Source organism: Trachemys scripta, chromosome 8, assembly GCF_013100865.1.
Source record: "Trachemys scripta elegans isolate TJP31775 chromosome 8, CAS_Tse_1.0, whole genome shotgun sequence".
Taxonomy (NCBI): Eukaryota; Metazoa; Chordata; order Testudines; family Emydidae; genus Trachemys; species Trachemys scripta.
In genome coordinates, this window is record NC_048305.1 from 85554806 (window position 1) to 85657339 (window position 102534).

Consider the following 102534-nt stretch of genomic DNA (forward strand, 5'->3'; position numbering starts at 1 on the left):
GAGAATTTCTTATTTATCTGAAAAAATGACACACAGCATTTTTCACTGTCATCTCTCAGATAAATTCCATTAAACTGCCTCACAAAATGCTTTTGGAAAGAAAAATGTGGGAAGCGTCTGGCTTGTCACATTCTGGCTGACTGGTGCACTGAACAAGGGATGGGATAGGTGGTCAAACTACATTACAAGCTGATTCAAATCAAACCCAAGCCTGCCACCATTTGGATGTCTGTAAATGCCTGGCTAACAGTTTGTTGGCACTATCCGATCTGGAATTGGGAGCCATGAAATAGGTACAGAGGAATGGCCACACTCGATCAGTCTGACTGTCTACTCCAGAAGTTTGCTGCAAGAGTGGCCAGTATCAACTGCATCAGAAGAAAGTATAAGAAAGCATAAAGTGAGGAATTACGGTCAAACCTGCCCAGAGGAGAAGTCTATTTTGGAAGCTGCCTTACACTCTGCACCATGAGCATTCTGATGTTGTATTTGCAGCCTGACCAACTCCGGGAAATACTAGTAATCTCACAGGAAGACGATTAAGTTGAGATTTCTAGGAATGGAGACATTTCACATCAGCAGCTTCATTTCTGCCTGGTTATCCAGATTGAACCTCCAAATCTATTGACTCCATTCGTAAACTGAACAACTTCTTAGAAAGTATTCGTAAATACCGACTATCTGGCCATAATTTAGTTGGATTTTCAGCAGGTTTCCAGCAATGCTCTCACATATTGTGCTCACTTGAGATCTCATTGCATGGTCCACTAGATCATAAGCTCTTCAGGGCAGGGACTGTCCTTTGGGGTATGTCCACAGTTCAGGCTGGGGGTCTCAGAGCCCAGGCTCCAGGCTGAGCAGGAACATCTATAGTGCTATTTTTAGCCCCATAGTGCAAGCCCCACAAGGCTGAATCAGTTGACCTTGGCCCTGAGGCACACTGCTGCGGGTTTGGGTTTTGTTTGTTTGTTTGGGGTTTTTTTGCAGTGTAGATGTGCCCTGAGAAACAGCCATTCTCACCACATGCTTTTGACATCAGCTGAAGTGCTTTTTCTAACATATGTGAAAATCTGAGGCTGGAGGTAGGGAGTTCTTAGCAGAGCATCTTCAATGTGGAAACTTCTTCCCTTGGAGCTCCCTAAATTGATTCACTTTAAGGCTTAGCATAAAGCGCATCTCATCTAAATTATACAAAGTGGTGACTGTGCTTTTGTGGCAGCTGTCCAGACTAGGAAGCAAGTCAACAAGGCAATGTGATTGTTTGCTGGTGTGGCTGGAGACCAAACACTAAGGCATGTGTTCACAGCTTCCCCAAATTCTTTTGTCCAGTTGGTGTGCACTTATCAGCTGATGGAGCGGGTAAATTCAACCAGGATATTGTGACCAGAATCAAGAAATTGTTGTGTGACATACAGATGTCACACATTTGTGCTGGTAGTCCTGGCAGTAGGAGTGTCAGAACCCCTTTTTCATCAGGGTAGTTATGGTGGGGTGGTCTCAAATCTGTAAGGTTTTCAGTGAAACTCTTTTCCCTGTAAATCCTAGAAAAAAAGATGGGATTCCTAGGAAAGCCTGAGCCATTTACAAGGCATGGTGGTTTCCCAGACTGTAGGCCAGTGGTTCTCAATCCCTGGGCCACTTGCTGCCCAATCAGCACACAGCTGTAGCCCATGTGACATCCTCAGGGTCATACAAGTCGTATATATATTGTGTGGATGTGACCCACATAACACACAGAGAGCTGCATATGCGGCCCACAAAGGTAAATAGCTTGAGAACCACTGCTGTAGGCTATTCTACATTACCGGTCAGGATAAGCTTTGGGTAATGTAGGCTCTCATGAGCCCTGGGAATGGGATGCTCTGGATTTGACCACTGAAAAGTGTGATAGGTGGTTGTCCATATCCTTCCCTCTTTTCCTTTGCTGCCATGGCAGGTTGCCCTGAGAAGTAGTCCTGTTATGGATTTAATACAAGTTGTGAGCACTTGGCTAAAAATTCCAGATATGTGTGTTCATCCTCATTGGCTCTTGCAAATCCAAATAACTATTGGATTCCACCCAAGAGAGAATTATATTTGGGTGAGGGTGACACAGTTCTTGTACATATAGCTTCTAAAGTGCTTTGGGATCAAGTGGGATGGAAGGCATGGGACATAATTTGTTTTAATGTCTCTTGTAAGAGATTAAAGAGTAATTAATAATCATGAGATACCAGGTACTATCCTGTGTCAGTCAGGAGTCATAAAGAACAGCTTTTCCTCAGAATCCTGAGCGTGGAGAGAAGTAAATAGTGGTACACCTCTACCCCACTATAACGCGACCCGATATAACACGGGTTCGCGTATAGCGCGGTAGCAGCGGGGCTCCGGCGGTGCTTTAAAGGGTCCCGGGCTCCAGCTGCTGCAGGGAGCCGCAGGCCCTTTAAATCACCGCTGGAGCCCTGCCGCCCCTACCCCGGGGTTGTGGCAGTGGGGCTCCGCCGGTGATTTAAAGGGCCCAGGCTCCCCGCAGTGGCTGGAGCCCAGAGCTCTTTAAATCACCGCCGTCCACCTGCCACTCCTACCCCAATATAACAGGGTTTCAGCTATAACGTGGTAGGAATTTTTGGCTCCCCACGACTGCGTTATATCGGGGTAGAGGTGTACCACCAAAACTGGTGCAGGAGCACTGTTGTTTATTATGATCCATAAAACTATGCTCAAATACATGTGTACAGCTTCCATTGAAATCTGTGAGATTCTCATGTATCATTTAGCCATTATGTAGCCCTATATTTGTTCAGTCTTCAGAGAAGTTGAGCAGCAGATTGGTGAACTTTCCGGTGAAACTATGCTGCATTAAGAACAGGAGTACTTGTGGCACCTTAGAGACTAACAAATTTATTTGAGCATAAGCTTGCATTAGTTAGCTGGTTTAGTTTTAGTTTAGTTAAAAAAAATAAAAGTGAATATTGAGAAACTCCAGCTGGGTCTAGGCAAAATGCAAGATAGCACAGAATATACTGTACATACACTGCTGCTACCAGTAGCTAGTACAACTGTGATCACCTTATCCCAGGTCTGGCAGCTAGAACTGCAACTAGAAATTCAAGAGAAGGCCAGCCAACCTCAAGAGAGTGCATATGATGAAGACTAATTTTAGTTAAACAAGTGAGAGGAAGGAATTTGACTGAGAAGTATAAATTATGGAATGAATGAGAAAACCACACTCTCTTTCTCTCTCTCCTTCTCTTTTCAAAAATTGCATTGTCACCAAATACAAGAAGTTGATGAAACTGAAGGTCAGTATATTTACACCAGACCAATGGAAATTCTCCTTCACCCAGCAGATAGAGAATTTGGGGGATTTATTGCAGCCAAAGGTAGAAGACAAATCATTTGGATGGATTTTTAAGAGTGAGAATTTTATAACTATTAATAAAAGTTTTAGCTGTACTAGCTGGGACAATGTTACAAGGATAATCTAACATCATACTTCAGGGCACCAGGTGGCTGCCTGAAGGGATCAGGAAGGAATACATTCCTTTTCTCATAACAACCTCCCCGCTTACCAGAGGGTAGTTCCTGATTGTCAGGAGTTAGGCATTGCCAGGGGCAAGATATCAAACTTGCTGGTCTGATGCAATACAAAGCCCTTCAAAAGCTAGACAACAATTCCAGATGCCCTAAAATTGCTCGGTCGGAAGAATTTGCATTGCATACAACATTTATTATGTCCTCCAGGCATTTCCACTTTACTTGTTTTATTTTACTATAGCATCTGTAAAGCTCCAGATATGTCACACTGGAAGGGTACGAAGGAGCCCTGTGACAGGGGATTTGTAAGAAGCAACTGAGGGCCTAATTAATGAAAAATGTCTGGTGTAGTGGGTCTGTACTGAGGGTATAGGATGTTATGAGTTACCTGTGTGCAAATTCCACGCTCAGTGCAAAAAGAAAACAAAGCTGTAACATTGTATCCAGAAGCATTCTGGTGCATTGGTAGCTAATTGATTGTTACTGTTAAGTAGATTTATAGCATGAAGCCAAATATTGTATCCATATGGAAACACCATTTCAGTCCCTCATATGGGCTGTGGGATTAATCACCCAATAGTGGAAATCTGCCATTTCTCATTTGGTAGATTGCAGAAGGGGCTTCCACCATGACATCACAGCTCATGCAGCTGAAATGAAGTAGGTGGTACACAGTGTTTGCCAGATGAAAATACCTAGAGTAGCTTGTCTTTAAGGAGACCACTTCCTGAGTCCTTATTCCAATTTAGAGCACTTTGGAAGCTTTGGAGATAACAGATATTTCAGTTCTTTCAAAAAGTGAACAAGCAGTGGCCTTTTCTTTAAACAGTTTGGTAATGTGGCCAAATCAATTCTTATGCCCCTTTGATCCAGCAACTTGGACTCTAGATTTTACCTTCTGAACAGGTTTTTCTACTAAAAGCCTTGTCTTCTAGCTTTTCCCCCTTAGAATTGGTTGGAAAATCAGATGGGAGGGGGGGCAGATTGTGAAAAAATTTGTCTCTTTCTTTCCCCACAGGGAAATTGCTAAATTAGAATTTTTTTGACAAGCTGTTTTTCCCTGTAACATCAGAGGCACCTCTGATTTGTCTAGAAAAATAGTGACACTCTGGCCACACACACGAGAAGGACACAAACTGAAATGACTGATAGAGGTCTGCTGGGTTAAGAAAAGAATTCACAGTTGATTTTTATCCCTGATTTCAATGGGCCAAAGATCAGGCCCATATGAAATTGGGCTGGGAAGGACTCTGGCCTATAACTATGTGGATGTGGGCGATAGGGGTTGCCTCATCCCTAGTTTGCTCCCATAGAGCAGGTCTACACTTAAAATGTTGCATTGGTATTCACTGAAGAGCTTCTCCCATTGGTGTAGTTAATCTACCTCCCTGAGGTTAGCTTGGTATAACTACGTCACTCAGTGGTGTGGATTTTTCACGTCCCCAAGCGACATAGTTATACCAATATCGGTTGGTAGTGTAGGCCCAGCCAGGTCTTAGCAAATAGTTGTTCCTCAAACCCTGCGCAGACTGTGTCCTGCCAGCAGAGGGAGCAGGGATGCTGCCTTCTTTCTGCAGCCACTAGCAAATTATACTCCACTATCTCTGCTCCTGCTGGCTGTCCCTGCTTCTGTCTGACCACCTCTCTGCAGAAAGCAGAGCGTGAGGAGACCATGCATAAAGGAGTAACAATTACAGGAAACAAGTAGTATGAGAGGGGTTAGAAAAATCACAGGATGAGCAACAGAGAGAGGGAAGGGAATGGGGTAGGGTTGCCAGGTGTCCGGTTTTCAATTACAACGCCTGGTCGAAAAGGGATCCTGGTGGCTCCGGTCAGCACTGCTGACCAGGCCGCTAAAAGTCCGGTTGGCAGTGCAGTGGGGCTAAGGCAGGCTCCCTGTCTGCCTTGACTCCATGCTGCTCCTGGAAGTGGCCACAGGATCTTTGTGCGCTGCTCCCACCCTGAGCGCCTGCGGGCACAGGCAGTGTGCAGCATCCCCTGGCCCCTCCACCTAGGGGCTGTAGGGACATGCCAGCTGCTTCCAGGAGCCACCTGAGGTAAGTGCCACCCAACCGGAGCCCACAGCCCTCACCCCCTTCTGTACCCCAACCCCCTCCCCCAGCCCTGAGCCCCCTCCTGCACCCAAACTCCCTCCCAGAGCCCGCACCGCTCACCCACTCCATCACCCCAACCCCTCGGTCCCAGCCCAGAGCCCCATCCTGCAACCCAAACCCATCATCCCTGGCCTCACCCCAGAGCCCGCATTCCATCTAGCGCCCTTACCTGCTCCCGTAACCCACCCCCCTGCCCCAGCTCTGAGCCCCCTCTTGCACCCTAAATACCTCATCCCTGGCCCCACCCCAGAGCCCACACCCCCAGCCAGAGCCCTCACCAACCCCCAGCCCAGAGCCCACTCCTGCACCCTGAACCCCTTATTTCTGGCCCCACATCAAGCCTGCACCCCCAGCCAGAGCTCTCACCCACTCCCCCACTCCAGCCCCCTGCCCCAGCCCGGTCAAAGTGAGTGAGGGTGGGGGAGAGACAGCGATGGAGGGAAGGGGGTCAGAACTTCAGAAAAGGGGTGGGGCCTCATGGAAGGTGGGGGCGGGCTGGGGAAAAGGTGTTTGGTTTTGTGCAATTCAAAAGTTGGCAATCCTAGAATGGGGTTGTGATGTCAGAGAGACAGGAAACAATAAAAAGAGGGCAGAAAAGTTAATCAGAGGGAAGAAAAAGGCAGAACTAGAAGGAAGGAAAGATGAGTGTCGGAGGAGATGGTAAACTACCAGCAAGGCAGACAAATGTTGTTCTATGCAAATGTAGGGATTAATGCCTTTGTGAACAATGATCCATAGATCATCTGAATTATACATCACTAGCCCCCATAAGGTTTCTGGCCTTGGGAAGTGGAATGTGCTGCTTGTATTTTGCTTTGGGTTTTGCTGTTTTTACAAGGCTGATTTTGGCATTTAATTTTATATGCACAAAATTTTCCAGTGCATCTGAGGGGAGATGTATCCCACACTTGGGAAGCACTGAGGGTTGCCGTTTCATGTGCATTTCATTTCCTGGGATTCTAACAGGGCCTCACATGCCACAGGCAGGTTAGTATTATGTGCATGGGTATTTGGCAGGAATGCCTGGTTTTAAAGTTTTCTAAAATGCAGGGAATTCCTGGCACCTCTCCACATGGATGTGGTTTGCTCCAGGTCTATTTTTTAGTCTGTGTGGGGATTAGAGAAGACAATTTCTAATGCTCCTTATTAGTAATTTCAAGGAAATTATGTTAATAGAGCGAGTACTTTGTTATAGGACTACATGAATGATTTAGTACAGATAACTATCAGGACACTCAGTAGGATGAGAGAGTAACTCATCGCTTTTTTTTTTTTTAACACTGGTTTGACTCCATTTGTTGATTAAATGGTTTTTTAGCTATAAAGAGGTTGAACACACCAATCTAGATCTTCAAATAGGGCCAGGTCCTGCTACAGAAACAGACCTGGAATGCCTGAGACAGATCATGCCACAACACACAAAATAACCTATGAGAAACAGGACAAGAAAAGTGTTCTGTACTAACTTTTAAAAACAGTCATAAGAAACTACATTTCTTTCAGGCTGGCTGCTGCTTCCTTGTTGAAAATGTTTTGATAGGTATCTAAATATTATACCATAAAACCAATCAATCAGCATCTTATAAAAACATTAAACAAAGGCTGTGTTTGTGATTTCCCCTTTCCTGAACGCTTCTGATCTTGTATTACATTTGAAGGTAGCCCCCAAAGGTACTTCAAGGACAACAATGTTAAAATTTGATTATCATTTCTTTTGACAATACAGTTATTAAAACACACAAGAAGAAGCAGTCAATTTTTCATTGTTTGTTGACCTTGCAATTTTTTTGATGACCTCTGCAGGCCCAAAGTATATTAAATGATTCTCTGTCACAAGTAATATCCTGTTTGTAACAGGATACGATGTTGGAATTGTTTGTTCACTGGATAATTTTTATCCTTGTAATCATAAAACAACAAAGGAAGGGCATGTACAGTATTTGTCAAATCAGTTTTCTTTTAATTGACAGCCATCATTCTGGCTAATAAAAACACAAAGGGGATAAAAGTTTATGAAGTCTGCTATAATAACTTATTTGGATCATATGAAATGTTCCATTTTCTTTAGGGTTGTATATTAAAATATTCAGGGCTTGCCATCCACACAAGTAAAATGCATAAAACTATTTTTCTTGGTCACTCTATCTTTTTGGGAGGAGACATCATGAGGAACAGCTTATTTCAAAATCTACTCTTTAATTAAATTAGGGCTGTCAGTCCTGCTTACTGCAGGCATACATTGAAATTCTAGCAATTGCTATGTGCTAACTGATGGTGGTAATCAAGACTCAAGTTACATTTCCACCAATATTTTTCTGAGTTTCTGGGTGGCAAAGTATCAGTGGAAATTATTTATTTTGTATTATTAAAAAATGTAATACAATAGCCCCCAGAGGCCTTAATTAGGATCAGGGCCCCACTTCGTATTAGCATATGCACAACGTGCCTCAGGTGGCATGTGATTAAGATTTATGACTGAATTTGAGCCACTGGTTGGATCATTAGCTTCCCTGCTTTGGCCAGGTACTGACAATGTGACGTGAACGCTGACCCAAGGCACTAATCCTGCACAAACTCATATGAAGACATTGTCCTTGCCTCAAGAGAGCTTACATGGCATTTTGATGGATTCATGGAGTTTAAGGCCAGAAGGGACTATTAAATCATCTTGATTAATGTCCTCTATATCATAGGCCATTAAATTGCACCCCGTTACCCCTGTATTAAACCCAATAACTTGAGTTTGGCTAAAGCATATCTTCCAGAATGGCATGCAGTTTTGAGGACATCAGGAGAATAAGAATCTGCCACTTGGTAGTTTGTTCCAAAAGTTGATCACCCTTGCTGTTAAAAAAATTGTACCTAATTTCCAATTTGAATTTTTCTGGCTTCAGCTACCAACCACTGATTCTTGTTATACCATTCTCCACTAGACGAAAGAGCCCATTACTAACCAATAATTTCTCCCCATGAGGGTATTCATACACTGTAATCAAGTCACCTCCAATTTCTTTTTGATAAAATAAACAGAGTGAGCTGTAAGTTTCTCACTGTAAGGCATTTTCTCCAGCCCTTGAACAATTTTTGTGGCTCTTTCCTGCACCTTTCTAATTTTTCAACATACACCTCTACCCTGATATAATGTGACCTGATATAAAATGAATTTGGATATAACATGGTAAAGCAGTGCTCTGGCGGGACGGGGCTGTGCACTCTGGTGGATCAAAGCAAGTTTGATATAATGTGGTTTCACCTATAATGCGGTAAGATTTTTTGGCTTCCAAGGACAGCGTTATATTGGGGTAGAGGTGTACTTTTTATAGAATCATAGAATATCAGGGTTGGAAGGGACCTCAGGAGGTCATCTAGTCCAACCCCCTGCTCAAAGCAGGACCAATCCCCAGCCAGATTTTTGCCCCAGATCCCTAAATAGCCCCCTCAAGGATTGAACTTACAACCCTGGGTTTAGCAGGCCAATGCTCAAACCACTGAGCTATCCCTTCCTCCCCCCCATAAAATGTGGACACCAAAACTACACAGTATTCCTGTATCCATCTCACCAAGCTCTACTTCCTATTTTCAAATGTCCCTTTCAAAATAGAGAAGAAACCCTTCTTTCATAAAAATCTTTCTTCTGCAAGGTGCTGAACATGCTGACCTGCTCCTGCAAAACATTTAAGTCCATGCTTAACTTTAAGCATGCAGGCAGTCTCAGTGAACTCAGTGGGACTACTCATATGCTTAAAATTAAAAGTTCAGTATGTTTTCTGGATTTTATTTTAATTTAAGATGTATGAAACAGAAAGTGATATGGAGTCATTTTTTTCAATAGCAACGTGAGTTCCAAACCATTCAGGACCTGGGGTGGATGCCAGGTGCTCAAATTAACAGCTGGCAAAATCCTCTGTAAGAAGTCTATGGTTCTCCCAGTGGTGACAATATATATACTTAAACCTAATAGCCACATCAAACTTATGAGTGGTCAGGTAAGCAGATGGAAGATGTGATTACTACATATACAGCTCAATGAAATAAAACATATATATTTAGAATTTATAAACAAAAAACCCATTCATATGGGTAAAAATCTAAACAAGTTTGAACCAGAAGCAATTTTCATTATGGGTCTGCAGCCTTAAAAACAAGCCTGTATAATAAAGTGTACCAGATATTAAGTATAGTAAAGGTTAAATTTGGAGCATTAAAGTCAACACTATACTAACTGTAATTTGAATTCGTTGAGCTATCTACAGTAAACAACTAAAAGCCAAGTTTAAGATCCTATTTACCATTAGTCTTGCTATCAGGCAAATTCATTTATGGATTTTTTGTTATACAGGCAAAATAAATATTGGTCAATAATTTTGCTAAAAAATTCTATCCAGGATCCTTGCAATTTGTAATAGGAGCAAGCATGAAATAATCAGACAGATAATGAGCAGATAGAGATCTTATGCTCCCTAAACAGAATCTAGTAATTTACATCTTTTCTAATGCTAATAATGCCGTACAAGACAACCACATTTCACACAGTAGCTTAATACAAAATGAGAAACTTTTAATGTCTGTATGAGAGATGGTATTATTAGCATTCATAGCTGTAAGCCTATGATATACCATATTGCCATTGCTTAAGATTGGTATTTGTTTAATCTATTCAGTGTAATTGTGTTAGGGAGGGTCTGATCCATAAACACAACTACATGAACAAATTCAAGACCAACAAGGAAATTGTTCCCTTTCTCCATTCACCGCAGTACATCTGGGATGGTACAAATGCTATGAACACATTGCTATTTAATTATTATAAGAATGTCATATAAAAACTAGAAAGGAGTTAAATGCTGCACAGAGGAGTTAAGCTGGGAAGGTTTTAATAGCATTCTAAAATGTAAATTTATATTTCCATTAACATAAAATTGTATTATGCAACTTTACCTGTTAGGAAACACTTTCTTGTAGTTTATCGTATTTGAAAAGAACACTGGTGCATTTTGTGCTAACAGAAATACCAAGTATGAATCAAACTTGTGGGCTTAATTGATTTAAATTACTCCTGAAGTTGCTAAATTAATAGCAAAAATCATGTTAAAATAACTTCCCCTTCTCTTTGTGAAAGCGGAGAGACAATAGTAATTATCTAATTTTTTCCTGAGCAAAATAATGAAATTACAACCATTCATTGTTGGAGGTGGATCCCCCTGCACCACAAAATCCTCAGGCTTCCCTTTCTCTCTCTTCTACCCCGTCTCCTCCCTACCCCTACACTACAAGGCCCCATATCTCTCCTCCTCTCCCAACCTACCTCTTCATCATGAGGCCCCATAACCTGCCTCCTAACTTCATTCCTGCACCAGGACTCCAAGAGACCCTCCCTCTCTCCATCGCACACACAAAGAGAATTCTCAGAGCCCACTCCCTTTACTACATCACCGGGCAGGCAGGAATGCTGGACAGGCGGAGTAGGTCAAGGTGCAGGGGTGCCCATTTTTCTGGGAGACCCCAACTGGTCGGTGGCCCTGGGCACGGGCCCCATTGGCCCAATGGCTAATCCACCATTGCTAATACCAAACACATCTACCCTATGTCTAAAAATCCTGCATTCCATACTTTATCCCCACATTAAGGTTTCCAGATCCATCTTCAATTCTAAATTACAAGAAGTTGAAAAGAGAAATAACAGGTCAAATCATGGCTGGAATTTACACAGCACATATAGAACAGCTATGGTTAGTAGGAAATTGGAAAATGAATATAATCTTGATAAATTTCACCCACTTCTCAAGATCCAGACGAGTCATTAAATAAAGGACAACTTACTTGTCATTTCACATCAGACCAAACTTTTTTTTCTCTGGTTTTTTGTACTCAAATTCCTGCTGTTAATTATGTGAATTAATCTGTATGTGCAAGACACCATGCGCCACACCTTCACCAGCATCAGTGCAGCTCCATCAGTGCAAAGCTGTCCTAACGCTGCCTTACTTGGCTGCAAGAGGATCCTGCCAGCATAAGGGAAATCAATGTGTGTGGTAGATACACTACATCGGCTTGTAGAGTGCAAGGGGCTTGGCTAAGGCATCCTGAACCCTGGCAATTCTGGGCTGCCATAGTGGCTTTTTGGAGCAACAGGCAGTCAAAGCAATTCGAATAGGCTCTTCTTACATGTACCATGGGACTAGCCTGGCATAAAGGAGCCCCAGGACTGGGAAAGCACAGACTCAGAGCTACCTTTGTCCCTTTCCTGCAGCAGTGCTCAACACTCCTCATAGTTTCCTATTTGTGTATTTGATTTTAAAATGGTAAGTCTCTCCCTACCCCTGACCTGTACTACTTGGGCTACAGCTAGAGAGGGAACAAAAACAGCATTTCTCTCCACTCTACCCACCTTGAACTCAGTTGCATGGAAATGGTGCAAAATGGCCAGAGGTGGACCCCAGGAAATTATGGGCGTTTAATGCTACATTTCTATACATAAAACATGCACAAAGAAAGTGTTTTGGTACTTGGAGGGAGGGAAGAAGGAGGAAAAGGCTTAAATCATTCTCCTAAAAGAATGTCTGCACTTTGAGCTGGGGTGTAATTCCCAGCTCGAGAGACATACTTGTGTTAGCTCTGATCAAGCTAGCATGCTAAGAACAGAGTGTGGTCATAGCAGTCAGAGTGGCTAGCTACCCTGAGTAAGTTCCTGTCTAAGACACTAGGCACATTCTCAGGGCAGGTAAGTCCTCTGGCTGCCCATGCCATCATGGCTACACTCTATTGTTGGTATGGTAGCTCAGTGCACTAAGGCTCATCATCTACACATTTTTACCAACCAGACTTAAATGGGACGTCTGGAAAGTCTTCTCCTGGGAATATTGTGTGTCTAATAGCAAAACGATGTTTTAGAAACAAATTTAAAACAGTCCAAACATGGAAAAATCATGAGCATAAAAGGGATGCTTTATTGAGAAAGCTGTGAGAACAAACCTCCCCTTTTGAAAGAAATCTGTTTTAGGAGACTTTCTTTCCAGAAACAAAACATAAGTATTTTGGTGATTCAAATCATAGTGTACAGCGCAATATACTTTCAAAGTACAAAATCTGTTTTAAAGCGGTGGTCTCTCCGTATGTATGAAGCACATGCAACTATTCAGTCCTCCCACACAGATCAGCAGGGTTTGAACTTCCTGATCTTCAGACTCCTATCTTAGACCCTTACTACTGAGCTACAGGAGAAACAGCCCTTTTGTAGACTACCCAGTGGAGGAGGACTTAACATGCATTTTCCCAGTGGATTATGCAACTATTTCCTAGTTAGCAGTAGAATACTGGTGATCAGGAATCTTGGAGTCTATCTCCGGTTCTGGAAAAGGAGGGTGTCTAATAGTGGTTAGAGATAGGATTGACTAAAATCAGATTTAGTCATTCTGAAAGGCCATGAAGATAAGATTGGGTTTGTCATGTTAGAGACCTTGACTCTGTGTCTGCAGTAATCTTTGCATAAACTGTCTGCTACCTTATGGAAAAAAAACAGATGCGGAGGTCAATAGCTCTTTCCTAACTGCCCTTTCCCTCACTCTCTCCTCCGAGGAACTGAGTAATTTGCCATCAAATTCTGTGTGTTCAGCTTGGAATAAAAATGTTCAGTTATGGCTAAAAAGTTACACTCTATAGACTAACACTACCCATGAAACTGATATTCTAGGAATCAGTAGATGAGGAAGCAATAATGCAGGAACATTGCGAGTACAGGTGAGAGCATTTCCCTGGGTTTCTGTTCCTGTGTCTGGTGCCACAGTGGACCCTGGCAGCCATGAGGCACAATTACAGAAAAGTTCTTTTCAGCCCCTGCTGCCCCAGGCTGCAGCATACTCGGAACAGATGGAATCTTTAGAGAATTTAGTTGCCAAAGTCTAACAATTCTCTACTGAGCATGTGTGAATTCTGTTTTTTCTGAGCCCTATAATTATGCCAAATTTGTTTTATGAGTACAAAAAAATGCACTCCCTGACATGCGGGCAACACTTACCCCTTCAGCAAATTTCATGTCCCTGCTCTAAACCATGGAGGTACTGAAGCTTCACACTGAAACAGTTGTAAGAATGTTTTTAATGAGGGAAAAACAACCTATATGTCTCTAACCTTGTTCTGAGAAATGGCTGAACTATTTTTGCTGTAAAGATCCAAAAAGAATCAACCTGAGGCAGACATGCAGTATGAGAAATTTCAGCCTAAAGTTTGGCGAAGTTATAAGCAACTGAAAAAAAGGTCTTATAATAGAAAGTGTTAGGCAGCCTTGCCTTGAAGCATCCCTACAATCTCCACATATAATAAGAGATTAAAAATGATAAGATAGAGAACAGTTCAGTGGGAATATTGTTGGGACAAGTCGGCAAGAATTAATTTTCTTTTGTTACTTCCTTACTCCCATTTTTGTCTGCATCTTCAGTTTCGATTGTAAACTCTTTGAAGCAGAGACCAGTCATGCCTATGCTATGTGAATAATAATAATAATCCATAAAAGGGAGGAAAAACATTGGAGAAAAAAAATTATTGGCGGTGTTTTCAACTGATTTAAAAATCAATGTAAAATCATTGGAAGCCCCTGGGGATTGTGAAGTCTTTGCTGCAAACTGCCTTCAACCAAAATGCTGTGTCTTTCATTTCTCTTTGTAATTGACACAGCTAAGGCAGGAGACACTCTTGAAAAGGAAACCGTGGAGACTGAGTTTAAAAAGTTTTTTCTCTTGATATTTTTGAAATATGTGAAAATAAAATATGCCCAAGAAAAAAGTAAACTACTGTAATTTAGAAAAGGCTATTTATTAAATGTTATACAAACACTTAATAAATCCTTAAACTATGAATAGTTTAACTAACTTTTTATAGGCTAGACTGTGCCCCCACATGGTTGCTTAAAGAGAAGGTGGGCACAAGATTAAAGGGAATCCCTCCTGGAGCTTCCACTGAGGTGGAGAGAGATCCTCACTGGCCCCAACTCAGAGCCGTGATTGGACCTTAAATTTGGCCACCTTCAGCCAAAATTATTTCCAGAGGTGTGGTAAATGCTCTGCCTCTGGCTAGTAGGTGATGTCAATATATCACTGCATAAGACTAGACAGAAAAACTAGCCATCTACATAAGAGTGAAGTGACTAAAGTGTTGTCAAACACACACAAAAAAACAAACAGAAAAGACAGAGCTGAAATAATACTTTCTCTAGTCTTTGTCATAATTATAAAGAAGTAATCTTAGATGTTACTTGTAACTGTAGTACATGAAAAGCATGTTCAGTCAAATGTAGTTTTAATGTTAATGAGATTCCTTTAATGTTTAGGCATCAGGAATGCTAAAAGCTTAACCATGTCAATGTATGTGCAATTTTCTGTAAAAATTTGATGCTGGCTTTGCTGTTGACTGACCTATTCCACAGACAGGTGTCATTTGGTGGAAGGTCAAAACAACACCTCCTCATTTGCCCAGGAGTTATATCCAGGAAGAGCAAATAAGTTGTCTGCCTACCACAACTCCCTTTCTTTGGTTTGATCCATTCCTTCTCTCCATACTGGGGCCATGTATCTTAGAAGGATTTAATCCAGCTCCAGGAGGTGGAGAGATGTACTGAAGACTCTGTAAAAGGGTTAATTTTCTATTTTGAAATAAACCTATTCACCATCCTCTGTTGCTAGAGAAGAGTTGGAGTAGTGTCTCCACCAATCTCTAGCAAAATGGAGTGGGGCCCCCTGCCCTCAATCTCTTCAGAAGAAAGCATATAGGGACTTTTGGCCATCACTGACATATCAAGAGTCATATGGAAAAAAATTGTTTCATAGTTATATTATTTATACAAAATAAATGCTTCTGTTTAAAATTTGCTCCAAAAAAATTCTTCAGAGGAATAACTATTTATACCCACATATAGGGAATGTGGTGCTTCAGTAGTGAATATAGTTTATGATGAGAATCAAAGATTTTAAAAAATAAAAAACAATAAATGTCAGTGATACAGAAAATAAATATTCTGGCCCTCACCAAATAAATTAATCCATCAGTGTAAGCTATACATTACTGTCCATCTTCAGTTTGTGCTTGTCCAGACACAGTACAATCAGCTTCATACTTTTTTTTCAGGCCTTTCAAGAATATTCGTAAACTGTCTGGATCCAATCGAGAGTTCCTTGCAGTCTGAACCAGCCTTGTTGCTAGATGGTATACAGCCCTTTGTCTTAATGTCTCAGGAGTGGCTCTTTGCTTTTGCTGTTGTTAAAAATAAACACATACATTAAAATGTGAACACAGATATTCATTTATTGAAGTAGTAATGTTGGCTGTTTTCTGCCTGTCCCATATCTGAGTCTGCTGATATACCGTTTGCAGATTCTATCTAGGACCTTGTCTAGTACTTCATAATAGTAATGACAGAGCTCTCTGTTGTCATTTGACAGTGATCTTCAGTAAACCCATAAAACTGCTCCCAAAACATAACGTTTAGTTTCTTGACCTAACACCAGAATGAACTGAGAAATCCGTTTGAAATCTATCCTACGAACAGCTTCTTAGTCTGTAAAATTCTGGTGAAAGGTTACAAAGGTTATATAAATAAATTACAGATTTATTTATTTTTCGCAACAGTTCATGAAATAAAGAAGCTTTTTGAAAATAAAATAAAATAAAATCCTCTCCCTTTCTCACAGTAATTTTATTAGCAAATTTATTAAAATCAAAACTGATTTTCTTTAAAAATTCCCAATAACCAGTAACACAGTTGCCCTATATCATTAGATCTTATTTTTATGTGCCATACTTATGTACTTCTGTAATATATCATTGAGCTACTTACATTTTTATCAAACAATAGACAATACATGAGAATATATTGAAGGTATGTGTTTTATAAGATTATAATTTGACCACTGCAAATTACTACTACATACCAAAATTTGTCTAGCAATATGAGTTGTGATCTCCTTTGCATCCAAAATTATTGATGGTGGTAGAGAAGAAACTTCTGCAGCTTTTAATCCTAAATATAAAAAAATATGAAGTAGTCTTTTACTGTCTGTGCCAGAATGAATCCTTACCTAAATCAAAATGTCACTCTAAAATGAATTTTTTCAAAAAGAATTTTTATTTAATTCCCCTACAAGTTTCCTCTCCTCTGTATCTGAACTCAGTAATTTTCCTAGCAGTATGATTTATGAAGAGCTGGGATTAAATAAAGTTACTCAGGGTCTGTGATGATGCCTGCTCTAAAACATATATATTCTATGTATTCACAACAGCTATCATGACACAAGCTAACTGCTGATGTCACTAACTGCTCATGCTCAGATGCATCAGCTGTAATACTAGGGCTGTGAATAGGCAGCTCTTTTTCCATTACTGAAAGAGGGGCAAAGTCTACAGAGTAGGAAGAAGAATCCCTCACTAAGAGGATTGTAGAACAAAAGTTGGGAAGTGGGTTTAGCAGCCTTCACTTAAGTCTGATCCAATAGGGAAGAGAGAAGAGCTGGGTGTGGAACAAAAGTAGGGTTGCCACCTGTCTACATTTTCTCCGGTTCGTCCTTTCCTGAGATAATGTCCAGGAAATCTGTAAGGGTGATCATGCTGTCAGCCATACATTTTATGGGCTCAGGACATCATCTTGGACGTCCTGTATTTTTGTACCTCAGAGGTGACAATCCTAGACAGAAGGAGCCTTACTCAGTGAGGAGAATGAGGTGGAGAGCAGAATCTGAGTGGCCGGTTTCCAGGGTCAGTGAAAATGGTTGAGACTCTGTGTGTTCCAGTCTCTCACCTGATGAGCCATTTGTCTTTGGGAAGAGGGACAGAGTATCACTGATGCCTGTCCTGCTCCCAAGACTGTGATGTTTGATTCTTCCTCCATCCCTTAACTGGTCTAGGAGAACTTGAGGCCTAACCCAATCCAACAGCTGCTGAAAAGCTTCTCTTTTCAATAGCTGGGCTGCCTGCTTCTGCCTCCCCTGAAAGCTGAGAGGAAACAGCAAGGCTCCTAGGAGTCCTTAAATCCCCCAGTGATGCTGGCAGACCAGGTGCCTCAACTGAACACTACTCCTGAGGGCATTCTGCACCAAACAATTAAAAATTCTGCACAGTTTAAAATTCTGCAAGTTTTATTTGTCAATAAATAAATGCAGAGGCTACAGCATGGCAGTGGGGCGCACAGGCCACCGGCTGTACGAAGGTGGAAGATCACCCTGCAGCCTCCCCACTCCCCGGGACTCAGTGGTGAGGCTGCACCCAACCCTGACACAGCACAAGGCCTGGGCCTGCCCCAGAAACACCCGGGGGCCCTGCCCCTCTGCCCCAGGTGCACCAGGTGTGGGGCAGGCAGGCTCAACCAGGCAAGATCCAAGTGTGGAGGGACTCAGTGTGGGGAGGGATCCAGGTGTGGAGTGAGAGGATTCTGTGTGAGACAATCTGGGTGCAGGCAGCTCAGTTGGGGGTCTAGGTGTGAGGGGATCTGGATTCAAAGAGGCTCATTGGGGGCTTCCATGTGCAGGGGCAATGGGACTCTGCATGGGCTTCCAGGTGAAAATGGTTGGGGCTCAGCGGAGGGGTCTGGGTGTGGGGGTCTTAGCAGGGGGGTCTGGTTCTGGAGGAGTGGGGCTTGGTGGGGTGGAGGTTTGGGTGGAGCTAGTTGGGGGCCAGTGGCATGGGAGTCTGGATGTGGGGGCTCAGGCTCATGAGGATGGGAGTTTGAGTGCAGAAAACTCAGTGGGGGTAGTCTGGGTGCAGGAGTGGGAGGTCCAGAGGCAGGGGTTCTGGGTGCAGGGGGCCTCCAGATGCAGGGGTTGGGATGAGGTTCAGATATGAAGGGCCAGGGGGATTCTGGGTGAGCGTCAGGCTTGGCAGGGGTGTCTGGGTATGGGAGGTCAGGTGGATGGGCGAGCAGCTCCCCGTACAGTGACCCCTCCCCCCCACCACAGCTGAGGAGCGATGGGGGCAGGAAGCAGGGGAGGATGCTGAGCTTCCTGCAGCTGGGGGAGGTTTCTGGGGGTGGGTCTGACACAGCCTCACCCACTCCTTGCAGGGGAAGAGGAAGTCCCGTCCTCTCCTGCTTCCAGCCCAGCCGGGACTAGCAACTGATCCGGCTCAGAGTAGAAGCCACTGGCTGGGGTGTCCCCAGCCCTGTGGTGATTTACCTCTCTGCTGGCTGCTCTGGGTGCCTGAAACAATGTACCTGCACAGCTAGGGAGTGGCATGTGACTGCTCTTCCCTGTCAGAAAGTCATTTTTCTGTGGGGAAGCAAAGAAATCTGCGGGGGACATGAATTCTTCCAGTCCTATAAATCTATGTATAATTCTTCAGAACTCATCTTGTAAAAAATCCCCAAAACTGGCCTTGTGTTACCAATGTGAGGCAAATTAGCAGTGAAATTTTGATAAAGGCATAGAAGGAACATTTTATATTAAATTAATTCTAACTTTAACTCGAATAATTTATAGTCTTCAGCTATCTCAGACTTGTAAAAATTGTGTGTTGTGAGACAACTCCCTATTGATTAAACCAGCTAAATCAGAGATCCAACTACAAAATCTAGCATTTATACCTAGTCTACACTAGAAGCACCACATCAGCGCAGCTGCATTGATGCAGCTGCTCCACTGTAGTGTGTCTGGTGAAGACACACTATGCCGACAGGAGAGAGCTCTCCCATCAGCATAATTACTCCACCTGAGAGGTGGTAACTATGTTGGCAGGAGAGCATCTCCCACTGATGTACTGCTGCCCACACCAGCATTTAGGTCAGTGTAACTTGCATCGCTCAGGGGGGGTGTCTTTTTTACATCCCTGAGTGACATACATAAGGGGTAGTGTAGATCAGCCCTCAGAAACATTATGTGGATTCTTTTCACTCCCTGAAGGATTATGGGTCTATAAAGAAATTAATGGATGACAATGAGACATAAATAAAATGTTTTAATCTGTTACACAGTCTGCTTCACTACAGTTTATATTAAATTTAAAGGATAAATTAACCCACTTTCCCAAGAACACAGTTTTGACATTTCAAAGGATAAAAAGCATCTCTCTGCATAAATAAACTGAGGCACACATCTATGAACATTAATGTGTCATTTTTAATAAAACTTCATTCATTTAGGATGAGCCAAATGGGTACAGCTTTTAGTTAACTTTTTTATATCATCCTGTATGAGCAAATACAAAAGAGGCAGCTCTCAGATAGTCTTAAATGGATGCCTGCACATTCAAGACTTATCTCACAGCACCTTGAATTGCTCCCATAATCAAACAGGAAATCAACGCAGAGCACTCAGTACAGCTATTATGTGCTCAGCGTGACCCAACTCAGGTCATAGAATCATAGAATATCAGGGTTGGAAGGGACCTCAGGAGGTCATCTAGTCCAACCCCCTGCTCAAAGCAGGACCAATTCCCAACTAAATCATTCCAGTCAGGGCTTTGACAAGCCTGACCTTAAAAACTGTGTTCACAGGTCACTGTGTTCTCAACCAGTTGAAGATGCCAGGTGAAGTCTGAGAGCAGAAAGATCATTTTATTAGACAATTAAGTTTTTCATACTGTGGACACAAAATAACTACCTTATTACACAACTATTTAAAATACAAAAATAAGTGGAACTGTATTTTAAACTGTTTATTTATTTAGCATGTGTATAGTCGTCTAGCCAAGCAATGGCATCTTCAGTGGCATGATGAAGTTCTTCTAGGCCACCGTTGAACTTGTAAAGGACAGTTACCTGTTCTGTAACTGGCGTTCTTCGAGATGTGTTGCTCAGGTGTATTCCACTATAGGTGTGCGTGCTCGAAGTTTTTCCCTTAGCAGTACCCGTAGTGGGTACTCCTGAAGTGGCGCCGACATATTGCGCCATAAAGGGGGCTGCGTGCTCCCCCCACCATCAGTTCCTTCTTGCCAGAGAACTCCGACAGTGGGGAAGGAGGGTGGGATGTGGAATACACCTGAGCAACCCATCTCGAAGAACGCCAGTAACAGAACAGGTAACTGTCCTTTCTTCTTCGAGTGATTGCTCATGTGTATTCCACTATAGGTGACTCCAAGCTAACCCGGATGGAGGCAGGTCAGAGTTTAAAGGTAAAGATTTAAGGGTTATTCAGGCGGAGCACCGCCCTACCAAACCCGGCGTCATCCCTTGATTGGGAGACGATCACATAGTGCGATGCAAAAGTATGGACAGAGGACCACGTAGCAGCCCTACAGATGTCCTGAATGGGGACATGAGCCAGAAAGGCTGCAGACGAGGACTGGGACCTCGTCGAATGCGCCGTCACAATAGGAGGTGGGGGAACCCCTGCCAGGTCATAACAGGTGCGAATGCACGAGGTGATCCAGCGGGAGATCCACTGGACGGACACCGGTTGCCCCCTCATGCGCTTGGCCGAAGCAATGAAAAGCTGGGGGGACTTCCTAAATGGCCTGGTTCTTTCCAGGTAAAAGGCCAGCACTCTGCGCACGTCTAACATGTGCAGGCGGCGTTCCTCATAGGAGGAATGGGGCTTAGGGCAGAGGATCGGGAGGAAAATATCCTGATCCATGTGAAAAGCCGAGACCACCTTTGGCAAAAAAGCAGGGTGAGGGCGGAGCTGAAGCTTATCCTTATGGAAGACCGTATACGGCGATTCAGAAGTCAAAGCCCTAAGCTCGGAGATCCAGCGGGCTGAGGTGATGGCCACCAGGAACGCCACCTTCCAGGAGACGTGGGACCATGAGCAGGTGGCTAAAGGCTCAAAGGGAGGCCCTGTGAGGCGCGACAATACCAGGTTCAGATCCCAGGGAGGGGCCGGGGGTCTAGCATAAGGGAACGCCCTATCCAAACCCCGCAGAAACCTGGAAGTCATGTGGTGGAAGAAACACTGACTGTCCCATCACTGGAGGGTGGAAGGCCGAGATGGCCGCCAGGTGCACCCTGATAGAAGAGGGGGCTAGCCCCTGGGTCCGCAGGGAGAGGAGGTAATCCAGAACCAAGTGGATAGAGGCGGAAGAGGGAGAGGAACCTCTATTCCTCGCCCACAGAGAGAACCTACACCATTTAGCAAGGTAGGCCTGACGCGTGGAAGGTTTCCTACTCTCTAGCAGGACAGATCTCACTCCTGCAGAGCACATGTGTTCCTCCTCGGTTAGCCACGGAGCAGCCACGCTGTCAGCTGGAGCGCAGCTAGGTTGGGATGGAGGAGGCCACCCTGGCCTTGAGAGGGGAGATTGTGGTGGAGCGGGAGTCTGCGGGGTGGGGCCACTGAAAGTTGAAGTCGGGTCCCGTACCAGTGTTGACGGGCCCAGTCCGGGGCTATGAGGATAACCCTCACCTGGTCTAACTTCACCTTCTGGAGGACCCTGCCTATTAGGGGAAAGGGAGGGAAGGCGTACAACAGGGGCCCCGACCATGGAAGCAGAATGCATCTGATACTGCTCCATCGCCCACTCCTGCTCTGGAGCAAAACCGGGGACACTGCCGGTTCTGAGTGGTGGCGAACAAGTCTACCTGGGGAGCACCCCATTGTAGGAAGATCCCCTTGGCTACCTCCCTGTGCAGGGACCTTTCATGCTGCTGGGAGAATACCCTGCTCAGGCGGTCTGCGAGGGTGTTGCTCTTGCTGGGCACGTAGAAGGCCCACAGGAGTATGCTGTGGGCTATACAAAACTCCCACAGGAACTGGGCTTCCTGGCATAGTGCCCAGGAGCATGTGCCACCCTGCTTCTTGATAAAATACATGGCAGTTCTGTTGTCCGTGAGGACTCTGACCACCTTCCCGTGTATGTGCTGGCAGAAGGCCACGCACGCTAGGCATACGGACCTGAGCTCCCTGACATTTATGTGCAGGGTCTGCTCCTGCCCCTGCCCCACCTGGTCTCCCCAGCCCAGGTCCGAGGCGTCGGACACCAAATCGAGGGAGGGAGGAGGCTCTCGGAAAGGAATACCCCGGAGCATGTTGCTGGGGAAGGTCCACCGTTGAAGGTCCGCCAGCACCGCGGGTGGTACCGTGACAACCTTGCCCAGGCCTTCCCTGGCCTGAGAGTACCGGGAGGCCAGCCAAAGCTGGAGGAGCCTCATTCGGAGCCTGGCATGTCACACCACGTAGGTGCATGCTGCCATGTGGCCCATGATTTGAAGGCACACCCGTGCCATAGTTACCGGAGAGGCCGTGATCGAGGTGATGAGAACTTCGAGCATCTCGTGCCTGTCCCGCGGAAGGGAGGCCGTGGCCGTCCGGGAATCTAACATCGCACCTATAAAGGTTATGCGCTGAACTGGGACCAACGTGGATTTCCAAGGCGGTGCCGGGCCTTGGAGCGGGAATGGCGGTGCCGACGGCTCCCCGACCCGCTCCTGTCGGAGTCACTGTACGAAGAGGTCTGGTGTTGCCTCTTTCTACCGGGACGACGACGGTCGGGACCAGACGAGTGAGAGACGCTCATGGCGGAGTCGGGTTGTGGAGTCGACATGCGCTGTGAGGGTCTGGTAGATGCCTCAACCCGGAAGGCGGCTCGACTTCCGAGTCCTCCATGGAAAGGTGATGGGCAGACAAAGACGGCTTCCCATGGGACCGGGGAGCCGACTGCTGCGGCGCCACGGGCACCGGGAGCGTGAGGATGTCACGCGCGGCCTGAGCTGCCTCTGGCGTCGAGGGCATGCACACCTCCGGAGAGGCTCGCACGGACGGGACTGGACTACTCCGCTCAGTGTGAGTCGGAGGTCTCTGTCCCGGTGGGGATTGCAGGCTGCCCAACATGGGTCTAGCCTTCCCCTTACTCTTCTCCCGGTGCTTCAGCGATTTCCCCATCTTTTTAGCAGGGGAACGGTGCCGGGACGTCGACGGTGCCTCACTGCGTACCGATTACACGATGCCGGGCGCCGATTCAGAGCGGCACGCGGGAGGCACTTTGCCGCGTGTTGATGATACAGAGCCCAGCGCAGTACCAGCTCGACGCGTCGGTGCCAGGGCCAATGCCGACTCCATTAAAAGCGCTCGGAGTCGGATCGCACACTCCTTCTTCGTATGCGGCTTGAAGGAGTGGCAGATTTTGCACCTTTCAGTAACGTGAGACTCGCCCAGACAGCGAAGACGCTTAACGTGCGGATCGCTTCTGGGCATAGAATTGCAACAAGAGTCACAGGACTTGAAGCCTGGGCCATGGGGCATGCCCCGAGCCAGGCAGAGAAGTTCAAAAAGGAAAAGTTCAGTGAACTGAGTACTACTAAGGCTAGAAGCGCTGGAGCAAGTTCTGACTACCTTTACTGGAGGCAAGAAGGAACTGAGGGTGGGGGGAGCATGCAGCCCCCTTTATGGCGCGATATGTCGGCGGTGCTCCCCCACTATGGGTACTGCTAAGAGAAAAACTTCCGGTACCGATGCACGTGGCAAGTACGCACACCTATAGTGGAATACACATGAGCAATCACTCGAAGAAGAACAGTTACTATGTAAAAAATTATTCACAATATGGAGTGATCTGTCAGTGGATAGTAGGAATGTTAGACCCTAATAGTTTAATATATCTTATGTACTTTTTAATAAGTTATTAATATCAACACTGAAGTCCATTACCATAGTTTTTTTCCTCTGTGTGTCCTTTCGAAAGTATGTAAGTATAAGTAATTTTTTCCTTATTTCCAGCACTGTTTTTCACATGTTGCACTTCAAAATGATTGTTTTCCACATTGGGATATAAAGCATCTATGTGACACAGTTCCAGGAAATGTGTAGCGAATAGAGTAAATGCCTAAATTAGACAACAGAAAAGGAAATATTATGACATATTAAGTAATCCTTCATAATTCATTATAATTAAGCAAAATAAGGTTAAAATATATATTTGATATTTGATCAATCTCTTTTCTATCCATAAATCCCAGTAAGTGTATCCGTATTAATTAAATTAGAATTGTCCATAAAATGAAGACTGGAGTATGAGAAAATGTTTTTATTTTAAGGCTGCGTGAGAAAACAATTACAAATTTTAGAGACTAATGATTAAAAAATATAAAAAATACCTTCAAACTCAGCAGATATTCACACACTGAATAACAAATGCCAATACCTTCTTCAGTACTGGTACCTCTGCCAAGTTCATCAATTATGATGAGTGATTTGTCATTAGCATTTTGCATGATATATGTTATCTAAGAAAAAAAAAACTTTGTTATCTCTAGCAGTACATTTTTAAATCCCCCCCACCCCGAAAAACCAAACAAACCAATAAAAAGTCCGCTCGTAATGTGAGTAAAGAACAGAATCCTTCAGAAGATCCATGGCTTTCACCTCGGAGCAGCTTCCAAACAGCTGAGATTTTAAAACAAACAAAACATCCTGCCACAAAACTGTTTGCCTCTTTCTCTCTAAATATGTAATTATTCCTCAAAATGAGGTCTCAGGTGGAATACTAGCAACAGTCAGATATGGCCCAACAATAATTTAAGGTACAATACCTAATGAAACATCAAGACTAATGTCCAATGGAACAGTGATTTCTACTCCTGTTGGAATGGTTTCAGAGATATTGGACTTAAAACTGTGACATGATTTATAGAAAAGCTATTATGAATAATTCTTAAAACTTCCTGCTCATCTCCAGCTTGCTGGTTGGGGAGCAGGTCTTAAAGTCCATAACCCACATTGAAAATCTTGAAGAAAAAAAGAGAAGATGGAAGGCAAGATAGAAAGTTTGAAGGGCATTATAGAGAGGAACAACAGGTAGAGAAAAGGATGGTTGTGGGTTTTTCTACCTTATTTTATAGCAGGCCTATTTTAGAAAAGTTTTAAAAAATAACTTATTGGTATTATTTTTCTGCCCTGCTTCCTGAGAAGTCCAGTTGTCCTAGTTACTAATACCTGTTTGCAATATGGAGGTCTAGTTAAACTCTTCTTCTTTCATATGTCTTAAAAACAGCAACGTTAGATGTCCAGATCTAAGTTGGCAATCGAATTGATTGCTTCAGGTGACACAGAGTAGATGGAAGAAATACCACTGATATATGATTATTTGGGACACTAGTTGATAAGGTGTTTCATAGCTTGAAGTCTGTTTCTGCACTCACAAATAGAATTGTGTATCAGTCTCCATTCATGGAGGACAGAGGCAAATCTGCCATGTGTTGTGCACATTCAGTTCAAAGTGTAGCATATTTTCATGTGAGTGAAAAGCCAGTGGGTTGTTCAGTTGAGTCCTTGATGAGGTGTTTGTAAGGAACACTGGTGTCCTTTCACCTTGCTCGCCATTGACTTCGTGGGAGAACCCCAAGTCTTCGAACTCTTGCGCTGCAAGCCAAAAAAGCTTTCTGGATTTGAGTTGGAATCTTGATATATTATTTAGATATTCATATATCGGAAAATCCTTGTTCCCTCATGTAGCAATGAATTTGGAGTGGGCTGATGTGTGCCAGTATGGGAATCCATGGTTGTGGCATTGATTTTACTGTGCCTGTAATGACATGCATGATGGTGTTTAGTTGAGAATTGACAAATGATATGTCTAGACGGGTCAGCAGTATTCTGTGTCAGAGTAGACAAAGGCTAGTGAAGAGGTTTGTAGACTTTTTGCATCGGCTCCCCAGGTTGTTGCTGACAGCTTATGGATGGGGTTTACACACATCCTTATTTTGTCATAGATATTTTTCAGGTGCTAGTGCAGAGGTGGGCAAACTACGGCCCGCAGGCCACATCCGGCCCGCAAGACCCTCCTGCCTGGCCCCTGAGCTCCTGCCCTGGGGGGCTAGCCCCGGGCCCCTCCCCTGCTGTTCCCCCTCCCCCGCAGCCTCAGCTTGCTCCACCACCGGCGCAATGCTCTGGGCGGCGGGGCTGCAACTCCTGGGGCAGCGCAGCTGCAGAGCCATGGCCTGACCCGGTGCTCTGTGCTGCGCGGTGGTGTGGCTGGCTCCAGCCTGTCCTGGTGCTCTGGGTGGCATGGCTGGAGCACCAGTAAAGGGGCAGGGAGGAGGGGGGGTTGAATAGAGGGCAGAGGAGTTTGGGGTGGTGGTCAGGGGGCAGGGGTGTGGATAGGGGTCGGGGCGGTCAGAGGGCGGGGGCCACAAGTGTTTAATGGGGGCAGGAGTCCCGGGGGGGCAGTCAGGAAGGAGGGGGTGGGTTGGATGGGCGGTGGACGGCAGTCAGGGGCAGGAGTTCTGGGGGCAGTCAAGGGAAAGGGAGAAGGGGTGGTTGGATAGGGCGGGGATCCTGGGGGGGCAGTCAGGAATGAGAGGAGGGGTTGGATGGGGCTGCGGGGGGCAGTCAGGGCGGGGGTTCTGGGGTGGTCAGGGGACTGGGAGTGGGGGAGTGGATGGGGCAGGGGTCCTAGGGGGGCTGTCAGGGAACGGGGGGGGGGTTGGATAGGGCAGGAGTCCGGGGGGGCATCAGGGGGCAAGAAGCAGGGGGGGTTGGATAGGGGGCAGGGGCTGGGCCATGCCTGGCTGTTTGGGGAGGCACAGCCTCCCCTAACTGGCCCTCCATACAATTTCTGAAACCCGATGCGACCCTCGGGCCAAAAAGTTTGCCTGCCCCTCTGCTAGTGAAATGTGAGGCTTTGGTCTAACATCACATCAAGACATTTTGCAGTCTTATCTTCTAGTCACGGAAGTCCATGTGCAGCTCTGCCCTAGTTTTTCGATTGTTTAGATGATATGCTGACACCACAGTTTTAGGCTATGTCTACACTGCATACCACATGTTTAGTAGGTGTAGCTCTCTGGTGCTGGAGTCTTAAATGGGGGGCAAAGGCCCCAGCAGCTCCTATGGCAGAGAAATGCTCCAGCAGTGGGGAACTGTCAGAACCTTTTCCCGCTGCTGGAGTCTTTCCCTGCAACTGGAAAAACTCCAGCAGTGGGGAGCCAGTTGCAGGACATTACACTGCTAAAAATAGCAGTGTAGATGGGGGAGTCACTGCTTGGGTGAGTAGAGAGCCATGTAGGGTACATACCCACAAGGTTCAGGCATGTCTTTACTATACTCACCTAAATAATCCCTCACCATCTATACTGCTATTTAAACTTGTGCTGGGGGGAGGAGGGCATGTAGTGTATGTACACTATACAACGTTTAAAGGAATATGCAATGTAGACATACATTTAGTGGGCTTTGGTTTGGCTGTCAATATAAGAAATATTCTTCCAAGTTTATTCACCTCCTCCTTGGTGAAGGGAAATGATACGGGGATTGGGGATAGGTAGTGAGCTGACTATGTGTCAGAGCTCTCTGCACACTTTATGCTTAGTTGATTTGTCCCCTAGTACTTTTGAGTTCATAAGAAGCGTTTCTGCGATTGGACCAGCTTTTGATGTTCCCTTGGGTTTGCCGCCCCAAGCTGATGCAAAATTAGCCAAGCTTTGTGACTGGAGTAAGTGAAATCCTGACCTTCAACTGTCTTGAGTCATCTTTGATGGCACGCTAGATTCAGTGACTCTAACAGGGATGTTACAGTATTTATTTGGTTCTTCTTTAATAGCCTTTTTGTTTCTGGTTTCATATGGAGTATATCGATTCTGATTGCTGCAAGAGATGTTTTTTCTTGAAGCTATTTGGATAAACTTGCTGAAACGACCGAAATTTCCAGGCTTTAGTGGAATTGCGTCAATGGTGGCCTCAATTGTTGTAATGAATCCTGGCCAGTTTCCCTTTGAAACTTCTATTGCCATTTGGGCAATGACATGACTACTGGCAATGTGGATTAACACCAGTCGATGCTAGCGGTGTAGGAAGTAGCAAAAGTAATGCTAGACATATTCTGAGGGATTTCAACTGGTCTTCGGTGATGAAACAGAGATCTGGATTGCGGTATCCATTCCAGGGGGCAGAATGAAAAGTGCCTCTGTCTTTTGCATAGAAAAGAAGGTATGTGTCTTCATTTGATGACAATTCCACAAGTGCCTCATCCACAATATCGTTACTAGCATAGCCCTACATTGTGTGGTGGTGACTGAAATCAACGACATATATATAAGCCAGGCAATAGACTGTGGGTAATGGGGGAGAAGACAAGTCTGTATTCAGTGATTTATACACATTAAACACTCTTATCTTGATGATTCTTACTGAGATGGTCAAGGTTCCAGAGTTGCTCCTAGCAACTATCGGGTCATAATCCTCAATGCTGAGCTTGATGCACGTATCATGGCTGTGTTTTGGGTGATGGAGGTAGGTGATGAGATTGTAGCAAGCAATATGGCAGCGTGGTCCTTGAGTTTCTTGCAGGGCAATGATGTTAATCATGTTATCTCATGTAACATGAGCTAGCTGGTCGCTTCTAGGCTGGTAAATACCTTCAACATTCAATTGACAAATTCTTAGAGCTGGGTCTACAATTCTCTTAAGTGGCTCTGGATGGAGTCACTTTTTGAAGAGTAACTATTTCCATTGCTGTTCAATCCGGGACTTCCCTGGGTGATGTTCGGATGCTGATTTGACAATATCGGTTGTGCTTTAGCACGTAACAATGGAGTCCACATGGTAAAAGGTTGTCATCACCTGCCTCTAGTTAGTCTCTGAGCAGTAACTAATGGATCATATAGCAGCAACATCCAGACAGCTTTCTTTCACTCTATAAACAGCCATCCAGTAGTTAACATTTCTTTCAGATGCATCACCTCAAGACTAGACTACTGTAATGAAGGGATGCATCTTAAATTCATGTGGAAACTGAAGCTGATGCAAAATTCACTTGTTAAGTAAAGGTTTGTTTTACCCATAATCACATTAAGACTGTGATTCACATAACATGTCAGCAGTGTGTTAAGTTCTGTGCTTGATAGTGGCAGCCTATTAGTTCCTGAGTTGATTTTCTGATGCTGGTTTTGACCTGTAAATCCCTAAATGGCCTGGGACCTACCTTTCTAAAAGATGCTTCTCTCCTCATGACATACAATATGGAAGAGAGATACAGAAGCCAAGTTGTCTTTGACTGCTTTGTTTGTACACAGAATCATAGAAATGTAGGGCTGGAAGGGACCTTGAGAAGTCACCTAGTCCAGCCCCCTGTGCTGAGGCAGGACCAAGTACTCCTACACTATCCTTGACATGTGTTTGTCTAAAATAAAAGTACTTCAGTGCCAATGAAATATAATCCATAAACCAATGTAAAGTGTACCAGCTTAATGTTAATTAGGGCCCCTGATACTAAAATAATTAAACTTGTACCTCTTTCATTTCCTTCATGAATGTTGATGAATTTGTTTCTATATCATCATCCATACCAATTCTAGTGAAAATTTGCTCAGCAATTCTAAAAGAAGAATATTCTGCTGGGACATAAGAACCTGAAAAATAAAATAAAAGTACAAGTTATCTTATGTTATCACTGGTAGTAACACTATAGCTAAAAATTGGCTTTGTGTAATACACATAAAATCTCATCTTATTTTTAGAAACACATTTTTCCACTTAGTAAATAATGATAGTTTCAGTAGAAAACAATTTGAGTAGTGCAAAAGAATACTTATAAGGTAAACTGTTGCTCACCAATCTGTGCCATAATTTGACAGAGAGCAATCTGTTTCAGGTAAGTTGATTTTCCACTCATATTTGGTCCTGTAATAATGATAAAATTGCTGCCTTCTGTGATATACGTGTTATTAGAAACAGGTTTTTCCACAGATATCTTTTCAAGAATGGGATGCCATCCCTGCTTGATTGCTAATGTATCAGTAAATTCTGGACGAACTAAACCAAGAAAAAATTATAAGAAATGTTAAGCACTAAATACAAAAAAACCTACGACAATTATTAAAAAGTTACATTTTAAAATAAAATAAGAATCACTTATGCAGAGCAGAGCTCTGAGTCTGTTACTCTTCCTCTTGTTGAATAATGTCTTGCTGCTTGAGTTGGGGGCTTCACTCCTCTGCCAGGCATAGCACTACAAGGTGCTGCCTCAGTTTCCCCCAACCTGTATCTACAAAATAAGTCAAAACAAGCTTGCCTTAAAGCATTTCCCTTTAATTAACAGAAACAAATATCCCAAACAGGGAAAGACCTTCCACTCGAGCCTTTAATCCTACTACTAGCTCCAGATTTGGGAGACCCCTCTTACATAGTTCTGTATTTTGCCTTCATCGTGAGGCTCCTAGTCCTCCTCCCTGGAGCTGGAGTACTGTTCAGAACAGTCTTTCTGCTGTTTACATAAAATAACCTCCATCCTCCTCCCAGAACTGGAGGTACCACCTTCACCTTCCCAGTTCTCACTGGAGCTTGGGTAAAACTCTTGCCAGTGCTTTAGCTAACATAGCATAAAGATATGATCCAGTTCTTCTTCCTGGAACTGAGGTTCAGGTATCATTTGTCTATCCCATGACAGAGTGGGCACCCTCCCCCTTTTCTATTGCCTGCTGTCTCCTATCATCAGGAGTCTTTTTTCCCCGACACTGCTCCTTGCTGACCTCCTCTCCATACTGAGTTCTGGTAATTTTATTAAAGTCAGGTGCTCCCCTAATTGAGCAGTAATCAGCCACCTGGACAATCGATTAGCTCTCTGTCCACCAATTAGCCACCAAGACTGGCTTACCAACCTTAGTCATGGGTAGACTGTCTAATTCTCTCTAAAAGGCCAGTCACCCCATGAAAAGAACTATTCACAAAGAAGGGATTATTCAAAATGAGCAAGAGTGGAAGAATCAGAAAGGATATTCCCATGTAGAAGACCTGACCTATAGCTATCAAATCAGCAAAGACAGTATACTTGGAGGAATTAATGGGCTGTTTTCAGGTACAGATTACATCTTTTATACAAGTCCTCATGATCTATTACAGAAAAATAACATCTTAGCCCTCCATCCTCAAATAACATGCCAAGATTGTGTTCGGAAGCAAGTGGGGGAATACATGAATAAAAGGGGAAAGAAAAGTAGGAAAAATGAAGCTATAAAAGTAATTCATACACTGAACTGAAATCCAATTTTAGTTCTATAGATGACTAATATATGAAGAGATAAATACAAGAGCCACAAACTAGACCTGGTACTATTATATAAATATTGGGGGACAGCATTTTAATTTATATTTACCATCTCTTAGAAAGAAACTTACCATAGTCAGAAAGAGTGCAGGCATGGGCAAATGACAGCAACATATCCAACATTGATACAGTGTCAGAGAGTTTGTATAGGCAATGGATATGTTCATAGATTTCACTCAATAGTTTACACACTATCCTGCAAGCAGACAGCTCTGAATTAGTTACTGTACACTACATTTTATTGCTTTATACAGTTTACAGCAATAAAACAATTATTAAGTTCATAATGTCAATATGGTACTTAGATACTAGGATGACAGGCATTACATAAATGCCATAGAGATTTGTAAACATGGGCAATTGTGTGAATTTCTAAAAAGCATAGTAAGTTATTGGGGAACAACTTCTAGGACAAATTCTGCCATCAGATGTGCAGATGCAACTCCCACTGCTTGAAAGGGAGCTGCATGTGCAAAATTGACTCTAAAAAATACAGCTTTTGAACCAATGGTGTTCTTTGTCCTCCAAAAAGTGTGACTCTTCAGTTTCTTGAGTCCTTCATGTTTAAAATGGGTTCACATGATCTCCAAAGAAGATGTAGCCAAAAATAGCCTATGTTAGCTTTTGTGATCTAGAAGAAAAGAGAACTATATGTGCCCTTGGGTCCCTTTATAAGCATAACTTATGGAAAAACTGAAGGTAATTCTACTTAAAATGAAAGGCATACTTAATATAAATAATGGCTACACATTGCCAAATTGCTATACTCATTGTGTCATTTTGTGTTGATAATATTCTACAAAAAGTTTAATAAATGTGATGGATACTCTTCTTTTTTATGAATAAATCCCTATACATTTTCATCATAATTCAGAATAATGTAGATTTAGCCTTTTAATGTGCTCTCTCGTGAAGAACACTCTCTCTCTACAATCTGGAGTGCTTTTATAATGCACCATAATTTAATAATGAAAATATATTAGAAAACCTCACAACTAGTTGTTAATATGGCAAATAAATCAAGTTAACACAAATATTAAAGAGTTTGAAATGTTCTTACAAGTAGGTCATGTGATAAATTTCTCTCAAAGACTCCTGGCATCTTTCATTCATTTTAATTAAGTCTGCTGAAGTAAAGCTATATGCATTTTTCATTTTAGTGATCTGTAGGGAAATTCAAACTTTAAGTAATACATGTCAAATAAACGCACATAAAGAAAGATTTCCAGAAAACAAAGTAGGAACAATCTGGAAAGCAAGTGACAAAACTGTTACCTTATTTCACTTTTCCTAAATAAAACAGCATGAAAAAGCAAGAAAACAAAATGTAAATATCAGAATGACAGAAACCTTAGAACATTTCATATCATCTCACAAATAATATACCACATTTAGACATTTAACACACTGTATAAAAGAATATGGGTTAAATAAATTCTATCCTCATTTATTATGTAATATCACTGAAGTCATTAATTGCATGACAAAACATGTCCAGAACACACACCTTTGTAAATTCTGAAGGAAGCTGACCATTAGGTAATGCTGCACATTCTGCATTCATTTGGATAAAAAATCCACGAGCAGAGCTGAAACTCATCTTCAAAGGTAGGTTGTATTTTTCTCCAAGCTGTGTTATCATTCCTAAATAATATGAGGAAAAAATCAGCCATAATTCAAATATTTTCTAACATACTATAAAACTCACTGTGTTATCTGAGTAGGAAATTCATCATGCAGATATCTAGATACCAATTCCAGTAAATTAAACAGCCTTGTTAGGACCTTGAAAGGGGGCTTGTGTGGAGGTGAAAGAGCTTAGTAAACCATTCAAATAAGAGCATTAGCTTTATAAAACTAGTGGACAAAAAGTGCTAGGTGAGAATAGGAGAATTCATAGGTTCTTTTTAAAGATATTCATATGTTGTCATAGGGATCTCAGGGGTGGGTTGTCCTTCTGCTGGAAAGGAAGATTTCTCAGAGAAGTAAGCTTCAGATGAATCCACTTTCATGCCACTGGTGTTTCACCCTGCTTTCTCAACAGGTAACTGTAATGCTTGGATCTGGGGCTGTCAATCTTTTCCTACTCACTCCATAGTTCAGAATTATTTGCATTTCTAAATCCTAACCCCAACCCACCCACCTGGGAGGGTGATAGATGCAGGGGACTATTAGGTGGCAGGAGGAAAGGTGCTGCTAAATGGTAGGAATTCTGAATTTTGCTGAGTGGGGTACAGCAAATGGTTGGTTAGGTGTGGGTGCTTGGGTGGATGAGGAAAAATACTGATGATGTACTACTGTGTGGGGAGAAAAGAAGGATGCTGTTGAACAAGGTTTCCCTGGCATTCACACTCCTCACTGAGCTGGCTCAACCTCCCACTGTTGCTACCACCAGAGAGACAGGCCAGCAAATGGTTGGGTAGAGAAGATGGGCTGTGTTGGACACCTGGGTCCTGGATTCAGAGTAGCAGCCATGTTAGTCTGTATCCGCAAAAAGAACAGGAGTACTTGTGGCACCTTAGAGACTAACAAATTTATTTGAGCATAAGCTTTCGTGGGCTACATCCCACTTCTTCGGATGCATAGAATCCACGAAAGCTTATGCTCAAATAAATTTGTTAGTCTCTAAGGTGCCACAAGCACTCCCGTTTTTTCTGGGTCCTGGAGTCACTCAGTGCTCCAGTGTGTCAGCATTTGCTTCCTCTATGCTTAGCATGGTAACAGGAAAAGGAGCTCTTCTGCTGTAAACATGTGGGCTGCAGTGAAACTGGACTGCACTAACCATCAGGAGGGAGAAAGAGCTCCTCCTTGCCTACATTTCTCTGGGTCTTAGCAGCCATGTAAGGAAAATTTTGGAAAGCAAGGGAACAACTAAATTCTTGTGATGTTCACTCTGTGTGATGTCAACTGTAAGCTACAAAGCTAACAGGAACCTCAAGACAATCTATAGTATATTATTGGTATTAAAAATTCTACTATTCATGTGTGCTATTTATCATTCTTGCCTGTTAAAGTGTGAACTAAAGAACAATCTTGTCTGCTCAGAAACGTGATAGGAGCCATTTGGAAAAAGACAATTATTTTCATCAACTTTAGACACTTTATCTAAAACAGTTACACTCAAAGAATAGAGGCATTCTTCCAACACTGATTTTATTCATTTTGGCTTTAAAATAATATCAAGAAAGTGGTTTTACACAATTCTTAATAGCACACAGTTAAATCATAGCTCATGACTCAAACTAGTTAAAATATTAAAAACAAAGTATTTGTGTTTGTAATGTGTCAGCAGACGATAAAACTAAATTTTTTGTACCAGAAAATTTTATTTGAAATAATATTGTTCCAACACTTCAAACTGAATTTAGATGCACTGCATAGTAGGTGCAAACCATAGGTTTTAAATGGAAAGATTACAATATGTTTGATTCATATACAGCTTGTTTCTTTGTGGCAGAATAAATGAAGCAATCTTTTTAAAATCACAAAATAATTATTCATCATTTCATTTTAATTACAGTTTTTATCTACAAATGGAAAACCTCAATGTACATTTCAAATAGGGTTACCATATTTTAAGTTCCCAAATAGAGGACACTGCCAGGGGAAAAGGAGAGCTGGAGGGGGAGGGGAATACAGTTTCTTTCTACTTTGAATATCTTTGAATATCTAACATTTATAAATAACTAGTGTAATGTCCTCAAAATGTCCTGAAATAGGACAAGAAAGGAAATATCATGGACATTTGTTCATATTTCAAAAATCTGCCAGGACAGAGATCGGAGGACCAAAAAGAGGTTGTGTCTGGGAAAACTGAGATGTATGGCAACCCTAATTTCAAATGTACCTCAACTTTTTTTTAAATCAATGACAAAATCAAATTACAATAAAAATACTTGCCTTCTCCATTAGAAAGTTAGCACTATATATTCTTGTACAATTTTATGGTTCTATATAACAGTGCAATATATTTCTATTAGTGATCAATCATGAAATACCTGCTATGTCATCTACAATCTCTGTGTATGTTCTACGAGCTATATCAAGGAATTCATTGATGTTTGGCCTGACTGCGTAGCACTTCTGGGTCCTCATATTCAGGCATCCTTTTGTGTATCTTGTATCATCATTAATGACAGTTTTAATCTTTTCAAGTATGATTCCAAACCTACAACAGTAGTTATATCAGTAACGGAATTAGCTAGGTCATATTTTTCAACTTCATTATCAATATCATCTTCAATTATAAATAAAAATGACTGAAGCCAATACACTAAAAACTTACCATGTGATTTTTTTTTTACCTGAGACATCATATGAACACACTTAACTTTAACCTAAATATTTTAATACCTTAAAGAATAGCAGACATTGCACACTGCTCAGATATTGGAAACCGCTACTTGTCCTGAGTCATTTTGGGTGATTCTAAGAAATCAAAGTATTCTCAATTTTTTTTTTTGTCTTTTCAATAATATCTACTGGAGTATTTAAATTTTGTAAGAATTTAAATTATGTTTGTCATTCATAACCAATCAACTATTGTTAAAACCAATTTTCTGTTTATCTTTTTTAAAATTTCTCCTGCAATAGTTGAAAAACTGAATTTCTAAAAACTTCATAAAGAGTAAGTAAAATTAAGAGTTTCTAATGATAACACAAAAAACAGGAGCTATATCTATAAATAATTCAAGAAGCAACATCTTAAAATCCTAGACATTCTCAGAAAAAAGGAGACAACAAGATATTCTAGCTATGAAAATATTATCACAATACCTTTTGTCTTCCAGAGAACTGTAATATGCCTTTAACAGATGTGTCTTGCAGCTTTTCAAAGCAGCCTATTGAAAATTAAAATATAGATTAAAATTTAATCATGTTTTTATGATTAAATAACCATTTTAACAGTCTGTAAGGCCTTTAGATTCACCTAGGCTTATTTGAAATTGGGATAATATAGAGAGCTTACCGGCTGGGCTGGCATAATCATTATAAAATTAAGTTTTTACCTAGCATTCAGAATCCAATTCCGAAATTATTAGAGACTCAAATATGTTTATTTTTAAATCCACATCAAACTTAGCATACATTTAGAGGCCCTTGTCTTATTTTTAGAGGATGTTACTACAGTGACAATGTACAGTTCCATGAGATATAAAGTAAATATAATGAACTGCACTGTGTGACAACAAAGATTAACTAGTTTGGGTTTTATATAGAAAAAGTAACAGAATACATTTCACCTTTAGAGGATCCACAAGTTCCAGAGTATGCTTCAGATAGATTAAATTAGTTATTTTTGATTCAGCAGCGTTAACCTGTTGAAAAAAAAATATTACAAATACAGTACATATAAATTTTTAAAATACATTTCAAAACAAGCATGCATTTTACACACATATTCTGAATATATTTTTCATGCACAATTAAGTGATTTATGAAAATTCATATGACTAATGACCAGCTTGATAATTTGTAAATTTGCTGTTTTTAAAAAATATATATATTTGACTATATATGGCTTGAGAAAACTCAAATTACAATACAATATTTTCAAAAGAGTTCTTTCACCTAACAAGGAGTCTAAAATATTTGTGCTTTCTTACAGAGAACAGAACATTTGCTATGTGCTGTTGCCTTATAAAGAAAGAATAGGTAGCAGTTCCATAAGAAAAAAAAATCTAATTTTTGTGTGGAGAGTTCAAATCAATGTTGGAAAATCAACGGCTTCTGAAAATGAAACTGAAGAAAACTTTAGATTTAAAAAATGGAAAAATCTTATGTAGAAGCTAAGGCAGATTTTCAAAGGCACAAATGAAAATCTTCCTTGTTTTTAAAGTCAAATTAATAGAAAATATAAATAAAAGTGAAGGCTCCTGTGTGGGAAATACTAAACAGTATTTTTATTTCAATTTTATGAAAAATTCAATTACACATAAAAATCTACTAAAAAGTCTAAGTTTACTTTAAAAATAATTATGCTACAAATTTTTGGAACAGAAACACCCCAACCCACCCAATTTCTAATGTTCTGAAGTTTCTTAGAAGGAAAAATGTGCTCACAGAACTCAATTAAATCCCTTTATATGATACTGAATTTTGCAGAATTTTCTTCTCAGAATGAAGCTTGGCAATCAGCCCAGATGGTGTCTTAGTGCAATCAAAGTATCAGGGGCGACATTTACAGAAATATTCCTTAAGATGGAGCAATTTGATTGCCTTGGGTCACCTTACCAAGGAGAAAGCAAGCAAGGGTAGCTGTTCCAATAACCATTGCAAGTTTCTACCAAAATCCCCCCCACATACACACATTACCAATTACAACTCCAGGAACTTCAGTGTGTCTTGCTTTTAAGAAAAAAAAAAAAAAAAAGCATTGTTCAACAGTTTTTTTATTCTATACCTGTTGGTAACATTAGCCTGTTAGTCTTAAATGTGCCACAGGACTCTCTGTTGCATTATAACTTGGTGTTTTAATTTATTTTTTAACATTTTAAGATAGGCACATGGATGAGAGTACAAAGAAAGATTTATTTCCTTTCTAATTTCTTTTTTGTCTAAACTAGCATCCAGAAACACTAAGGAAAATTGTGATGTACTGGCTGTATTTTAAGTATACTGAATCAGAATAGTTCTTTTGTTAACAATGAAGTCTAGGCAGCTGTTTTGTTACTAAAGTACTTTCCTGACATACTTTTTTGCACTAGTTGGATGCACTTAGTCATTGATTAGTAATGTTTTGCAGTTTGCAAATAACTGAAGTGGTAACAGCCTACTCTGAGATGTGTTAGTTGAAGCTGTCGAGGTCGGTGCTGAAGTCCAGGATTCAAATCTTGCTATTGATGCACTGGGGATAGGGGCATAGTTGTAAGAGACTTTCACTTGGCGTAAGCATGAAGGCCTGTGTTTGGAAGCTAAAAGGAACAAGATTCCAAGTTCTGGCTTGACAGGTTTGGAAAGTTTATTTAGTAACTGAAACTAAACTAAAGAGGTTTGTTTTTTAGTAAATTTTTTGCAGCCCATTTATAAGGGATCATCTCAACTGATTTACATTGCATAAGAGGCTCCTGAGGCTAAATAATAGACAAAGCAAAGTTAAGTGGGCAATCGATCTAAAAACTGTGAGTATATTACAAAAAGAAGATTATTTCTATTACACAATTTTTAACATTAAAAGGTGTATTTTACCTTTCATGCTCATATGAAAATACTTCTCTCTCCTACTCTCCAGTGATGTTAAGATGGAGGTGTGATTAGGATGAATAAGTAAGAGGATGCAGATTTTAAAAGTACAGTGGCATTTGTGAAGTAACAACAGTCACGTTTTTTTAGTCATTCTCCACAAGGGTAACAGGGCCTCGCTTCCTCCCCAACTCCGTAACAGCTTGAGCTTGTTAGCCTTGCTGCTTTGCCCACCTTTTCTCCCTCACTTGCGAAGAAATGAGTGTTGGATTAGACTGGGTGTAGGAAGGTGCGGATCGTGTGAGAGCAATTCACATCAGTCATGTATTTTGTTGCTGTATATTTGAGCTGATCTGGGGGAACCAACAGGCCTGTTTCAATATATTTTTAAAATATTGTCAAAGATGCCTAGAGCATTAGATGGGTGCTCTTTTATTACTCTCTACATAAATCTAAATAAATAAATGAAAACACTTTATGACTGGCTGAAATTCTTCTCCTGTTACAAAGTAAAAATATGGTTTAGTTTAAGGGGTATGTACTTTCATCTTTCTGGGTGAGGAGCAACATATATAAATCACTGTATTTCTTTAAAACTATGTTTCCATCCCTTTTTAATGTACAATCTTTTTCTTACAATATAATACAATTGTACAACTGCTATATGAAGTTTACATGTTGCATACTCTATTGAGATAACTGACAATTATTCATTATTTATGAGATAGATGCATTTATAAACCTACTGTATCTTGCTTTGGAATTTGTACTAAAATTGAAAGAAGTTGTTCAGTATCCAGGAATCTTGAAATCACTGTAAAACAAAATTAAACACAAATTAGAAACTGAGTTAAAAGTTGCGATAATTTTAATAACAAATCTTTAACAAATAAGTGATTTAATTTTCCAAAAGAAAACAGGCACAGAAAACTATTTAGTACTTCTGTTTGTGAAGTCATTTTCTTCCCTCATCCTATCACAGAAAAATCTTGACAAAGTATTGTAGCTTCAATTACCAGAAAGAAAACAGACAAAAGAACTACCTATCTATCTAGATTCTTATGTCACATCCATAAGCATGGTATCTGAGCACTTCTTGGTCATTGTATCATGATGGCTATAATGACATCAGCTCTCCCGTATTCTCTTCAGTAAATAAACTCTCAGAACTTAAACAACCTAAAAAATATTGAACGGTAAGAACATTACTATCCCCACAACAGGGTAGAAAGGCTGAAATATAAATGAGGGAAATCAAAAATGGCATTGTCAGTAAACTACTGTCCCTTGTCAAATGTCTCTACTTCCTATCGTATAACAGAAAATATGTCAGACTGCAGATGTAGCAGGCAGTCCTCAAGAGCAAACAGGCTATCTTAAAAATCATAGCAACATTCTCTGTTTGAAAATTCCCATCCAATTATGACAGTGAAAAGATGACTATGTATCTGTCGTGCAATTTCAAGAGTCGTAACCTGAGCCTGTGGTGGAATGACCTTATCAAAAGGAAGCCAGACAGAACATAGCACTAATTGTGCAACTACAATAGCTCAAGAAAGATGCTGGCTGGTGGGCACTACTGAACTACTGAAGAGGCAGCAGACCCCCATGCATCCTGCAGAGGAAAGATCCCCAAATCCAATAAAAGCCCTGGTGTGTGGCAATGCTTTAGTGGTGCAACAGCACTGATTGCTGAAGAGCTACACATATGGTCAATCCTCCTGTATGGTGTGAGAGCTGGACATTTAAAAAGGAGACTGAGACACAACTCAGAGTGTTCAAGTTTTGGTGTTACAGAAGGTTAAAAATTAGCTGGATAACCAAAATTATGAATGATCAGATGATGAAACGGAACAATTTAAAAGAGCAAAATTACTTGATATTGTAGGTAAGAAAATAAAATCTTTCTGTGGACAAATTGCTCGCCGATCACCAGAGCAACTTGATTCCAGCTCTTATACTATCAGGCAAGAGGAAGAAAGAGAACCAGCTATGTTGGAAACATCACCAGGTGGACTGGTATCCAAAGGAAACTAGGGGTACGTCTATACTTACCCGCTGGTTCGGCGGCAAGCAATCGATCTTCTGGGATCGATTTATCGCGTCCTGTCTAGACACGATAAATCGATCCCGGAAGTGCTCGCCGTCAACACCGGTAATCCTGCTCCGCGAGAGGAGTAGGTGGAGTCAACGGGAGAGCCTGCCTGCCGCGTGTGGACCTGCGGTAAGTACCTTTAAGTTCGAACTAAGATACTTCAACTTCAGCTACGTTATTCACATAGCTGAAGTTGTGTATCTTAGTTCGAACTGGGGGCTTAGTGTGGACCAGCCCTAGAAATTTTACAACTCTGTTGTGACTCTGAAAGATGGAAGGTGAAGGTTGACAACTTCCATATTAGAAATGTCATAAAAGGACACAACTGAGGAATTAGCCTCCACTTGAAAGGAGATAATGTACTGACCTTTCTCAGGTATTACCCTAGCTCCTGCTGCATTTCACACCTGGTCTTAAGGGCAAAGAATGAGAGATCACAATGGGAGATCTACATTTCTGGCAAGGACCAGAGTGAAAATTTTTACAAATCATAAGGACCATCACCCACATCAGAACTGTTCTAACAGTCACAAAGAAAATAATGAGAGCTGTATGGTTCATACATTTTAAGGCCAGACAGACCCATTCAAATCTAACTTCCTACACAACACAGGCTATAGAACCTCATACAGAATTTCTGCATCAAACCTATAACTTCTGTTTGAGCAACAGCATACCTTTTAGAAAGATGTCAAATCTTAAGACTCCAAATGATAGAGAATCCAGTATATCCCTAGGTAAGTTGTTCCAGTAGTTAATTACCCTTACTGTTAAAACTTTGTGCCTTATTTATAGTCTGAATTTCTTTTGCTTCAGTTTCTAACCATGGGCCCTTTTCTGTGCCTTTTTCTGCTGGGTTAAAGAGCTATCTATCGTCAGATATCACTTTCCCATGTACATATTGGAAACTGTAACCAAATCACCTCTTAACCTTCCCTTAGATAAACTAAATAGATTGAGCTTCTTTAGTCTCTCACTATAAGGCTTGTTTTCCAGTCTCAAATCTTTCATGTAGTTCTTCTCTGAACCTTTTCCATTTCAAAAACGATGTTGGAAAAATTGGAGACACCAGAACTCAATGCAGTATTCCAGTAAAGGTCTCACTAATGCAGTATCCAGACATAATACCAACTCTCTACTCCTACTCGATATTCCCAATTATGCATCTAAGGATCATGTTTACCCTCTTAGCTACAGCATTACAGAGGAAACTCAGAGTCAAATGGTTATCTGCCAGTACATCCAAGTCCTTTTCAGGATTGCTGCATTCCAGAATAGTGTGACCTACATTCTTTGTTTGTAGATGTATGATCTTACTTTTAGCTGTATTAAAATGCATATTGTTCATCTTATTAAATGATCTAGGATTGTCTGTATAATTTACCTGTCCCCATCATTATTTATCACTCCACCAATTTGAGTGTCATCTGTAAATATGAATCCATTTAACATGGGCTACATATAGTGCAAATTCTTAAAAAATCAGAATGCATGCTAGAATCTAAATATATTATGTCAACACAGTAAACTTTATCAAACGTGATCTTGTCAAAAAATACCAAATTTATTTGTCAAGACCTATTTTCCATAAAACCATGTTGAGTGGCATTAATTATGCTAACATCATTTAATTCTTCACTGATTGCATTCCATATCAGCCTTTCCAAGATTTTGCCAGGATAGAGGCCCACAGTTATCTGGGTCATCCCATTTACCCTCTTTAAATATTAAAATATTAGTGAATGGTGACTTTTTTCCAATCCTTCTTTGTTCCCAGATTTGTTAAAAATCAAAATTAATGATTCTGGGAGTTCCTTGTCCTATTCTTTTAGTAGAAAGAAAGCAGCTGCTCCTCACAAGTTAGAGAGCTGATCACTAATAAGATCAAGAGACAATGTTTGACAAGTAGTCTTGTGGGAAAGCATATATTATAGTCCACCTCTCCTACCTACCTCACTACCTTTGAGCTACAAGTGCCAAAACACAGTCTCCTCTGCTGCATCTTCACATGCATATTTCTGATCTATTGAAATGGGGTGGGTGGGTATGGATGAAGTTAAAACTGGAGAAATACACTCCATGTTTCCAAGAGAAAGGAAGCAAAAATACTAAAGAAAAAGTGGGTGGGCTGGTATTTTTATACCTTTTGCCTCCTTACTTCTTGACAGGTGGGATATAAATGTCAAAATATTTTCTATGATAGGATGGAGATAGAGAAAGAATGAGAAATTCCCATTCACTGTTTTAGGTAGTTGTGATGCAGTAACTTTTTCCAAACTTTTATTTTAAAAATGTGTATTTGTAATATTTAAGGTGTAAAAATAAAGGATAAACATACTATCTGAGCCACTCTGACGATCTGCAAAATTTGGTGGTATTTATATATTCAAATCTGCTCTACTGGTACAATATCAAGCTAAAGAGTGTAGCTCTACAGACTACATGTCATCCATTTTTGGGTTGTGAAAGCCTTGGAAAGAGTTCCTGATCTGACCAAAAGTGATTACTCGTTTAGCCAAAAACCACAATAAGCCGTCCAAAACCAGGAAATAAAGGTTTTGCGAATTTAATTCCTCTTTAAAGCACCATTCGCTGGTTTGCCTCATTTACTAAAAATTTTAGCAAAATGATCAAAAAAAGAGGTAAAAAGTCAAATTAAATAATGACAGATTATGAACTATTGCTAGAAATCATAGCATTTTTAAAATCCACTATGAAATGTAATTTGACAAGTCAAAACATGTTTCATATCTATTTTATTAATACATGCTATGGGTTTTCAGCTATTATAAAAACCAAAATATTTAAATGGGTATTTTTAAGTGTTTTAAAAATAAAACAAGCTATTACCTGCCTGAAGACTAAAAAAGAGCTCCTCATCCTGGAGAAGTTCCTGAATACAATCCAATCTTGTGTTAATTGTTTCAGCATCAACCAGAGGCTCCAGGATATTAGACCTAAGTCTTCGGCTTCCACCTGGAGTTTTAGTATAATTTAGAACGCCAAAAAGAGTGTGACCATTCCTTTGAAAATAACAAATTTAAAAAAACAAAAAATAAAAAAAATCAAGCTGATACAAATTAAATGAAATTTTCAGATTAAATTAGCCTACAATTTATAGGTTGATTATCAGAAGTGCTGAGCACACACAAATTCCCTTGAACTCCATGTGAGCTCTGGGACCTCAGATGGAAAATCAGACTATGAGTAAGGCTACATTTTAGTCACAGGTATTTTTAGTAAAAGTCACAGACAGGTCACGGGCCATGAATGACAAAGGTCATGGGCCATGAATTTGTCCATGATTTTACTAAAATTACCAGTGAATAAAACTTGTAAGGGGGGCTGCCCAGAACCACTACTGGTGCAGGTGGGGCACAGGCGGTGGCACGCTGCCTGGGACTCCCACTGGTGCTGGTGTGGGCGAGACCGGCAGGCTCCCTACTTGGCTCAATGCCCTCCCTCCCACCCTGAGCAGCAGCGGAGTTTGGGTATGGGAGGGGGCAGGAGGTTGGTGCCCAGGACGGAGTGAGGCGGGCTCTGGCCAGGGCTTACCCACTTCTGGACTCCCCAAAAGTGGTGACATCCCCCTTGCTCAGCTGCTAGGTAGAGACGTGGCCACACATAACTTGTGGGTCAGTTATATAAATCAAACCTGCTGACAGCAGGCTCATTTGTGACAGATACACTATACACTTTTACACAATTCTTATCTTTTCTTTTTTTCTTTCTTTCTAATCCCTTTTATTATTAGGGGTTTCCTGATGCACATAAAAAAATTCCAGGCTAGGACTACAAATTTTGCACTAAGTTGCAGTTCATTTCTCGTTTCAAATTATTTAAAAATCAGCTTTGCATACGATATAATTACTATGACTAGATAGATTAGATACATGTGCCATAGAATTTGGTGCATTATAAATTTATAACAATGAAAAAAAATTTAATTTGTAAAAACAAAATAATCTTACCGAGAATCTCTATTGTTAGTTAACAATTCAAGATTTTGGGCTGATGATGAATCTATCATAGCAGTTTGCTCACTTCCCTGGAAACGAACCTTGAGTGACTTAGGAGCATAAACTGAATTTTGAATAAATTCAACATATTTTAGCAAAGCTGCAACAGCTGCTAGACAGTAATACCTGTAAAGTAGTAATCATTTATTGAACATTAAATATTTCTCCTCATCCAGCGCAAAAACATTTACTGTACTTAGGGAGAAGGTTTCTCTTAGCAATCTTAGCCAAGCTGTAGAGTCATGTTCACACCTATTAGGGATTGGGAGCACTGTATAAACCAGGGGTAGCCAAACTTGCTTACCCTCCGAACCATATATGACAATCTTCAGAAGTTCGAGAACCAGGGCATGCCACTCCTGCTGATGCCCCGAGCCCCAGCAGGCGACTCCTGCAGGGCTGAAGCCCCAAGACAACCCTTCCTATTACGCAGAAGCCAGAGGCAATGCGTGGTGGGGCACATGGAGTCACATGCCCCCCCCAGATTTTTCCCAGGGTTTGCTGGCCCTGCTCGGTTACATTGTGCCACTGGGCTCCCACCCTGCACAGCAGCTGTTGGAGCTGACATGCTGGGAGCTTCGGCCATGGGAAGAGGCAGCAGCAAACAGCTGGGAGCTGCAGGGAGAGCCTCTGCTTTTGCTGTTCCCTCTCCTTGCACTGCTAACACCTGGGAGCCGCAGGGAGGGGTCACTGATGGTGAGAGGAGGGGTGTGACAAACTGTTGGGGGAGCAAACCTTTAAATTGTGCCTCCCCACTCTCAGCAGGCACCAGTTGTCTCTGGCAGAAACCTCTAGTCCCACCGCAAGGCAGAAGCCCCGAGCTCCCCGCCATGCTCTGGTAGGCATGTGTGTACCAATTAATGAGAAGCCACTGGCCAGTGTATTAAATCTGTACAAACTGTTAAAATCTTTTATCTGGAAACGCTACTTCTTTTTCTTATTTAGGTTAAACGTACTTGGACTGAACCTCCATTAGGACAGTGCTGAATTCAGATGTACACAACTGTTCTATATATTCCAAGCCCTTTGTTTCATTGAAGTATTTTCTTTGGACAGTAGTAAAAGTCACGTTCTAATAACAACAAAAACAAAAACAGCAAAGGTTTCAAAATCTTATGGAAAGGAACCGTAGTGTTGTGGTGATTTGGGGAATCTCTGTATGTAAAAATGTGACACGGAGGCCCATTGGCAGTTTACAACTCTGGGTCAGCAACTTTTGTCAGGCCTGACATACTCAGTGTACCCCCACTCACCACTATTATGATCTGTATCTGGAAGGTGACATGTAGGATATCATGAGCAAATTGGTGGCACACTGGTCCTGAAGCTCACTGCATGGTGTATGTACAGAGTGTGTACAAACAGTTATAGGTGTGCTGGAATTATGTTCTTAAAATGTGTTTGGCAACCACTGCATGGGCCCAGTCTGCCTTGGACAGGGGAGTGTATGTTTGCTTGTCTGACTGGTCTGGTCATTAGGCAGGGATGATGAAGCTGCACTTACACTGAAGGTAAATAAAACCATCAAATGGGTAAGTGGGGGAGATAGCCTCTTAACTATCACGACGGGGGAACACAAAACTGCAAAAATTAACATGGCGTCGGCTCCCTGCTGGACACAGCAGGCTGAGCCCCCAAAAGTTCATTGAACTTTAGAAGATATAAGAAAAGACAAGAAGCTATTTTGGCATCCATCACTTGAGGGACTAAAGGAGTCAGAGCTCTTGAAATCAGAGAAAGTTGGATCCTTCAACTCAGGGGACTGAAATTTCTGGGAATGAATACAGATCAGAACCCTGCTTACACAAAGATTGTAACTTGCTTTAAAAATTAAGTTTAATCTTAGAAATAGATTTTTACTTTAGTTTGCTTGTAACCCTTCCTATTCCTTATACTTGGTAGCACTTAAACCTAAGAGTTTTTATTTAATAAACTTGTTATACTTTTACTATAAACCAGTTCAGTGCTTTGACTGAAAAAAGTGTTTGTCAAACCCCCATTAAATTAATGAGCTGTTGTTTACTGGCTCTTTAAAGGAGAAGCAAACTTAGCTTCTGTGAGTATTCCAAGACAGGACTGGACACTCCAGGGCAAACACTTTCAGGGAAATTCAGTATTGGGCACAGGTGTTGTGGTCAACCTGCAAAAAGCAATTGCATGGTGGAAGTCAGGATATGACCTGCATGCATGTAGGCTGACTGTTGGTGTCAGAGCTGTGAGCCACACCAGCATCACATTTAAGGCATCAGAGTTGCAGGGCAGGCAGTTACACAACCCCTTATTGGTCCAGGTTGAACCCCAAAGTGTCACAACTTATTAATTCTGGTTGATGCTATGAAGTTATTATAAAATTTTGCATCATAGAATGACTGTGTGTATGTGGAATCCATCTGCTGCTGACATGGACACCTCTATGTACCTACCAGACCAAGGCCAATGGAGAGTTGTTAACCTTAATCACTGTTTGTCTCTGGACCAAACAATGAACATGCTAAGGAGATTGGCTGGAGCTGGGAGAAACCACTTCCTCCAACTTGTCTGCAGGGAGGGGAAGTAGAGAATGGAAAACTGCCAAACAGGACACAGAGACAGAGATGCCAAAGCTAAGATTTTAAAATGACTCACAAGAGAAACAGTAAGCTTTGGTAAGAAGAGGGGAAGAGAAAGGCAAACATTCATACTGAGGGATCCAATTTAACTGCAGGACCGACAAAGGTCAGAGTAGGCTAGATGGGCTGGAAAATCTCCATAATTCAGAAGACATGACCTGGAGAGGAAGACACCCCAGAGGACTCTGCCCAAGCCTAAAGAACTCTCTAGAATGGTGAGGAACCTGAGGCAAGGAAATGTGTAATACATATGTTTATTATTTTATCTAGATCTATGCACTTCTCATTCTATTAAGTAAAGAGCAATACTACTTTAGAATCCTGTGAAAGTCTGTCTATGTGTCTGTTGGCTTTCACTGTTGCATGTCCCTGAAGAGGCAAACTGTAAGCCAGAAGGCTCACAGCTTTGGAAGGATTCTGGGAAATGTGCAAGAGCTGCTGGGGAGGCTTGCGGGAGATGGTATTACTTTTGGGACATAGGCAGTTGGACTGTGGGGTCACCACTGCCAAAAGAGGTGTCAGACACAAGGTAACACCTGGAGTGTGCGCGCAGAGGCCAAAAGCCAGGAACGCTGCCTAAACTTTGCCCAGCCCCAGTGAGCTAAGGGATTCAGCATTTGGATCCCCTCATAAAGACGGTCACAAATCTGCAACCATATAAAACCAGTCAAATAGGAGCCCTATAAAAACTAAATGAAGTCTAAAAAAAGATTACCTTGAAATTGTCTGTTATCAAACTGAACAATTTTGTTGTATTCCCTGTATCACAAGCAGTATTTGACATTATTATTTCTAATGGTGTTAAAATCTTGAGTTTTGTGATAACCTAAAAACAAAATTTAAACATAATTCATTAAAAATCATTTAGCAGTCTCAAAGTACATTTTCACAAATAAATAAAATAGTCCAGAAATAACTGACAAATTCTATAATCTTTGTAAACACTTTTAAATCAATTAAAAATTCCACTTAAAGGGATGTGCACACACAAAAACCAGGCAGACATCATCTATTCCCAGTCAGTGCCTGGGACTGCTAAATGATTTAATGGCTTTTTCACTTCCTGAGCTTTGAGTGCTGGTAACAGGTGAGACTGCATCATTAGGAACTTTGTGTTGACCACAAAATGAGGTAAGTGTAGTACAGAAAGCAATAAGATAAATATAATGCAAAAAGAGAGGATTTAGTTACACCTATTGCACCATGCTCCAAATATAGTAGATGAACATATATTATTATTTATAGCATGTAGAAATCTGCTAAATTTCTTTCCTCCTCTCCTTCCCTTTTATGCACTCTTGTCTCTCCAACTGCTGCATACAAGAACTAAAAAAGAAATAGCCTGCAGTAATAATTTTCCAAACAGAAGTGTCTGCAGATATCGCTCACTAATATAAAACAGAAAAATAGTTACAAAAATACCTAAAATTAAAGTAAAAGATTTGGATAATAATTTATCTCATGTCATGAATATATATGATGAAGCACCCCTGCAAAAAAAAGACAGTTACTCACCTTTGTAACTGTTGTTCTTCGAGATGTGTTGCTCAAATACATTCCAATTAGGTGTGTGTGCGCTGCGTGCACGATCGTCAGGAGAGTTTTACCCTAGCAACACTCGGTGGGTCGGCTGAGATGCCCCCTGGAGTGGTGCCTTCATGGCACTGGATATATGCCCCGGCAGACCCAGCACCTCCTCAGTTCCTTCTTGCCGGCTACTCCAACAGAGGGGAAGGAGGGCGGGTTTGGAATGGATATGAGCAACACATCTTGAAGAACAACAGTTACAAAGGTGAGTAACCGTCTTTTCTTCTTCGAGTGCTTGCTCATATCAATTCCAATTAGGTGACTCCCAAGCCTTACCTTGGCGGTGGGGTTGGAGTGAGATGTCGCGGAGTGAAGGACCGCTGAACCAAATGCAGCATCACCCCTTGACTGCTGCAATATAGCATAGTGGGCAGCGAAGGTCTGCACTTATGACCAAGTCGCTGCCCTACATATCTCCTGTATGGGCACGTGCGCCAGGAAAGCAGAGGATGAAGCCTGAGCCCGCGTGGAGTGGGCGTAAGGTGTGCAGTTGGGACACCAGCCAAGTCATAGCACGCACGGATGCATGATGTGATCCAGGACGAGATGCGCTGGGAGGAGACCGGAGGCCCTTCATCTGGTCTGCCACTGCAACAAACAGCTGCGACGTTTTCCTGAAAGATTTCATTCGCTTGATGTAGAAGGCCAGGGCCCTGCGAACATCCAGGGAGTGCAGCTGTTGTTCCCGTCGAGAGGCATCGGTCTCGGTTAGAAGATAGGGAGGAAGATGTCCTGGTTGACATGCAAGGCAGACACCACCTTAGGGAGGAAGGCCGGGTGGGGTCGCAGCTGTACCTTGTCCCTGTGGAACACCATATACGGTGGTTCTGATGTGAGTGCCCTGAGCTCAGACACCCGCCTCGCCGAGGTGATAGCTACAAAAAAAGCTGTCTTCCAGGAAAGGTACAGGAGCGAGCAGGTGACCATCGGCTTGAACGGGGCACCCATGAGTCTGGATAGGACCAGGTTAAGATCCCACGTAGGGACCAGTTGTCAAATTCGTGGGAACAGGCGCTCCAATCCTTGAGAAATCTGCTGATCATGGGATTGGAGAAGACCGAACGCCGGTTTTCGCCTGGGTGGAAAGCTGAAATAGCTGCCAGGTGCACTCTGATGGATGATATTGCCAAGCCCTGCTGTTTTAAGGACAGGAGGTAGTCCAAGATGGTAGGTAGGGGAGCCGTATGACTCTGAGCACACCAGCAGGAAAAATGCTTCCACTTGGCTAAGTATGTAGACCTGGTAGAGTGCTTCCTGCTACCCAAAATGATCTGCTGAACCAAGCGAGAGCAGCATAGCTCAGACTGATTTAGCCATGCAGCAACTACACTGTGAGGTGGAGAGATTGCAGGTTGGGATGACAGAGTCGTCTGTGGTCCTGAGTGATCAGGTCTGGCCAAAGCGGGAGTTGAATTGGAGTGTCCACCGACAGCTCTAGGAGAGTGGTATACCAGTGCTGTCTGGGCCACGCTGGGGCGACCAAAATCAGACGTGCTCTATCCCTGCGCAGTTTGATTAGGACCCTGTGGACTAACAGGAAAGGAGGAAAGGCATAGCATAGGTGATCCTTCCACTGTATTAGGAAGGCGTCTGACAGGGAACCCGGAGAGCATTCTTGGAGAGAGCAGAACATCTGGCATTTTCGATTCTCGCGAGAGCTGAATAGGTCTATCAGGGGAAAGCCCCACTTCAGGAAGACAGAGTGGATGACGTCCGGGCAAACCGACCACTCGTGAGCCTGGAATGATCTGCTGAGGTGGTCCGCTAAGGTGTTCTGGACTCCTGGGAGAAACGACGCCAACAGATGGATGAGTGGGCTATGCAGAATTCCCACAGACGAGTGGCCTCCTGACAACGGGGGGACGACCAGGCTCCCCCTTGCTTGTTGATGTAAAACATGGCCGTTGTGTTGTCTGTGAGGACTGCAACACAATGGCCTTGAATGCGCTCTCGGAATGCTTGACACGCCAGGCGCACTGCTCTGAGTTCCTGTATGTTGATGTGGAGGGATAACTCTCCTGCCGACCATAGCCTCTGTGTATGGAAGGTTCCCAAGGTGGGCTCCCCATCCCAGGGATGACGGATCCATGACTAGGGACACGGAGGGCTGCAGGGCGTGGAATGGCACCCCTTTGCACACTGATTTGGGGTCCAGCCACCAGCCTAGAGAGGCTAATATCCCTCGTGGGATGGTAACCACCGTGATCAAGCTGTCCTGACTTGGGCAGTATACTGTTGATAGCCAGGTTTAGAGTGAAAGTAGTTGCAGCCTGGCATGCCTGGTCACATACGTGCAACAGGCCATGTGTCCCAGGAGGCATAGGCATGTTTTCACGGTCGAGGTCGGGAAGCTTTGCAGGCTGTGGATGATGTTCGCCAGGGACTGGAAGCATGCTTCCGGCAGAAGTGCCCAGCTAGGCCTGAGTCTAAGACTGCTCCTATGAATTCTATCCTCTGGGTTGGTACCAGAGTGGATTTCGCGACATTGAGCAGGAGGCCCAGTCAATTGAACATGTTCATGGTGAGCTGAACATGAGACTGCACCTGATCCCTGGAGTGACCCCTAATAAGCCAGTCGTCGAGATATGGGAACACTTGGATCCATTGTCGATGAAGGGAGGCAGCCACAACAGCCATGCACTTGGTAAACACCCTGGGGGCTGTGGACAGGCCGAAAGGAAGGACGGTGAATTGAAAGTGCTATTGATTGACCACAAAGCAAAGGAAGCAGGACGGGGAAGGGTGGGGGGAGAAAATTCCGAACGCGGTGCCGGACCAGTCGGTGCCGCAGGGGCACTCCGCACCGAAGACGATGGTGCCAAGTCCCGGCATGCAGAGGAAGGGACTGGGCTATATGCCGCCTCCATAAGGCGCTGCTTCAGTCTGAAGTCCCACTCCTTTTTGGTCCCGCGCCATGAAGGCGCCATTCCAGGGGGCGCCTCAGCCAACCCACCGAGTATTGCTAGGGTAAAAATCTCCCGACGATCGTGCACACGGCGCGCACACACCTAATTGGAATCGATATGAGCAAGCACTTGAAGAAGAAGAATGTTATGCCTAACATGGCATTCCACAGGTGTGACTGAGGAAGTACCTTTTCAATCAGAAGTAACTTTCTGGGTTTGCAGCTGCAAAAGTTCATGGTGCTCCTAAAGGTCATGAGCTGCAGACTCACTTGGACTGTATAAGGCTCTTTGAATTAGGTCATATTTTAGATCTTGTAACTTCTTATGCATACATGTTCATGCTACAGTCTAACCTGCATTATTTCTCTGTTTTGGTGGCTCAAAAGATACGTATTTAAACCAGCTTTTCCTTTTCACATGAGATACTCATTGTGACAGGGTGTACCACGTGTTTGACGCCCTCCCACCTTGGCTAATCCTGCCCCAAGCAGGTTTCCTTCTGGTGGAAAAGAGCAGTGAGTTTAGATACTCCACTGGCTGCAAAGAGAGTCCACCAGGTTCAGCAGCTGGCAGAACCATCAAGAATTGGTCTTCCAGCAGCTAGAAGGATCAGGAGCAGAAAGTCAAACAGGGCACAACAGACAAGGTAAAAAGGACTGTCTGCTTCCCCTGAGAGAGGGGCTAGTTCTTCTGGGTGAAGCTGAAAGAGGAGAGGAAGGATGTCCCCTGTCTTGATCCAAAAGTCTGTGCTGCCTGGATCAGGAGGCAACTTTGATTTAAAGTACAACTGAATTTTGCTGCTAGTTTCTTATCTAGGAAAGGATTAACATCTACATATACCTAACAAGATCAATTATTATGTATTGTTTCTAATTGTATTATTTTCAGTAGTGCCCAAAGGCCCCAAATTAGGATTTTGGCTCCAGTATACAGGTGATAAGGTGCTGTACAAAAAAATAGAAAGACATAAGCCCTGTCTAAAATCTCTTTCAGTCTAAGACAAAATGCAACCAGTGTGACAAACAACTGAAAGGAGGTGGTAGGGGAATGAGAGTAACTATAATAAATTAATGAGACTTCATCGACTTAATAGTTCTGAACCATCTAATATATTTTTGTTTGGGCTGTGGCTGCCTAACCTATCCATCATTAGCTGCTTAGTTTTTTGGTGGCATTACAGCAGAAATAAGTCTTAAGGAGGGATTTGTAGGAGGAGAAGATAGTGGCCTTAACATATTAATTCAGGGATGGTGTTCCATGCATAAGGGGTGGCATGAAAGAAAGTGCAACAATGGTTGAAGCCAATATCATTGGCAAAGCAGAGGTCACAACACAATAAGAAAAGTATGGATAACAGAGGGGCATTGTAGTGAAGGGCACTGAAGACAGTGGGGCCAGAAGATGGGAAGTTGATGGAGGGGTAAAATCAGAGTGACAGGTAAAGGGAGATGATCTTAGCAGATATGTTTTGTATGGACTGAAGGGTGAATGTGCTGTCAGGGAAGCCAGCAAAAAGGAGGTTACAGCAATCAAAATGTGAGATAATGAGGAACATGTTTTTGCAGTGTGTACAGTATGAAAAAGGGCAGATTTTAAAAACATTAGAGCAAAACACAGCAGGAGTTGGACAGAGCTTGATGTGGGAGCATGGGAGAAGAAAGAATCAAAGACGATACAGGTTATGTTTGAGTGACAGGGAAGACAGTGATGTCAACAGTCAAGGAAAATGCAGAAAGGACTTGAAAGGAGTTCCATTTTTATCATGTTAATTCTAAGATGGAGACAATTAAGAGGGGATGTCAGATTGAGAGTGAGACTGAAATACAGGATTGCATGGATGGAGACAAATCAAAATTAGAAAGGTAACTTTGAGGATCAAGGCCAAGGACAGGGTCATAGTGGAACCCCAAAGGAGAGTGGGAAAAGGGAGGAGAGAGAATCCAGACACAAATAAATACACTATTACCGAAGAGAAAACTCACTTGCTATCATGAGTTGATAGACTCTTTTAAGAGAGAGAGCTTCAAAAATGAGTATCCAATGTACAAAAAAGCCAGCATAAATGATGTTACTCTTCACATTAACAATGCTACTTTATTTTTTGTATTACTCTTGGTATGAACAAACTGCAGCTATCAATCAGAGATTTCCTGCTATTATTTATAAAAACTTCTGACAAAAAAGGACATCAATAATAATCTTCATCATTATGTAAAATACTACCATATACAGCAACCAAAAGTATTCAAAATTACCTTAGCATAGGTTGTATTGTCCGCAAATTGGGATAATACCACTTCAGGGTTTTTTAAGTCAATACTAGCCATTCCTACTTCACCTCTGGCAAGTCCTCTCCCTTCTACTACAGCTACAATAACGGATGCAACCAAATGAGCAGAGACAGCAGATGAGGATGTAACTGCAAAACAGTAGTATACGTTTATAGTTATGACCCAGTTCATGATAGAGTGAACAATGTATGTACTTATATCCCCCACTCACAAAGAAGCAAAAGTCTAGCAATTGTCCAAATTTACCTAAAAATTTAAAGTACAAGTTTCTGGATTCTATATTTGATGTACTATGCAGAGAATGAGCCATATTATCAATTATTTGAACACCATGTATATATGTGAAAAAATAAAGAACAGAGCACATGTACACAAATAGGGGGTGAACACGAAGAATGACTTTTTAAAGGTGCAAATATGTGTAGAAAATACAGTGCATGAGCACTATTTCTGCATTATGAAAAACAGGTGAAGAATAGAAGGGCTATTACGATCATTAAGCATTTGTAATTTTAAATACAAAACTGAGGGCAGCTATTATTGCAAATCAAATTTAGACAAATTAAAATATGGAGAGAGACACTGAAATTAAAGGTAGTTTTCCATTAAAAGTGTAGTTCTGATGAGGTGTCCCTAAGTTTGTCAAATACTAAGCCAACCTTTCTGAAATTTCATATCTGATCTTATGCTAAGGGAGAAATTTTCTGATGTTTGTGGAAAATCAAACAATGCATTCGAGACAAATTATGTAGGTTTCACTTTGGTGAAATTTTCCTAACCAATCTGGCTTAGAAATTCCGTGTTTTGGTCTCTTGGAGTTGGTGAGGAATCAATTAGTGAATGTGGTTAATATGTACATCGGGAACTGCACAGAGTTCCATATATATGCACAGCACATACAAGTGCTTTACAAACTCCAACAGGAGCAAACATCCAAAAACATACAGAAGTTTTGAGGAAATAGGAGTGGTGTTCTAGATGAAACATGGTTTAGAGAGACAAGCACAGGGCTAAAACGTCAGAAAAGCCTATCCTATTCCTACATCTGCTGAGGACTTACTCTTCTTTCCACTTATATAGAACTTCACAAACATGATTTGACTATACCTCAAAACATCACAGGAGATGATGAACATCATTATCTCCCATCTTCCCACTAAGGAAACTGCGGCTTAAAGAACTGATTTGCCCGTATCAGACTGCAAGCAAATCGGTGTCAGGATTTGGTTTAGAATACAGGTCTCCTGACTTCCACACTGAAGCCTAATCCTGTAGACCAGATGTTCTCAACCCATTTTCACTCAGAACCCTTATAGACACCTGACCAAAAGCATCCCATGTATTCACACTCTACATACTATTGTAATAATCTTTGTACAAAATATGCCTTGTAACATATCATTTGAAAACAAATAACTCACTGGAGAATAATATCATGGTGATATGTATATAGCAACATTATATGAAAGATATGAATTCCCCCATATGATGTCATTAACACATGTTCAAAACAAAACAGCCTTGCCTAGGCAAAAATTGTTACACAGGTCATTCCTAAACAAAGGAATGCATGTTTGCCTCAATTTCCATATAAGTAGTAGACAGAATCTTTCGAACGGCAGGGGGAAGAGATGGCAGGAAACAGAACAATTTGCATTTTAACAAACACAAGTAGGGGCATGGAGCCTCCTTCACCACCAGACTCGATGTTGCTTTTCTTACTGCTTGAATAAACTTTACTCTGAAGGGTAACCCTCAGAAGAATCCATTTAAAAGGTTCACTGGACTATAAAAAAAGGGGTAGAGAACCTCACATTCTCTTTCACCTAAAACAAAGGCACCAGAACCTTTGATGAAGTAAAAGGTAATTTATGATCTTGCTGGAAAACCAGGGGTGAGAAAGGCCATCTTAAACAAAACCTTGAACCAAACCTTGCTAGATTAAGTTTTAGACTTTTAGATGCATGTTTTCACTTTTATTTGTTTGTAACCATTTCTAATTGCTATCTCTTATACCTGAATTCACTTAAAATCCTATCTTCTTTTGTTAATAAACTTGTTTTATTTTTAATCTAAACCAATCCAGTGCCGTGTTTAAACTGAACTGTTAGGTAACTCCATCTAAAGTAACAAACTACTGAATATTGACTTCTTACAGGGACAATGTACCTTAATATCTGAACTATCCAGGCTGGTCATTGCAGAACACACGTTTTTGGGAAAATCCGGGAGTCAGAGTGTGTTGGGGTCCTCTTGCAAGTAGTAAACAAGGCTTGTGGAAGCCAGTGTGTGACTGGTGTGTTGCTGGCAAGCTGCTGGGGTCAGAGCTTGCCGCCCCAGGCATGCGCTTGCAGCGCTGGTGCCTGGAGCCGCCCCTGTTTCTCTCTCAACCCTTCCATGCCCCCTCACACAGCTCTCAGCACTACTTCCAGAGGCTATCAAGCCAGTTCCACAGCTTCTAGATGTCCTGTATTATCATGTCCCAGAACTGAACACTGGGAAGGGGGAGAATCTCCATTGTGATTGGGTTTGGGGATGGAGCAGCAGTAGCAAAAGGGGGGGGGGTTATTTGGGGGAACAAGCTGCTACTTTCTTGCTCTCCCTTTGCTCCTGCTGGATCTTCACAGCCATAGGATACTGCTATGTGGCAAGGGGTGGGTTGTTCTCAGCTAATGGAGTGCTAACCAGCAGGCAACCCTTAGCAACACACCTGAAGGCATGGCTCCATCATTTGAGAAATATTGCGGTAGGCTACAGGGCACCATAGACAAGACACTTAACTAAACTGAGACACAGAGAAGTTTAGTTTATATACCTATTCTTTGGCAAATTGATTCTAGGAATATTACATTTAGACAGTATTCTTTATTAAAAGGTACAAATGGCAAACCATAAGCACATTTAAATAGCTTTGTTTAGTGTCTGGGATTATTTGTTTCACATTTAATGTTATGTATTTCCAAAGAACAGGCTAGTGGAGAAATTACTAATGACTTCTTTTCAAGGAAATTGTGGGTGAGGTAATATCTTTGACACACCTTGTCTCTCTAATAACCTGGGATCAACATAGCTACAACACTGCAAACAAGAAAACTGTGACCACCAGAGTTCTTGACAGACCCTAATCCTGTTTGAAGCCACTATAAAACAATTGTCCAGAAAATATGTCATTAATTAGAAGGTGATTCTGAAATGTAAAAGACCTTCAAATTAGGCTGAGAAAAATTCTTGCATATGGTAGATACATCACATTCAAGCTTTATTTACAGCAATTCCACAGTATGTAGCTTTTATGGCACAGAGAGATTTACTGAGATATCAAACAATTTGAAACTGAAAGTGAATTACTGCTAAATCCCAGAACTGTCAAAAAGTCAATACGTTAGATTCTTTGCTAGAAAGAAAGTTCTTTGCTCTGCCTTTGTGGTATCAGGCAGTGTTCTCATCAATCTTTTTCATTTTTTTTAATCAAATATTCTTCTAGAAGGCAACATCTTCATCAATCTTTTTTCTTTTATCAGTCAAACTTGCTATCACAGTAGTCAACCTCTTCATCAACTTGTCATTTCTCCCTTTTGTCCACTTCACTATTAACCTTTTATCAATTTATTGCCAGATTTGGATATAGTATAATAGTTTAAATCAAAGCTAATTCAAAATAAAAGCTAAATAAAAATTACAGTAATATTACTACTTACTTTACAGATATAGTATATTTCATTCTGAAGGATCCCAAAGCACTTCACATAGTAAATCCTTACACCAACTCTGAACTGAAGTCATCACTGAGATGGAGGGTGTTAGCCAGCTAATACAGAGCAATATGATATGAAACAATTATGTGCAAGGGGACATTTTGGTCCAGATATTAGACCAAACTTTTTTTAAAAAAATACTTTCCCCATTTAGGTATTTATAACATGACCAAGTAGTATCTGAATGCAACCCAAAATTCAAACACCTAGCAGTCTGAAAGTTTAATATCCCCCACTTGCTTTGTGATGCGAATGTATGCAGATGTTCATGTCAATGTTTCCTTTTTCCTCTCCACCATCATCTTCATTTATTGTTCAATTTCAAGGAAGTTGTTGTGGGAAAGCTCATGTAAATAAATGGGTTATATTTTGTTCTGTAGGTGGTAAGATTTATGCTCATTCTCAGAAGGGAGTTCCAAGCAGTGGGTCTACTGGAAAGAAGCCACAATCCTTTACATTTGTGAGTTTCCTTCGGGATGCACTCACAACTCCAATGTCCCTGAGAAGCACATGTCAGCTCACAAGCAGCCTCAAAGATCAAGATCAGAAATTTACATCGGATTAGTTATTGAACCACGTGCCACTGTAGTGTCTGAAGCACTATGGTGTTTTTGCTGTGCAATGTTGATTAGAAGGTGGATTGCTTCATGTTGTGCTATCTAGAACATCTTAATAAGCAAAGGTATGAGACATTGCTGTAGTAGGGTGGAAGCAATAAATATTCAGATCATAAGTAGGAAAGCTGTGTTTTACATGAGGGAAATGCAGAGCTGGGAGTCATTGGGACACTACTGAAGCTGGAGTCTGTGGCAGTTCACAACCTATCCTGAGATTTAACATGTGTCAAATGGGATGTGGGAAAGGAACTGAGCCTCCTGGAACTGTACAAGGGAGTGTCCTTGAGAAGCTGATGCCCACCACAACCCCCTCTTCTGCCTGAGAGGAAGATTTTGAGCCAACATAGTGCCGAGAGTCTTTGCTGGTGCCGGGTTGTTCCGGTACCAGAGGCGCGCTTCGGACCGACAGCGCCTGATCTGCGCACAGTGCCAAGGACACCGGGCTAAGTGCCGCTTCCATTAGGAGCTGTTTTAAACGAAAGTCCCACTCCTTTTTTGTCCCAGGCTTGAAAGCCTTACAAATGCGGCACTTATCTGGTTGATGGGATTCCCCCAGACACTTCAAGCAGGAGTCGTGGGGGGTCTCCCGTAGGCATCGGCTTGAGACAGGCCGAGCAAGGCTTGAAACCCGGAGACCTAGGCATGGGCCCTGGTACTGGGGAGGAGGGAAGGGGATAAACCCCGTTTCCTCCAAGTACTATCTACACTATCTACAAAACTTACTATTAACTACACTATAACTGTTAAAACTACACTAAACAACTATCTACAGTACAACGAGTAAAGAATGGAGATCAGCTATGCCGCACTCCACAGTTCCAATGACTGTCACGGGTGGTAAGAAGGAACTGAGGGGGTGCTGGGTCGGCAGGGGCATATATCTGGCGCCATAAGGGCGCCACTCCAGGGGGCGCCTCAGCCGACCCACCGACTGTTGCTAGGGTAAAAATCTTCCGACGATCGTGCACGTGGCACGAGGACACCTAATTGGAATCGATATGAGCAAGCATTCGAAGAAGAATGGCTAAATCCTCTATGTCAGCATTCAGACTTGAAGTTCATGGGAGTCTAGTAATTCCAAATAATGTGCTCAGACCACTGAGACACATAATTTATGGAAAATTGCCAAAATATGTCTTTAAAGAGAAATGCACACATGTATGTTTAGAAGACACACTTCAGTGATGGTTCATAAATTATACAATGTCAAGCATCATCTTCTGGCTTTGTTCACCCTCATTCTCATATTTCACTTTCACTATTGTCATCTTACATAAAGGTAAAATGTCTTACTTTCCTCCCCTTTGAATTATTCCATACCACTGTACAGTGCCTCTCTTATCAGAAGACAGAGAAGGAACATTTAATATTTTTGAATACTGCCAGCTCACTGTATATACCTGTCCTGCCAGTTCAACACTTCAGATGAAACTTAGAATGTAGCAATTTCCTCAAATATGCTAATTTTGCAGAAAATAAGGCACAACAGTCTTTAATTTACCAGAGCCAACTTGAAAAGGAGGTGGTCTGGATTGATATGAAACACTTGAAGAAATTTTAAAGGTGTGAAACCCAACCTTTAACTTGCACATGTCCAGATATTTACAACTTCCTAGTACAATTCATGTAAAAAAAAAAAAAAGGAATTACTGTCTTACAGATACCAGCAGAATCCAATGACAGAGGAAGTGGCCCACACAAATGGAAGGGTACTGCACCTATTGAAAACTTAAGATATCCAACCTATACTGTTCTGTAAATTCTGGGGTCAAGGACTGGGACACCACCTTGCATATTTTAAGAAAGAACACCTTCACTGTCTTGGCCCAAGAGAGAGACAATGATCTTGTGCAATGAGCTTTGAAAGAGACTGCTACTTCCTTGCCTCTCCTGATGCATATCTCTATCATAAATTCCTTAATCCAGACTGGTAAAGTAGACTTCAAAGCTATTTGTCCCTCTTGTGACATCCATGTGTCACAAAAAGCATTTCCAATTGCCTGAAGGTAGCTGCTCTATTGTAAGGAATCCTGAGAAGCAATCCTTTTAAAAATTAAAAAATAAGTTGCAAAAGTAAGGGAATTTGAAATTTAGAGCTTCTAGTCATAATCATGCATATACAATTTGGATGGAGAAAATGCATATTATAAATCTGAAAAGAACAGAATATTTGAGGTTACTGTCAGAAGAGGATGGAGCCAGCAAGGGATGAAGTTGCCCCATGCAAGACCTCTACTTTTAATGAGCTGATCCCCAAAATTCTTATCCAGAGAATCGCCTGAATTTCTTCTGATGTGAAATAATCACTGCACACACAACAAAAGGTTTCCAACATATGCTGGAGAGGTGGTTCCTTTCTTGTAGTACATTATAGTACTAGTAGTATTGTAGTTTCACCCAGTCCAATTAACCATTTTTTCTTGAGTATGAGGAGATCAATACTAAACAGTAAATCTGAAGTACAATGCATTTTTACTGAGTATCAGACTTAACAGATTTTCTGACGCTGGCAGTTTGAATTAATGGAAGAATAAATAGTGTAATTAGAAGAAATTAACAATGGAGCTAGGAGGACAGGAAGAAAAGGAAAAGTAAGAGATGGAGAGAAAAAAAATAGCTATAGATTAGGAAATTTTATGCATTCATGGTCTTAGATTTTAAAGTATTTCTTTCACAGGAATCCCACAGATCCATAAAACCGCAGAACGGTGTTACTGTGTAAGGCAGAGGAGAGATTAGAATTGTTTTTTCTTTGTTTTAAATTACATGACACAGATCAAGTTCTAATTTGGAAAAAGGGAAAGAGTTCAAATAATTAAAATTAAATTAAGGGGATGCAGGGCCCAAATGTGCAGGATGCCCAGTTCCCTCACTTCCTTTGGACCACAGTGGGTATTTAGAGCACTCCCTATTACACGGGATCAATCATTCAGAGAGGGAAACCAAGCAGTAACTGTTGAATGCATACATACACATACCATGTATGGGAGCATTACTTCCTTGCTCAGAAAACCTCCTTAGGTGATCAACAGACCCAGTACATTTTTTCTTATCTTGGGAAACAAATTATAAATAATGTATTTTGTGTCAGGATAGTCAAAATCAGCTGACACGCTACTGTTATCAGTTTCTGACCAAACTCTTTAGTAGTTTTAGGCATACAGAGTTGCAGGCCTTTGCTCATGAAATTAATTTCCTCTGTTTGCTAATATTTGACAAATTTCAGGTTACAGCATAAGATATATCTCTGAAGACAGGAGGTTGTTTTAATCATATGCCAGTGAAGCAAATATATCCATTTCATGCAGGCACTTTTTGAATTTTAACTGTATGTTTTTAATTCTGAGTTGCCCATGTGCTATAGCTATTATGTCATTTTTCCACATTTCAGAAGCAATCTCTCTTTGTCAAGCGCTTTGTTTTCCCAATTAATTTGTGCAAACTTTAGTTCTAAAACTTACCATTTAATAATGTTTCTGGTGAGACTTAACCCTGTTTTGACAGACGTTATGCATTTTTTGAATATGAGGGCATTCAAACCCAGCACTTCCCTGGGACCCGTTGCTGGCTACTTTTCAAATTATGTCCTTAAACTAATATCTAGTAGAGGTACTTTTTATTTTGATAGAATACATTCTCTTTATATTTTATTCCATTTTGGTTTCACTGGATGACAAAAAGGTAAACTATTCTATTTCTGTCATTAAATGTGAAGACAATAAAAAAGGACTTAAAGCAATCTTCCTGGAAAACTAAAGCTGTTCATATGTTCTATATTTCTCACAACCATAACATAACTTTGCAGTGCCCTCTACTGTGCATCTCAGCAACTCCTTTTGATACCATGAACCAGAGATAAACATGTCCACGAAAACAAAGGAAGCCACCGCAGGTCAGAAGCAAGCAGCAAATTTGAAAATGCTGTGGAAATAAATAAATACACAAATTTGTGTGCCTGCAGTCAGACAATCTGTGCTTCAGATTAAGTTTTCTTTCATATCTCATTGCTTCCTCTCCTCCAATGATCCAAGAACTGTTAGCCAAAACTGGAGAAACCAAGTGATACAATCTTGATACAGATTTGGGGGGAAATGGATTTTTTTTAAAGGATCCCTTTACCGCTATGTTGTCTATTGAGGCTGTAAACTCTCAGGCATTAAGTAATAACAATAATAAGGATAACAAAAGCTATTCTATAACTATCCCCTAGCCTCAGATAAAATTTCCAAAGTCACAACCAAAAGTCTGTGCTTAAACTGTATATGGGACAATTTGTGTTCTTCTGACTTAACCAAATGCTTGAAGATGAGAAGAAAGCAAGTAAGATGCAGGCATATGAGTTGAAACAGGTAGATTCTACCAAGAGCATCTAGTCATACATAAGGCTATGATTTAATCATGGGTATTTTTAGTAAAAGTCATGGGCAGGCCATGGGCAATAAACGAAAATGTACAGCCCGTGACCTGTCCAGGACTTTTACTAAAAATACCTGTGACTAAATCTTGGGGCGGGGGCCTGCTAGGGGAGGATGTTGGGGGGGGGGGCTGCCGCTGCTGGGGGCGGGGTGCCCAGGGCCAGCAATATCAGCTGCCAGGGATGGCCCGAGCAGTGGCTGCTCCAGCCACCTGCCAGAGACTGCTGCCGGGGCCTCCCAACCAGCGGTTGGTGTGGCTGTCCCTCGGGCCATTCCAGCAGTGGCTGGTGTGGCTGTCCCAGGGCCACCTGAGCAGCTGGCCCTAGAGTCAGCTACTTGGGCGACCCTGGGTCAGACACACGGGCTGCCTGCAGAAGTCACGGAGGTCACAGAATCAGTGACTTCAGCGACATCCATGAGAGACAGATCCCTAATCATACAGCACAAAAATGGTGTCTTGTTCACAAAAGCAAAGCCATCCACCAGTATTTTCACTTACAAGGCAACACCTATAAACTCCACCTACACCCCAAAACAATCTAAGCATATTATTTCTAAAAATAAAATATATTTAACTCCAAAAAATCTGATTCTACTATTTCTCTTGAGTTTGGACAGGCTTAGTGTGGAGGGATACAGGAGGGGCTGAGATGGTTCTGTGTGGTGCAATATGGGTGTGGGCGGCTCTGCAGAGGGGCTCGTTGCGGCGGTTTGGATGTAGAGGGAATGGGATCCAGGTCAAATGGTTGGGGCTCAACAAGGGGAGGTCTGGGTGTGGAGGAATGGGGCTCAGCAGCGGGTCTTGGTGTGGGGGGATTGATGGGGTGAGAGTCTGGGTACATCTGGTTGGGGCTCAGTGGGGTGGGGACCCGAGTGTGGGGAGTCTGACGGGGTGGTCCAAGTGCGGGGGGGGGGGGGCCACCGGAGGGGGGGGTGGCCTGTGGGGGGGGGTCTCAGCCAGGGTGTGGTCTGGATGGAGGGGTGGGGGTCCAGATCCAGGGGGGAGGGTCTCAGGAGGGAGTCTAGGGTTCAGGGGGCTCAGTGGGGGGATTCTGGGTGTGGGGGGTGAGGCTCAGTGGGGGGCCGGGTATGGGGAGTCTGGATACCTAGGGGGTTGGGCAGATGGGAGAGCAGCTCTTTCCCTGCAGCTGAGGAGTGATGGGGGCAGGGGTGTGGAGGGTGCAGAGCTTCCTGCAGCTGGGTGGGTTTCTGGGAATAGGTCCGACCTGCTCCTTGTAAGGGAAGAGGAAGTCATGTCCTCCCCTGCCTTCAGCCCATCTGGGACTAGTAGCTGAGCCCGGCAAAGAGTAAGAGCAACCGGCCAGGGCATCCTCAGGCCCCCCACCATGCAGTGATTTACCTCTCCACTGGCTGCTCCGGATGCCCGAAAAGACACACCCAGGCTGCTGGGGAGGGGTACATGATCACTCTTGAAGCTTCCCTTTGCTTCCCTGTCAGAAGTCAGTTTTCTGAGAGGAAGTCAAGAAATCTGCAGGGGACATGAATTCTGCATGCGTGCAGTGGCACAGAATTCTCCCAAGAGTAATTTTAGTATCAGAAGACCCAACACCTAATATTAACAGAAACTCTGTCCAAGGGGCTGTCATGTTCTGGGGTGCAATCCAGGGCAGTGAGGGGTTATGTCACTGCTTGCCCTGTAACCGTGAGTGACTCAAAATGCTCTGCTGCTGGAGCTCCCTCATCTGGAGGCTTCCAACCAGCAAACATGCATGCACTGAGTTTGTGTACGTTAAGCAGCCCTGGTTCAGCACTCTGATTCCAGCAGCCTCCTTGTTATACTACTGCCACACTCTTTGTTGTGAAAGAACTCCTTGAGACGAACTAGAAGAATTCTGCTGCTAACTCCTTCACATGTTAGTGGATTCTGGATGAGAGCTTTGCACTAGCAAAAGTAAAAATTACTCTTCCTAAAAGTAATGGGGACAAAGCTGATTTTGTTGTTGTCTGACAAGATAAAAAAATATAGAGTACAAATTTAGGTAAAAAGAAGAGCAGGAGTACTTGTGGCACCTTAGAGACTAACAGATTTATTAGAGCATAAGCTTTCGTGGACTACAGCCCACTTCTTCGGATGCATATATGCATCTGTTAGTCTCTAAGGTGCCACAAGTACTCCTGCTCTTCTTTTTGCGGATACAGACTAACACGGCTGCTACTCAAATTTAGGTAAAGTTACCTTAGTAAAGTTACCATAGACTCACCAACATGTCCATATACTTACACCAAAACTAAATAATTTGAGAGAATATTTAAATTCCAATTATATCAATTATTTTGAAGAAGAATGCAAGAAAATGTAGCTAATCAGTAACTAAAAAAATATTTTTCTTATGTACATCTCCATCAATGCTAGGTATCCTATATAACGTAATACCCCCAAAATACATGAACATAAAAGTTAATGTTAAGTATGTTACTATGTAACATTAAATTGTTAAATTATATTTAAAAAAATAAGGCTACAGATTTAAAGAGAGCTACTCCTATAAAAATATCAACTCTACCTGAATATCCCATGAGAGGAGTCCTGCTTCTACAACCTGATCTACTAGAAGAGAGGGGTGTTTTTCCTATCCAGGCACTATTTAGACCTCTTGCAGAAGAAGAGCTTGTAAAATTCATTGTGCTAACATTTTCTGCATACGAACTCTTGTCCCCAAAGTATGAATCTATGAAAAAAAGTCAGAGCATCTCTTGAAAAGATAATGCATAGATCACTTTGCTATTTAAGTCACACAAACTCCATAAAATAAAATTAACACAATCAGACATGAATTGTTTTGTTTGAAAAGCAATACAAATAAGGAAAAATAGTTAAAAGACTGTTAAGACATCTTAATGGAGAAAGGTTAATATATACAGTCACAGAACCCAGGGAGTTTGCTGAATTGATATTAATATTTATATAATCCAAGTATAAAAAGAGAAAAAGTAAACTTCAGTAGGATGCTATTTTGGAAACCAATTCATATTGATATGGTAATTTCTCCTTAATGTCATTACTTTATACTGACAGCAAATTCCCTGCTTAGGATGTTATACTAATATTATGTGATAAAAAGCCAGATACAATGCATAATTTCATATTTGAGGGATTTCTGGGTCTATAAAAGGGGCTGCTCTATTTGTCAGATTTTCTACCTTCAGTTGCCCGTCTATTTCAATAATAATATCTGAAGTTGCACAAAGTGCTTGTGAAAATTCCCAAGTCTGAAAAGGGTCATAAAAAGAATGTATTTGCCTAATACTGAACACACATTTTAAAGGGTAATAAAAACGAAGAGAAAGAACCATATTCAAAAACTCATTCAGTTAAATTATCTTCTTCTGCCTATATGGTTCAACTCAAAGTCATATAATTTAAAATTTAAGAACTGGTGGGCTTCCGGAATTTCTATTTTACTGATGAATTTTAAGATGGATCTGCACTGTAAATTCTAAGATGGCGCATTTACCTCAGAATCTGCTCTCATTTTAGTATACTAGAAACACTACAATAGCACAGATGCAGCGTAGACACTTACTACAACAAGAAAGGAGTTCTTTGGTTGCTGTAGTAAATCCACCGCTCCAAGATAAATTCTTTCATCGACCTAGCAAAGTCAACACCAGGGCTTAGTTCAGTTTAACCACATCACACGGGGCGTAAAATTTTTCACAGCTCAAAGTGATGTGTCACTTTGTAACAAAGAGCAGGCCATCTGTGTTTAAGATCTTTAACTGAATTTAAATCTGTTCTCTTGAGATAAATGCACCAACGTATAGGAAAGTAAAGAATCATCTGAAATTAGATTTACATTTTTTGATCCATCTTGTGTTAAATAAAGCAAGAATATGTTTTCTCATATCCGAAGACCACATTAAATGTAAAAAAAAAGCATTAACATAACAAGGTCTGTAAAAAAAACCACGGTTGTATCCTATGATATTTTATGAAAATATGGTACATTGGTCTATAATACATTGCACTTAGAAACTGCTAAATGCCTAATGGATTTCTTGAAATTATCTCCAGATGGTTAGCACAAAAATACACAGTTTACACCACCACATTTATGTAATAGAAATCTTGATCACAAAATACTATGACTGAAATACCATTAAAGGACTTGACCTTCACTAGTCCTTACTCCCTGGAATAACCCATAATATTTCCTATAAACAGTTGTTCCTGCAGTATACCAATTGTTGTACAGTGGCAATTGATTTTTTAAATGGCACCCACAATATTACTCATACAAGCTAGGGCTGAAGTAACAGTTTAAAAAACATAACACTTACCCGCTGCAGTATGTTAGTTATTTTCCTAATAATAAAATGGAGACCACCTGCTGAGGGGAAGATGGCCAGCTAAGTCCCAGTGGCAAAAGCCTGAAGTACCTCTCTATGCTCTTTAATCATTTCCATTAAATAATCTTTGACCCTAATGTCCTAATCTATTAACATAATCCTGCACATTGAAGCAAGGGGAAGTTTAGACAACACTACAGCAAATTGTGTCATGGGCTCCTTCACCTCCACACAAGCCAACACAACATTCCCATTCCACATACAAGAAAACAGGTAAGGTATCTCAAACAGATATTAGCTAAATGTTGACTTTTTAATGATACTCAATGTATATATATCAGCTCTAGTGCTTTGAACTTTGGCCACTGGTACTTGGCTGGCCATGCACCTCCCATTTAATGGTATATACCAGGGGTAGGCAACCTATGACACATGTGCCAAAGGCGGCGCACGCGCTGATTTGCAGTGAAACTCACACTGCCCGGGTCCTGGCCACCAGTCCAGGGGGTTGGGGGGGGAGCTCTGCATTTTAATTTAATTTTAAATGAAGCTTCTTAAACATTTTAAAAACCTTATTTACTTTACATACAACAATAGTTTAGTTATATATTATAGACTTATAGAAAGAGATCTTCTAAAAATGTTAAAATGTATTACTGGCACGCAAAACCTTAAATAATGAATAATGAGTGAATAAATGACGACTCGGCACACCACTTCTGAAAGGTTGCCGACCCCTGGTATACACCATAACCCTCCTCCCTACCTGTGCTGAAACCAGGGCCCTGTCCCTGCTGAACACCTGCAAGCTGCCACATATTCAACTGTCAGTACTCTAACCCACAATACAGCTTGTGTGGCTCTAAGTCCAAACCCATTTTGTGTGTTCTTGTATGCTCCAGAATATGGAGTACTCCAAGCTTTACTATGTGCTAGAGGTTATACTAAATGAGAGTAATTATTTGTGATGGGTGGGGGCTCAGCACAGATGCTGGGCTCCACCTTATTCAGCCTCAAGGACCAAAACCTGTACCATTGAAGCCAATGGGAGTTTTATCATAGCTTTTATGGTCCTGTCCTGATGGCCAAAAAGAGTATAGTTTTCAATTGCATTAGTGGGAAGTAGCTTAACACAACTGCAAAATTATTAGAGCTGTCAATTAATTGCAGTTAACTCATGTGATTAACTCAAAAAAATTAATTGCGGTTAATACAATTAATTGCGATTAATAGCCGTTTTAATCGCAGTCAAACAATAGAATATCAATTGAAATTTATGAAATATTTTGGATGTTTTTTCATATACAGTGTATTCTGTGTTGTAACTGAAATCAAAGTGTATATTTTTGATTATAAATATTTGCACTGTAAAAATGATAAACAAAAGAAGTATTTTTCAGTTCACTTCACACAAGTATTGCAGTCCAATCTCTGTCGTGATTTACAAATGTAGATTTTTTTTTGTTACATAACTGCACTCAAAAACAAAACAATGTAAAACATCAGAACCTACAAGTTCACTCAGTCCTACTTCTTTTTCAGCCAATCACTAAGAGACAAGCAAGCTTGTTTATATTTACAGCAGATAATACTGCCCTCTTCTTATTTACAATGTCACCAGAAATTGAGAACAGGCATTTGCTTGGCAGTTTTGTAGCCAGCATTGCAAAGTATTTGTGTGCCAGATATTCTAAACAAAAGTCTTAAAAGAGCAACACTCTGAGCAGAAACAACAGAACCCGAACCAGCAAAAGAGAATAACCTTATCCTGGTGGCATCTGACTCAGATAATGAAAACGAACATGCATCGGTCTGTAATGCTTTGGATTGTTATCGAGCAGAACCCGTCATCAGCATGGACCCATGTCCCCTGGAATGGTGGCTGAAGCATGAAGGACCACATGACTCTTTAGTGCATCTGGCATGTAAATATCATGCAATGCCCGGCTACAACAATGCCATGCGAACACCTGTTCTCACTTTCAGGTGACACTTTAACAAGAAGAGGGCAGCATTATCTCCTGCAAATGTAAACAAACTTGTTTGTCTGAGCGATTGGCTGAACAAGAAATACGACTGAGTGGACTTGCAGCCTCTAAAATTTTACATTGTTTTATTTTTGAATTCAGTTTTTTTTTTTTACATAATTCTACATTTGTAGCTTTCATGACAAAGCGATTGCACTACAGTATTTGTACTAGGTGAATTGAAAAATATTTTTATTTTGTTTTTTTACAGTGCAAATACTAGTAATCAAAAATAAATATAAAGTGAGCACTGTACACTTTGTATTCTGTGTTGTAATTGAAATCAATTTATTTTAAAATGTAGAAAACATCCAAAAATATTTAAATAAACAGAATTGTATTAATGTTTAACAGTGCGATTAATAACAATTAATTTTATTGTGCGATTAATCATGATTAATTTTTTTAATCCCTTGACAGCCCTACAAATTGTTAACTACATTTTTAAAAACGTTAAAAGGTCTTTTCAATCATGTTAGATTTATTGAGCTAATACAACTGAAAACACCTTTTTGACCCATCAAGGTAGGGCTTGTGGGAACAGGATCTAAGGGCTTATCTACATAAAACTGTACCATTTTAACTATACTGGCATAGTTAAAATAGTACCACCATCCCTAGTGTGGATATAGATACACTGGTATAAAATGTGCTTCCCTAAGAGAATGGGACTAAGCTCTACTGACATAACAGTATACTTTATGTCCACAACTTAGAGGTTGTGCAAGTGTAACTATATTGATTAAAAAATTACACCTCTAACTAAAATAGTTATACCAGCACAAAAAGCATGCATAGACCTAGGGTGACCAGATGTCCCGATTTTATAGGGACAGTCCCAATATTTGGGGCTTTTTCTTATATAAGCTCCTATTACCCCCCACCCCCATCCCGATTTCTCACACTCGCTGTCTGGTCACCTTACATAGATCAGACCCTTAAAATGATGAGGCTACTTCCTGCTAGGAACAAGGTTTTATTGGCTCAGCTGAGGACTTGACCTGATACTGTTAACTCCCTCTTACCCCAACTATTTTAGGTAATTAGAAGTAAACTAAAGCAAATTTTAAAAATGTGGAGGAATTTTTGATGGGTTTAGAAAGCAAATTTTTTTTCTTAATGTTAATGTTTATTTTAACATTAGCAATATCACATCTCCCCACTTTCTTCTCATGACGGGAGATCTGAGTATTGCTGCCATAGGAGACTTTAATTTGAGCTGCAGTTCCAACTCCATCAAAAGGAGAAGAGCATCCTCCTTACACAAACAACAAGGAGTCTGGTGGCACCTTAAAGACTAACAGATTTATTTGGGCATAAGCTTTTGTGGGTAAAAACCTCACTTCTTCAGATGCAAGTGAGGTTTTTACCCATGAAAGCTTATGCCCAAATAAATCTGTTAGTCTTTAAGGTGCCCGTGCCACCAGACTCCTTGTTGTTTTTGTAGATACAGACTAACACGGCTACCCCCTGATACTTGATACCCTCCTTACACAGGCAGCCCATCTAACTGCTCAGGCCAATGGGACAGAGATGTTTCAGGGACGGGATACACGTGGATGCAGGAAGCTGTTCAACACTGATCCCCTGGGGTTGCAGATTCCTGTTTCCCCTTCCCAGGAGCAGCAGTTGGCCTGGGCAGGTTGGTGGCCCAGGGAAGGCACGGCGGGAGGACGGGCCTATCTCCATCTAGGGCGCTAGGCAGCTCAGACGCCCCGTACAGAGGGCCGGCAGCTCAGGGAGGGCGTGTCTGGGTAGGCCAGCCCCACTGCTCCCACCTCCTGCTGCCGCAGAGAACAGCTGCGGCCCCAGCCCCGGCCCCGGGGGGACGGCCCTGCCGAGGGAGTCTGCCTCTCGCTGGGGGCCGCCGGCGCTGCCCGCCGTACTCAGCGGGGTTTGCAGCAGCCCGAAGTGGTAACGGGGCAGGTGCTCCGTCCCGGACGAGGACGAACAGCGGCCAGAATAGGAGGCAGAGGCCTCCTCCCGCGCTGCCGGCCTCCTCTCGTCGCTTCCCCGTAACATCTCCCTCAGTGCAGGCACCAGAGGCCACACACAAAATGGCGGCACCGGCCCGACATGAAACCCGCGCATGCGCAAACAGGAAAAGACGCCCGCCGCCGCAATCCAGTATACCATGGCCGCCTGGAAGCCATTTTGTTTTGGGAATCATAAGAGCCCTGCCGCGTGTTTTGCGGCTGGCCCTTTAAATCCCCGACATGGGAGTGGGCATACAAAGCAACTGCTGCTGCACAGTGGGTTTGGTCCCCGTCTGCCCGAGCAGACAAGATATAAGAGCCCCTTGGGGAGGCGCCCTGGAGCTTCCCCTTGTCCCACACGCTGCTCCTAGCCCAGGCCCTCCTGTGATCCGGTCAACGTTCACAAGCCCCTTGCTCCGCTGCGTTACCCATATACCCTACGCCACCCCCATACCCCATTCCTCTTCCCCTGCAACGCTGTTTTCTCCAGGGGCTTCCCCTCACCCCATCTTCCTGAAGATTTCCTCTACCCCAGGTGTTCCTGCCCTTCCCCTTCATTTAGCAAAGATAAGGTTGAGGGTGACTTGATCACAGGCTACACCTATCTACATGCAGATCAGCTATTTAATAAGGGGCTCTTCGGTCTAGGGTTCAGTGGGGTTATAGTGAAGATACCCAAGAAAGGAACTCTCAGTGATTGGAATAACTGGTGTGGTATCACACTTTCATCTGTGCCAAGCAAGGTATTGTGTAAAATCATAGTCCAGCATATATATCAGAGGTAGTTGGCAGCATTCTCAGAAAAGAGCAAGCTGGTTTTCGGAAAGGGCGTGGATGTACAGACCAGATGTTCACTCTATGAAACGTAACAGAACAAAGGTTCAGAGAAGGGCAACTAAAGTGATTAGGGGTTTGGAACAGGTCCCATATGAGGACAGATTAAAGAGACTAGGACTTTTCAGCTTGGAAAAGAGGAGACTAAGGGGGGATATGATAGAGGTATATAAAATCATGAGTGGTATGGAGAAAGTGAATAAGGAAAAGTTATTTACTTGTTCCCATAATATAAGAACTAGGGACCACCAAATGAAATTAATGAGAAGCAGGTTTAAAACAAATAAAAGGAAGTTCTTCTTCACAGAGTGCACAGTCAACCTGTGGAACTCCTTGCCTGATGAGGTTGTGAAGGCTAGGACTATAACAGGGTTTAAAAGAGAACTAGATAAATTCATGGAGGTTAAGTCCATTAATGGCTATTAGTCAGGATGGGTAAGGAATGGTGTCCCTAGCCTCTGTTTGTCAGAGGGTGGAAATGGATGGCAGGAGAGAGATCACTTGACCATTACCTGTTAGGTTCGCTCCCTCTGGGGCACCTGGCATTGGCCACTGTCGGTAGACAGGATATTGGGCTGGATGGACCTCTGGTCTGACCGAGGATGGCCATTCTTATGTTCTTATGCTTAGAATGGCAACAGCAGCTCTACATAAAATTCATAGACTTTGAGAAGGCTTTTGATAGCATTCACAGGACCAGCCTATGGCGCATTCTGCGGGCATATGGAAACCCTCTTTGTATAATCAACATCAAAAGCTTCTATTCCAACTTTATATTCAGTGTTGATTACGGTGAGCTCAATTTTGAAGTCAAAGCAGGAATACATCAGGGGTGTGTCATGTCTGCAATCCTCTTCAACATTGCCATCGACTGGATAATGCTGCGTACAACAGAAGACATGCCAAGAGGCATTAAGTGGGCACCCTTCTCATCCCTTGAAGACCTGGACTTCACAGATGATCTCGCTCTCCTATCACATACCCAACACCATATACAAGAAAAAACAACTTGACTCAACACATTCAACCAACAAATTGGACTGAAAATCAACCACAATAAGACAGATATTATGACCTTTAATATTGCCTCACCATCACCAGTATGGATTAGAGGATCATGTTTTCACCAATGTAGAAACATTCAGACTTGGGCAGCACCATCAGCCAGGACAGTGGAACAAGCCAGGACATCCGAAACAGAATCAATAAAGCCAGGATCACCCTCAGGAACTTAAATACAGTCTGGAAATCATCAAAATACAACACTAAAACCAAACTCAAGATTTATCAGATTTATACATTATAGTGCAGAATTCTGGGGAATGAGAAAGTATGACATGTCCAAACTGTCTTCATTCCATACAACCTGCCTCAGAAAAATCCTCCGTATCTTTTGGCCCAGAATAATCTCAAACCAAGATCTATTCACACAGTGCAGCCAAGAAGATATGAGCACCATCATTGCCAGGAGATGGATTGGCCATGTGCTTTGAATGGAAATCGATCCCAACACCAGAATAGCAATAAGATGGACACCTGAAGGCAAGTGAAAATGAGGCAGCCCGAAAACAATGTGGCAAAGAGCTGTGGAAGCTGAGCTGAAAAACCTGGGGCACAGCTGAGGACCCATTGAAAGACTTGCCAGAAACAGACAGGAGTGGAGGAGCTTCATCGCTGCCCTAAATGCTGGAGGCATAATGGGAACATGGTGATGATGATCTTCAATCTAACTGACAAAGATATAACACCATCCAATGGCTGGAAGTTAGACAAAATTGGAGTGGGCATAAGGTGCATTCAGATTGTTGACAGTGAGAGTAATTAACAATTGTTAACGATTTACCAAGGGTCATGGTGAGTATCCATCAATGACCATTTCAAAATTAAGACTAGATGTTTTTGTGAAACGTACACTCTAGGAGTTATTTTGAGATGTTCTATGGTCTGTGCTATACTGGAGGTTAGACTAGATGATCACAATAGCCCCTTCTGGCCTTAGACTCTGTGAATCCCTGGCCATTACAGACCAGGTCTCCTTTATTCCTCCCCTGCTGCCACAGACCCCTTCTTCCATGCCCTCAGTGGCCCCAGGCTTCACTGTTGGGTCTTCAAGGAGGCAAATGGCCTTTTCCCCTCAGCAGGCTTCTGGGGTCTACCAGTTGGCCAGCTCCCCATCTGCTTTCTACAGGGGGCCCTAAGGAGAGGCTATTGCTGCCCCAGTGAGACTAGCCCATCTGGTTCTCAGTGAGTTAGGGATTCACTTCAGACAGGCAGCAGCTGCTCCAGGAGAGCCCTCAGCTCCTCCTCCTTATTCCTGAGGGAATTATGTACTAAAAAAGTAACATTTTTTTAATTCAGCAAAATTTATTTATCAATAAATGTGGAGACAAGCATGGCAGTGGGGAGCATAGGCCACTGGCTTCATGCAGGTGAGAGATCACCTGCAGCCCACCCCACACCGAGGACAGGGACTCGGTGGTGAGGCTGCACCCAACCCTGACACAGCACAAGGGCTGCGCCTGCCCCAGAAACACCCTGGTGCCAGGTGCACCGGGTGTGGACAGGCAGGCTCAGCTCAGCAGGATCCAAGTATGGAGGGATCCAGGTCTGAGGTGAGAAGGTTCTGTGTGGGGGTAATCTGGGTGTGGGCAGCTCAGTGGGGGCTCTGGATGGACAGGGGCTCATTGGGGCAGGGAGTTCTGGGTTCAGGGGCAATGGGACTCTGCAAAGGGATCCAGGTGAAGGTGGTTGGGGCTCAGCAGGGGAGGTCTGGTGTGGGGGGGCTCAGTGGTGTGTAGGTGCAGCTGATTGGGGCTCGGGTAGGCATCTGGGTGTGGGGGCTCATCAGCATGGTCCAGGTGCAGGGTGGGTTGGGTTCATTGGGGTGGGAGTTTGAGGGGCCTGCTTAATGGAGCCCCTGCTGCTGAGGGGACACCGCATGCTGGTTCCCACTTCTCCCCCTATTCCACTACCTCTTCTTCTGCCCCATCCCCTTCCTTGCCCCTCACTCCCACATCCCCCGTCCGTCCAATCCCATCTGGCTTCCTTCCCTACTGCCTCTTCCCCTCACCCACCACGGCCACTCACCCTTGTACAGAAAACAGGATAGAAGGGGAGCCTAACAAGCACTAGGACCCAAGAGGCAGCATCCAGCTGCAGAGTCCATCTTTTTAATCTCGTCTCATAATGCTGTTCCATACCGTTAATCATGTGTGTTGTACCTTTTCCAATCCTAATGCATCTTTTTTGAGATGAGGCAACCAGTACTGCACCATATTCAAGGTGTAGGAATACCATGGATTTAATATATTGTCATATTTACGGTCTTATTTATCCATTTCCTAATGGTGCCCAACATTTTTGACCACTGCTGCTGTTTTCAGAGAACTATCCACTATGACTCTAAGATCTCTTTCTTGATTGGTAACAGCTAATTTGGACACCATCATTTTGTATGTATAGCACTTAACACGGAATTCCATCTGCCTTTTTTTGCCCAGTCACAGTTTTGTGAGATCTCTAACTTTTCACTGTCAGCTTTGATCTTCACTATCTTGAGCAATTTTGTATTGTTTGCAAATTTTGCCACCTGTTTACCCTTTCCTAGATGATTTATCAAGCTGTTGATCACCACTGGTCTCAGTATAGATCCCTGAGGGATACCACTCTTTCCCTTTCTACATTTTGAAAATGACCATTTATCCAAACCTTTGGTTCCTGTGTTAACCAGTTACTGATTCATGAGAGGACCTTCCTTCTTACCCCAAAATTGTTACTGTAGTTCCAGGACATTAGTAGCTATGCTGCCATGAATGATTATGTGTTTTAAATATATGCAGTGAAGGATACTTCAATATGAAGTTGTGTAAAAATATCAATAAATTATAGAAACAAGTGTGTGAAAACATTTAATAAAGGATCTCTACATGCAAAGACAAGCTGTCACCAAAGACAGTACTAATATCTTACTGTAATTCCACAAAGTGAGCTGAAAATCTTAACATTTAAGAAGATAAAATGAGGTAGTTAATGATACCAATGCACTCTGCACTGAAACTAAGTACTTTAACTTCCACATGTTAAAGAACAACTAATTTTCTTCACTGGATGCTTTATTGATGGAAGATTATCTCTCATTCAATTTACAGATAATGCATATGTGTAGTGATACACATTGCTAGATTGACTACAATATACAGTACCAGAATCTTTCCAAAAATTCTATATAATATTGTAATTAAAGTGGAAGACAAGACTACTGGTAAGAAAAGGTATACAAAGCAAACTAGTATTCTAATTAGTCATTGTTTAAATATATTTTCTTATCTAAAAGAACCACCCGTTAATATAGAAAAAAAAGTTTGACTGGCAAAAAGGCTTTTAAAGAAAAATAGCCTTAAAATAAGCCAAATGAAATAAGGACTAGTGCTCTGCATTGACCACTCTATTAAAAAATGGAGAACTATTTTGAAAAACCTTTTAGGACATCTTTAAACTATAAATAAGCTGGGGACTGTTAAAGGCTATTTTTTCCTTCACAATTACCTTTAATATGGTCCAACTGGAATTTCTTAGTCCTTCTCAGTCAGAACATGGTGGCCAGATGCAAACACACAATGCTATGGGATGTAAAGTAGAGGCACTTTAAGCACGCCAATGAAGACAAAACGATTTCATCCTTCAGAAAATATTTTTCATAGCTTATTTTTGATATTATTCCTTTCGCAACTATTTTCTCAAGTGCTAATGAAGTAGTAATTCAAACCAATGACAAATTTTCAATTAGCAGCACATTTGGCAAGTCATACTACTGTGGAGAGGTGATCTGTAGAATGCTTATTACCTGCAAGTCTCAATCTACACTCAACACAAATTATATTGTATTTCCAGTAGTAAAAATATTTTCTTTAATAAAGGACTTTACTGGTAGGTAACAATTGTATCTGCTGAGAACAAAAACCTTTACACTTATCAATTGCTATGAGAAGAAAACTTGTGTGTTTCAGTATTGGATAAAAATGATGGTATATCCTAAACAGGATGTTTTAAATGCACATGTGTCCACTAACATCAAAGTGTTCTAACTACAAGTATCTTTTCTCTGCTTCTCTTAAATACAGTGCTCAGGGCAATTCACTATCAATATATGCTTATATTATCAAGACAAATGTTTTATGATTGATATTGTAGGAAATACAAAAAAATATCAAGTCATTCAAGTACTCTATTACTGTGACTAATACGCTGTTGTTTTGAGTTAGTGTACAAACAGAGCCCACAGGCCCACATATTTAGATGCAGATAAAAATGTTTTTCATCTGTTACAGAACCTGCAATACATGTAACATCCACATAATTTATTTAAACAAGCCATTTTGACACAATCCACAAAGTGACAAGGTTTACTGTACAGTGATAATTTTACTGTACTGATGTAAACACATTAAAATGAAAAATATATGCAAGTATGTTTCAGATGAGTTTCAACCAACGAAATCAAAGCAGCTGAGCATAGCAACTTTTTGCTTCTGTAAGGTCTAGCTCACAAGTTCAGGCTGTACATTTATTCTTTGAAGGATGTCTTCAGGCATACAAAAAACAGGACTGACAGGCTTAATTTGTTCGTCTCCTAACAATGATAGGCCAGCAATTCCAAATAAGGTGTGAAAAGGATCCACCTGGAAAAAAAATTAAGAACTAATTTATACACACTGACAACTAAAACCCTTTGGATGAGTTTACAGTGAGACAATAAGATGACTGAGTTGCTAGAAGAGACTGAGAAAGCTCAATGGTGGTTGAAGATTTAATTTCAGAGAACAATGGAAGTGCACAACTTCCTGGTTTTTAGTATGCAATTACTTTAAAATATCAGAAGTAAATATTCACACACATTAAAAGAAACCAATAGCCAGCTTCAAATTGTATACATTTAGGATACAATTTTGAGATGTTTGAACTGATGATGTTTGTTGCCACCAGAAATTTTTTTAAACCTGAACTCAATAGCACGCATGCAGATAATGGAAAGTCTGACAGCTCTTTCCACCAATTCCTCTATGCAAGTTACAACATGGTAAATCTAGTTCCTCATGATTCTACTGTATATAATGTAAAAGTTACATGCTAACCTGATGATCTAAAATCAGCTCTGCCATAAACTCCGTATTTTTTACTCAACATTATATTGCTCTTTGGCAATCTCTCTGAACATAGAGCTGTGCTGACAGGTCTTAGAGGGAGTCAAAGGGACCTAAATACACAACTGGAGGGAAAACAGAAGGAAAAATGGGGCATAGGAGAAGAGAAAACATAGGTAGAAGGCAATTCTCTGAGATTTAGAGATTCCTTCATGAGATTAGGAACAGATTTTCCAGAAGGCTGCTGAACAGTTTGCATATCCCCTACATAGACAACATAGAAGGCTACTTACTTAAACCCTTAGGCTGAGGGTATGCCTTCAGTGATGTAGCCTGTATCCTCTCTGCAAAGTGGGCATTGCCAACCCTAGTGAAATCAGAAACCAGGGCTCTAACCTACATCCCCAACTGTGCCACCTAGCCCAAACTGAGAGCACCACTTAGCTCAGGTGACAGGATTATGTGTGTGGACAATACCCAAGTAAGAGCCTGAGCTAACTATGCTCTAAAGACAAACCCTTAGGACCTAGTTCACAGCTTACTAAAGCTCCTTACATTGCTCTGCAGCGTAAATAAGCAATAAATTAGGTGGAAAAAGCCCCCCCATGCGTATACCATTTGCACCGGAGGCCTCGTTGGCCAGTTTACAGCTGGTTTAAGGGCTCTACGCTGACCCAGCTACCAGCCTCCCAGATATTATATCACCTAAAAGCCCAGGCTCAGACCAGAGCCTAATGTACTGAACAAAACAATTAAAAGACTGTCCCTTCCTCAAAGAGTTGGCATAGCAGGCACATCATGGAAATGTCCAGAATGCACAGCACTAGCTATTCTCTGCTTTCTAAGGCCCATACATAGGCCATTAAAAGCCAAATGTAAGCTAAAAGGAGCTCTGAGGCTGCTCTAAATTTACATAGAGGGCTGGGCAGGCCCCTGCATGGACCCAAAGTTAATGTTACTTTCTAATTCTCCGTAGAGACATAAAAAAAAGCTTCCTGCTACACATGTAGGGTTAACTTAGCAGACATGGGCAGGCCCAAGTTAAGACAAGACAAGCCTGAACAAGTAATTGCTGAAACAGCTAACTATTGTGAATATATTTATAGCAAATAAGGGAGGGAGAAACTAACTACATTCACGATTGTGGGTATTAGAGAGACAAAGTGGGTAAGGCAATATAATTTATTCTGCTGGTGAGAGAGACAAGCTTTCTAACTACAGAGCTCTTCCTCAGGTCTGGGAAAGGTATTCAGTCTCACAGGTAAATACAAGGCAAATAGAGAATTTAGCTTTCGTAGCAGCAGTATTCAATTTTCACAATAACTGCCACAACACTTTTATTGATGACCAGATTGCAATTTGACCTTAAATATACTGACAATTTTTAATGGAAAACCTTAAATGCTATTTTCACCTTCCATTTTCATGTAGCTCACTTTCATCTTTAGTTTATCCAATGCTTTTTGTTTAAATTGACACATTTGTCTTAGCTAAATTCTAAGCCAATGGTTCTCAAACTGTGGATCGGGACCTCAAAGTGGGTCAAGACCTCATTTTACTGGGTTTGCCAGGGCTGGTGTTAGACTTGATAGGGCCGGGGGCTGAAGCCCGAGCCCCACCGCCTGGGGCCAAAGCCCAAAGGCTTCAGCCCTGGGTGACAGGATTCAGGCTTCAGCTTCATCCCTGGTTGGTGGGGCTCAGGTTACAGGCCCCTGCCTGGGGCTGAAGCCCTTGGGCTTTGGCTCCCCCTGCCGGTGTGGCAGGGCTTGGGCAGGCTCAGGCTTCAGTCCCCACTCCTGGGGTCATGTAATAATTTTTTGTCAGTAGGGGGCCACGCTGCAACGAAGTTTGAGAACCCCTGTTCTAAGCTATAAATATCAAGAGCATATATTCTTAATGTTTTCCAACACCACTTTTAATTGGAAAAAAAAAATCAAATTTAACTGGACAAGTCTATTTAAAGGAAACATCTTTAGCTTTTACTTCTCTTTTTACAGTAACATTTTAACAGGTAACATTCACAACTGCAATACAGCCTACAATCTTATTAGTCTGTTGCTTTTAAACAAAATGTTTTTTCAGCCATCTGCTGGGGCTTTAAACAGGGAAAGGGTCCTGAATTCTCAGCATGGGATAGTCAACAGATATCGAAGACTGTTACATGCTCCCTCAAGGAAACAGATATGCTAAGGTAGCATTACCCTGTTCATACTTTGTGTACTACCTGCATTGGTTTAAATTTTAGTATATATAAAATAAAGCCTTTCGCAAACCTGTAAACTCTGAATTTCAACCTAAAATGTACATTTAAATGAACTTGCCATATCTCCTGGTCTGTCTGCAAATCCTCCAGTCTCCTCATCCTGGCAAGCCAAGATAAAGCAGCGCAATTTCTCTCTGTCAATCCAATGTAGTCTACCAATTATCTTCAGGGATGCTAACACCCACCATGAATAACATACATCTGGTAACTGGCAAATAAATATATTAGTAGAGTATTACATTTTTTAAATACATGGGTTGCAGTAGTAACACTAGGTTTTGTGAAACCACTAGCCATATCATCAAAACATCACTGAGCAACTTTGGAGCGCTGTTTCTTGGGCAGAGAACCGAGTTCCTCCACACAGCTTATTCACAGATGCCCTTCCTCCTCCTCCTGTCCCCCAGCAGCAGAATCACAAGTGTTCTGCTGCTTTTGAAACCTTGCTAGTCTCTTTGACAGGATTTTGGCTCTGAAGAAGAGACTCATTTAAATGGTATTTTCGTTTTCATGGCCAAGAGGGACAAGAGACTATGAGGACAGTATCAACTAATAATTTAACAAACAAAAAAAACTCTTAAGTTTGAAAGCATTTGTCTGCTGCATTCATTAAGAAAACTAGTGCTAAGAAGTCTCCACTTGCAAGTCAGTCATTCCACATTACATTATTCAACTGTTGGACACACAAGGAGTCCTACAAAAATTATAAATCCAAAGTATTTTTCTGGTTACTTTATGAACGAACATTTATAAATCCTGTAGTATACAGCATTCATAAAATATCACAATATAGCCAGGCCCTGATTCAGCAAGGTATTTTGAGACCTTAAACTATGTTGAGAACATTGCTTCTTCTTAAACAGGGGCCCATACTGGATGATACAGCAAGGGAATCAAGATTAAAAGGAAAAACATTTGATAAGTTTCGCAACAGCATTTGAAAGGAGGTCCATGATATTTTCCAGAAATTAGAAAAATAATATTTTTGCTTCTACACTAAGCAGAGTAAAAGTTTTTAAAAAAGTGAACCAAATACCTTCTCTGGCCTTCCATTGAGACCCCCAGAGGGTAACTGACGTTCACAAAGCCACCAGCCCAGCAAGTCAGCATTTATTTGGTGCAACTGGCCTGTTATAGCCAGAAATCCTGTGCAACAATAGATCTAAAATTACAGACATAAAGTTCATGTGTATTTAAGTAGCATGTAATAGACTAAATGTAGGAGGATCACAAAGCAGGATTCTATTCTTTCACATCATGCTAATAGTCTTCTAACTTGCTTATTTTAACTAAGTGTTCAGTTTACAAAGTGAACATACTACTCCACTGTTATGATTTTTTTAAATCTTATCAGAAGATAACATTTTACTAATGTACTCTAGTTGTCATTAAAAGTAAAATGTAATTTTGTAGAGCCCTAAAAAAAAAAAAAATCAGATTGAACGTTAAGGTATTTTCTTAATGTATGCAGGACCTTAGAGGAGATTTAGAAAAAAAAAAAAACTATTTTGGAGGGGGACTATAACACGTTTAGGTTGCATGTTTCATAAATAATGAAGTTTCCTCAACATTGAGTAGTTTTTATATTTTCATTTAAACAAGTAAATCCTTCCAAATTACAATGCTCAGCACAATTATGGAAAATGAACAGCTGATTATTGTGATTAGATCTATATTGAAATAGTACTAAAATGTGCTAAAGTTAATTTCTATCAACTGGAGGTTCGGAGTAAGTGTTGCTATCAACTTCATCCAAAGTTAAGTTACATGTAAAGTTTCTAGAGGAAGTCATACAGGTCATCTTGCTTGGCATTTATCTAGGGTTACCATCCGTCCGGGTTTCCCCGGACATGTCCGGCTTTTTCAGCGTTAAATGGCCATCGGGGGGGGGGGGGGGGGGGAGGGAGGAGAAGTGGGGGGGATTTCTAATCAAGTAGAAATGTCTGGGATTTCCCCCTTCCCCTCATGCAGAGTACGGCTCGGCTGATTGGATGGCGGGACCTGATTGAAAGCCGCTCGCAGCCACTGGGGCCTCTAGCAGCCAGAGTCCCTCCCCCTCCCCGCTCCCTCCTCCCCCGCAGAGCAGCACAGAACAGTGTTTGAGTCCACGTGGAGCCCGCAGCTCTCCCTCTGCCGGGTGAGTGGGGGAGCAGAGGCTGCAGGGCGAGGAGGATCAGGGCAGGCGGGGCATAGAGGCTGCAGGAGCAGGGCAGGCGGGGGCATAGAGGCTGCAGGAGCAGGGCAGGCGGGGGCATAGAGGCTGCAGGAGCAGGGCAGGCGGGGGCATAGAGGCTGCAGGAGCAGGGGGGTGTAGGGGCTGCAGGGCGAGTGGGGAGCAGGGAAGCACTTAGCAACCCCCAACCAAGATCAGAGCGGGAGGGAGGAGGGCGAATGCGGGGTGCTCAGAGGAGGGGGCAGAGTTGGGGCAGGGACTTTGGGGAAGGGGTTGGAGAAGGGGTGGGGCCGGGGGCGGAGTTGGGGCAAGGCCGGGGGCAGGACCGGGGCCCCGTGGAGTGTCCTCTTTTTTAAATGTTTGAATATGGTAACCCTAGTTTATCCATTCTTAATTAGCTCTAGTACCCCTTCACCTTACCTCCAGCTAGCCTGTCACCTTAAAAGAAATTCCACCAGCACCATCAAGAAGTTAACCAAGTTACCTCTGCAACATATCAGACTTTAGAATAAAAGGTAAGAGTGGAATCTACAGTAAATTCCACCTGAACTATAACTATAATTGGGCCAAACAAGTATTTTTGCTACCAGAAGGTAAGACATTTGATTAATGTGCAAGCCAGTGAAGTACAAAAAAAGTTCTGATATGCTTAATCTAACAGAGAAAAAGTAAATGACTTCAAAATTGTGCTCTAATCATATTACAAAACTTGAGATATTTCCTCCCTAACAAATCTGAATGCTAACTACTTTTTGAACAGCTACATACTTGTTTTTCTTTTGGAACTTTAGTTACATTTTTAACTCATCCTTGTGATGTTTGAAACAAAGATTCACACCACTATACAAAATTGTGGTTCAGATATGGATTTTTAGGGACAAAATTCAGCTCCTAGACCTCTTAACAGATCAATTCTGTACTTGTGTCATTTAAAGGAATAAAGTTCTTTACATACATTTAGGAAGTGACAAAAGTGCTTCAAGTCTGCATTGCTGACAGGTTTTAGAAACAGTTATAAAAACTAGATATGAGAATTTTTTGCTAATTTAAAATATTTCAATGTGCAAGCAACAGCACTTACCTGCCCTGCATGCGATTCAGAACCTGGTCTACAACCAAATCCTCCATCAAAGTTCATACAGGACAAAACAAATTCGACTGCTTTTTCCACATCAATGACATCTAGCTTCCCCTGCAAGTCAGAAAAGTCTCTTTAATATTTTATACTACCACCAAGTAAATTAAGTATAGCTACTGTAGCATCGTTCATCTGCAATCTACAGAAAACTTAAATATTTGTATCTAATATCCACCCTATTGCAGAACTTACCAAAAGAGCTAGTGTTGCTGCAGCACAGAAAGAGAATCTTGTATCTATTTCTCCTAGAAAGAAGCGGGGAAAACAGTATAACTACAGAGAACTAGTTTTGATAATAAAATATATATACACACACACACACACACACACACACACAGAGGATGCATGCTATTAAAAAGAACACAGTAAGTCACTAAACATGGGTGTTTCCCTGAATATTAAATAGAAAACACTCCAATGCTTTATACCAATATTTTCCTCCACCAGCCAATACATTCACATTATTTCCCAATAGGATCACACTAAACAAATATAAAATGATCTGTATGTAACCATTAATTAATAATCCTTTGATCACTTAGTGGTTGCCAGATAAATATCCAGGCTTACCTTCAGTTAAGAGAAATTTGTAAATATGCTATTTAATTTTTCAGTTTATAAAAAGCACCCAATGCACAGTATGTGCACTGAATAGAAAGAGAACTGGTTGAACAATGTCAACACAGAGATTCATTCACCAGTAAATTACCCACATTGCCCACTCAGCTCTTCAACATCATAATTTGAAGGCCACAAAGACTCAGAACTTTGGATAAAGCAAGTTAAAGAGCAGTGGACCCTCAAGAATACATCAACACCAGTCTCCACAATGCTCAAGGTCCTCAGCTGGTGTGAAGGCACAGATCAAGAAAGGACTCTCATGCAAGGTCTACACTAGAAACTTTTGCAAGTATAGTTTCATCAGTTAGAGAAGTGATTTTTATGACATTTCTATAGTGGCTATACCAGTAATCTTTTTCCCAGTGTTGATTAGACCTCAGTAATTAGAACTCAAGTCAACACTTTAAACAGTACCCCAGATAAATAGGGAATGAGTGCAGTTTTTCAGAAATGGTATAATATCCTTGTTGGAGCTCGTATCACCAATCAAGCAGGTAACCACATTCTGTACTAGCTTTAGCTCCTGAATTTTCCTCAACGGTAGCCTCATTTATAGTGCATTTCAGTAATCCAAGCTGATAATTTACATTCTTGTCAGTATTGGTCATATCCCTGCCTGTGTATTTCATTACTATATTATGAAAAACTGGCTGCAATGTAAAAGTCGGTGCTGAATATGGATTACCATTTTAATACCAACACGTAGCTTGTCAACTGCAAATTGATGTTTATGGATTTACATATGTTGAAATATCTTGATCAGTTCATTTTATTAACTGAAAAATGAAAATTGTTTTGTTGTAACTGATATTCAACAGGACACAATACTGAAATATTAAAATATATTTTATATAAAATAAAGAATACTTTAAAATGTCAATAGAAGAAAAGGTGAACAAACATACCCTTTAAAAATAAAAATCAACCAGATCAATATTTTTAGAAGCTGTGAATGCAGACACAGATTTATGTCATTACTATGCAGAGAGGTAGTTCCTTTTACAAGCAATAAATATATACCACAACTTAGAAATCACTAGATATTAAACTCAAAGATTAATATCTAGTACAAATTACACTGAAATGAGAAGGCACTCTCCCATCACAAGCTCTAATAAGTTTTGAGCTTGCAGAAGCTTCTATGAAGGTAGATCAGTTTTTGTTATTTATATCCATTTTTCTGTAAATTTAGAGTCATCTAGAAAAGCAATCATGTGACTGGCTGTTACACAATAGCTCCTTTTTACCCAGTGAGGGAAATAAATGCAGTTCATGCATAATACATAGTGAAAAAACATGCAGAGCAACTTATTCTTAACTGCTTCATTATATGAAATATGTCAACCCATCCATGAGACTCTGAAGATATAAGTTACCCCATTTGTCTCCAGCAAATGATCCATCTTCTTTTTGCAGGCTCTTTACGTAGTCAACAATTTTATTTACATCAACAACATGGAGACTATCATATAAGGTAAGAATCTGCAAAACAAAAATGACTCAAATCAATTACTAGAAGGGTAAAGTTTCCTAGAATTTACCAGAGAACCAGAGCCCTAGTTTTCTTAAAACAAAACCCAGAACTTCATTTTATTGATGATGAACATAAATCACTAACATTTTAAACTACCGTGAAAGCTTCAGCTAACTGCAACTTACCCAACATTACAAGCTTGATTCCATAAAACTTTAAAATTCCCAAATGAAGGTGAAGATTTCCATGCATGGTCTCAACACAATCTCTTTCTCCACTTTAAAGTTTTAAACAGTCATTTGAGTTAGGCTAGCATCATGGAACATGGTATTGATTTATTAGTGTCTGATTATGGTTGAATTGTTAGGAGATAAGAGTGTTCTGGGCTTGTAGTAGCATGTATACCTAAGTAATGGAAAGGTGCAGAAAGCTTTTGGATGGGCAAATTTTTACAAATATAAATTCAAAAAACAAAATCACAATTTAAGAACTGTCAGACTTTAAAAGTATAGACTAGTCCCCAATAAGAAGCACATGCTTGGTAATAGTGAGAAGAATTTTAAGTTATGAAATTTTTAGTTAAGTCGTATTATAGGAAATAATGCAGGTGATGCATTCCATAGAGATTTTTCCAAGAGCTTTTTTGAGCAGGATTATAAGGGGGTGGTGGAGAGGAGAAGAATTTCAACAAAATTTTGTAAAAAGCAACAAAGTCCTGTGGCACCTTCTAGATTGACAGACATATTGGAGCATAAGCTTTCGCGTCTGACGAAGCAGATATTCACCCACGAAAGCTTATGCTCCAATATGTCTGTTAGTCTAGAAGGTGCCACAGGACTCTTTGTTGCTTTTTACAGATCCGGACTAACATGGCTACTCCTCTGATACTTAACAAAATTTTGAAAAATTTCATCCACGTCTAAGTTCTCTTTATCTATTGACTGCAATTTAAGTCCTATGGAGTTGCAGAAAACAAATTAGCAGCTTCATAATTCCAGCTACAGTGTTTGCAGTAATCTATATTTTGCAGTTTACAGAGCATTGCATAATACTCCAGTGTTGCAATACGCTTTTTAAATTGAAAAAACAAACAGAACACAAGATGGCAATGTTAATATAATAGAGTTGGAGGACAGGAAAAGCAGAAATTAAGCTTCTGATGGTAATCTGCAATTATTTATTATTTTGGATTAGCAGTTTAGAATTCTTAATGTACAATATAAATGAATACAGTATGTGCAAGGTGGGTTAGTTTAGCATTGCTAAAAGAACCTTAGATTTGCCTTTCCTGACTTTATTTTAAATTTGCAAATTTTTATATTTACGCTGCAATCTATTGTGGTTTTATTATCTTATAGTAACATCAATATTAAGTGTAAGGAGTTTAAATAAATCGGAAGGACCTCAAGACTTATTCCCTCTCTATACTGGGCTGGGAACCCTACATATAAATATTTTGCCTGGCCAGCGTGGATAGACCCAAACTGGATCCAGAATGTGTGGTAACCAATTAGGACACTGAGAATAATTTGTGCCCAAATTTATGACAAGCAGAAGTGTGGCTCTCTACCCACAATAGCTGGTACTCACTCAAGCTAAAAAAAGGGTGGGCACAGCAATTTCCTCAGGTCTCAGAGTAATTCTAGAGCTAAAGTGTGATAATCATCAACTTTAGATTCAGGTAATACATGCCAAGGCTCATCATTGACCTGCGAAACTCCTGGGCCCCATCTCTCACTACCAGACACATCTACTTTATATTTCATCCTATTCAAGGATTACAACCCACAACACTTCTTCCCTACAAAATGATCTATGATGCAAGAGTATTTAAATGCCATTTAGATACATTTGGTCCCAGCTTGTCAAACTATTTTACACTAACTTCATCCAGTTCTTGTGTTTAAAACTGGACTGGGTAACATTTCTTGGTATAGAGCAGAGGAAACTCGACTCTACAAGTAGTTAGAACCTAGATCTGTAATGGAGGTAGTGTGTAATCAGGAGGATCTCTGTTGTACGGCTTCCTGTCAGCTGCAGATACAAGACCACACCTTCACTTTGTGTACATCCAGACTACCCGCCGTATCGGCGGGTAGCAATTGGTTGATCGGGGATCAATATATCGCGTCTCGTTAAGACGCGATGCAGCGATCCCCAAACACATTCCCCGACTACTCCGGAACTCCACCGGACCGAGCGGTGGTAGCGGAGTCGACGGGGGAGCCGCGGCCGCCGATCCCGTGCCGTGAGGACCCGAGGTAAAATCGATCTAAGATACGCAACTTCAGCTACATGAATAACGTAGCTGAAGTCGAAGTATCTTAGATCGATACCCCTCCTTCCCCCCCAGTGCAGACCAGCCCTTTGAAAGAAGACTCTACATTATTAGCTGAATATGAGTAGGCAGGCAAGATGGGAAAAAACTAAGGTATATGTTGGCTCAGAATGACAAGATGCACTTAGGTCAACCTCTGTGCGTGGGGCCCCAACACCACAAAAGAAAGTGTTTAATAGCTTACAATTAAAAAAAAAAAAATCTACATTACATCAATGTTTTACTTCTCAAATTTGTATTGCTGTACTAGTAATCTTTAAAACAGAAGCTTCCCAATTAAAAGTTTCAATTCAGGCACTACACACAAAGGGGAAAGGGAAACATTCATCTCTACTAGCTTTAAAGAAATTGGGTTTATATATCCTTATTATACACCCCGAAAGAGGTTGATACAATTCAGCATAATTCTTGTAGCCTTTTTGAAAACTCCGTAGACTATTCTATTTCTTTAGAAAATAAAACATTACCATAGTTAGAAGTGTGCACATGAAGTACATGATCACTGAAGGTGACAAGCTGCTGTACCTTGTGCTTTCCAACTTGGTGCATTATACATGTCTAACTTGCAACAAACTTATTAGGGAATTCACAGAACTAAATCTATAAGTTGTAACAATTTTTCTAGTGAACAAATCAGGCTCAAATAAAGCATTTCAATGTGACAGCAGAAAAATGAAATACCTTGGTGGTATCTAGAACAGTCAAATTAATTTATTAAATTAAGCAGCTGTTTTCACTTACTTCCAATATTTTCTTTTCTATATATTTACCTGGACAGCACTAAGGGTATATAAAAGGTGAGGATCGTGACCTATACTGGCACTTATTCCACCGCACTCATGTTGACATGATTTGATGAATGCTAGAATTTCTTCTTTGGTCATTCGTTGCAGCTGTCCCATGAGATCCATTACTGTCAGTCCCCAGTAGACACCACTCATCCTCAAATATTCCGACATACAGTACTCCTAAGTAGTACAGAATTTTAGTTCTTAAGCAGACAAAGACATATAAACAAGTAGAGCCCTGCTCGGATAAAAAAAATTTGGATCCGCATCCGAGCTGCAAAGATGGTAAACAATACAACTGCATCCACAGATGCATATAGCTGCAAATATCGGTAGATTTGCAGGGCTCTGTAAATTCTGCAATTTTGTAAGTTAGTCTAAGTTCTCTGAACTAAAGATCTAGCCATTACAAATCCTCCCCATCCAACCAACAAGCCAAATTGTACTTTATTCTAGGTTGTTTACTTAAGAAATATAAGCTTTCTAAGCTGGCTAAGATACTGCAACTGATTCAGTGAATTTCTGCCTTTTACATAATTTTTCCATCTTAGATGGCTGAGGCATAAGGTCAAGTTACTTGCCCATATTTATGCAGCAAGACAGTAGCTCAGACCAGATCATTAGTTACGATCTTCTTGGCTCTGGTCCTTTGCTCAAGTTACTAAACCAAATGGTCCCCTCAAAATAACAGCCTAACATTCAGTTAATTACATAATTGCCATTTCCCAAAATTGAAGCAAAGCAACTTAGAGCAGTAACAGGAAGAGAAAAACTCATTTATTGTAGCTTAATATATGGTTATAAATCTTTCTTGATCAGCATTACCTATGATTTTTCATATTGTATTGTAATATTCCATAGTAATTTATGTATTTTCTTGCTACAGGTGAGCAGGAGAGCGAGACCATACACATGGCATAAGAGAAGGCAGGTTTCAGTCAGAGGCACCACACTTTAAAACGTAATTGAGACCATCTTGTTGGGAGACCTGTCGTATTTAAACATCTAGTTTTATTTTTCTGTACATTTTCTCTGCATAGCCTTATGAATATCAAATAATATATACAGATATTTATAACTGGTTTAAAAAACCCCAAGCACAATTGCTACAGACTACTTTGGGAAAAGGTACTAATTGACTAGAATGTCCAATTCGCTTAGTTTGTAATTCTATTAAAACTTATCTAAGAAGTACTACTACGAGCAGAATACAAGAGATTAATTTAATAAAGAATTATACATTATATGCCCAGCTGAAGTCATAAGCCTGCCCAATATTGTAATACACATCACACAGCTAAACTAACAATATGTCATTTTCTACTTAAACGTTGCTCCCAGAACTGACCCCATAACATGTCAAGATATGCCTCCAGCATACTGAGGATTGTTAAAGAATATCTGTATTTGAAAGGATCTGCAAGTACTCATTCCCAAGAGAAAATTCCTCATGTTTTGGTATTTCTGGCACAAAGGTTAAGGCCAGACCACTGGGGGACTTGAAGTGGAACACAAAAAATCAAGCCAGACCGAAACAAGGAAACATCTGAGGTTCAATAATTAGAGCTGGTCAGGAATTTTCCAACAAAACAGTTCTGTCGAAAAAGCCAATTAACTGAACCAGATGTGTTTCAAAGCAACAGTGTGCTTTGACAAACTTGCATCACAGACTTCCTGGTGGGCTGCTATGGAGCCTAGGGTTCCAGGGTCTGAGGATCTCGGATAGGTAAGCCACGTGCACTACTTGAGTGCTGGGAACCTGGTTCACAGCTCAAGGGCAGTCCCATTATGCATGGCTTCTAGGCTCCTTGCAATGGAGTCAGGACCCTGAAAGCCCTGGCTGTAATAAGGGCTCACCTCCTGTATCTGCAGCAGGGAACCAGGGTTCTCAGGGCTTCCAGGATCCCTGCCATGGAAACATGGAAAACCCACTGTATCCTGAACTCTCAAAGTATATCTACACTGCAAACAAAAAAACCCCAACCGACAGCTATAAATAGGGCCCTACCAAATTCACAGTCCATTCTGGTCAATTTCATGACTAGAGGGTTTTGGTCAATTTAACGATTTTAGATGTTTATAGCTGAAATTTCAGGGTGTTGTAACTGTGGGGCTCCTGACCCAAAATGGGATGGGGGGGGGGGTGCAGAGGCAGGGAGGTTTTGTAAAGCTGTTGTAGCAGAGTCCCGAGATTGCCACCCTTACTTCTGTGCTGCCTTCAGAGCTGGACTCTGAAGGCAGCATCCTCCCAGCTTCCTGCATTTAGTGGAACTCCCAGAGGTGGAGGTGGGTAGGATCTCTGCAAATGCTGCTGGGAGCACCCCAGCCAGGGGTGCTTAGCTGCTAGTCCACACCAGGGACAGATTAAGGCAGGGGGCCTGGCCAATTTAGGGAGCCCCCCAGAAAAAATCAGTGCCCCAGCCCCAGAAGAAGCCCCAGGTCAAAAGCCCCTACCAGGTCACCCTGAGCCCTGGCGGGAGCTGCAGGGGAAGAAGCCCCGAGCCTGGGATGCCCCAAAGCCCAGGAGGAATGGCAGTAGGGGGAAAGCCCCAAACCAGAGCTGCTCACAGGCCAAGGTGGCAGGAGCAAAAGCCCCAAGCTCCGCACCCGGAGACACAGCAGAAGCCGCGAGGAGTGTGTGCGCATGTGTAGTGGAAGCCCCGACCCCTGGCTGGAGTGGCAGGGGGCAGAAGCTCCAAGCCCAGGCCATCTGTCTCCCCCACCGCCCTGGCTGCAGCCATCAGGAGCGGAAGCCCCCAGAGGAGGAAGCCCTGGGCTTGGCACCGGAGCAGTGCGCAGGGCAAGCCCAGAAGCCGAGCCTGCCCCAGCTGCAGGAACCAGGAGTGAAAACCCCCAGCCTGGCAGGAGAGGCTACAGGACGACGCCACGAGCTTGGCACCTGGACCCAGAGCTGCGGTGGGGGGGGGGTATAGGAGGGAAGAGAGAGAGAGAGCCCGGAGCCCAGTTCCTGGGCTTCTGCAGCAAAGAAGTGAGAGTGTATCACCCTCATTTCTGCACTGCCTCTGGAGCTGGGTCTGATCTCCCCACCAAGAGCGGCCCTGCAGGGAAAGGACAACTCCTGTCCCTTCCCAGCACAGACGTACTAGCAGCTAGGAGCCCCGGGCTCTCAACAGCAGGGGAGATCAGATTTTACCGTGACACATTTTTCACGGCCGTGAAATTGGTAGAGCCCTAGCTATTGGTAGAGCACAGGTCTGCAGACTCAGGCTTGAGTTACAATGCTAAAAACAGCTGTGCAGACATAGCCACACAGGCTGTGAAACCCAGAGATGGGGGTGGGTCTCAGAGCCCAAGAGGGAACATTTTAGCACCATAGGACAAGCCTGAGCTTGTAGACCCAGACTCTGAGACTCACTGCCACAGATTTGTTTTTCTGCAATGTAGGTATACCCTCAGGGTCTAGGCTCCCCAGGTCTATAAAATGAGGCTTAGAAGCCTCAAGAGTCCTGGCTTGAGCCCAGACTCCCAGGGTTTCCAGACCCGCCACCATGGAGCCAACTGTCTCAGGAGTCTGGGAAACTGGGGTCCCCAATCCCTGTAAAACTGACAAGAATCACATCAATTTAAGTCAGCAGCTGCTGGGGTCCAGGGAGCATATTTCATTTTGGAAATACCACCACATGGTGTTTGTATTTCCCCAAAAGATTTTTCAGAATTTCTGGCTCACCTGAAATTTCAAAACCTTAACATTTCCCATGAACTGGAAATCCTCAGGTTTGGCCAGCAATATCAGTACTCATGTGGAAAATACTCAAATGGCAGAGTTAGAGATAGAACACTTCCACACGGGGACAGATATTTCATTATTGTGTTCATCACTAGCCTGGTGTTGAATTCTTTCCACAATATTTGCATAGCTGTATTTTTTTAACCTGTCTGTTTTTTTTAAGATAGTTACATGGAATTGTATTTGGAAATGTAGAGTGAAAGCCTGGCCCTAATGCCAAAGCTCCCAGTGATTTCACTGGGACCAGACTGTCACTTCTTAGCTGGGAATCTTGCTGGATGATGCACTGAAAGAGGAAACAAGTATTTTGGCTGCTCATGAGACAGTGATAAAACAGTGATCTGGGTTCCATGTCAGTGACAGATAGCTGTGGTCATCTTCTCCTACAAGATACTATAAGAGGGATGAATGACCAACCAACAATATACCGATAAGAGTACGGTCTCTCTTTCATAAAACCAGATAGGATTGGTTGGCTAAGGTTCACTATTAACAAGACAGAGGTATATGCTGATTTGCTAGGAAAAATATATGGAAGAGAGAGGCGCACCTGTCTTGTGCTACCTGAATTCCAACGTACATTTTCTAGTATAATCCAGATTAAATCCAGTGATGCTGAGGCTCATTATATAGCAGGTAGAAATACAACTATGGGACATAAGTGATATTTGGGAAGACGTTGTATCACTATAGCACAAATTCATCCTAATAAGCAAAAGATCACATTTCCTAGGTCTCAGAGTAATTCTAGAGCTAAAGCAGTGATCTTCAACTTTAGAGTCAGATAATACATGCCAAGTCTCATCATTGACCAAGGAAAAGTACTATCTCCACCCCTCAGAACAACAGAATCTTTTCTTTTAACTCTTCCCTTTGCATTCAGAGACAAAAAGATACCTAACTTCCTAACTCATCACCTGCCAACCTACTCCTATCAGTGCACGAAATGGCAAGATATATCACTTATTAGAGTATTATCAATAGTGAAATAAGCAAATACCTACATAATCGTCTTTCTTTGCACCATAAGAAGCTATGTAATCTGCATGTTTCTCCAAAAACAATGTGCTTGGTGCATCAGGTTTTATAACAACATCCTTTTGTGGTGTTCCCTTTTTAAAAAAAAAAGAAAAGAAAAGAAACAAAAAGTTAAGTTGTATTATCAATCTAAAGAGACCTCAGTACCTGATTTTTAATAAACCAATTATTGTTACAAGTAACACTTAAGTTGATCGTAACAGGTCAGAGCGAACAATTCATGTTATGTGTACCTGTCGAAACTGAATATTTGTCAGCACTTCATTTCTTTTAAACAGACGTCTAAGTCTGTTTCATTCTTTCCCGATAAAATTTCCAACTTATTTGACAGAGCAAAGTCTATAAATAAAAACTTCGATGAGTTTACATTTCCACTAACCCAGATAAATATTAACCAAACTATTTTTTTAAACGACCCCCCCCCTCACCTCCCATGGCAATCAAGGGGACGCTCTGCAGCGAATCCATGCAGACGGGTTCATAGCGATGCGCCTACGGTTCACGCGGCTGGGACTGGGCCTCGTGCTCAGCGCGGCCCCGATTCCAGGTCAGGCTTGCTCAGTTCAGATCCCAGCTCCCAGCCTGGGATCGCCCGGCACTGCCTCGTTACACATCCCGAGTCCCTCACAGGCCGGGACTGAGGGCAATTCCCCCCACCCCCGTCTCCATCTCCAGCCCAGGCCCCATCACACCCCTCCCCCTTGGCCACGTTACTCCAGCGGCCGCCGCCCAGCTATCCGCGCGCTTGGGCCCTGCTAGGCTGGCAGCGGGCGCCGGGCTCTACAACCGTCACCGCGGGGCGACGCCTCCCGCGCTCTGCAGCGAACCAACTGGTCCAGGAGCGACTGGATCCAACCGAGCTCGCCGGGCGCAGGCCGGTGTCCCCGGCCAGACGATGAGACCCGACCTAGCGGAAGCCGGCAGCGAAAGGGCGGGCCAGGCCAGCGGCGAGGGGACGGGGAAGGAGACCGCCCGGAGAAGCCCGCGGCAGGAGCGAGCCACCCACCATGTTAGCAGCCTCCGCCGCACGCGCCACCAACCGTCTGTCCTACAGGTGGGACCGCGACTCGTTGAGCGGGAGAAGGCGGTGCCCCCGCCGGCCTCTCAAGACCCCGCCATAGCTGTCCTTGGCGCTGCCTGCGCAGCCTGGTTACTCTGCAGCAGAGCTCCACCTAGCCCTAGCGGCTCAGTGTGGGCCGCGTGCTCTGACTGGCGATGACCCGACTCCGCTTAGGTGCCCCACGCGCTGCCCGCCCCAGGAGGACCCCGGCTGACCGGCACCGCCTGCACAATAGAGAGCGACCACGTGGGGGTCATAGGGACTAGCGGGGGGGGGGGGCAGCATGGAGAGGCCCCGCCCAGTCGCGCAGGTGCCGAGGGAGGGACCAGGAGACGGAGGCTGAGCCCAGCTGCAGTTACGTCAGGCATCGGCTTGCGCGTGCGCACTCGACGCGACGCAGGGTCAACGCGCGCCCGCATCCGCGGTGGGCCCAACGCAGAGAGCTCAGCAGCCCCGTGGTGGCATCAGCGGGCCGCCAGCAGTGCCACCTAGCCGGCCCGCTGCCCCAACGTACCGTCAGCCCCTTCTGCCCAGGGCGGGACACTGCTTTGCACTCCCGCAGGGTTAGAGAGGGAGGCTTGTTTCGGGGGGGAGGGTTGTGGCTTCCTTCCAAGGAATACAAATATTTTTAGTTTCAATCACTAATCTCTCCCTCCCCCCCCCCCTGCTTTTTATAAACGTTGGGCCCTCCTGTGGGTTAACGTACCTGGGACTCAGCCCAGACCAAAGAGCAGATTGAGATGTAGCTTCTCGAGCTGTGGCAGCACAATGCCATGCAGAAAAAAATGAACTAAATTAACTGCAAGGGTGAACTTAAAGCAAATTCAGGCGTGAAAGTTAATTCGGGTTTAGAGAGGGAATGAATGTAAAGCATAATAGCTGTGCTTGATAATTCCGCAGGTGGACGCGTTCTGGAAGAGTGCTTTGGTCATGGACAGCTTAATCCACTTTAAACAGGAGCAAAACACGCTTAGGCCTGGTCTACACAAGAAAACTCTTAACTGTTAACTACTGGAGGAATGTAAAAAATCCACATCCTTGTGAAGAACAGTTAAGCCAACATAACCCCTGGCGTAGCACTAGGTCAGTGGAAGAATTCTTCATAAGGGGAGCATAAATCAGTAGCTAGCTTCCACCTCTAGGGGAGGCAGAATCCCTCCTGTTAGCATAGGTAGTGTCAACACTGAAGCATTACAGTGGAGCATCTGTGCTGCTGTGGCATTTTAAGTATAGACATCCCCTTAGGCCTGGTCTACACTTAAAAATTAGATAGACCTGTTAGGCCCAAGGAAAATGGAGTGTAAGAACAGGCTGTTGAGCCAGCTGAGCCAAAGTTAGGCTAACTAACTGTGGTTGCTGGGCCTTTCTTGTCTCTTAGAGAAACCTGAGGGCACGTTGCCTAACTGCATGAGATAAGGGAGGAGGAAGGGACCACATTCTGATACCAAATGTACTAGGAATGGTTTGGACATATGGAGACTTGCAGTCCCCACTCCCTGTTTCTGTTCTTTATCTGTACTCAACTCCCTCTTTTCTCCTAGCCTCTGGTGCATGATGAAAAAGTTGATAAGCTGCTGAGGCATCATGAACTGTTTGTACTGTCGAAGAAGATAGATATGTATGGATATTAGAAGCTTTTAACTAGTAAAGGGGGGGATTGGGTTACTTTAACTATGACGCGACGGAACTGTCTATATAATCTCACTAGTTTTTGTAATCGGGGCTGGTTCTCTCTGGAGACGGGCCGCTTTCTATTGTTGTGTGCACTCTTCAATAAAGAGCTTGTGTTTGGACCTTGCTGGTGTTGCCTGTCTCTCTGCGGTCAGACAACGAACCGTGCCGTCTGGGTTCGAGTCCCCGACAGACCTCAGTACATCACTCAAACCTATGAAAAATTTTGCATCCTGAGGGCTGTAGTTGGTTCAACCCCACCAGAAGTGTAGAGGCAGCTAGGTCGACAGACAGCTGCTTCCGTGAACCTTAGAGCCTTTACTATATGACTTGTAAATTGCATAATATGTATATACTTCATCCTTCCTCAGCGTGGGTCTCCTCTTCCAGCCCTATAATTCTATCATTCTGTAATACACACTATATTCATTTTCCAAGACAGCCTTTGTTTGTTAAAGTCAGAATTCGAGGAGTGCAGTTATATGTTCTTTCCAAGGTTGTTAGAGTTGCAGTTTTCTAACACGTGGCTTGCTTCAAAGACAAACTTTAAAGGAAAAAATAAAGGCGAGCAACAGAGAATCTAAAATGCATAAAGTATATAAAAGAAAAAAAAATTCAGTTACACTCCTTTCCAATATTACTACTTATAAAAAGGTCTGGAGATAACTAAGTATTCTGCTTTTGCAAGCTTTGATTAAAAATGTGTTCTGGAGCCACACTGTTACAGATAATAAAAACAGAATCCACAGGAGTATTCCAAATACTACATGATATCATACCTAACTAGTGGTCTACAGCTATGCCAAACTATACTCGTCACTTAATTCCTTTGGTATTCAGAGAATGGATTAAAGGATTTCCAAAAGCCCCCTGGGGTCTTCTGCAACCAAGCCCTGAGAGTAAAGCATCCTTCAAAATACCAAACATTCCAGGAATTGGGTTCATCGGTTTCTGAAGGAATACCTTAACCAGGCTTTTAGAAACTTAGTCAAGTACCAACTAAAAGAGACAAATACTAAGCTGTAATTAGATCAAATAGATCACTTTCAGTCTTTGAAATATCTCTTTTCCATTATTTGTAACGTCTCTACTCTTATTACCACATGCAATAGATTTCCATTAGGGCTTCTGCAAAACCAAAAATTTCTTGACAATACAGTTCATTTGGGCTGCTGCACAACAATCAACCACCTGTGCAGAAATATAAAACTACAAATTTAATTTTGGATGCTTGGGGGAAGGGGAGCGTAAAACAGCATGCCAGCTCAGATGACCCATGGGAATCACTTTTTATGTGCGTGGGTTGTAGGAGGGAGTCCCACAAGTCATTCCATTCTTGAGACAGAAATGCCATATAAGGTAATATGTAGGGTTGGAGCCATGTTGGTCCCAGGATATAATGGAGACAAGGTCAGTGAGCTAATAACTACTGGACCAACTTCTGTTGGTGAGAGTCAAGCTTTTGAGCTTACACAGAGCTCCTCTGCAGGTCTGGGAAATGTACTCAGTATCACAGCTTAATTACTCCTAGGAGAATTCACGGCCTGTGCAGAATTTTTTTTCTCCACAGAAAATACGTTCTACTGGGAAGTGCTGCAGTTGTGTCTTTTGTCCACCAGGGGCTGCTGTGGCACTAGAACAGGAAATTCACTCCCAGGTGGGAGCAACCCCAGCTGAGATAGGAAAGAGAAGAGGCTGTGTTCCTCACAGTGCCCTGGCCATAGGTCCAGGTCAGGAGGCACAGGAATCAGACGGACAGCATAGGGCACATAGGCCGGGTAGGGGGGGTCATAGACTTGGGTTCAGAAGGGCTATTGGGGGGGAGAGTGGGACAGGGACTGAATGGGAATGGGGGGTGTAGAGACACATGGGGGAGACTCCCTAACTATCCTTCCCACCCCCAAAAAATACCTGTTCCATACGTCTCCCACCCACACTCAACAACCCACCAAGTTCACAACCAGGCTCCTTCCCAGCAATTACTTCCTTCTCCCTCAGCTCCTCAATTATCCTGACTCTCCCAAGCCTTTGCACTGCTTCTGAGGGGCGCGGGAAATATGTTTCTGTATTGTTCTTTAAATTAATTATTACTCAAAGTTCTATATTAATATGCCTGCTAAGGAATCTATTCGTCCTGAAACTTTTTTTGTTGTCTGTATTGTTACAGACATATATGCTGACAAGTATTTTGAAATAAATTACCAAAATAATTGAAACTAGTGTGATTATATTGTTATTTTTACAAATAAAATATGCAGATTTTAAAATACTGTGCCCATAATTTTTAATTTTTTGGCACATAATTCCCCCAGGAGCACTAAATACAAGGTGGAAGAGATTGTTTAGTATAAGTAGTTAACACATATCTCAAGGGACCAGTCAAGGTGAAGTGACCTCTTAACACCCCTGCAGGCATGGGGAGGGAGGAAGGGAACGCAGCTGGGGGGTGTCTCTATTCAGTCCATGATTTTTACTATCTAGCTCTAAATCGCCTTCACTGAACAAGGACACCCCACCAGAGAAGTAGATCGCACCATGGAACGGGCCACCCAAATACCCCAAGAGAACCTGCTTCAATAAATAAATAAAACTCACACAGGAAAATGATAAAAGACAAAAACACCACATCACCTGCAGGTGAACACTTTTCACAAAGGGATCACTCTACATCTGACCTATCAGTCCTCATACCCAAAGGGAACCTACACAACAGTTTCAAAAGACAAGCCTGGAAGCTTAAATTTATAACTTTACTAAGACACTAAAAAACATGGACTGAATAGAGACACTGGATTTATGGCTTATTATAACAATGTATAACCCACTAACAACCCCCCACATCTTTCCTCCTCTATGACTGGAGGGGTGTTAATGGGCCACTTCACCTTAAATCATCCCTTGAAATTTGTTAACTACTTATGCAAAACAATCTGTTTCACATTGTATTTAGTTATGACTCTGGGTACATTTTCCAGACCCAAAGAAGAGCTCTGTGTAAGCTTGAAAGCTTGTTTCTCTCACCAACAGAAGTTGGTCCAATAAAAGATATTACAATAACTCCTCACCTAATGTTGTAGTTATGTTCCTGAAAAATGCAAATTTAAGTGAAACGATGTTAAACGAATCCAATTTTCCCATAAGATTTAATGTAAACGCAGGGGGTTAGGTGCCAAGAAAATTTTTTTGTGGCAGACAAAAGGCATTATATACTGTACATTACTGGGGAGGTGCTTACCCCTGGGGCTCAGGGCTGGGGGTGCAGGGTCTGGGAGGAAGTTAGACTGTGGGAGGGCACTCAGGGTGGGGGTGCGGGGTCTGGGAGGGAGTTAAGGTGCGGGAGGGCGCTCAGGGTGGGGGTGCGGGAGGAGGCTCTGGGCTGGGGCAGGCAGGAGGTGCAGAGCACTTACCTGGAGCAGCTCCTGTTCGGTGCAGGGGGTGTGGAGTGGCTCTGCGCAGTGCGGCAGTGCGGCACCGCCCCCTTGGCCACGATTCTGGGAGCCGTGATTCTGGGAGCTGCCCCCCTACCTCCCCGGCAGGCAGGGCCACCCATAATGCGGGGACTTTGGGGGGCCCGGGGCCCTGGTCTGCAGCTCTAGTGCCCCTTTCAGAATACAGCCCTGTGAGCATGGGCTGGAGGACTCGGGAGGAGCAGGGGCAGCCGTGCAGCCAGAGAGAAGCGGCGCTTTCCCCTTCGAAGCCGGCCAGAGAGCAGGGGAAACGCTGGAAGGGAAGGAGGGAGGGAGGGGGAGGAGAAGAGGAACTTGTGCAATGCTCCCTTGTAAAGTCAGCCAAACGACATTATAAGGGAGCATCGCACAACTTTAACTTAGTATGTTCCCTAATGGAGCAGCGACATAACTTCAAAACAACATTAAGTGGGAGGACGTTAAGTGAGGAGTTACTGTACCTCACCCACTTTGTCTCCCTAATATAGGATGATGGCAGATTTTCTTGGGTTCCTGTTCATTAAGGAGCTACAGCCAGTGCTGTTTAGCAGAATGTATAACAGCACATTTAGATTGTTTGCAAAACTAATACTTGTATTAATAGCAAGCTCTTATATTACTGGCATCAAAAGGAGTATGTCTTTCTCTTGGCTGTAGCTTCTTAAAGGAACAGGAACTTGAGAAAACCTGCTGTCATTTTATATGGAATTTCTAGCTCAGGAGTGGAATCAAATGAGAGGTAAACATTTCGATGTAAAGTACTGAAAGCTTGAAGAGGACCTGCTGCTACAGTTTTTTCAAACTTGGTGTAGTCTGCTTGGATATTGTTCTTCCCTAACAGAAAACACTCCTCAGCAAACTGTACAACTTGACATGTTTGTATTAGAATCTAGAACTCTAGATCAGAAAAGGTGCATACAGTAGGGATTTGGCTCAAAACAAGAGTAACTATATTCTCCTTGAAGTCTCAAATGGAAATGGTGTTCTGCCCTTCCTAACCTAAACAGTTGTGTAGTCTGTGTGCTACTCAACAGTCACTATTTTCTACATCTGAGGCAATTGCACTTCAGAACTGGGAGAAGTGATCCTGTGCATGTGATATTCCCCAAGGTGCAACCTGAACTGGTGTGTCTCCTTAGGGATGCCTTTTACACTGCTTTCCTAGTGAACAGCAAGCCCCTGCTGGCTCTGCTCACTCACAGCTACCAGCAGGCAAAGTCATTCCCAGCTGAGTACACAAATGCTATGCCCAGCCATCCATGAATTCCATACAGGAGACACCCACATATCCATCAGTCCCAGCTCCTTCGCTTCCTCCCCCCCCCCCCCCAATGTGCATCTTGTACTGTTCAGTAGTCCACTGGATTGTACGGGCTCATATTTAGTCTGTCATTCCAACGATGGGTAATTAATATACACCAGTCCTGTTGACCTGAGTAAAGATTTTCCAAACGAACACACTGGTTTAGATAAAAAGTTTATTAAATAGAAAAAAAGATTAAGTGATTATAAGTGGTAAGGCATAAAGTCAGAATTGGGTACAAAAGAAAAAAAATAAAACTGCAAGCTAATTCCTAAACTTTACCAAGCTAAATAAGATTTGAAGCAAACATCATTCTTACCACACTAGATACTGCAGGCAATTCTCACTTCACAGTTCTCAGGCTGGACTTCCTTTCAGCCTGGGACCATTCCCCTTAGTTTAGAGTTCTTTAGGTATTCATTGATGGTATGAGCAGAGCAATATAAGAGGAGAGGAGGGATGAGGGTCCTGTGGAGGTCACTGTCCTTTATTTTTATATCCACCTCCTCTCTTTTAGGATTATTCCTCACCCGCCACTGGGGGGGAGGGGAGTGGATAAACAGTCCCCTTTATATGTGAGATCTGCACCATATCTGGGAGGAAATGTAAATTTATTGTTTACACTTCCCCATTGCTGAAGAATGGCTGTTTAAATGATAGCCCTCTTGACTTTATTGACCTGTCTGGGGTTGCTATGTGCCTTTGGCTCTGAAAAACTAGTTTGTGGGTGTTACCCAGAACTACACTATATTTCAGTAACAATCATATAGCAAAATCTCATAATTTTACATCCACTAATGTTACACACATCTTAATAGGACAATGATGGTCAGCAGATTATGAGTTTCTAAATGATACCTCACAAGTCATGCTTTGTACAAAACATATAATCATATAAAAGTGGTGAATATGGAGTACAGGGTGTCACTGTATAATTTATATTTGTTATTTTGATTTGTAAAATGTTTTGGGATCCTTAAGGATGAAATGCAGTGTATAACAATGTGATGTAATATGTAGAAAACCCCTAGAAAAAGAGGATATTTGAATATGAATTTTCAGTCTTACAGTTCTTTGTATGCATCACCTGTTGCAGGATTGACATACTCTGAGTTAGCAAACTGGCAATTTACAA

General features: G+C 42.1%; 2 protein-coding genes and 2 non-coding genes across 10 annotated transcripts; all 4 read right to left on the reverse strand.

The window, feature by feature from the left end:
* Positions 1-12433: 12433 nt before the first annotated feature.
* On the reverse strand, positions 12434-71524 carry MSH4 (mutS homolog 4). Its single transcript, XM_034780088.1, has 20 exons — positions 71275-71524; positions 65576-65740; positions 54228-54391; positions 48195-48305; positions 45827-45942; positions 44823-44996; positions 43702-43874; positions 39503-39570; positions 36818-36892; positions 36351-36415; positions 35573-35742; positions 33082-33218; positions 32635-32738; positions 31646-31770; positions 30083-30283; positions 29762-29880; positions 24631-24759; positions 24185-24359; positions 16550-16638; positions 12434-15872 (listed from the first exon to the last, which is right to left on the reverse strand). Exons 1-20 carry the CDS (start codon positions 71522-71524, stop codon positions 15681-15683), a joined length of 2802 nt encoding a protein of 933 aa, XP_034635979.1. The 3' UTR covers positions 12434-15680.
* Positions 71525-76090: 4566 nt separating this feature from the next.
* RABGGTB (Rab geranylgeranyltransferase subunit beta) lies at positions 76091-100103 on the reverse strand. Of its 7 annotated transcripts, none has more exons than XM_034778717.1 (10): positions 94926-94953; positions 93886-93993; positions 89959-90121; positions 89116-89313; positions 85910-86015; positions 84105-84157; positions 83856-83966; positions 81638-81763; positions 80660-80809; positions 76091-77876 (listed from the first exon to the last, which is right to left on the reverse strand). In XM_034778717.1, exons 4-10 carry the CDS (start codon positions 89302-89304, stop codon positions 77736-77738), a joined length of 876 nt encoding a protein of 291 aa, XP_034634608.1. In that variant the 5' UTR covers positions 89305-89313; positions 89959-90121; positions 93886-93993; positions 94926-94953; the 3' UTR covers positions 76091-77735. The 7 variants fall into 7 exon arrangements, with proteins under 7 accessions (XP_034634608.1, XP_034634610.1, XP_034634603.1 ...); XM_034778713.1 differs by lacking the exon at positions 89959-90121 and adding an exon at positions 78632-78705 and having other exon boundaries at positions 77754-77876; positions 94926-95057; XM_034778719.1 differs by lacking the exons at positions 89959-90121; positions 94926-94953 and adding an exon at positions 100058-100103.
* On the reverse strand, positions 87633-87717 carry LOC117882323. Its single transcript, XR_004646981.1, has one exon. It is a non-coding gene; the product is annotated as a small nucleolar RNA SNORD45 (small nucleolar RNA).
* LOC117882324 lies at positions 93612-93694 on the reverse strand. Its single transcript, XR_004646982.1, has one exon. It is a non-coding gene; the product is annotated as a small nucleolar RNA SNORD45 (small nucleolar RNA).
* Positions 100104-102534: the final 2431 nt, after the last annotated feature.

Coding starts and splice junctions, on each gene's coding strand:
- MSH4 (XM_034780088.1), bottom strand. CDS start 71,524: ATGGTATACTGGATTGCGGCGGCGGGCGTCTTTTCCTGTTTGCGCATG. Junction 36,416..36,817: donor AACTTGTGGATCCTCTAAAG/GTGAAATGTATT, acceptor AATTTTCAATAG/GCTGCTTTGAAAAGCTGCAA. Junction 24,760..29,761: donor TCATGAAGGAAATGAAAGAG/GTACAAGTTTAA, acceptor TTTTTTTCTTAG/ATAACATATATCATGCAAAA.
- RABGGTB (XM_034778712.1), bottom strand. Junction 84,158..85,909: donor ATTTGCTGGAGACAAATGGG/GTAACTTATATC, acceptor GCTTCTTTCTAG/GAGAAATAGATACAAGATTC. Junction 83,967..84,104: donor CAGCAACACTAGCTCTTTTG/GTAAGTTCTGCA, acceptor TCTGACTTGCAG/GGGAAGCTAGATGTCATTGA.